Here is a 102545-nt window from a genome sequence, read left to right as displayed (position 1 = left end):
AATACTGAAGTAGTATTCCTTTGAATATATAATAATCATCAAATTTTAAACTTGGCCAAAATTTCGTAGTCATGTCATGACAATCCTCAGTGGCGCCCTCAATATATATAAGTACTCACTCTTTCTTTTTCTTTTTTTCTTTTTTTTTCTTTCTTTTTTTCTTTTTATACTTTTTCTTTTTCTTTTCGCACTTTGACTCGCGTCGTGTCCGTCCGCAACGCGCGCCCGTATGTCTTGTCGCTAGTGATACTGATAGTCAAACTCACGTAATTTTTATCAGCGATCGGAGGCAAAAGCGGTCAAGTGCAGCCCTTTGACCTGACTTTTGACCGCCCATTTCACCGGGGATAGTGAAAGAATCAACTTAATCCTACCAGGAAGATAACCCTTCAGATGGTCCTGAGTTATGAACGTTAAATATCTCTTTAAGTATTCGTGTTTCGTGTTGGTATAGTTAACGCTATCTCTACTGAGCTCGTTCACTTACGTACTAACAATGGCATTCTGTTAAACAAAAGCCATTATTTATTTTGTGTGAGCGCGTGCTGGCCTTTGTGCCTAAGGCTCACACACAATGGCCACGCGCTCAGGCACAAAGGCCACGCGCTCACAAAAAAGAAATAATGGCTTTTGTTTAACAGAATGCCATTGTTAGTACAGGTAAGTGAACGAGCTCAGTAGAGATAGCGTTAACTATACCTATGTCTATTTATTTCTGTCTATGTATTTGTGTAATACTCAAATAAAAGTACTAATACTCAAGTCATATATTAAATAAATCACATTTAGAAACGGGTCTATCGCGAATTTATTTTGTTACCTTTATTTACCGACGTTTCGACAGGGGGGTGTCACTTCGCAGTTTAGGTACATTTAGCCGGCGCGCCTCCCGGGCAGGCGTATGGCAATGGGCTGCCGCTCGACTCGCGCAAAATTGAAAACACATAATGCATTCGAACCCTAAATCTATAGATATTGTTCTGTTTACGGATGTCTGAATAAACGGAAGAACAAGGAAGTAGAAATAACATTTTTTCAAATTCCGGACTATATAGACTGACATATTTTCAAAGGAATAAGTACTTCTGTGGCATACCTACTTCCGTGAGAATCAGACATACTATCTCCGGATAAAAAAATTATGTTTACAGAATCAACGTTTGTAATTCCTACATATTTGTCTTAAAAATAATAAATCAGTAGGTATAGCTACAAAAACTTGTCAAGTGACAACCCCGTGCCGACACTCGCAGCTCGGTCATAAAACTGCGGCGCGCAAAGAAGCTTCACGGTTCGTGCGCGGTTATAAGTTTCAATTTTGCTTGCAGGCGGCGAGTATAGGTATAATTTTATACCTAAATCTGACTTTTGTGAAGGAGTGAATTTTCTGTACGGTAGTACTATTAGTTATTCTGTGGTTTCGACACAGGTTTCACTGGTCGTGGTCGCGGCTAACTGACGTCCCAGCAAAATGTCAAAACAGAGATTCCCCGGAGACCCGTTTTTAAATGTGATTTAATATGTGTTCAAACCGCGAAAGTTTTAAAAGTCATATCGATATAACTAGCATTATAAGTTACCTATATTACTCATCACAAAGCCTCCGTTTGCCATTAGGTCAGGGCTTACCCACGCTAGCCAAATTCAGGGCTTCTCTTACACCTTCTAAATGCCTTCGGAGAACGTGCAGGTTTCTTCACAATGTTTACTTTTATCAAAAAGCAATCAGTAAATATATTGAAGGTAAGTAGAGTAAGTTCCGAGAAATTTATTGGGTTGTGTTTGTATACATACGAGTACGTCGCTCAAACACAGTCAGAGAGGAAGAGCCTCCGGTTCTACCGATCTTATGTAAGTGGCGTTTCTATCAACTGTTGTCATCTTGTCTAAGCCCCCAGGATAATAAATAGCAGCCTGAATGGTCGCGCACTGTATTGTTTAAGAGGAATTTCCTCCCGCGGACGTTCCGGCTGTGGAATGAGCTCCCTGCCGAGGTTTTCTCAAAGGTCTAAGTTTACAGGTTTTTAAAGGGTAGGCAACGCGCATGTAACATCTCTGGAGTTGCAGACGTCCATAGGCTACGGTGACTGCCTATCATCAGGCGGGCCGTGTGCTTGTTTGTCACCGACGTGGTATAAAAGAACCTTTTACTTGTACTTTTTAGTATTTGTTGTTATAGCGGAAACAGAAATACATCATCTGTGAAAATTTCAACTGTCTAGCTATCACGAGTATCACGGTTAATGAGATACAGCCTCGTGACAGATGGACAGACGGACAGACGGACAGTGGAGTCTTAGTAATAGGGTCCCGTTTTTACCCTTTGGGTACGGAACCCTAAGAATAATAGTTGATAGAAAACGGCAATGGTTCTTATACTTCATTCTAGATACTCATTTGCACGCCTCAAAAATACTCTTCACGTGATCAGCTGACCTACTGCCTTACTATTACCAAAACGGTGTAACCGCCTTCAAACTTTCATACCAATTCGTCGTTTCAGTTCAGGATAGCGTGGAAAGCGAATTATTTGACCTGTTGCCTCACTATTGCCAAAACGGTGTAACCGCCTTCAAACTTCCATACAAGTTCGTCGTTTCAGTTCAGGATAGCGTGGAAAGCGAATTATTTGACCTGTTGCCTCACTATTACCAAAACGGTGTAACCGCCTTCAAACTTCCATACAAGCTCGTCGTTTCAGTTCAGGATAGCGTGGAAAGCGTATGGCACAATAGTGATAAATGGTACATAAGTAGAGGTAAAACAAACATTGTGGGTGAAAGTGGTCGCGGCTCATCGGTGTAGTGATGTGCCAGAGTCGAGAGCTTTTTACACTCAACATCATTAACTTAAGTTATTCTCTTGTCGGTGGAGTATCTCCCAGCTTTCCCTATCCTGCGCCAGCTCTTTGACTTTTTGATACGACACGACCCCTACTTTTTCTTTCACTTGTTCTAGAAAGCTGCGTCTGGGTTTTCCTCTACCCCGCTTGCTTCCTATCCACCCCTCCAGGATAGTTTTAAGGAAGTAGTCGTGTCGTATGAAGTATCCAATCATTTTCTCGCGTTTATTTGCTATAGGGTTTTTGACTACTAAGTAGTCAAATCATTTTCTTTTTTCGAACTGTCACGTTTTCTACATGATTCACTGAGCGAGCGCGAACGGCGAGAAGAGAAGGGCGTCTCCGTTTCAACTTGAGCAAAAATGCTTTCGTGTGTCTGGCTCTTTAGGTCGCATTTCTAAAGCAAATTCCATATTTATATGGAACTTTTGTCGATTCAGTAGCGAAGGGCGAGAAGGGCGTCTCCGTTTCAACTTGAGCAAAAATGCTTTCGTGTGTCTTGCTAATGTCCTCTACAGGTCGCATTTCTAAAGCAAATTCCATAATAATAATATTTATATGGAATTTTTGTCGATTCAGTATTATTTTATATTTTCAATAGGTTAATATTTATCGATGTATTGAAGCTTGCACATCACTAAGCCTGACCGGTTTTGTTATGAAAAACTATGTGGGTAAGGTTGCGTCAGCGAACATGCAATGTAAGTCATAGATCAATGGATCTAATGCCGGTGGCACAAGCGCGTTGCTGTATGACTATACAGGGTGGCTTTGGGTTTGGGGCTAAAACTATGTGGGTAAAGTTGCGTCACCAACATGCAGTGTACGTCATAGATCAATGGATCTAATGCCGTTGGCACAAGCGCGTTGCTGTATGACTATACAGGGTGGCTTTGGGTTTGGGGCTAAAACTATGTGGGTAAAGTTGCGTCACCAACATGCAGTGTACGTCATAGATCAATGGATCTAATGCCGGTGGCACACGCGCGTTGCCGTATGGCTATACAGGGTATCTTTGGGTTTGGGGCTAAAACTATGTGGGTAAGGTTGCGTCACCAACATGCAGTGTACGTCATAGATCAATGGATCTAATGCCGGTGGCACACGCGCGTTGCTGTATGGCTGGTGGCTTTGGGTTTGGGGCTAAAACTATGTGGGTAAGGTTGTGTCAGCAACATGCAATGTAATTAAGTCCCTAGATCAATGGATCTGATGCCGGTGGCACACGCGCGTTGCTGTACAGAATAGATGTACATGATGATTTGAGTTTGAGGCTAAAATCATGTAAATCATAGATCAATGAATTAATTGCTGGTGGCACACGCGAGTTGCTATGTATAATGAAAAAAAAATTCTGTGTTATGCTATGTTACGCTATGCTATTCTATGCTATGCTATGTTATGTTGTGTTGCTCTTCTTTTTTTGCCACTAATAAACGCTTTCTATTCTATTATATTCTAAATTGTATCATATGATTCACAGGCGTAATTAACAGTTGGGATTTGGAATAAGATTTAGAATAGATAGATAGATATATGTAAGGTGAAGTTGAGGACAGGAAGAAAAATATGTTATTTGAGATTTTTTTTAATCCCGAAATAAAATCCAACATTTTGTTTTTATGACATCATTTCATAAATGTGCCATTTTCAATCAAAAGGGTACTTATTGTCGCTTATCAGTTAGGCGCTATTTCCATATAGCTTCAATTAGAAATTAGCCTATGGACGCCTGCAACACCAGAGATATTACATGCGCGTTGCCGACCCTTTAAAAACCTGTACACTCCTTTTTTGAAGAACTCGGGAAAACCTCGGCAGGGAGCTCATTCCACAGCCGAAGCGTACGCGGGAGATAATTCCTCTTAAACCGGCCAGTACCTTTTAGTTGAAAACGTCACAAATGTGTTTGACGTTTGAAAACGTCACAAATGTGTTTGACGTTTGAAAACGTCACAAATGTGTTTGACGTTTGAAAACGGCACAAATGTGTTTGACGTTTGAAAACGTCACAAATGTGTTTGACGTTTGAAAACGTCACAAATGTGTTTGACGTTTGAAAACGGCACAAATGTGTTTGACGTTTGAAAACGTCACAAATGTGTTTGACGTTTGAAAACGGCACAAATGTGTTTGACGTTTGAAAACGGCACAAATGTGTTTGACGTTTGAAAATGGCACAAATAAGAACGTAAAAACATAAAGAACATCTTATACCCCGTCATCTTAAGTCCCGTCTGTGAATATTAAACATCTTATCTCTCACGACCGGTCTGGCCTAGTGGGTAGTGACCCTGCCTGTGAAGCCGATGGTCGTGGGTTCGAATCCCGGTAAGGGCATTTATTTGTGATGAACACAGATATCCTCCTTCCTGAATTCCTGAGTCATGGATGTTCTCTATGTATTTAAGTATTTGTATATTATATATATCGTTGTCTGAATACCCACAACACAAGCCTTCTTGAGCTTACCGTGGGACTTAGTCAATTTGTGTAAGAATGCCCCTATAATATAATATTTATATTTATCTTATACCTCACTGGGTACAAAGACCAGGTCAAATACATAACCTTGTTGTTTCTTCTTCGCATTCGGGTCATAAGGTAGGTTCTTGAGCTAAATAAATACTCGTTATATAAAAATGATTTATTTCATAGAAAAAGTCTTGTTTATATAAAAGTACAAAGTATTAACATATCCTATGCCCGCGCCCCTAACCCATTAGCTGTTTAATAATGAACTCTAACCCCTAAAATTAAAGTTCATTTTTGCTAAAATTAACAATATAGGAGTCGCAGACAAAATGGTAACTAAAGATTTATTAAAGCTTATTGTTGATACTAAGAAATTCTACTTAAAGCATACAAAATCATGGTCACATTACTTAAACAGTCAATATCAATAGTCGCGGATCAAACAACGCGCCAAAAGCACAGAATAAGTAATAGTATTATCATACAGAACGGCCACGCACCGCCCCGCCCCGACTCGAATTACCTCGTCCCGCGACACCAGATTGACGGCCGTTTGCCGGCCGCTTAATACTATTTTTAAGCAACTTACTCACACTATGACGCATGCCGCGTGTACAGACGTCCCGTTGACACAGAAACGCAAGTGAGTTTTGATGTATAGCGTCTCCGCCCTGTGCCAAAAGTATCTACCACCCCGGAATACTTTTCCAACTAGCTATACTTGCCGCAAAACTGGCGACTGAGATCATAAATAATCATAATGCTATCTCCTTTAGCCTTGTTAAGACCAACCAAGAGTGAAAGAGATTGCTTTATGACCAGACTCGCCACTTAGTTTTGAGGATAGTATAGAGATAAATATCTTCGTGTTCAAAACTATGTTACCATCTAATTGTTTTACATATATAGACATGCCTTTAGACATAAACAACTTCATGTTTAAGGGGATCCCATGCGCCAATGACCTTCGATTTGAATGCCTTAGTATTCTAATGTTTTTTGTAGCTTATCATATTACCATCAACGGATTTTAGCAATATTACTATCCCATATTTACTTCAAAGTTCATTGTTTTCGAAATATTTGGCATCAAAGTTGAACAATTTTAGGCCAAAAAACTGCTTTTCTGGCCATAACTTTTGTGTTAATTAGTTTAAAATTAAAACCTTAGACAAATTTTTAGAGACGTCTAAGACGAACCCAAATATGTAGATTTCGTATAAGTAAGATCTTTCACAGCAATCGAGATACGAAAAAAGTGTTTTTTTAGGCAATGTTTAAAACAATCATAAATAAATAAGTATTCATTTTTTTCACAATCCGGTAGACAAAAATGGAGATAAAAGATTGAAGAACCGATAGCCGCTTGTCTTATAATTCTATATGTAGTGCAAAAGTAGGAGATACGATTCGAAACTGGTCAAAAATCGATGAAAACCTCAGGTAGCCCCTTAAGTTGAACATTATTATATGGAGCAGATCTGCTACGAAGCATACCAAAGTTTAAGCTGTTAGCAAATGGTAGATACTTTTGACGTGTAATGTGATCAGCTACTTTTGATGCTGGCTAAACACAAAATTAACGTCATCAATACATCAATTTGAGCATTACATACTTACAGGTAACAAGGACTTGATACAATGACACAAAACTAAATTACCCTTAAAACTTAATATTTACAGAATACTACAGGTAAAGCAGACGGCCATTTTGTTCACACGAAGCACGGTGACCATGGCTTGAAGGTAACTAGGATATTGTATTCTTATTTTACTTATTTCACACATAGCCGTGTTTCAATATATTTAGGATTGTAACTAGAAGTTTCAACTGATTTTTAAATTATTTTAGATTTTTATAAAATTTTGAAAAGTTTAATTATTTAACATGGTTTAGAAATATAGTAAAAGTAACCAAACGAGAATTATTAACTAAATTTTTCACCCAAATTTCTTGTTTTATTTATTAAGTGACAAAATTAGAAAAAATATTTATACTTATGATTAGTTTTTCATATTGTTAGAGTATCCATAACAGATTGTAAGCCCATATAATAACAGGTTATGGGCCATGTTCTTTGAATTCAGTTGGGTGAATCAACTTTTTCTTGTCACTCGTTGCCATGGTTACGTTCTCCTGGGTCACTCTTAAAACCCCGATTTTATGGTAATTAAATTAATCAAACATGCATTTTTGTGGTAGATATAAGGCCTTTCCACTGAGCTACCACTAATAAGCACGTTTGTGGATCGTTATACAACATTCCGTCTAACAATCCGTGCTAATATTGTCCCCTGACTGACGGTACACAATAACAACAAGAAATAGTTGATTCACCCAGTTGTCGTTAACTTATCAGCTAGTGGGACTAGCAGAGGTTAGGTGGAGATGGGCTCAGGGGTGACGGTGGGGGTGGACGAGAAGAGGGGGGTAAACCACCCGCTGAGCCAGTACAGCATCAGCGCCCAGAAGCACACGCGGAACATCACGTCCACGCACCACATGCTGAAACAAAAATTATTAATTAATTACTTTTTATAATGAAACACAATAAAAAAAAAGAAAAAGTGTGTGCGTGTAATCTTTACGCGCGATTGAAGTAAAACTTCTTACACGATGACGTTTATCGCTATGTTGGCACTGAAGTGTGTGCGTGTGTCACTAGTGAGCGTTACTTCCGTCAGAAAAATCTAAGTTACCCTCTAGTCGCGCCTAAAGAAGTTTTACTTCAAAAATTAGAAATAATATACTACTAGGGAACATATCAAATTATTTTATTCAATATTTTTTGATTTGTTTTGATTTTTGGGTGGTCTAAAATAGTGGTCAGGCGTAAGCTGAAGACGCGGGTTCCCGCCTCGGCCACCGGTGGACTTGGTCACTTTTTCTTTAGTGTATGATATCTATTTCAGTTTGGCGTCGAGACCCTTGGCCCGTGGGGTCCGAACGCGTCTTCATTATTTAATTAATTGGCTAAAATTAATTGGCTGTAATTTTGACATTTTAGTAATACGCTAGATTTAAGAGCACTAGAATATTAGTTGTAAGTACTTACTCTAAATGCGTACCGTTGCATGCTTTCTTTTAATATTTAGGTACTTTAAATTTTGCATGCCTGTTTCTGGTGGAATGTGTGTGACCACGATATATTTTTTATAACATCTCTTGTACCACATTTTTAAGCAAAATAAAAAATATTCTATATTCTATTCTATTCTATTCTATATTCTAAAAGAATAATAGACGTCACCGGTGATTGTAGAGCTTGGCAGCTTCCTCGCACAAAGAGTAAGCATTGCGATACAGCGAGGAAATGCTGCCAGCATCTACGGCACCATGCCGCAGGGGAATAGTTTTTAGTTATTTATTTTAAGATTAGTTTTATTTATTTTTAGTTTTAGTAAACATTTATTTACATACAAGATATATACAGTGGTACTACTACTTTTAGTTTTAGTTTTCATAATCATAATCTTTATTGTCTGTGAGAAATGGGTACATTGCACAGTAATTACTAATGTAACAATTTTAGGTTTTTTGAGTTTTATAAGTTAGTTATTTAATTTAGAGGTAAAAATGTATATGCGTTTGGAAAAAATATAATTCGGTTATTACTTTTTGTTAATACAGTACCCCAAGAGATTTACTGTAAGAGATCCCTCAGACATAAGACTGCCTGTTGTTTTACTTCTCTGTTTTTTTATCTTGTTTATATTGTTCTTTTGAAATAAAGTTAGTCATAGTCATAATGTTGAGATAGTATCAATAAAATAACTAATATGACAGGAGAACAAGGAGGGTAATTTAATCGTATTTAATTTTATTTGTATCCAAAATATTTCATTCTAATTGGTCACTATACACAACAGATTGACAAATCGCACAGCTAGCACAACACAACTTACACTTTCATGTGTCTCCTGGCAGCTGGGAGGGTGTCATCTGTCTCCTTCAAGATGTAGCGACGAGCTGACAGGATGCAGTCCTCGAAGTATCGCGAGATATCCAGACCTGCACTCACACACACACATTACATAGAGTAGGGTAGGAAACAGTGGCTCAGCTTAAACAGTGGCTCAGTCGCCCCAATATCGCCTCTACCTATCGTGTTGGAATTAGGTTGAGTGAGCCACTGTAACTGGCTATTACGTATTGGAACGGGGTATGATTATTTTATTGACAATTGAAGTATTATCATTATTTTTTGTTATTATTGTTCTAATGTTTAATGAAACCCAATTTCAATTGCACATATTTCTGACATATCTATTGTAAATAATAATATTAATAATGTAAATTACGCATCCATGACAATGTATGATTAATACAAATAAAAAATATGAATATGAATATGAATATGAATATTTTTTTCCGAGCCACTGTTTCCTACCCTACCCTACACACATTACACACACATTACATTAGATTGACATTTGGTTTAAAGAAACCGACACGAACTTAGCGCATTCAACAGAAAAAAAGCAATGTACACTTGTACAGACGAGGAAATTTATTCTTTAGCTGTTTACAGTTCACTTTACATTGGACAGTTCTTAGCATAAGTATGTATAACCAAATTTACTTGAACCGCAAATTGCTAAAGAATAAATTTTCTCGACCGTACATATGTTTCTACATGAGTTCGTCAGGTCGAAGCTTGCTAGCTAGAACAATTGCTAATTCTTCCTAGCTAGCAAGTATGTAAGTGTTAAAGAGAGGAAATTCATAAATACTATTCTTTGTCTGTTGCTCCCCTTTATAAGGGCATTTTCACTTAAGCGTACCATTTTATTTCGAAAATCCAACAACTTTTGGATTATTTCTACTCAGAATCACAAGAAATATCGATTTAAAAAGTTAAAAATATGTCCCAAAAAATTACAGTTTTGTAACGCATATCCGCATACATTTTGTATGGACCGTTACAAAACTGACACCCAAAATTTGTATGAAAAACCGGGGAGACTTTTTTTCCTTGTCTCATTCAATAGTACTCGTGATGCTGAGTCTAAATAACCCAAAAGTTGATGGTTTCTCGAAAAAAAGGATATGGGTACCATTTTTTCTAAAAAAAACCCTTATAAACGGGACGTAATCGTGTCTATTTTCAGTCAGCGCAGCGTAAACATCTCATATCGTCGGCCTAAATCGCAAACCTCGTAACTCAATTTGACCAAATTTTACAGGAGGCACAAAAAACTTAATTACCAAAAATTTTGCATGAAGACTTACTTAGTATTTTTTTTAGATAATGTTAAATTAAATTTAGCCATCAGATTGTTAAAACCATTTTTTTTTAAATCACCTGAACCTGGAAAATTTGGAGTTACTAGTTTTTCTTCAAAATTTCTAGAAAGCTAATCAGGAGTTAAGAGTTTTGCTATTAAAATCCGTAAAAATAGAGGATAATCTTTTGATCTCAACAAGGTAATTGTGGATTAAAAAAAATAACTTGCAAATTAAAAAATATTTATTAAACTTAAAAACAGAAAAGCCTCCTCTGGCTTCCCACGTTAAAGTGGGAGTACAGAATTGCAGCGAGTCGGTAGTAGGATCCCATGGTTTGGGTAGCCAGAATCATAGGGGGCAAATGCTTGTCAACTTCCTCGAGAGAGGGGCTTTTCTTGATGAATTCGTTCTTCAACCATTCTAGGGCATTTATTTGTATGATGAGCACAGAATAGATACTAAATTTGTTCCTGAGTCATGGGTGTTTTCTATGTATTTAAGTATTTATATATTATATATATCGTTGTCTGAGTACCCATAACACAAGCCTCCTTGGGCTTACCGTGGGACTTTGTCAATCTGTGTAAGATTGTCCTATAATATTTATTTATTTATTCAAGAAATAGCCCCAAAGAAACATGGAAGTGGACGTGATGGAGCCCAGAGACTATGACAAAAAATGAGATCACAAAAAGCATATTATTATATATTCAGAGACGTCTCAGTGATCAACAGGTTCAACACCGGTAGTGATCATCGACTTGTTAGAGGCTCTCTGAATACAACCATAAGCTCGAACGTGTCCGTTTGATAAGTCCAGGCTCCGACATCCGGCCTAGGCTGCTCCAAACCATGGTAGGATCTAAAGCATTTCAGTCGAACCTGGAGAACCGATTCGCTGCCGTGGAAAGCACAAATGCCGTTGACATAAACCAGACCCTCAAAAATGTGGTTGGAATGCTCAGGAAAGAAGGTATGAGATCTTGCGAAGTACAGCGTAAAGCCGGGAGGTCGAAGCTTTCAGAGGAAACCCTCAGGCTCATAATGGAACGATGGGAAAGACCCACCTGCCAAGTTGCAGAAGAAGAAGGAAGGGAGGGAAGGTGGAAGAAGTCTTCACAGCGACGGGCTCTAAACAAGAAGATCGGCAAACTAGTACGACGTGACTTCCGGTTCCAATACACGCTTCATTGAGCAAGCAATCGGGGGTCAAAAGTTTTTGTCCAGTCCCTTGGAAGAAGCCACCTGACGAAGCTGACCACAACTGATGGGGCTGTTGTATCCTCCCGGTCGGGGATTCTCTCTGAAATCAAATCCTTATATAGCCTACGCTTCGCACGCATCTCAGTCAGATCCCGAAATGAGGATTCTAGAGCCACATTGATCCACACACATTTTATGCGGCAAAGCTTCTGGTTTATGACGAGCGGTTCTCATCACGATGAGCCGATTTCGTGGCTTGAAAAGCGATTTTATTGTGTCCACAAGGTGCCTCCAGAGGCAAGCTCTTGAATCTAGTTACCGGCAGAAAACCACGTAACTAATCTTCATGAGTAAAGATCCAGGCGAAGCAAACCTCGTATGTCCATGGCACGCAACCAAAGGACATTTTCAATAGTCTAATGTGTTTAAATATGATAAATATCAATCAAGAATAAACAATCAGTAAAATCGTAGAACCTTATACACATACCTGTTATTCAGCACCCGTTTTCCTCCTAAATATTTACGCAAAACTGACGAGCAGTCACAACGCCATCGCAAACTGTACTGATGGGAGTGGCGGCGGGGGGAGATACGAGGTATTTCTTTTACAAAAATGGCGGTCGGGAGTTGCGAGGTTTTCTATTTTGCTTTTTAAACGTAAACGGTTTATTTTTGGTATTTAAGAGTTTTGCCGTTAGATGGGTTCAGAATAGTACTATCTAAAAGTGTCAAAACATGATTTTCAAAAAAAATGGAGTTACGAGGTATGCGATTTAGGCCGACGATATATGATGCCATTGTTCGAGAGGACAGAGCAAGGCAAAGACAATTGATTTGACTTACATGTGTCCTACCTAACACTGTTTCTTGCATTAGTACTGCTCCAATAAACTTACCAATGGCATCCACTTTGTAGTCCTGTCGCTCGCGCGGGTTGAGGTCTTTTCTCAGCGTCTGCGCGATGTCAGATTGGAAGTCCCACTGGTTGTTGGTGTAGTATTCGAACACCTCGAAACCTTTGTTGATACGCCTTTGCACGCGACACAGCCTGTGAATAGTGAATGAACGATAAAGCATGTTATCGGACTTAAAGCGGGTTTCACCACGAATATAATTAAGTTAGGACACAAATCAGGCTAAATGATGATTAGATAGATAGATAGATAAACCATTTATTCGTTTGCCACAATACACACATATTAAAACAGAAGAAACACAGGAGATACAAAAAAGCAACATTAAGATAAAAAAAACAAAACTTAAAAAAATAAACCGTAGAATTGCTGTGTGCGTTGCAGCAAAACAAAAGGGTGATTCACGATACAACAGTCCAGTGGTGGCAGCATGGTTGCATTTTTTACACCTGTCACTATGCCTGTCACTTTCTTACTTACATACTTGTTGGAATGTGACAGGCAGTGACAGGCGATAAAAATGCGACTGTGCCCGCAGGTCGAGCCGTCCGTTATATCGTTTTACATGATAGGTGATCGGTGTAAATAAAGTGTCTGACGCCTCAGCCCGGACCCGAACCGTTCTAGTGTTAATATATACTCAGCAATAAATCATTTCAGGTTCAAACTGAGGATGTAGGTACTTTTACAATCCGACATCACTGACAGCTTAATCCAAGAGTACATACACAGGCTTGTAGCCGAGGACGAAGAGAAGACAGTCCACCAACATAGCGGGCAGCCAGTGGAATAACACCATACAGATGTTGTGATGCAGCCTTGAGTGCTTCATCGAGCCACCAGGGTACCTGCAAGAAATAATTAATTATTGTAATGATTGTCAGATTATCATTAGTCATAACTCTGAAACCGTTAACATTTCAGGATTTTCGTGAGGTTATCCTAGTAGATAGGTTAGGTTAGGTTTGTTTTAAGGCAATCCTGAAAGTTACACGTTTCAAAATATTTATCAGTACGGTTTTTACTCACTATTATTTTTAGTCGCTTTTGGCGACATGTTTCGGATTCTTTGGGAATCCATCCTCAGTGTCCGCGGCGGTTGTACGTCGTGCACTGCCCGCGCCGCCCGCCTCGTCGCTCGTTGCGCACGCGCTGATGGGGCGGGGGCGGGGGGCAGTGCACGACGAACAACCGCCGCGGACACTCGTGCCTGAGGATGGATTCCCAAAGAATCCGAAACATGTCGCCAAAAGCGACTAAAAATAATAGTGAGTAAAAACCGTACTGATAAATATTTTGAAATATGTCTCACGATAGTTTAAGTGCGATTAGTTACACGTTTCTGAGAAAAACCAAATTATGACTAACGAAAATTCGGAAAAACAATGCATTATGACTTAAAACTTTATGAGAAACAATAGAGACCCACCAATAACACTTGGCTAGAAGTGATATTAAAAAAATGGCATTCGTGACTCTCTTTGGTACATTTCAATTTGTAAACAAGATGTTTGGTAGTTAAAAGTTATACAGCGTAAACGTTCCATGTATTGATGAATATGTATGTCATCATCATCATCATCATATATTGTAGTGTTAGACTCTTGTCGGTGGAGCGATTTCTATGTATGTCGGTCCTCTGCCTACTCCTTTGTCCACGTTTTGCCAATATGTACGAGTATGTAAAGATTCGGTTACCTTTCACATGTGTGTGATGAATGGTGGTGGTCAAAGATCGTGGGTTCTTATTTCGGTTGTGTCGTGTAGAGCAGAAAACATATTTTTGGAAAAATTGGTTGCAGTGGAAAAACTGGCATCGGCTAGTAAAAAAAAACCGGCCAAGTGCGAGTCGGACTCGCGCACCGAGGGTTCCGTACATTACACAGTTTAAACAATGTATTTTTTATGTGAATCGTGAGTGAAAGGTAAATTGCGGTTTACGATTTATGACGTATTAAAAAAAAAACTACTTACTAGATCTCGTTCAAACCTATTTTCGGTGGAAGTTTGCATGGTAATGTACATCATATTTTTTTTTTAGTTTTATCACTTATTTTAGAAGTTACAGGGGGGGGGGGACACATTTTACCACTTTGGAAGTGTCTCTCGCGCAAACTATTCAGTTTAGAAAAAAATGATATTAGAAACCTCAATATCATTTTTGAAGACCTATTCATAGACACGTATGGGTTCGATGAAAAAAAAAATTCGAGTTTCTGTTCTAAGTATGGGGAACCCCCAAAATTAATTGTTTTTGTTTTTCTATTTTTGTGTGAAAATCTTAATGCGGTTCACAGAATACATCTACTTACCAAGTTTCAAAAGTATAGTTCTTATAGTTTCGGAAAGAAGTGGCTGTGACATACGGACGGACATACAGACAGACAGACATGACGAATCCATAAGGGCTCCGTTTTTTGCCATTTGGCTACGGAACCCTAAAAATGGTGTTCTTAAAGACGATTTTACGTCCGGTGCCGATATTTTTCAGGTACAGTGACGTAAGCGTTCGTAGGCTACGGTGTCCACTTACCAGGCGACTCCATTAAGCGGCACTCGGTTCATGATGATCTCTCGCCCAGCGTCGATCATCTCTGACCACGTGACTTTGATCTCTGCTGATGATGTGAAGTTCACTATGTTCACGTTCTTGACGCTGTCAATTTTATCACATAAATAAGTAAATATTAATGATGTTAGTTTTAGTCTTTTGAAAGGTGTGACAAAAATACTAATGTGTCATACTAGTAACTAAGAGGAAATGCAAAAAAAAATATAGACGCAAAAAATTAATTGTTTTTACCACACCAGCTCAAAAAGGATCTCTTTATTCTTCAAAAACTGAGAAAGTTGCATGTTGTTTTATCCACAAGAGTGATTTAGAATAATAAATATTAAATAGCATTTAACTATTTGGATTTAATTTGTATTGTTTTACAATTATTATTTTGCTTATGTTGTTGTAGTGAAAAGTTTTGAGTTTCACTCGGTAGCAAAGTTTGTCTAACCCTTGGAACACTTGCATCGCTCATGATTCCACTTTTAGAATCTTTCGCATGCTCGGTTATCAATATTAGAATAAGGAATTAAACAACAACTTTGCCCCTTATAAAATAACTATTGAGTGGAGGATCACTTACTGATTATTATTGACGGGACTTGATCGCGTAAAATAAGTTTTAAATCCAGTCCAGTCCAGGTTTGAGCCAGTCTTCTCCGAGACCACGGGGACAACGCCGTCCTCAAAACGTCGGAGGTAAATTTAAAACTTATTTTACGCGATTAAGTCCCGTCGTTGTGAATAATAATGAGTAAAAAAAAGTGAAAGTTTAAATCAGCACTTACTGATTTTCGATGAATTCCCAGGCGCAAATCATGATGCCGTTGATAAACACGTCGACTGGCAAGTAGTCAGCGTAGCTGTTGCTCTTGCAATACATGGATCTGATGACGCCTTTACCAGCCCCTGAAACACGACATCATCAAGTTATGGACAGATCACCACAAGAGCATAGATGGTGACTGGCAATATGAAAGATATGGGGGATAAATAACCTCACGGTGACAAAGTCACGTTACAAAATCACATACGTTCCTACTGTTCCTAGCGCAGTCTCTGTTACGCTGTGACTGAAACGGCTCTTATCGGGCTCAGTCGGGAGTGTTCGGAAGTCACGTTGAAATAACAGTGTTACAAAAAAAACGTTCATTACAGGACCGTGGCGTGTCACAAATATCATGCAGTGACACGGCTAATAGGCATGACAGAGTCACGATGACTTTTCACTGTGACTTTTTTGGAACGGGATCGTCAGTCACTGATATCAAAATGCAACGCTTTTCCCCATGTCTAGAAAGAGGTTATCCTATATTAAATCACATTTACAAACGGGTCTATCGCGAATTTATTTTGTTACCTTTATTTACCGACGTTTCGACACAGGTTTCACTGGTCGTGGTCGCGGCTAACTGACGTCCCAGCAAAATGTCAAAACAGAGATTTGTGTGACTACCCCACGAATAGTGCATTTAAAGTTTGAGGGTGACATCACATTTAAATGTTATATGAGGTTATCCTAGAGCTTGTTTGCAATGATTTAAGCCTTGACAATCAGACGATGAAGAATTTAACCTTTCGTATGTGTGGTGGTCAAACATCGTGGCTTCAAACCTCGGTAGTGCTGTATAGAGCAGAAAAATCGTTTTCGAAATAAATGCAAAATGATGATTCGATCCTTATCATACACAGACAAGGTTCATAAACTGGGACAACGGTAGAAAGATGATAAAGAGAGATCCAAAGTGTGTCTTACCAATGAGCAATCCAGTGGGCCCGTTAATGTTGTCCGTCCAGCCGGGGATTGGCTCTTGCCAGATCGGGATCACTGAAAACAGATACACACAAATCAGTATAGAAGAAAATGCTCTAGCAAGTTATTTGTAAGGAAGTTTCTCAAAAACCCGGCTTGAAATCCTATAACAGTGTCAACTACTGTAAACTTATTCAACATTGCCTGCCGTGCCAAACAGTGATTCTCTATCAAATAGCTGTGAGGCATTCCACGAGAATGTCGCTAACGACACGCCATTCTTTTAGTACTTATAAAAATGCTGAGAAAGCGATTTTTTAGACCGCGGGCCAGGAACAGATTTCATGACCAATCGCCTCCCGGGCGAAAACTCGTATAGTGGTTAACGGCTATGTATGATGAACCCTCGTGAACGTCAGCTGCCGCTCCGTTGGTGGGTTGAGGAATGGCAGCAAATAAAGTCTATAAATTTTTTTTTGTCATCGCCTCCCGCTTGATACTTTGTCAGATGATAGTTCAGATGCTATTGTAAATAAACAAAATCGTCAGCCGATTGTATCGCTGTGGAAAGACCGTCAGCTGGTCACATGAACATGTAAAAAAGAAAATTATTTTCAGTCATCGGCGTCATCGCCTCCCGTTTGATACTTTGTTAGATGATAGTTTAGATGCTATTGTTAATAAAACAAATCGTCAGCCGGTTGTATCGCGGTGGAAAGACCGTGTTACGCGCTTCGGTGGCTGCCATTCCTCAACCCACCAACGGAGCGGCAGCTGACGTTCACGAGGGTTCATCATACATAGCCGTTAACCGCTATACGAGTTTTCGCCCGGGAGGCGATGACTGACGAAATTTGCGCCTGGCTCGCGGTCCATTTGGTCTGGTAATGTTTCATGACTTGGTTAACAAATTGGCAGTATATTTTAGAGCTTTACGCATTTGTTTGAGGTATCTGTCATACAAGGCAAAGCATTTCGTAAGTGACATTGTTGTGGAGTGCCCCTACAGCTAGGAATTTAGAATTTATAATAGTAATAGTTTTAGAATCCATGATAGTGGTAAGATTGTTTTCTGCCAGTCTGAAACTTCCTAAGGACTATGTACTAGGTGCGTTTAAGGAATACATACCGATAGAGGGCCGAAGCACGACGGCTCGGATCTCATTCATAGCCTCAACGACTAGCGCTTCACCAAGTGCCTTCGTGAACGCGTAGGAGTTGGGCAGCTTCTGGAGTAACCTGTGTACATTATGCAATTAATGTAGTCATTGGTGTACGAGATATAAGCATCATAGGTTTAATAACACTTGCTTGCCGTTGCAATCGGAACAGGACTACGTGGGCCAACTGGCATCAGACGACGGCAAGGGACTGAAACGGTGCCTGTAAGCGAGTGATCTTAATACAGTGTAGGTCATCACAGGCGTTTGCGTCTATTGCAGACGATTTATGCATTGCTGTTTAGACAGCGGGTTTGAAGACAGTGTAGGTACCTATGACATAATGACATGCATACACATCCTTTCTCCATTTACACATGTCTAAGGTTAGACCACGAAAAGTCTGCACAGCACACGCAGTGCCAGTGTTATTTATACGTCATAATTTCATAGGTTTGTCGTTTAAAATAACAGCTGTCAAAATCTGTGCAAAATTTTCTTGGTTTAACTCGAAGTACTTAAATATCTATTTGGTGAGGGTCTACAGGAGGAGGGTAGGGCTTATCTTCTACGGTTTTAGCAGATGGAACTTACATGGGCGTTACAGCGGCTACTGTCGCTTCATCTATCCACACCGTGGACTGGATGATCTGGTGAGGGTCTGCAGGTGGAGGGTAGGGTTATTCTTCTGGAATGTTGTAGCAGATGATACTCACATGGGCGTCACAGCGGCTACTGTCGCTTCATCTATCCACACCATGGATTGGATGATCTGGTGAGGGTCTGCAGGTGGAGGGTAGGGTTATTCTTCTGGAATGTTGTAGCAGATGATACTCACATGGGCGTCACAGCGGCTACTGTCGCTTCATCTATCCACACCATGGACTGGATGATCTGGTGGGGGTCTGCAGGTGGAGGGTAGGGTTATTCTTCTGGAATGTTGTAGCAGATGATACTCACATGGGCGTCACAGCGGCTACTGTCGCTTCATCTATCCACACCGTGGTCTGGATGATCTGGTGAGGGTCTGCAGGTGGAGGGTAGGGTTATTCTTCTGGAATGTTGTAGCAGATGATACTCACATGGGCGTCACAGCGGCTACTGTCGCTTCATCCATCCACTCCATCGACTAGATGATCTGGTGAGGGTCTGCAGAAGGAGGGTAGGGTTTTTCTTCTAGAAATCTCTAATATTTGGTACTCACATGGGCGTTACAGCGGCTACTGCCGCTTCATCCATCCACTCCGTGGACTGGATGATCTGGTGAGGGTCTGCAGGTGGAGGGTAGGGTTTTTCTTCTGGAATGTTCTAGCAGATGATACTCACATAGGCGTCACAGCGGCCACTGCCGCTTCATCCATCCACTCCATGGACTGAATGATCTGGTGAGGGTCTGCAGGGGGAGGGTAGGGTTTTTCTTCTAAAAGCTTTTCATGGAGGTGGCAGTAGGCGGTGGAGATGTGGATCAGCAGCTGTAAGACACACAAAGAATTCAATAAAATATAACAATAGGTTTCAAGTGTTCACAACATAACATCAAAATAGAGTCGAACGAAAGAATTAATCTATTTGTTTTATTGTTGATTGCCGCAGAACTTTATTTCAAGATCCGTCACTTCAATATAATTTGTGTTAAAAGCGCCACGTTTAGTTTAACATCAATAATTGAGGATGTTCTTTGTTTCGGTATCGGAAATAAATTCATAAATTAAATTCGCAGAAACAATCAAAAAACCCCTAGTCAAATGTAATAGCAATTGAACTTACCTGCAGATGCTTGCACTCCTTGGCGAGCTGCACGACCAGCTTGGTTCCGCGCACGTTCAGCAATACGGCTTTCTTCAGCTCCTCGTCAAATCTGAAAGATAACTCACTATATCATCAAGTACCCTATATTTTAATATATGTTGTCGAAAACATCTTTATTGGTCTTTATTTAATGTTCATGAATGTTGACGGATGAATACGTAGGTATTTAAAATGTGGATACGATAAGGATCGGATTGATAGTTAAAGAGTAAGAGATAAGTTAAAGTGGAAGGCAAGATCTTTGTTCATGGCGAATATACTGGTCTGTATGACGGTCAGCAGGCCTCAGGCTTGGGGCCCACTGATTACCAGTCGGCCGGACGATATCATCAGCCTATCAGTTGTTCGGAACTGTCAAATTTTTGTTCTAACTGACAAGATGATATCGTCCGGCGGACTGATAATCAGAGGGCCCTCTAGTATAGTTCAGAAGCTCCTGACATAAGTGTCATCTTATTCAAGATAGGCTGGACTAAGTTAAAAATTATTAGGACTAAAACCAGACTGATTCTTTTACTGATGGAAGTCTTACAGTACCTGATGGTAGCCGCAGCATGTATGATAATGTCAGTCTCTTCAAAGATCCTCTGACGGTCAGCAGGGATCAGTTCGAGGTCTGGTTCACTGGCGTCTCCTGAGATGAGAATCATCTTACCAGAGTCTGAGGGGAACAAGGTCTGGCATCTTTTGAGGAATGGTATTTAATTATGATTTTACCTGATAGTACTCGTAGCAGCAGTATGTATGATAATGTCAGTCTCTTCAAGGATCCTCTGACGGCCAGCAGGGCTCAGGCCGAGGTCTGGTTGGCTGGCGTCTCCTGAGATGAGAATCATCTTACCAGAGTCTGAGTGAAACAAGGTCTGACACCTTTTGAGGAATGGTATTTAATTATGATTTTACCTGATAGTAGCAGCAGCATGTATGATAATGTCAGTCTCTGCAAGGATCGTCTGACGGTCAGCAGGGCTCAGGCCGAGGTCTGGTTCGCTGGCGTCTCCTGAGATGAGGGTCATCTTGTCAAGGAGAGGCTGGACGCCACCCCGCATGGTACGGAGTTTTTCGAACAACTGGAAGATAATATGTTCATGTTAAATTGTGCGAGATGATTGGGAATATATCTAATAACGTTTAAAACAGAAAAAAACGGTCCAGCCGTTTACGAAAGATCTGAAAACCTTATGGACCCGGGCATGTCCTTAAACTACGTCCAAAAGAGAGGTATGGGCAGTAGGCTCTGTGAATGTCATCTCGCTTTGTGTGGTAGGATACAGCACAGCGGATGTCATTCCAGATCTAGAGCAGAGCCCAACTAGGGAAGTACCTCCACCTTACAAAAAACCGCAACCAAATAACCCTACTCATAGTGTTGTGTTCCTGCCGGTGAGTAAGGTTGCCAAAGCTCAACGAGGAAGAGGAGTGTTAGGGTCGGCAACGCGCATGTTGCTTTGGAGTTGCAGCCGTACATAGGCTACGGAATCGGCTTAACATCAGGCGGGCCGTATGCTTGTTTGTCAACGACGTAGTATTTAAAAAAAACTCGAAAAATTAAAACAACAAGGATTGAAAACCTCTTCTTTATAAATCGGAACTGACAATAGATTATTGACTTACAATTGTTAGGTCTAATGTCTTAACCTATTCTATACTCTATTGTCTACGGTTTGTGCAATAGGTATTGTTAATGACATTGTAGCATTACCATAATACTTATTAGGCCCAACTTACAACAGTTTATATGGGGCAATTTTCTATGAAAAGGGACCTTATTGCCGATGGCGCTTACGCCGCACAGCGTCGCGCGGCATTGTATTTATATCGGAGCATCGTTTATAATGGCGTAAGCGCCATCGACAATAAAGTCCCTTTTTATAGGAAATACCACATATTAAGTGCGAGTTTACATTTGCTACTAAACACAAAGTTATTTGAAATTCGCGCCTAAGAGGCATTATCAGCTGATATCGTTTTGAGACTGAACACAACCGTTGTTAAAAATCCTAGTTCTAAACTTGTCGCAAAAGAAAGGCATTTTTCAGCAGCAGCGTTTGTTTAAATTATCAACAACATGCAGCTGTAAAAAAAATACATAGTATTTTTGGGTCAAACTATACACATAACATGACTTGGCCGACCCGACATACTGTCCGCGCGCTAATTCCGTGCACGGCTGAGGAATGTTATAATGTTGGGCGTCATGACATAGTGTTGGTGACTGGTGTCATTTTCCGCACGCCCCCCCACTTCCTCGACCTCCGAATGCACGGAATGTGCGCGCAGACAGTAGGTTACATTTTTACCGACTTTCAAAGGCGTAGGTTCTGTACAAGAAACCCGTCAAATTAGTTTTTTAATCGTTTAACTTATTACTCAACCAATATCAGGTTTCGACAAACGAGTTGAGCACATATGTGTCAGGAAGGTGGTCGTGCCATTCTGCACGGTGCTTGCGAAACGACGGCGGCATTCTATGAAAAGGATTTACGCGTTTGGAATTTCATTAAAAAAAAAACCGGCCAAGTGCGAGTCGGACTTTTACGGACATTACGGAAAAAAACAGCAAAAAAAATCACGTTTGTTGTATGGGAGCCCCATTTAAATATTTATATTATTCTGTTTTTAGTATTTGTTGTTATAGCGGCATCAGAAATACATCATCTGTGAAAATTTCAACCGTCTAGCTATCACGGTTCATGAGATACAGCCTGGTGACAGACGGACAGACGGACGGACAGACGGACAGCGGAGTCTTAGTAATAGGGTCCCGTTTTTACCCTTTGGGTACGGAACCCTAAAAATTACAAGAAAAATATCGGTTACTAGTAGCTTTTATTGACTAGTGTCTTTTTTAGCGGCATGGTTGTGACTATATTTACTTAAAAAACACAAATCTAAAATAAATAAATTTAATTGAAATAATTGCATTTGTTCTCAAATTGTATACCCAGTAACATAAAGGGATTCGCCTCGGAATAAGAGACTATATTACGCTAAAAACCCCGTAATTATATCACTAAACTACATCTTTCCTATGGAGCTCTAAAGTTAGACAATCTTATGACTGGTTATTTAAGATCATAGAGTAACTTATACTAGAGCGGTACTGTCATAGTAAATTTTGTAACCACAGTAAATTCACTGCCATCTATCGACACACTTTAAAACTAAAAATGAAGATTTATAAAAATAAGATAAAATGTATTTAAATATGGATAAATGATTTTTTTTATTTGCATTAATTATTTTTATGATTTTGACCCATGTTCTTTCACTGATATGCGTTAAAATTGTTAAATAACAAACGAAACCGTCAACGCCATCTATACGACAGTAGGCCCAAGCTAGTAGCGCCCTCTGATCGAGAATCAAATTTTCTTGATTTTCGAGGCACGTTTTTTTCTTAGACTGTATCCATCTATTACGGAGTTAGATCTATCTTTGTTTAAGATGAATGATCTCAAATATCGGTTATTTATCGTGTATATCAAGGTTTCTACAGGATGGCCCAAGAATACGTTAACAATATTTTATAAAGTGGATTCTTATTGTTGATAATTTTAAAAAAGGTTTGCATTTGTATGTCAAAGGCAAAGAAGAATATATTATACGTTTTGTACAATATATTCTTCTTTAAGTTAAGTGACTTAAAATTTTATGATTGTAGTTTTAATTTTTAATGACATTTTGTAAAAAATGTGTAAGTAAGTTAGAAAATTATTCCACATTTTATTATCAACGTATTTCTGGGCCACAATGTCTAATTAGGTATGTTTAATAAATAATGTAGTCCTATTCTCTCGATCGTAGTGCACCTAACTACCGAAGACACCAAACACAGTGCGGCGTCTCGGCAGACCCCGAAGGATTGATTGATGTATTTCGAAAATATTGGCTTAATACATACATACATATAATCACGCCTATTTCCCGGAGGGGTAGGCAGAGACCACGGATTTCCACTTGCTACGATCCTGACATACCTCTTTCGCTTCCTTCACTTTCATAACATTCCTCATACACGCTCGCCGGTTTAGGGTGCTCTTGACCTGGCCTTTCTTCAGGATTGGCTTAATATTACCGTTAAATGGGGTGAGTAGGCGCAAAACTGACATTCAAACCTCGATAACATTTTATTTTTACATATGCAAACTGAATGGTGTATATAATAAGTGTTCCGGACGTTTGTATTTTAGTTTTTATTTTATTTTGGGTAGTTACATTTCATAACTTTGATGATAAACAGAAAATTCCACCTCACCCCGTAGTCCCTCGTAATGGGGGTGAGATGGGATTTCATACAAAGGTGATTTTGGAAGATTTTTGGATCGATTTTTATTTTATTTTGAGTATTGCTATCATCATCATCATCATCATGTCAGCCGATAGATGTCCACTGCTGGACATAGGCCTCCCCCAAGGCCCGCCACTCCGACCGATCCTGTGCCGCTCGCAACCACCGATTGCTATAGCTCCATTTTAAATTGGAATACATTATTTTTGTAGCAATAGCCTTAAAATCGCATCATCATCTCTTCTCTCCCCATTCATAACCCAACTCTCCCCGTGAACCCTACTCACCCCATTTTACGGTACCACCAAATTTCATCTATTTCATTAACAATCGCAAGTAATACAGTAAGTACAGTAAGTTATACAACACTAACACGAATAGAACGTGAATCTCCGGCCGCAAAATATCCGCTTGCGTGATCTAATTTAAAAACGTGTGGGCGCAACCATCACACGACCTCCACAAACTCAAGGTCGGCAAATTTGGTCAAGCCGCTTGACCAACCGATTGGGCAAGCCGGAGTATGGGCGCGCCAAGGCTGCGGCCGTGGCACACTGATCATGGTACACAATAGTACACATGTTCATCTGACGATTATTAACTTTCTGCAACATCAATAAATCCTACCAAGTGTAAAGAATCAAGTCCCCGGTCCCCGGCAAGCTCGGCCGAATTGCACCTTCCCATACAAACGTAGTTCCGCTCTCATTTTAAAACTACGTGTTGGATTGTAATGAAACTTTGCATATACAATGACATGAGGTATATCTAGGTCTAGCTCCAGTTTATAATACAAACGAAATAGAGCAAAAACAAGTTTTGTATGAAAAACTTAAATTCGCTGTATTTTTTTGACTATGGTATCTGAAGCTACATAAACTAATTACAGACATAGATATGCCTTATCCTATTGTAAGTACAAAGTTTCATAGCAATCTAGCTAGTCCTTTAAAAATGAGAGCAGAACTACGTTTGTATGGAGAACCGAGCTTGCCGGGGACTCTTAAATCAATTGAACAAAAAAAGTCAAGTGCGTGTCAGACTCAAGATAAGGTCTTTTCTGTCATGCAGCCAGAAAAGACCTTTAAATTGTTTTTGAACAGCAAAAATTTGGGGCATTTTCTATGAAAAGGGACCTTATTGTCGATGGCGCTTACGCCGCACAGCATCGCGCGGCATTTTATTTATATCGGAGCATCGTTTATAATGGCGTAAGCGCCATCGACAATAAGGTCCCTTTTTATAGAAAATACCACCTTTAGCGTTCATTTGGAGACTGAAAATGTTTCACTCGGGAGCAAAGTGTGTTTAACCCCCGCAAAGCTCAAGATTCCACTATTCGAACCCCTCGCTACGCCCGTATATCAATTTTGAAACCTTTCTCTTGCTCGGGTATCAATAGCACGAGAATTTAAAAAACATCAACCCCTTGTAAAACAAATAACTAGGTACGGTATTATTCAAGGGCCTGACACTCTTTAATAGAGAAAGATAGTCTTATTGCGATTCATATGAGAGGAAAGAGAAAATAGTGCCATGCTTTGTCCTTATCACCGACCGGGTGGCATCATAGGTGATGGCGAAATACCGAAATTTATAAGTGAAAGAGAAAAAAATCCTATGCTGCCCAAATTTTATATGAATATTCTTTCCTCTTACCCCCGGTCGCTCGGTGGCGCGTCTATAACTGCTTGTATATACCATAGAGTAACTTATACTAGAGCGGTACTGTCATAGTAAATTTTGTAACCCCAGTAAATTCACTGCCATCTGTCGACACACTTTAAAACTAAAAATGAAGATTTATAAAAATACGATAGAATGTATTTAAATATAGATAAATGATTCTTTTTATTTGAATTCATTATTTTTATGATTTTGACCCATGTTCTTTCACTGATATGCGTTAAAATTGTTAAATAACAAACGAAACCGTCAACGCCATCTATACGACTGTAGGCCAAAACTAGTAGCGCCCTCTGAACGAGAATCAAATTTTCTTGATTTTCGAGGCACGTTTTTTCCTTAGACTGTATCCATCTATTACGGAGTTATATCTATCTTTGTATATACTATGTCTATGGTATTATTCGATAAACGAAGTATATTTCATAATGACATTTCGAAAATTTCGACTCGTTTATAAAGCTATCAAAAGGAGGTCAAGAATAACATTTCGATTATTATAACCTAGACTAGTTAGAAACACGTGTGTTACCTACCTTTTAAAAAAAAATTTGTAATGCGAATAAAGTTAGATCCTCATTATCATGGAGACTATATAAAGGAGCCAAATCTCTATGTATCAAAAGTGTCCATAAAAAATAGTAATTAGGCGGCGCCACCATACACCGAAATACTACCAAAAACAACCTACGTAATTTGGTCGGGTTATTTGTTGGTTCATGTTATACTCATGTCCCAGACCCTAACTAGCGCCACCGGAGAGATTAGGAACCATTATTTAAAGCTGAAAGCGGTCACTTTTGCAACAATCCTGCCATAAGAGATTGGCATCCTTTTCTATACCATCCATACTCATTATGTTATGTAAGTTACATTACATATGTTAGTAACGAAGCACGCCGAAAGATAAAATCTAGGCCTATATCAAGGCTAGGCTATGTTCCTAGGTCTTTTGGGGGCAATGGCTTATAGGCTATAGCCAAAGATTAATAAATAGTTACTACGTAACAGATGCATCATTCCCATACAAAAGCGAAAATACCTACGCTATAATAGCCTACAAAATCTTAATAATAATACCTGCTTCTCAGGACGAGAAAAAATGTACCATAAGTACGCGCACAAAGAGTCAAGACTGCGTTGCCCGCCGTGCGAGTCACGTGCCAACGCGTCATCGTAAGAATGCGCTAGGTTTGTACCTATGATGATTATTGTAACAAAACGAATGTCAACCACATTTTTTATTAGTCGATCAAATATTTAAAAACAACACTTATAATACCTGACTCAAAAAACTTCTTAATTTACGATTTAACTACGTTCAAAGAAATAAATGGTGACAAAATTCATAGATTTAAAATTGGTATTTTCACCTTTCTTCGTCTCTCGGCAATGAAAAAACTACAAATTTTCCTTTGTTTTTTGACTACTGCACAATAATTACGTGGTTTCGGCATTTCGAAGCGTAAGCGCGGGAAACGTGCGGTGCGAGCGCTCAGGCGGGCGTTCGGCGGCCCTCTGTCGGTTGTATCGTCGACGATACGCCGAGCGGTAGGCATATAGCGCGTGGCCTTGAGCGAGTGACGGTGGCCTGCTATAGCCAACGCGACGTAAGAATTGAAATTTGACAGTATAAATTGATCCTTCTGTGTATGAAGCTAAGGCTATCCGTTAAGGGACGCTAACGCAAAACTCATTTTTAGGGTTCCGTACCCAAAGGGTAAAAACGGGACCCTATTATTAAGACTCCACTGTCCGTCTGTCCGCCTATCTGTCACCAGGCTGTATCTCATGAACCGTGATAGCTAGACAGTTGAACTTTTCACAGATGATGTATTTCTGTTGCCGCTATAACAACAAATACTAAAAAGTGCGGAACCCTCAGTGCGCGAGACCGACTCGCACTTGGCCGGTTTTTTATATTGATAATTTATAGATAGATAGATAGATAAAAACTAATCTATATTTGCAAGGGTAAATTCTAAATTCCAAACAAAAACATAAAAAGTCATAGTTGGTTCTATAGAAAAAAGCCCGGTTTCACGCGCCCTTTTCCTAAGATAGCAAATATCTGCCTTGAGACCTTTTATAACAAGCGAAACATCCTAAAGGGGCCCACTGACTATCAGTCCGCCGGACGATATCGACCTTTCAGTTAGAACAAAAATTTGACAGTTCCGAACAACTGACAGGCCGATATCGTCCGGCGCATGGAGACTGTATAAAGGAGCCAAATCTCTATGTATGAAAAGTGTCCATGAAAAAACAGTAATTAGGCGGCGCCACCATACACCGAAATACTACCAAAAACAACCTACGTAATTTGGTCGGGTTATTTGTTACCTTATATGGTTCATATTATACTCATGTCCCAGAGCCTAACTAGCGCCACCGGAGAGATTTGGAACTATTATTTAAAGCTGAAAGCGGTCACTTTTGTAACAATTCTGCCATAAGAGATTGGCATCCTTTCTATACCATCCATAGTCCGGCGGACTGATAGTCAGAGGGCCCCACAGGTTGCGGTCACAGATAATAACCACTACGTTTACGTTGAAGTTGAATGAGATGTGTGGTTTCGTCTGAAAATGTCAACCGCAGTTGCAACATTCTCAGGGGCACCGGTAAAGTCGGTTAAGTGGTCGGTTGTGGTTACCCATCATTCACTAGAAATGCCTACACTATCAGCAACACTGTATTCATAAGCAATTCACGGGTCAACCGGGCCAGAGCTTCCAGCGCTTCGTTTTCTATGGAAAGCATCACGTGATCACCTGTCATGTCATAGAAAAGTAAGCGCAGGAAGCTCCGGCCCGGTCACGGCCCGGTCTAACGTGAGTCATCCTTTAACTGTCCCATATTTGAGGACCTAGCGCGAACACCGAAGTTCGAAAATTGTGCCAGTTTCTCTGTCACTCTAATTACTGCTTAATTGGAGTAAAAGAGGAAGATGCCCGCAATTTGCAAACTTCGTTGTTTGCGGTATGCCTTCTGATAATAAAAAATACTCACAGGATCGTTGAGCGTGTCCTCCATGCGCTGGCGAGGCGTCTTGCCTTTCTTCTGCCGCACCAGCAGCAGGATCTGCTTGATGTCGGGACACTTCCTGGAAACACCAACACATTAAATATTAGACCCTGCTGAGAACTACCACAATCGTTGATCAGACACAAGATAAATGTGGTATTTCCTATAAAAGGGACCTTATTGTCGATGGCGCTTACGCCATTATAAACGATGCTCCGATATAAAAACAATGCCGCGCGACGCTGTGCGGCGTAAGCGCCATCGACAATAAGTTCCGTTTTCATAGAAAATGCCCCAAATATATAAAGCTTTTGTGAAATTGAATGATGATTGGTTCAGTAATAATTCAAGAATGTAGACTGGGCATTAGCCCAGTCTACATTCTTCCTGTAGGAAATTATTCCTGTACTCAATATAATATGTTTCTTTAAAAAGCAAGTTTTTGTTTCGGAGCGGTTGCTGAAGGTGGCCACATACCTGAGAAGCATCTCGACCAGAACCTTGCCCATGAAGCCGGTGCCGCCGGTGACGAACACGGAGCGGTTGCTGAAGGTGTCCACATACCAGAGAAGCTTATCGACCAGAACCTTGCCCATGAAGCCGGAGCCGCCGGTGACGAACACGGAGCGGTTGCTGAAGGTGGCCACATACCTGAGCAGCTTCTCGACCAGAACCTTGCCCATGAAGCCGGTGCCGCCGGTGACGAACACGGAGCGGTTGCTGAAGGAGGTTACATACCTGAGCAGCTTCTCGACCAGAACCTTGCCCATGAAGCCGGTGCCGCCGGTGACGAACACGGAGCGGTTGCTGAAGGTGGCCGCGATGCGGTCCGGCATCGCTGCCAGCTCCTCCGCCGAGTATGTCTTCTCCATGTCTGCAAATAAATACATAAGGATTAGGAGTCATTCGCAAGGATGATGATCTATAGAGCTATTTTGGATACCTCGATAAGACCTAGGTAGGTATTCACGGTCCGATGGTTATTTTTTCAATGAAACTATTTTTGTCTTATTTTATTTTTATAAAGAACTACTTTAAGTGTGCCTTTCGTTTTCATTAAGCCTACGTTCGCAAAAGCAGATAGATACATTTAATTACGACTAGACTTGCCAATGTGCCGCCGAAAGTTTCCAAAATAACTAAATAAAAAAATAAAAAAAAATATTTTCACTTGGAATTTTTTTGTAATATTTTATATTTTTGTACAGGAAACGAAACATTCCATTTCCAAAATGAAATTTGCCTGTTTCCCTGTGATTTTTTTCTGAAATGTCCGTGAATTTTTCCAACTTTGTGGAAATTTATCAGCAAATTGCACAATGCACATGTGTATGACAAGTAGGTACCTTGTATAAAAAGTTAAGGTACCTAAATTGATAGAACTTCATTGTTATTACCAAGAAAACATTAAAATTAACCTTGTACTCGTACCTACAGCGAACCGTGATCAATGATTATGCATAAACCACTTCTATTAAGTCTTTTTGTCTGACGCAACAATTTTTAATTCAATTGCACTTGGGAATATAACGTCGAAAGTCATCAAAATAAGTGGGTTTTTTTTTGAGTTTTTATTTATGAAAAGTTAAATAACATAATAATTATAAACTAATAATATATATCAACCTAAAACTGCCATACAAATACAAAAACAAATTATTTTTTTTTAATCTTTATTAAAGAGCTTTATCGCTTAGCGATTATGTCGCTCCATATAGTCATCATACAATCACACTCACTTACGATTACTAAGGCCTATATTTACTAGCTTAAACAGTGCTCTGGCCTCGTCCGACAATGGAGAAGCCAGGGCACTATTGCAGCCACCAACATTGTTAAAAATATTAAATGTTTATTTCATAGAATATGGTACAAAGATGGTCAAGTTACAATAAGTGCGCCATATTCTGCCTCTATCGGCGTAGAAATATTAAAATAAACTAATTAAAACTAAAAAACCTAACTTAAAAATAAATACTAAAAACTTACAACTAAGTGTTTCTTATATTTACTTTCCTGTGTTAAGGTCAACTGGGATAAATACGCCACTTGAGGTAAATGCGTCTTTTAAAGATTTCTTCTAAACGGAACATTTTTGAACTATTGCATCCCTCCGTGTTCGAAGTGTGGTCACTGAACTTTGAATGCATACGGCTATAATAGTTATAATATGTTGCTTTTCGAAGATATTTTCAAAAGACGCATTTATCCCGATTGACTTTATATTTATTTGGTTACTTTTTAGACGACTGGCAAAAAAATAGATCATATATTCCGTCTATAATATACGTAGATACCTACACACTTTTGTGTAAATTTGAATGTTTATTTAGTCTACTCTCCTAAGTCCTGCGGTACCAAATTTTGTAAATAATAAAAGTCACCCTTCAGTCCCAGCATTAAGTAAAGTACTATAGTAATAAACACCGATAGTACATATTTCAGTACAAAATGTTTAGATGCCCCCCGCTTTCAAATTTGAATGCTCGCTCGGAGTATTCTGACAGACCATAGAGTTGTAAATAGTCTGCTCAGGACTGACAGCAAATATTTATTATGTGCAAAAAAAATGAACAAGAGGCCTCTAGGACTATGACGTTTAAAAAAAGCTGGGACTTAGCAGGATACCGCTTAAACTGTAGCATTTTCAGGTATTTTTATATGCTAAATAAAATAAATTCGCTTAACGAAAAATGTTCTTAAAAATCAGTAATAAGTATCTTATCCTTTATTTCATAGTAAGCCCGCAATCATTACCTTTTAATCCAGCACGTTTTGAATGACGTATTTCATAGCAGATGCTACTGATACTGCGTGTCAGGAAATTTACCGAGACGAGACTTTAACATACTAATAAAAAGAGCGTGGAAATTGTATTTAGTTAATGAACTAATAATGTATAATGATTGCAACGGCACGTAGAAAAGCGGTTTATGGGAGCCTTGAATTGTATGAACAATCATAAAAACCCTTGTGTACTACAAACACAATTAAATTTATGTATGGGTATGTACTTCTAGAAACATAACTCAGTTCATTTCAATATTGTTTATTTTTTATTTTTTTTATTATTTATTGTAATGTTAATTTTGTGTTAATAATTATTCTGTATATATAGTGATAGATGTAAGCACTAACATAGCTATAAGCAGGGGGGTGTCACTGCGCAGTTTAGGTATATTTGGCCGGCGCACCGCCCGGGAAGGAGTATGGCAGTGGGCTGCCGCTCGGCTCGCACGATAGTCGTGTCACTCAATTCACTCGCGCAAAATTGTAAATACGCAATGGCTTCGAAACCTAAATCGCGTTCTAATCTGTATAAAAGATAATGTTCTGTTTACGGATGTCTGAATAAACGGAAGAACAAGGAAGCAGAAAAAACTTTTTCTTTAAATTCCGGACTATAGTGACCGACATATTTTCAAAGAAATAAGTACTTCTGTGGCATACCTACTTCCGTGAGAATCAGACATACTATCTCCGGCTAAAAATTGTATGTTTACAGAATCAACGTTTGTAATTCCTACATATTTATCTTAAAAATAATAAATCAGTAGGTATAGGTACAAAAACTTGTCAAGTGACAACCCCGTGCCGACCTCGCAGCTCGGTCATAAAACTGCGGCGCGCAAAGAAGATTCACGGTTCGTGCGCGGTTATAAGTATCAATTTTGCTTGCAGGCGGCGAGTGTAGGTATAATTTTATACCTAAATCTGGCTTTTGTGAACGAGTGAATTTTCTGTACGGTAGTACTATTAGTTATTCTGTGCTATAAGTACTTACTAACACAAGCTATATGAGTCTGTAAAGTTACTCGAAATAAAAATGATTTATTATAAATGTGTATACCTTAGGTCTGTAATTAGTTTATATAGCTCCAGTTTATAAAACAAACGAAATAGAGCAAAAACAAGTTTTGTATGAAAAACTTAAATTCGCTGTATTTTTTTAACTATAGTATCTGAAGCTACATAAACTAATTACAGACATAAATTTACCTAATCCTATTGTAAGTACAAAGTTTCAGAGCAATCTAGCTAGTCGTTTTAAAATGAGAGCGGAACTACGTTTGTATGGAGAACCGAGCTTGCCGGGGACCCTTAAGGATGACTCAAGTTAGACCGGGCCGTGTCCGGGCCGGAGCTTCCGACGCTTACTTTTCTGACAGGTGATCACGTGGTGCTTTCCATAGAAAACGAAGCGCCGGAAGCTCCGGCCCGGACACGGCCCGGCCTAACGTGAGTCATCCTTTAACGAGAATCGCGAGTTACAATTTAGGCCATACATTTCCCCATTCCACAATGTACTATTTTAAAAATGATGCAATAAATGTGCGAAGTATCATAAATTCACTTTCACGCAGTTATCTTTGATACTAGTTACTACAGATTATGCTAATTAGCAAGTTATCCTTCGTCTTATGGAAGGTAGAGGTACTTCGTCTGTCTAAATCTGTCACTCTTATCACAGGTAAAGAATTTTTATTAATTTTACCATTTACCTATGTGTTGTCATTGGGTGCCTATCTCGTTGAATAATAATTGATTGCCCTAATGTAATGTTACGCATAAAACTCTTTTCGCATAATTTTTCTCCAGAATGTATTTACGGAAATATTTTGCATAGGTTATGTAGAATAGGGTAGGTTAGGTTTGTTTTATAATTTTTTTGAAATGTTAATAGTTTCAGCACAATCACAATTATGCGAAATGAGTTTTATGCGTAACATTACATTAGGACAATCAATTATTATGCGACCCCATATAGACCCGTCATTGGGTGCCTATCTCGTCGAATAATAATTGATTGTGTAATTGGTTGTTGTAATTTTACGCATAACTCTTTTCGCATAATTTTTCTCCAGCTGAAACAGAATGTAGTATTTACGAAAATATTTTGCATAGGTTGTGTAGAATAGGGTAGGTTAGGTTTGTTTTATAATTTTTTTGAAATGTTAATAGTTTTAGCACAATCACAATTATGCGAAATGAGTTTTATGAGTAACATTGAAAATGAAATGAAAATGAAAAATGATTTATTGGGTACACAACAGGTTTTAACTAGGATCGAAACAAGAACCTTCTTTTAAGTAAAAAGATACTTGTGCCAGAAGGCTCCGCTCTTCCATTAAGTACAAGGTTTAAGTACATTACATTAGGACAATCAATTATTATGCGACCCCATATAGACCCGTCATTGGGTGCCTATCTCGTCGAATAATAATTGATTGTGTAATTGGTTGTTGTAATGTTACGCATAACTCTTTTCGCATAATTTTTCTCCAGCTGAAACAGAATGTATTTACGAAAATATTTTGCATAGGTTGTGTAGAATAGGGTAGGTTAGGTTTGTTTTATAATTTTTTTGAAATGTTAATAGTTTTAGCACAATCACAATTATGCGAAATGAGTTTTATGAGTAACATTACATTAGGACAATCAATTATTATGCGACCCCATATAGACCCGTCATTGGGTGCCTATCTCGTCGAATAATAATTGATTGTGTAATTGGTTGTTGTAATGTTACGCATAACTCTTTTCGCATAATTTTTCTCTAGCTAAAACAGAAAGTATTTACGAAAATATTTTGCATAGGTTGTGTAGAATAGGGTAGGTTAGGTTTGTTTTATAATTTTTTTGAAATGTTAATAGTTTTAGCACAATCACAATTAGGCGAAATGGGTTTTATGAGTAACATTACATTAGGATAATCAATTATTATGCGACCCCATATAGACCCGTTGTCATTTTATAAATAGAAATATTCTATGATTTTTTAAAACGCCTCGATTGTGTTCCTGATCACAGTAATAACATAGAGTAACTTATACTAGAGCGGTACTGTCATAGTAAATTTTGTAACCCCAGTAAATTCACTGCCATCTGTCGACACACTTTAAAACTAAAAATGAAGATTTATAAAAATACGATAAAATGTATTTAAATATGGATAAATGATTTTTTTTATTTGCATTAATTATTTTCATGATTTTGACCCATGTTCTTTCACTGATATGCGTTAAAATTGTTAAACAACAAACGAAACCGTCAACGCCATCTATACGACAGTAGGCCAAAGCTAGTAGCGCCCTCTGAACGAGAATCAAATTTTCTTGATTTTCGAGGCACGTTTTTTCCTTAGACTGTATCCATCTATTACGGAGTTATATCTATCTTTGGTAATAACAACTGAAGAAGAATAATAGCGATTTCGTATGGCGTTGATTTCAGTACGATGCGTTTAGTTAAATTACATGAAACATTAATTTAAAATACAAAGAATATATAATCATTTTTATAGTGCATATGGTGCTAACTACTTTACCGCCCTAGTGCGGTAACTAGCACTATACGTGCGTATGTCGAAAATTGAAAAGGCCATACAAGCGTGTACTATAAAACGTTGTACAATACACGTGCTAATTTCCTGCTTTTCGCACTTTTATCGTAATGTACTATATATGTACTAATGTACTATGTGTTTCCCTTATGTGATCTATAAAATAATAGTCATTTACCTATTATATTTAAATTATATTTAAATTTAAATTATATTTAAATTTCATACATAGCTCGATGGCCATGTTATTTTTTTAATACCTAGTAAAATCCCAGTTTTTCGCCAGAACACTTAAGAAGCCTGGGGTTAGCTTAGCAACCTAATACAAGGACCTTGATTAGCCTGGGATACGCTCAGCGACTTAATCCGAAGATTTCTTACGAAACCAACTTCCATCCGACATTCCAACCGGGTTTTGTTGCTATGAAACTAATTTTAAAAATATTTAGATCAGTACGGTTTTTACTCACTATTGTTTATAGTTTCTCTAAATATTTTAAAATATGTCTCACGATAGTTTAAGTTCGGAAACTAATTTTCGTGCGTTTTCCTTAACTACCGCTACCGGGAAATATAAAATCGTAATTTCACACCAAAATTCCGAGAATTGCAAGCCACGATGTATATCTACTTAACTTCGAGTCAAATCCAGTCGTAAGTAACCAGTCAACGGTCCGTATCAAAACGCTATAAGGTTTCAACTATCTCTTTGCTTATACGCCCTTTTTCACTACACCAAGCGAAGGTCGGTCTCCGACCGCTTGCTTCAGTGTTGCGACAGTGACCCAGTAAGCCAGCTACGCTGGTCCACGTGAATATGAACCTTATATCTATGAGTTAAGAAGCTTTGCAACTGCAGAATATTTTGAAAAGCGGTTAAATAAATAAACATGGAGTCTTCCAATTATCATAGTTATCAGTCCAGCAGGCGATAGTTTTTTTATCTGCAAACTATGCCTCATAATTTCGAAGAATAAGCTATAATTTTAAGTATCTGTCACATTTTGCAAGAAAGAACGGGAAAGAGCATGCGCGCCAAGTGCCAATTTTGATCGAATTTTGTCGATTTTTATTTATTTTAAAAACGTTACCCTACAATATCGAAATTCGAAAGCTATGAAATTACTATTTAAGTTAAGATTGTTTTTTCTTCTTTTTTTGTTTATAGTATCACATAATAAATAACCGAGTAAAGTTGTATTAAAAGTCCGAGTTACAGGTTACTTTGGGAATTAATTGTATCGAGCAAAGTGTCATATTTAGTGTATCGGAAGCTATAATATTAAAGATAATATAGTCAAGAACTACATATATTTTTTCCACGTCTACGAATATCAACGCCTCTTAGAAAAATATGATCATATAAGGAGATTTTTCGCCTTCTGGCTCAGGGAACCGCTTTAAGATATTTTATGTATTACTAGCGACCAAGGGTTACACAAAACTTTAACAAATTACACACCTTCAGGAATCACTCTATTGATGGGTGAAAACCGCATGAAAATCCGTTCAGCAGTTTTCGAGTTCGCGAGCATACATTACACACAAACACCTTTGTTTAGTTTTTACTCAATTTTGTTTTATTTTACTACTCACGAAAATAGATTAACACTAATATTTATATGTAGGAATTATTGACAGCTGCAAATAAATTAAGTAAAATACAAATTAACATCATTGGTAATCTGCCTTTGTACAAAAGACATCAACGGGTTTTAGTAAGTATTTGCTTACATATATTCTATTAGTTAGTATATGACGGTGTATTTACTTAAAAAATATCCTGCTCTCAGCAGAACAGATAAAACTGGCTTAGACAGTGACAATTATATTTTGAGAATATAAAAATCCAAAAAGCTGAATGATAAAAAGTTGAAAGTTGTTTGAAGGGGCCCACTGACTGTCAGTCCGCCGGACGATATCGGCCTGTCAGTTGTTCGGAACTGTAAAAATTTTGTTCTAACTGACAGACTGATATCGTCCGGCGGACTGATAGTCAGTGGGCCCCTTTAGAGCTACAAATCACCCAAAATCAACAAAATTAAACCGCTTTTTTTTCTGTCTACATCAAATTTGTTAACATCTGTACGCTTCTTAATTCACGTCGATGACCTTGACTTTGCGCACGCAACACGGTGCGGTTACAACACGTGGAGGCAATCATAACCGGAGAACGGACAGTAACTACATTCATTTTCCAATCATAGCAAATATAGGAAATATTATGATTTACCAGTGTATGTACATGTAGGTATGTTTGTGTTGTATGTTCCGTAGAGTCAAAACTACAATGCTTTTTTGATAAATGAGGTTAAAATCGAAACGAGTTTATGACCATTATCAAAGATAGATATAACTCCGTAATAGATGGATACAGTCTAAGGAAAAAATGTGCCTCGAAAATCATGAAAAATTGATTCTCGATCAGATGGCGCCACTAGTTTTGGCCTACACTCGTATAGAGGGCGTTGACTGTTTCGTTTGTTATTTATAATTTTATCGCATATCAGTGAAAGAACATGGGTCAAAATCATATAAAAATAATTATTTTTAGTTTTAAAGTGTGTCGACAGATGGCAGTGAATTTACTGGGGTTACAAAATTTACTATGAAAGTACCGCTCTAGTATAACGCAATAAAAATCAAGGGTAACGTCTACAAAAGGGCAGTAAGACCAGCCTTGTTGTACGGTTCGGAGTGTTGGCCGATGAGGAAGACTGACGAACAAAAAATCCACACTACGCAAATGAATATGCTGCGTTGGTCCGGAGGAGTATCCAGAATGGATAAAATAAGGAACCAGTATATCCTGGGTACTTTTAAGGTTGCAAAGGTTCAAGAAAAACTAAGAGAGAACCGCATGCGCTGGTACGGATATGTAATGAGGCGGGATGATAGCCACATGACTAAAAGAGTTCTCAAAATAGAAGAAGGAAAAAGAGGGCGAGGACGACCACCAATCACCTGGATGCAAACCCTAAAAAACGATATGAAGGAAAGCAGTACAACAGAGGAGACAACCCACGATCGTGCGATGTGGCGCAGGATTACTAGGAGGGCTGACCCCAAATAAACTGGGATAATAGCCAGGACAAAGAAGAAGAAGAAGAAGAAGTACCGCTCTAGTATAAGTTACTCTATGGTCTCAGTCAACATACAACATATTGAGTACGCGCGGGAATCTACTCGAAAAAAAAAGCTTTTCGTCAACCTTGACTTTGCGCGTAAGTTGCAACACGAAGAATGTTAAGGTCGCACGTGACCACGAGAGCCTACTGCGCATTTTGGTTCATCAAAAAGTTATGGTGGTAAATTATACAAATTGATGTATAGGAACAGTTTCAGCAAATGTTGTAGATTGTTTAAGTATCAAAATACGTTAAAATTAAGTAGATTTTCAGAGAAATTGTCACTTGTTTTGAAGTAATTTCCGGAGAAAATTGATTTCGTCTAACTTTCATTTCCACTACTTCAGAGTCATAATAATAAAAATGTAGTCTGTAAAAGGTGGAGTACAGGATATGTATAAAACAAAATTACCATTTCTAGCCGTCCAAACTTTACGTAATTTACAAATAAGACCGACAAAGTCAGTGTTTTACGCTAAACGTCCATCAGAAAAAAAATCAAAAAAATATCTGTAAAACGGCAAGACGTGCTGATAGACACTATTAACACTTGTTATTTCTATTACGTATCAAAAGGTGTACAATTTTAGCGACTAAATCTATCAATTTTACGTTTTTGCGAGTAAAATCGATAACGGGCTCTTAATTATTAACACCAAAAACGTATTTCAACAACACATACATGCCTTAAAATTATTGCGTTGCAAAATGCTAGAGGCTAGAAATCTAGTGTCGCTAATGTTATTGTCCTAGTGTCTATTGGCTGTTTCTTCATAGCGTTGTAATCCTTGTGTTCTATAGAAATGTCAGAAGTTCTTGCAGAAAGATATCAAGTATTAGATAAAATATACTTAGAGCAGTTTAACCAGATTTTATGACAATAGATATTTCAAAACAAATTAAAAGTGGAAAAAATCACTGTCTTGGATGGGACTTGAATTCGTTCGCTGCTTGAAACCCACGACCACCGGATCACTATAGCCCGATGCTCTTCCATCTAAGCTACTAAGACCCTACCCAATACAGCGAATATTTCCACCATATATAACGAAGATTATCGACAGGAGTATAGATGGAATCATATCAACTGAGCTCATGCACTTACCTGTTTACTGAAAGAGTCTCAAGAATACAATGCCATTGAGTGGTAAACCACAAATTAGGATAACTACCTCGTAGTAAAAGTAGATTATAACCGCCTTGAAATATTAGTATAGATTAACGACTCTATTTTTTTAACAATAGACTACAAAATACACTAACTTAGGCCAACATAACTTTATTTGCATTTTACAACCGTCGACACCCAAAACAAATGCACTTTGTAGAAAACCATTTTTTACAACATGTTTTTAGATCATTTTAACCCCATTTAACAAGGAATAAGGTTAAAAATTCAATATACATGCAATGCACTTCTAACTTATTTTGTAACTAGTTGGCGGCTACGAGAACAAAAGCAGATAATAGTATTGTAATAATACAATGCCATTGTTAGTACAGGTAAGTGCATTAGCTCAGTTGAAATGATTCCATCTATACCTGTATCAAAAAGCCAGAGGAGATTACGCGCTAACCCTCTTAGAGTCGAACTCGTACCAAGCTACTCTGCCTGTGTTGCTCAGTCCATAGACGTCCTCAATAAACTACAATTTCTTGTTACACTGTACCCACATAACACCTATTTTCTTTCATCGACACCATCACAATTCAGTTTTTTCTCCATTTCAATAAACTTGGCGTTAAGGGCTTGCACACTCACTCGGTCTGTCGCAAGACTGATGCAAGCCGGGCGGCCTTGCAGTAACGACCAGAACTGTACTGGAATGCGTATATATTGTGAGATGCATTAATTTATCAATGAAACTTAGAATGAGTGAAAGAAGGCTAACAAAGAGAGTGTATAAGGGAGAGGTAGAAACGGGAGTTGGAAGGGACAGACCTCGGCGGACTTTCTTTGATCAGATCGGGGAAATCCTGAAGAAAGGCCAGGTCAAGAGCACCCTAAACCGGCGAGCGTGTATGGGGAATGTTATAAAAGTGAAGGAAGCGAAAGAGCTATGTCAGGATCGTAGCAAGTGGAAATCCGTGGTCTCTGCCTACCCCTCCGGGAAATAGGCGTAAGATGAATGTATGTATGTATGTATGAAACTTAGAAAATGAAAGAAAAACTTAGCGATAAAGTTAACCTGTAACTGTCAAGCGGCAGTGTGGAAACGCCGCCAAAAACGTGAACTTTTCATTAAAATACGTATAATTAGCCCTACCGCAATTTATCGTTGCAGACTCGGTAAAGAATTAGTTTTGAGCTAATATGGCGTTTTGCTTTTTGTTTTTGTCAATTGAAAATATACCTACCGTAAAGTGAAAAAGCCGGCCAAGTGCGAGTCGGACTCGCGCACGAAGGGTTCCATACCATTACGCAAAAAAACGGCAAAAAAATCACGTTTGTTGTATGGGAGCCTCAGTATATTTATTATATTCTGTTTATAGTATTTGTTGTTATAGCGGCAACAGAAATACATCATCTGTGAACATTTCAACTGTCTAGCGATCACGGTTCATGAGCTACAGCCTGGTGACAGACAGATAGACAGACAGACAAACCAGAAATCCCGTTTTTACCCTTTGGGTACGGAACACTAAAAAACAAAAATACCTCTCATTTTATTAACATTAGAAAAAAAGGTTAACAATCTTGACGTGTCTTTTATTGAAAAACGCTTTAAAAAAAATAGTAACTTATTTGTGAAAGTAAAATAATGTAAATGATCATATATATGCTATATAATTGTTACATATTTAATATTGTCTTCGGTTACCGCGATAGTTACTCATGAAATAAAACTATGAAAACGGATTATATCGCGTATATTGAATTTATAATACATCCCGACGTTTCGAACCCTTTACAGCGTTCGTGGTCAACGGGTGACTGAGGAAAAATTACAAAGTGCAAAAATACCCACATACTAAAATAATGAACAATCATAGACTATAAACTTTAAGGCTGGTTGTACATGCAAAATCGGTTCATAAGGCTAGTTATACATTACAATTATTTTCAAGTAAATATATATATATATATAGGTATATATACGCGATAAAAACTACGCCGGCTCCAACCCTACATCACGGACCCGAGAAGATTTAATTCCCTCCTAAATTGTAGGAGGGTATCCCAATATGGGACCGGCAACAAATACATATTTGTTGTAACTTATTTTTCAAAAGCTTTCTTCAATAAAAAAGACACTTCAAGATTGCTTACTATTTTTGTAATGCTAAAAAAAACAATGTATAGCTCATCACTTTTCAATGGTGAATATCATATAATGACGAAGACGATAAGTAAATTTGACCTACGCTGCACATTATATGATTGCACCACGTCTTCAGTCTGCTGTATTTTTCCGTAAAAGGCACCCGTCATACACCTTAACCTTAAGCCAACGAGATAGCCGACATCAGCAAAATAAACATCCTTCAGGATGAGGAAATTAGTCGTCAATTTCAAGTCAGTTATTTTTTTACAGCAAATATGCAGCTTTTCTGCTTTAACCCTAAACCAATATCATTATGCCATTATTATTTACCGTATTATATTATGTAGAAATTACGGCTTGTTATCCAAATATTAGTTATGAAATAAAACTATGAAAACGGATTATATCGCGTATATTGAATTTATAATACATCCCAACGTTTCTAACCCTTTACAGCGTTCGTGGTCAACGGGTGACTGAGGAAAAATTACAAAGTGCAAAAATACCCACATACTAAAATAATGAACAATCATAGACTACAAACTTTAAGGCTGGTTGTACATGCAAAATCGGTTCATAAGGTTAGTCATAGGCGATATAATCCGTTCTCATAGTTTTATTTCATGAGTAACTATCGCGGTAACCGAAGACGATATCAAATATTAGTTTTTAATAAATATTTTGCCGCCATCGTTTTTGTTCCAATTAACTCAATTGATTAATCTCAGATTATTTACATTTGTTAATTGAAAATAAAAAATATTTATTGCAGTAGGTAGTAAATGCAAAATGCATGCATGCCTGACCAGTAATAGATCATTGTCAAGAGGGCGCTGTTTATTCTCAATGTATGGGGTGACAGTTCAGTATAGTATGAAAAAATTAGTTCCAGTGAAATTCCGCCACATGGCGCGTGATCATATATTCCTGGTCAGGCTTTACATAATAACTAAGAGGATATAACCAAACGGAGTAGCCATTACAGGCGTTCCCCTCTGTCGAAAATAGTCGGCCAATCGTCATACACAATGTATGGACACGTTTATCTGACATGGCTATTTTAACGTTACGCATACATTTGACGTTCCCCTCCCCGCAAAAATCGGCAGACTTTTTTGTACAGAAAATTACAGACGTGGCGTCTCCGTTTGGTTATATGATATATCCTCTTAGCATAATAAGGTAATAGGTTGGGAAGTCATGTGACGAGAAAGGTATTAAGAATGAATGTGGAGGGAAGTACGAGGAGAGGAAAACCGAGGAAAAGGTGGATGGACTGTGTGAAAGATGATATGAAACTAACGCAAGTGAATGATGAGATGACGGGTGACAGAGATGTATGGAAGGAAAAGATGCTGCGCCGACCCCAAGTAAATGGGACAAGGGCAAGCGAATGATGAGGTTGGGACTTCCTAGTTTTAGTTAATATGAAACTGTATCAGGAAGCCCCGTCCGTAACAACATTTAACATTACAATACTTGAACAAGTTTGGGAACAAATCAAATTATTTTATTAAATATTTTGATTTGTTCAAAGACGCCTAGTCTTACTAAGATGGCATATAGTCGAGAAATTGGGGGTACCGCCGTGGCGAGGTGGCCTAGGGGTTCATGGCGTTAGCCGCGATAGCTAAAGACGCCGGTTCGAATCCGGCCTTCACCACTGGAGGGCTTCGTCACTTTTTCTTTAATATATGGGGCATTTTTTATGAAAAGGGACCTTATTGTCGATGGCGCTTACGCCGCATAACGCCGCGCGGCATTGTATTTATATCGGAGCATCGTTAATAATAATAATAATGGCGTAAGCGCCATCGACAATAAAAGGTCCCTTTTTATAGAAAATACCACATGACATCTATTACAATTTTTAATTACAATACTTTTTTGGCATAGGTTGAACTGTAAACTCATAAATATGAAAGTAGTTAAGACACGCAATAATCTACCGAGAATAAATTAATCTTTATAAGCATAACCTAGTTTAGTATTTGACAGTTTACCAAACTGATGACACGTGCGAAAGCCGCGGTGTTACGTCAACTGTCAATATTGACAGAGTTACGCGGTTGACATAGGTAGCTGATTGCATTATTTTCACATTGACAAATAACTTTGGGCCAATTTGGGCTATTTGTTTACCTTATACACCGTGAAGCGAATCTCGATAACACAACTTATTTTAAGCTTTATTTCAAAAGATATTGCACGTTAGAAAAATTATGTTATATCAATATAAGTTTAGTTTATAGTTATTTTATTGAATTTTGTATAATTGAGAAATATAGAACCAATTTATTAACGCATAAAAATCTTTTTCAGCACACCAGCTGGTAAAGGCTCTCTTGATTGTTTAAAAACTGATGAAAAAGTTGTATTTTATCCACATTTGGGGCAAAGTAATCAAATGCAAATATTTAGTTGTTTCATTATGTTGGCTAGTTAGAATTGACTTAAATAATGATTTTGAATTTATTTAGTAACATTCATTTTGAATCGATTAGCTTTGATTTTGTTTGATATTTTACAGTTAGTATTATCCTTGTGTTGGTGTGGTGAAAAATGTTGTGTTTCTCTCGGTGGCAAAATTTGTTTAACCTTCTTGCCTTAAAACCCTCGCAACGCTCAAGATTCCACTTTTCGAAACACACGCTACGCTTGTGTTTAAATTTTGGAATTTTTCGCTAGCTCGTACGACAGGTTAAACAACAACTTTGCCCCCTTGTAAAACAAATAACCATTTCATTAATAAAAAAGAGAAGACACATTAACTAACTCCTATTTGAATGATTTATCCATTTTAAATAAAAAATCTTTTAATGTAGAGAAGTTCTAAGGTCAAAAATTCAACGCCTTTCAAGAGGTCGCAGGTTCGAGGTCTTGCCGGAGTAGGTGTATTTCCATTATTCCTTTAATATAAATATTTGTGTCGTTCTCAAGTAAAAGGTACCACATTGTCGCTTGCCATAAGGACGCAGCGCTCTGACAGGTTATTCGTATAAATACAAACAAGTTTCGCCCTTCTCGTAAGCGACAAAGTGGTACGTCACATTTGTAGTACCTATGCCTCAAAGACGTTTCTGCTTGAATAAAAATTAACGCCTAAAGTCACACTAAGGTAGGTAATGAAAATTGTGACATCCGATTGATTAAGACGGTTACGGTTTATTACCTAATCATGGCTCACTAACTACAAAAAAGTCCAACAAGCAATTTCGTATTTAGTAATATTTAGTCAGAACCTTTGAGATCAATAATAATAATAATAATAATAATATTCTTTATTGTGCACAATGAAACATGATTAAATACAGCAAATTAACATAAAAAACTAAGCAGCAACAGGCGGTCTTATCGCTTAAAAGCGATCTCTTCCAGACAACCAATCAATGTACAATGTGATAATGTAATAAGGGTCTGCCTGAAAACCAGCGTTGTAGTAAATACACTGCAACTACTGAGGCAAGCGTGGAAATATAAATATTTATTTAAGGAAACAAATAGTGTCCGGAGAAAATATCAGCTTGTTATCCCCCCTTCCAGAACAAAAATGCTATCCAATAGCCCACAATATACAGCAATCCGGGTATACAATAAACTGCCAAACAAAATCAAGTCGCACAATAATTATAAATTATTTTATAAGGCAATCAAAGAATTTTTGTTACACAAATGCTATTATTCTTTAAATGATTTCTTAAATGATAATTTGGAATAAATTGAATTTCATAATAATAATGTAAAAATTTGTAATTGTAAAAATATTAATATTGGGATAATTTTATGATAAATTATAATTTAATATAATTTAAGCTGGTGAATAATGTATAGCTGTTAAAATATAATTTAGACTAAGTATTATTTAAGTAACTATGTTGCTATGCCCTAACGGGTGCATGTTGTAACCTAAGATATAAATAAGACCTAATGTAAACACATGTATGCAATAAATGATATGACTATGACTATGACTATGACAAGCTCCTATTTAACACTCATGAATATTTTTCCCTCAGATGTGCAACTCGATTTCTCTGTCTAAATTCATGTAAAAATGTGTTACTTGAATAGAAATGTTCTATGTCTATGTCAATGATTATCCCACATTTTCATGTAAAATGTTGCCAAGCAAGACGAAACCATAACTTCTAACTCTACAAGCCCTAACTTCACAACCTTAGTCAAAATATGTGGCTTGGCCGTTTATCTTGTATATGTGGTTTGTTGCGGCTCCTACCAATGGAGGGGAAGTGGGGAACATACACCGCTAAACCAGTTGGCCCATCTACCGCTCCCCCCGCCGCATATAGACGCCGTGCGAGCCACTTGGCTCTGAGATACACGCTCGTGTGCGCGTCATACACTCAATATATTTTCTCATACATACAATTATCTTTAAGTACCTTTTGTGGAACCAGAATTAGAAGCTGTTTTTAAGTATCTGCGATTTTTATTTAATACTCAAGACTCCAAGCTTGAACATGGTGACCCCGACGTGATTAATACGCAACGATAGCTTCTGCCCGAGTCGAACGGAATTGCTACGTGTGAAGAGAACAAAGGTCACGACAGCTACAACGTGGCAGAAATTGGTTATACCGGCGTCAACGCAGTGTTCTGGATTTACGACGCCTATTGGATTGTACCAGCTGTAGCTATCTACGACGCCAGTTGAACTGTACAAGGATATATTTGGAGATTTACGACGCCATTTTGGAAGCTGCAGACACCCTTACTTCAAGCCCGCCGGTCACAACTACGCCGCAGCCAAGGTTTAGCAAGGGAAGTGCACCATTCCTTCATATTTCCTATTTTTCTGCTCGTACTTTCCTCCACCTACTTGACTATTTAGCTTTGCCCTTCTTCACCCTTTGCCGTGCTTAAATTAATTGTATGCCATTTTATTGCACTAGTGACGTAAACATTTTTAGCACGTATCCTCATTTATTAGCTAGTGCCATTGAAATAATCTGGTCGCTGCTTTAAAGCCAAATCAAAAACCTATAGCCTTTTACGGCAATTTAAGCATTTAAAACTATTTAAGAACAGAAACGCTTATTTGAGTGACATTCTTATTAGTTAATTTCATCAACTTAATTTTAAACATTCCACTATTTTATAAAGCATACCTACCTACTTTGTGCTAAATAGATTACTGTCTAGCGATTTTACTAATTACGCGCAGTTAAAAATCTTAACGCAAAAAAAATCCATTGCATTCCATAGTAACACAAGTGTTCGTGTTACAGATAAGAGCCGGTCGCATCGCTCCCGGCAACAGCTGATACCTACTCAGCTGCAGCTGCGGTGCGCCCTTTTTCTGCTGACTCCTGCATTCCAAATGCACTGTTGTCAACCGAGTCAACCACTGTGACTGTGAACATAGGCCGAAAAATTTACGTATTTATTCCAATATTTTTTATTTTCGATTGTCATTTCCTCATTCGCTGTTTTTAATTGAAATCAGATCTTTATCGTAAAATGGCTACGTTGATTCCCACTAGAACGTCCATTAAGGGACGTATTACTAAATTTAAAAATTACATTGCCGAATTGAATGATCAGGAAAATATTTCCTCAAAAGATGTAGACGAACTTTCGTTGAAGTTGGATCGTTTTCGCAATATGTTCACACAATTCGATCAGGTGCAGACTCAAATAGAAATTGCGACTACATCAGAAATGCAGACCGAGATTGACATAAGAGAAGAGATGGAAAATGATTTTATTTCTCTTATTGCCACGGCTCAGAAGATTATTGATAAGATGGCCGAGAGATCTGATTTCGCCAGCGTAAAGTCTGAAGTTCGAAGTAACTGTGGTCATGACAATACATGCAACGGTTTAAATTTTCGTTTACCTGTGATAAAAATCGCTAGTTTCGATGGTTCGTATTTTAAGTGGCTTGAATTCAGAGACACATTTGATTCACTCATTCACAGTTCCGACAACATCAGGCCGATTCACAAATTTCACTATTTGAACTCTTATTTGGACGGTGAAGCGGCTCAGGTGATTAGTAACTTAGAAGTGTCGGACGGTAATTACGCTGAAGCCTGGCGTCTCCTCTGCGAGAGATATGACAACAAAAAACAGCTGATTAGCAACCATTTGAACTCATTGTTTAACTTACAACCGATTGGTCGCGAATCGGCAAAGTCCCTGCGTTATTTAGTGGATCATGTGTCCAAAAACCTACGGGCTTTAAATACGTTGGGCCAGCCCACGGATAAGTGGGACACGCTTCTTATACATATGGTCGCAAGTAAACTTGATAGTAATACTAGTTTAAAATGGGAGGAATTTAAAAGTAATTCATTTTCAAATGACGATATGCCGTCATTGGCCGATTTTAATCGCTTTTTAAAGGGACGTGCTGACGTTTTGGAATCGGTTCAGCGTAATAAATTTGATAAGCCTATCACTAATAATAATAATAAACGCGAACCTATTGCCTCGCCTCATAATAAACGCGAGAAGTCTAGCACCAAATGTTTTGCGGTTTCAGCCACTCCTGCTACTTCGGCCTCGGCCTCTTCGCCTGCCTGTGTGTTTTGCAGCGGCGAGCATCGGATTTACGATTGCTCGTCATTCCTGTCCCTGCCAGTTGAAGACCGGATCTCCGGAGCGTCAAGGTTACGCCTTTGTCTCAACTGTTTGCGGAAGGGCCACACTTCTCATCGCTGCCGAGTAGCTCCGTGTCACACTTGTAAGAAGCGCCATAATACTTTGTTGCATAGGGAAACTCCTCAGGTTGCCGCTGCGCCCGTGGATGCGCCTCCGCCGCGTTCGGAGCCCGAGCTCGGACTGTCGTCCAATATGACCGTGTCATGCTCAAATCAAATACTCTTACCTACCGCGTATATTGACATATATAGCCCGGCTACTAATGATTATGTAACGGCGCGCGCGTTTTTAGATTGCGGTAGCATGACTTCTATCGTAACAAGCAGTTATAAACAAAAATTGCAACCCGCACCGCTGCCCAGTAATTCAAAACTTTTCGGATTATCTGACGTTCCTATATCCAGTAATCCTGAGCGCTGCTTTGTGCAAATTCGGTCTAAACATGATAAAAATAATAAATTCGATATCTCATGTTTAGCGCTGCCTGTAATTAACAGCAATTTGCCACTACAGCCTATCGATGTGTCGAACGTTAAGTGGCCACGTAATAAAAAACTCGCCGATCCTCATTTCAATCAGCCCGGACCTGTAGATATTTTACTTGGCGGTGACGTCTTTTGGACTTTGGTTGGAGGCGAGCAAATTGATTTAGGGCACGATACGCTTGTTTTGCGCAAATCAAAACTAGGTTGGTTAGTGGTCAGTAAATACAATGCATTTTCAATGTATGACGATAAGTCGTTCAATTCTTTTTTACAATGTAATCACTTGTACACAAGTGATAAGCTGGACGACTCTCTTACTAAATTCTGGCAGCTAGAGCAAGTGCCCCAGCCTAGTCAACCGTTTACCGATTTAGAGGCGGAATGTGAGCATCATTTTGTCACTCACACTTATCGTGACGATAACGGTAGGTTTCACGTGCGTTTGCCATTAGTTACGGAACCCGATTGTTTAGGTAACTCGTATCGCTTTGCTAAAAAACGGTTCTTTGCATTAGAGAAACGATTTAAACGCAACCCTGATTTGAAAACGGCTTACGAGCAATTTATAAATGAATATGCCGAATTAGGCCACCTCTCTGTGTCCGATTCTGACATTCCGGACCCTTCTTTCTTTGTGCCACATCATTCTGTGCAAAAGCCCTCCAGCGAATCTACGAAGTTAAGGGTCGTGTTCCATGGAAGTGCCCCCACCACGTCTGGCTATTCTATAAACGACCTGCAGATGGTTGGGCCGACGATTCAAGATTCGTTATTTAATATTCTCCTGAGGTTTCGTACTTACAAATATGTTTTGACTGGGGATGTCGCTAAGATGTATCGGCAGGTCCTAGTTCAGGAGTGTGACCGCGATTTACAATTAATCCTTTGGCGCTCCAATGAGAACGAACCTTTAAAAACTTTAAGACTTAACACGGTCACTTACGGATTTTCAAGTGCTAGTTTTTTGAGCACACGCTGTTTGTGGCAGTTGGGCGAGGAATGTGCAGATGAAAAAATTAAGACTATCATTCAAAACGATTTTTTAGTGGATGATTTATTAACAGGGTCAGACACAGAGGAGGAATTACGTTTCATTAAAGATTCGGTTGAGCGTGCGCTAGCAGCTGGTTGTTTTCCCCTGCGCAAATATCGCTCAAATTTATCGTCAATTTTGCATGACTCACAAAGCGCTAGTGAAGATAAAGGTAGCTTGATCATTAGCTCGTCGTCGCATACGCTAGGAGTGGGCTGGGACTCTGAGGCAGATGTCATTCATTTTCCCACACAATATTCTGCCAAGGACGGCCACCCTACGAAACGTTCAATTTTATCGGACTCGTGTAAAATATTTGATCCTTTAGGCCTCCTGTGTTTGCTGACGATTATACCTAAAGTTTTAATTCAAAAATTATGGATCGAAAAAATTGTCTGGGATGCTCCCGTGCCGAGTTATATAAACGAGTCTTGGCAGGACTTTGTTAACGGGTTAACGTCTTTAACTTCGCTCCAAATACCTCGTCATGTTCTTTGCGACTCGCCGACGCATATCGAGATGCATGTATTTTGTGACGCAAGCTCAGTTGCATACGCGGCCTGTATTTATTTAAAGTCCACGAACGAGAAGGGCGATATTGTAGTCAGGTTGCTGTGCGCAAAGGCCAAGGTCACTCCGGTCCAGGCTACGACTACTCCTCGTTTGGAATTATGTGCTTGCCTTCTAGGCGCGCAGCTCGCGTCAGCTGTTTCTAGGACGTTGCGTTGCCAGATTGCGCAGAAATTTTATTGGACTGACTCGTCAATTGTAATCGCATGGCTTAAAACGAATCAAACAAAATTACAAACGTTTGTTGCCAATCGCGTGTCTCACATTTTAGAACTCACCGATGGCAGTGAGTTTCGTCACGTTCCAACCGCTTTAAATCCGGCTGACTACCCATCTAGAGGGGTCGAAGCGCGTCGCTTGCCTGATTTGCACATGTGGTGGACCGGGCCATCTTTTTTGTACGAGCCACAGAATAACTGGCCTCAGTTTTCCTCAAACTCGGAGCTCGATTTGCCCGAGCTAAAGGTTAACGTCGCGATTACTAACGATTCGCAAAAAACTGATGTTATCGATTTCGATCGATATTCGAAACTTAAACATTTACAACGTGCGGTAGCTTATATGCTTAGGTTTGCGCATAATTGCCGTTGTTCATCCAACAAAACTGCGGGTGTGCTACAACCTGAGGAGCTCGAGGTCTCTTTTAAAAAATTGGTCGCTTTGTCCCAGCAGGCTAGTTTCGCCCTTGAATTGAAATTGTTGCGTGACAGGCAACCTCTAGGCCCTAAAAACCCTATTTTATCGTTGAATCCATTTTACGATGAAGACGACAAGCTTCTCAGAGTTGGTGGACGTTTGTCCTCCTCATTTTATCCATTTGACAAACGCCACCCAATGCTTTTACATGCCAAGCATAGATTGACTAGACTGCTGTTTCAACAGGAACATATCCGTCTCCTGCACGCTCCTCCTCAGCTGCTTCTGGCTGCCATTCGCGAGTCGATATGGGCCGTATCGGGGCGCACACTTGCGCGTACCGTATCGCAACAGTGCGTTACCTGTCGCCGCGCAGCTGGCAACACTTCTGCTCCTTTGATGGGCGCTCTGCCCTCTCAGCGAGTAACGCCTGATTTTCCTTTCATTAGTGTCGGCGTAGACTTCGCTGGGCCTTTTATGATTACTGACAGGCATGGCAGAGGCTGCAAAATAACCAAATGCTACTTAGCAATATTTGTTTGTCTCCGATACAAGTGTTTGCATCTGGAGGCAGTAAGCACGCTGTCGACAGATTCATTTATTCTTACGCTGCGACGCTTTATCTCTCGCAGAGGGCGACCTCGCGAGATTTTTTGCGACAATGGACGCAATTTTGTAGGAGCGGCCAAGGAAATTAGCGATTATCTTACTTCAAACTCAGACACGGTTTGCAATTTTGCAGCAAATGAGGGAATACAATTTAAATTCCAGCCGGCATATGCTCCTCACTTTGGTGGTTTGTGGGAAGCAGGAGTCAAATCGGCCAAATTTCACCTCAATCGTATATTAGGTAACGCTCATTTAACATATGAAGAATTGGCAAGTCTCTTTAGTTATGTGGAATCTATCCTTAACAGTCGTCCTTTATGTCCTTTATCGTCCTCACCAAACGATTTCCAACCCTTAACCCCAGGTCACTTCATCATCGGCCGCGCGCTCACTTCGTTGCCGTCGCCCCACCTCGCGGATATAAACCCAAACCGTTTAGATAGGTTTCAGAGGCTCGAGGCATTAAGACAGCACTTCTGGCGACGCTGGCAAATGGAATATGTCTGCGAGCTCCAGCAACGGACTAAATGGCGTGTTCCAGGACGAGCTCTTCAACTGGGTGACCTGGTCCTAATCAAGGAAGAGAATACTCCCCCAATGCACTGGCGGCTCGGACGAATCGCCAAATTGTTTCCTGGCGCTGACGGGATTTCGCGAGTAGCCGAAGTTGCTACTGGAACGGGCACCTACAAACGAGGTGTGAAATACCTCTGCCCTCTGCTGGACGAGACCCATGAAGCCTTGAAGGCTGACGCCTCCAAGGGCCCCCAGGATGTTGCGGCTCCTACCAATGGAGGGGAAGTGGGGAACATACACCGCTAAACCAGTTGGCCCATCTACCGCTCCCCCCGCCGCATATAGACGCCGTGCGAGCCACTTGGCTCTGAGATACACGCTCGTGTGCGCGTCATACACTCAATATATTTTCTCATACATACAATTATCTTTAAGTACCTTTTGTGGAACCAGAATTAGAAGCTGTTTTTAAGTATCTGCGATTTTTATTTAATACTCAAGACTCCAAGCTTGAAGGTTAGTTAAAACGAGACACCAACCTGCATATTGTTAAGTTAATAAGTTACTGAATACACCATTTTTATAAAAAAAAACTATAGTACCTATAAGAGCTATGTCATTGAATTTTTTTATGTTTAATAAGTCCACTAATGGCATCATATCCCGAGAATTTTATTTATCTGGCATAATCCAAAACCAAGTTATGAGGTTTCAAAAAAACGACGAAGCGCTTTGAGAAAAGTTAGGTAGTGCCCTTGCGCTTCGTTTTGCTCGTCTTGGCAGATTGAGATAATCGATTCGACTTTACATCCAAGGAGATTTTTTGATATAGGCTTAATTTTTAACCGACAATTCAAAAGAGGAGCAGAAAACACCTTAATAAGTCAGGTAGGATGAACTAATCAAATATTAAATACACTGCCAAGTGTAGCTTTTATTCCTTAGAAAACCTATCATTTTACATAGCTACTGCAGCTAACTACTTGGCAAACAGTTTCGCACAGTTACACTATTAGCACCAGTTGCAATAACCACATTTGACAGACTGATCAACATCACCCAGCGCATCAACGGTGACAGATGGTTAGGTGCAATCCTTAGTCTGTCGGGTTATTTGGTCTCACGGTGTATAACACTAATTGTACCTACTATTTGTTATATCTTTCCCTTTACTAACAAAAAATAGTACCGTAAAATGGGGTGAGTAGGTTTCGTGGGGAGAGTTGGGTTATGAATGGGGAGAGAAGGTTTGAAAGGGGGGTGAGATGGGTTTTTAGGGCTACTGCTACAAAAATAATGTATTCCAATTTAAAATGTAGCTATAGTAATACTCATAATTAATAAAAATATATCCAACAATCTTCCAAAATCACCTTTGTATGAAAACCCATCTCATCCCAATTACGAGGGACTACGGGGTGAGGTGGTTTTTCCTGTTTATCGTCAAAGTTATGAAATGGAACTACCCAAAATAAAATAAAAACTAAAATACAAACGTCCGGAACACTTATTATATACACCATTCAAGAAGCCAACTACGTAAAATAGTAGGATTAATAACAGGACATAACAAACACCTACATAATATGGGTAAAACTGACAGCCCCATGTGCAGAGCGTGCATGGAAGAAGAAGAAACAACAAAACATATTCTCCTAGACTGTAAACAGGCAGAAGTATATAGGAGCAAATACCTAGGGAATCCATGCACACTAAAGGAGGCAACTAGCAACCTGAAGAATTTGCTAGACTTCGTGGAGGAGCTGGGGTGGTTAGAGTAGCGCTACCTCGTTTCACGCAAAATAGGCATACTTGGATGTCGATTTGCGGAAAATGTAAAAATAAAATGTTATCGAGGTTTGAATGTTAGTTTTGTTCCTACTCACCCCATGTTACGGTACCGAGTAGTAATCGTCAAGTTAACTTTAGTAAGTTAGTAAATAATAGCGTTAGGTTGTAGTTCCGCGCGCGGATGTGTCGCAAGCCGCAAGCAGCAACGACGTGCTCCATTACTCCCGCTTACGACACTTACCTACACACGGCATTAAAAAAAATGCCAAATAACTTTAAAAACCCTTTTAATGTCGTAATAACTGTGGATGTACGTCTTCTTACTGTGAAGGGGAGACTTTTTGCGATAGGTTACTCAAACTGAAGTGATCATATTCGCTATAGTATAGATTAGGTATATGTATATATATTTTATGTATTGTATATATATTTTGATGGTCTTGCATATGTATGTTAAATTTTAATTTAGCTTTGCGTATTATATTTTGTTAGTAGTAGTAGCACCGCCCACGCTCTCTCTGCTTTGCCTTAAAGTTGACTGGTAGAGAATGCCTTTGGCATTAAGTCCACCTTTTGTACGATAAGTTTTTCTTTTGTGCAATAAAGATTAAATAAATAAATAGTTTCATTTAATGTCTTTCTTAAGCTCTACAATTTTTTTCATATCATAGTTTTTGAACCCAGGTAAATAAATTGGAGAGGGGACACACAATTTTTTTTTCTTTAGGAGCGATTATTTCCGAAAATATTCACTTTATCAAAAAAATGTTTCTTGAAGACCCCTATTTGTTTTGAGTGACCTATCCAACGAAACCCCACACTGTAAGGTTAAAGCGAAAAAAAAATTACACCCCCACTTTACGTGTAGGGACTTACTACCCTAAAAAAAATTTTTTTCTACATTTTATTGAACGACTGTCGGATTTATTGATTTACATATCGATGCCAAATTGCAGCTTTCTAACACTTTTACTATCACGGAGCAAAGCCTCGGACAGACGAACAGACAGACGGACATGGCGAAATTATAAGGGTTCCTAGTTGACTCCGGAACCCTAAAAAGGATATTTTACCGACCGAACTACGCGAGATTTGGTTTAGGCTGCTTTTCCACTGAGGCGGAGATGAGAGGAGACGGTCGGGAATCAATCACTAGTATTGATTGTAATGCAGCGGAGCCGAGAAGAAAACCAACCGCTTATATACGTACTTACGACATCTACAGTGCACGGCATATCAAAAAAGAATCTTTTTTTAAACATAGATAACGAAGGAGTAGCTTCTCAATTATTTTATTGTTTTTTTAGAGTTCCGTACCCAAAGGGTAAAAACGGGACCCTATTACTAAGACTCCGCTGTCCGTCTGTCACCAGCCTGTATCTCATGAACCGAGACATAGACAGTTGAAATTATCACAGCCGGGCTAGCACATGATTGGCGCGAGAGTATCTCGCCGCGACATAGACTACCCGTCCCTCTTTAATTCATACAGTTAGTAAAAGACGGGTAGTCTATCTCGCGGCGAGATACTGTCGCGCCAATCATGTGCTCGGCCTACAGATGATGTATTTCTGTTACCGCTATAACAACAAATACTAAAAAGTACGGAACCCTCGGTGCGCGAGTCCGACTCGCACTTGGCCGGTTTGATATTTTTTTCCCGATTTATGAAATCTCTAGGAAAGGCATCTTTCGGTCAACTACTGAAGAGTTGAAGACCATAAAAAGGTGCCATTTTAAAATGTTTTCCTTGCAAATTTCGTTGCAAAGGCTTCTGTGTTTGTTAAATTTAATATATATAATATATGTAATATTAAAATATTTAAGTTTTAAGATTTACCTTAAAACTTAAATACGCGATTAAGTCCAGTTTTACAATTTAATATATCGGTATTATTTATAATCATGGTAATGTATGGCAAATAAACTATGGATTTTTGTAATAAATAAAAATTACCAATTTACAAAATAGTGCCAGTTTATAGTAAATAAAACTTACCAAATTATAAAATAGTTTATGTAAAGGACCAACGTGCCGATGCGTAATGATGGACGGCAGATTAAATACACACTCAATTGTAATTACTCCTAACCACTTATACTTGAAACTGGAATTCAAGACCATAAAAACTACGACAGATACGTCACTGTCAAAACTGTCAATGTCACTTATGTCACTGTCAAGTAAACATTCTGGTTGGAAACAAAATACAATATAAAAGTGCTTGTTATTGTAGGCCTAATAGCAAGGCCTTTTTGAATAAAGAATATATTAACTCTTGACTTGAGGTTTCGCCAACCTTTTCCTAATATGCTTCTTTATTTTTTGTGAAAAAAATTAAACTTTTGTCACCGACTGCACTTTGTTTTCAACGGTCAACTAACATCGTAATAATTATGTTTCTATTTTTTTTTTCAATTGACAGTCATAATTTGGTACCTATTGCTAAATTCTAAATTTTATATTATACATATAGCCTTGACATTATTTAATCCATTTTCAGTTATGTAATCCTTGATCCTCGATTTTTTATGTTTTGACATCACTGCAAATTTTATATCGCCTAATATAATTTTAAGCTTTTGTAAATATTGCCTTTTTTACAATATTTGCACGCCTGCATGCAGACTGAATGCACGGATTTATTTTATCTTGTAACACCTTTTCATAACTGTGTTCTATGCAAATAAATTATTTGTATCTTTGAATCGAGACAATTCACGAACCTAAACACAATAAGGTTGCATCGTTCTACAACATATTATTCCTAGACTAGACTAGTCCTTTAAGTCTCACTCAAGCAAAACTTGACAATAAATAAAAACTCAATAAGGCAGAAATCACCGCGAAGCAGAAAGAACATTCTAACACTCGGAACAAACGTCTGATTGAGAAACCATGGAGTTACGGCCGGTAGCTGATAAAGATGGCGGCGATAACAATATTAACAATCATATCATAAGGCGAGCTAGACACTATTATTCTGCGATTTTGTCAATTAGCCAAATGTAGGTGTGTAATGTAATAATTTACATCTGAGTTCGTTCTTATTTGTAAATTATTGCACCAAATGTTATGAATACCCGAAGGTATTACAAGTACAATACCAGCTTTTCAACCAAAAATCACAGCAGTTTAAAGGGGCCCACTGACTATCAGTCCGCCGGACGATATCGACCTGTCAGTTAGAACAAAAAATTTACAGTTTCGAACAACTGACAGGCCGATATCGTCCGGCGAACTGATAGTCAGTGGGCCCCTAGTTTTTTTAGGGCGTCTTGTATTTATGTAAAAGTAAATTAAATTACGTCTGTAAATCACAGAATTAAAATTACCAATATACAGGGTCGAAACCCTGGGGGGAAAAAATGCCTTAAAACTTTAAGTTAGTTAATCTTACTTAAAGGCAACATTCTTTAATTTTTAAAAAGAAACAAAACTGCATTCAATGATTTTTAATATTTTTTTTCAATTTCGCTTGTATCGAGTATATATTAAATATATTCGATTTTAAATACGACAGACGAGTGTAAGAACTAATGTTTCTTGGAGAAATGTTATCATTATCATTAACTGCATAGACTAGTAGAATAAATAAAATAGCAAGTGTTTATTTTTTGGAATTTTTCGCCGGTTCGATTCTCGGGCGAGACGAGCGCATTTATAAAAATCTTCGAACGCAGTTTCCTTTTCTGAAACTTAAGGTTTTAAGGTACTTTCCCTTCAGGGCCCATAAATTTTTTCCACACTAATATTTTAAGGTAAGGGCCAACTTTTGTCGGTGCGCGGTGAACGGCGGATTAAATCCTTACACTGAATTGTACTCCACTAATTTTAAGAAGCACCTAGCACAGTAAAATTAATATTTTAGACATAAAACTCACCGATTTATGAAATAGTTTAGGTAAAGGAGCGACTCTATCGGAGCGCGGTGGTCGACTGCGGTCCGCGGCGACCCGATGGCCTGTTGCTGCGAAAATTCGTCCTTCGCCGGACGGTGGGGAGTTGGGGACGTGTGCTAAGGGGTATTAATTACTTAACGAGGGTTTTTAAGAAGAAAAGGAAACGAAGTCCCCAATTGCCGCTCTCGATGTTTACATTACTAGTAGAATAAAATTGAGGGCGTTTATTTTTTGGAATTTTTAGTCGGTTCGATTCCCGGATGAAACAAGCGAATTTCAAAAAATCTTTAAAAGCATTTTTTTTAAATAAATGAATTTTTAATGGTTACAGAGTGGGACCCACGGAGCACCATAGACGGTGCTGGCCAAGGTTCAGGCAGACCAAAAAGCAGATGGCGGGACGACTTTGACGCATACTACCCCAAATGGTGGGAAAATGCCGATGACAGGGTCGAGTGGAGAAAACGAGGGGAGGCCTTTGCCAAGCAGTGGGACACCAAAGTAGGCTAATAAAAAAAAAGAATGTTTCCTTTAAGTAAAGTGAGCTAAACTTAAGGTTTTAAGGTACTTTTCCTCCAGGGCCCATATTTTTTTTCCACACTGTATAGTATTTATACATTATACATATATATCGTCGTCTAATAGTACCCACAACACAAGCTTTATTGAGCTTAATCTGAACTAGGTCGATCTGTTTACAATTGTCCTACAATATTTATTAATTTGCTCATGACATATTAATGCAGGTTTAGGTAATATGTGATTATCTCGTCGACCTTGCAACCGAATGCCTAAAACATGAAATCTACGGCCGTTTGGTCAAGGTCTTGTGTGTAATTCCAAACGCTCTCTTAACCATCGTAAACTGGTATGAATTAAGAGGGGGCCGTAAGGCCTACCTAATCGTAGCTGGTAAAAGACGGGTGTCATAAATTTGACAGTGTCTGTCTGTGCCATAGACATAGTATATATAGGTACAAGTAGTTATAGACGCACCAGCACCACCGAGCGACCGGGGGTAAGAAAAAGAATATTCATATAAAATTTGGGCAGCATAGGATTATTTCTCTTTCACTCTTATAAATTTCGGTATTTCGCCATCGCCTCCTAACTATGATGCCACCCGGTCGGTGATACGGACAAAGCATGACACTAGTTTCTATTTCCTCTTATAGGAATCGCAATAAGACTATCTTTCTCTATCAAAGAGTGTCAGGCCCTTGGTCTGTGCCATTTGTGGCATCGTTGCTCTCAAACGGATGGAACAATTTCGATGCGGTATTTTAGGTGAAAGCGAGTTTTCATGCGGTGGTTATTAGCCATGTTTGATAAAAACCGGCCAAGTGCGAGTCGGACTCGCGCACGAAGGGTTCCGTACTATCACGCAAAAAACGGCAACAAAAATCACGTTTGTTGTATGGGAGCCCCACTTAAATATTTATTTTATTCTGTTTTTAGTATTTGTTGTTATAGCCGCAACAGAAATACATCATCTGTGAAAATTTCAACTGTCTAGCTATCACGGTTCATGAGATACAGCTTGGTGACAGACGGACAGACAGCGGAGTCTTAGTATTAGGGTCCCCTTTTTACCCTTTGGGTACGGAACCCTAAAAACGATCTAGCAGTTTCAAGAGTATTAGCTCTTTTCCAATATGATGTAAGGCATTTTTGGCATAAAAGCAAAGCGTAGGTTTTTTTTTAATTTGCATTTAATACTTAATATTCAAAACGTCGCACTTACTTTTCAAAAGTTGATGAAGATTGAAGTGCACTCTGTTATTCGTACCCACTGACACTTGGCATGGGTAGCTCTAATTTAATTGTATTAAAATTCCTATAACTACGTCGTTTTAATACGAGAGCGTAATTAAGTTGTATAGCGACGACTTTTGTGACTCAAGAGGGAGCGAAAAGTCAGGAAATTAGAAGGGAACTTAAATTATGACGCTCTGTACGAAACTTGCGACGGTAGAAATGACGTGGGTAATTTCATACTTTAAATTTGGCAGGAAAAAATATATTTCAGGACTTCATAGGAGTTTTAACAGACTTGGGTGTACGGGGCACTTCTATACCCGTAACGCACCACGGTGTAAACCACTACTTTATTATTGTAGCTGACGAGGCAAACGTCATTCTCAAAATGCCTCGAGTATTTACGAATATACAAGGCATTTTTCAGTAAGGCATTTGCGACGCAAGTAACTGTTAACTGCTCAAATAGAGACATAGTTTTAGTATAATTAAGGAAAAAAAAACAATCAGTCTTTGTGATTGGTCAAATGACTATATTTTTCGTAGGCTATGAATATTTAGTAAAAAAAGTGCCAAGCGTAAAACGCATTTTAGAATATGACTATAGGGTATTGGAAAATATATTTAGATATGTATGTATAACAACTATTTTTCAAAAGATAATATAAGAATTGACTGTTTTCTGTTAAATCTTTGTAATAATTATAATTTGTGCTGTGTTGCTATTATTCTAATTGATAATTTCTAATGTTGCTATTATATTCCAAAATAAATAAAAAAATACTACGGGGCGGATTAGGCCACGTAACGCACTACATTTTAGGTAAAGGTTTTGGATTGCCGCAGTGAACGTTTTAAGCTAGCAACAAAGAAAACAAAGTAAACCTTCCATAAAACCCTTTTATGAAATACAATGTATTATAAAAAGTTTCTCAATCGACTTAAATTGTCTGCCAGAGAGCTCGCCTATCAAATCCTTGGGTATAGTCGCTAGCATGATGTACAGTCGAAGGCAAAAATATCGATCCAGAAAAATGGCTCAAAAATATGTGAACACGACTTTATTGTCTAAGTTGTACGAGCGTACACATATTTTTGAAACTTTGGCAAAGTATATATCGTCGGCCTAAATCGCAAACCTCGTAACTCAATTTGACCAAATTTTACAGGAGGCACAAAAAACTTCATTACCAAAAATTTTGCATGAAGACTTACTTAGTATTTTTTTTAGATAATGTTAAATTAAATTTAGCCATCAGATTGTTAAAACCTATTTTTTTTTAAATCACCTGAACCTGGAAAATTTGGAGTTACTAGTTTTTCTTCAAAAATTTTAGAAAGCTAATCGGGAGTTAAGAGTTTTGCTATAAAAATCCGTAAAAATAGAGGATAATCTTTTGATCTCAACAAGGTAATTGTGGATTAAAAAAAAATAACTTGCAAATTAAAAATATTTATTAAACTTAAAAACAGAAAAGCCTCCTCTGACTTCCCACGTTAAAGTGGGAGTACAGAATTGCAGCGAGTCGGTAGTAGGATCCCATGGTTTGGGTAGCCAGAATCATAGGGGGCAAATGCTTGTCAACTTCCTCGAGTGAGGGGCTTTTCTTGATGAATTCGTTCTTCAACCATTCTAGGGCATTTATTTGTGTGATGAGCACAGAATAGATAGTAAATTTGTTCCTGAGTCATGGGTGTTTTCTTTGTATTTAAGTATTTATATATTATATATATCGTTGTCTGAGTACCCATAACACAAGCCTCCTTGGGCTTACCGTGGGACTTTGTCAATCTGTGTAAGATTGTCCTATAATATTTATTTATTTATTCAAGAAATAGCCCCAAAGGAACATGGAAGTGGACGTGATGGAGCCCAGATACTATGACAAAAAATGAGATCACAAAAAGCATATATATTCAGAGACGTCTCAGTGATCAACAGGTTCAACACCGGTAGTGATCACCGACTTGTTAGAGGCTCTCTGAATACAACCATAAGCTCGAACGTGTCCGTTTGATAAGTCCAGGCTCCGACTTCCGACCTAGGCTACTCCAAACCATGGTAGGATCTAAAGCATTTCAGTCGAACCTGGAGAACCGATTCGCTGCCGTGGAAAGCACAAATGCCGTTGACATAAACCAGACCCTCAAAAATGTGGTTGGAATCCTCAGGAAAGAAGGTATGAGATCTTGCGAAGTACAGCGTAAAGCCGGGAGGTCGAAGCTTTCAGAGGAAACCGTCAGGCTCATAATGGAACGATGAGAAAGACCCACCTGCCAAGTTGCAGAAGACGAAGGAAGGGAGGGAAGGTGGAAGAAGTCTTCACAGCGACGGGCTCTAAACAAGAAGATCGGCAACTAGTACGACGTGACATCCGGTGCTCCAATACACGCTTCATTGAGCAAGCAATCGGGGGTCAAAAGTTTTTGTCCAGTCCCTTGGAAGAAGCCACCTGACGAAGCTGACCACAACTGATGGGGCTGTTGTATCCTCCCGGTCGGGGATTCTCTCTGAAATCAAATCCTTTTATAGCCTACGCTGCGCACGCATCTCAGTCAGATCCCGAAATGAGGATTCTAGAGCCACATTGATCCACACACATTTTATGCGGCAAAGCTTCTGGTTTATGATGAGCGGTTCTCATCACGATGAGCCGATTTCGTGGCTTGAAAAGCGATTTTTTTGTGTCCACAAGGTGCCTCCAGAGGCAAGCTCTTGAAACTAGTTACTAGCAGAAAACCACGTAACTAATCTTCATGAGTAAAGATCCAGGCGAAGCAAACCTCGTATGTCCATGGCACGCAACCAAAGGACATTTTCAATAGTCTAATGTGTTTAAATATGATACATATCTATCAAGAATAAACAATCAGTAAAATCGTAGAACCTTATACACATACCTGTTATTCAGCACCCGTTTTCTTCTTAAATATTTACGCAAAACTGACGAGCAGTCACAACGACATCGCAAACTGTACTGATGGGAGTGGCGGCGGGGGGAGATACGAGGTATTTCTTTTACAAAAATGGCGGTCGGGAGTTGCGAGTTTTTCTATTTTGCTTTTTAAACGTAAACGGTTTATTTTTGGTATTTAAGAGTTTTGCCGTTAGATGCGTTCAGAATAGTACTATCTAAAAGTGTCAAAACACGATTTTCAAAAAAAATGGAGTTACGAGGTATGCGATTTAGGCCGACGATATATTTATGCCCTTGACTGTACAGTCTGAAGACACGCGGGTTTTCCCCTGCAAGTAGCATGCGACACGTGATAGTTCTAAAGCCGGCTTAAGACATTCTGTTGAGCGAATCAACCTGCCAGAGACAACTAACATACATAAGAGTTTTGAATGATTCACGGTTAGTTTCACTAGACTTATATTCAGTCAGTTACAGCAAAGATAGATATAACTCCGTAATAGATGGATACAGTCTAAGGAAAAAACATGCCTCGAAAATCAAGAAAATTTGATTCTCGATCAGATGGCGCTACTACCTTTGGCCTACTCTCGGATAGATGGCGCTGACGGTTTCGTTTGTTATTAACAATTTTAACGCATATCAGTGAAAGAACATGGGTCAATATCATATAAAAATAATTAATGCAAATAAAAAAAATCATTTATCCATATATAAATACATTTTATCGTATTTTATACATCTTCATTTTTAGTTTTAATCGTGTGTCGATAGATGGCAGTGAATTTAATGTGGTTACATAATTTACTATGACAGTACCGCTCTATCCTATTATATCCTCTTTGGTTACAGTCAGTGGGTTAGTTCGTAATAAAAGGTGTCATTAAACTTAAAGTTCTGCTAACAAATAATAAAACGAAATCATATTTGAGCATTTATTAAATTAGCAATACTTATGTTGGTTACTGTAGGAACATAGGTACCTACTTAAATAGTTATTACAATATCTCATTACCAATGTAGATACATTGCGATTTGCCAAAAGCTACATTTGGCTATATCGAGGCATATTTAGAAACTAAAAAATAATAATTTATTAACAAAACTTCCGTTTGACACAGACATATTAAATATATTAATAACGGGTCACTCACGTATTTTAAGTCGAAAACGCTCGTCATGTTTCACTCCGTACCGAGGATCGTCATCGGGAGCTTGCGTCGACGGTGACGGCCCGGCGCGCGGGCGCCGGTGGCGGAAGGGGGGGGGGGGGGGTTAAAATACGTGAGTGACCCGTTATTAATATACTTATTTAATAATTTATTAACTAATATTTGTGTTACTTACATACATGGGTAACACTGAAAGTTTTGAAAACAAGCCATTAGAGATCATGCAATAAATAAGTTTTTGGCAAAAATTTCATTTTTGGTACAAGCATTTATCGCTGACTGTACTTTTCTTTCCACAGGCAACTAATACTCATCGAGACAATTCTAAAAACCCCAAACACAATTAGGTTGCGTTGTTTTATCACAGAGTTCCTATGGCCACCTCCTGTCTCCATCATCAGATCAGCTCGATGGTACCATAATATTGCATTGTCATCCGATTTACATATGTATGCAAATTTTCAGCTTCAACGGAAACCGGGAAGCGGGTCAAATTTAACTTGCAAGATTTGACCCTTACAAACATGTTACATACATATTACATACATATTACATACATACTTACATAGGTACATTGCAAGTTAATAAAAAGCTTGTAAAATATGCATAAATACCAACAATACATGTCTTTTGTTTAATTATACCACAAAAAATCCTTAAACTTCTAACTGGTACATTGCACCTTTCTGATATTGAAATTACATTGATATAATGTTTTAAGTTTCCGCATACGCCTCTTTGGGTCAAAAACGTAACATATGACTTAAGGTTATGCGCCTTTCTAGACCGCGGGCCAGGAACAGATTTCCATGACCAATCGCCTCCCGGGCGAAAACTCGTATAGTGGTTAACGGCTAGGTATGATGAATCCTCGTGAACGTCAGCTGCCGCTCCGTTGGCGGGTTGAGAAATGGCAGCAAATAAAGTCTATAAAAAATTTTTTGCCATCGCCTCCCGCTTGATATTTTGTCAGATGATAGTTTAGATGCTATTGTGAATAAACAAAATCGTCAGCCGATTGTATCGCTGTGGAAAGACCGTCAGTTGGTCACATGAACATGTAAAAAAGAAAATTATTTTTAGGCATCGGCGTCATGTCCTCCCATTTGATACTTTGTCAGATGATAGTTTAGATGCTATTGTTAATAAAACAAATCGTCAGCCGGTTGTATCGCGGTGGAAAGACCGTGTTACGCGTTTCGGAAGCTGCCATTTCTCAACCCACCAACGGAGCGGCAGCTGACGTTCACGAGGGTTCATCATACATAGCCGTTAACCGCTATACGAGTTTTCGCCCGGGGTGCGATGACTGACGAAATTTGCGCCTGGTTCGCGGTCCATTCCTGTGGACATCATAAAAAAGTCAGACAAAGCTAAATCTTAATGACAGTTGCGATGACAAACTATGGCAATATCACCATGATGAGGGATGGGATGATTAAACTATATAATTCATAAAAGTTGTAAGATATAAGCCTAAAGGGGCCCACTGACTATCAGTCCGCCGGACGATATAGGCCTGTCAGTTGTTCGGAACTGTCAAATTTTTGTTCTAACTTACAGGCAAATTCAAATTCAAATGTTTTATTCGTGATAAACTTAAAACTAAAATTACATACAAAAGTATACTAAAGCTAAAGGAACTTATAAAATAGGTAGGAGTTGAAGTTTACCACGAAAATAGTCTCGCCTCAGCATAATGCTGACCCGAAGGTCAGCGCTGATCTTCCGGCGGGACCATTTTGGGTCACGATCGCAGCCGTACGACACGGCCCAACCATAAGCTGAACGCAGCCTTTGCAGCAGCGACCAGCGCCATCTTGTCTACTGTCTATGGCAGTACTTGACAATGTCATTATTGACAACAACACAGGCCGATATCGTCCAGCGAACTGATAGTCAGTGGGCCCCTTTAGTATAAGGGGGTTTTCAGAAAAAAATTGTACCATTTACTTTTTTTCGAAAAGCCATCAACTTTTGGGTTATTTAGACTCAGAATCACGAGTACTATTGAATGAGACAAAGAAAAAGTGTCCTCAGTTTTTCATACAAATTTTGGGTGTCAGTTTTGTAACGGTCCATAAAAAATGTATGTGGAAATGCGTTACAAAACTGTCATTTTTTTGGGACATTTTTTTTTCTTTTTAAATCGATAGTCCTCGTGATTCTGAGTAGAAATAACCCAAAAGTTGGTGGATTTTCGAAAAAAAAGTAAATGGAAATTTTCATTTGACCGAACGCGTTTTTTCTAAAAACCCTTAAACTTTGAGAGGGGTCACCAATCTAACCTAACCTAACCCAATGGTTTCTACAGGATGCCTTTTTCAAAAGTTTAGAAAATTTAACGGTTTTTGAAAAAAATGCGTACGGGCAAATGAAACTTCAATCAAACATATTTCGGTTAAGATATTCATATTATTATGAACAAAAACGTAGTCATATTATAGTTTTGTTTCTTCCTCTTGACCGCGGCGAGCTGTGATTGGTCAATTTCATTATAGTTGACTAAACCGTTTCGAAATGAATATTATAGTTGAGTTGGGAGCCAATACATGAAAAGTAGGTACCCAATTACTGTTTGGCATACGAAATCTTAATTCAACCACGAGTAGAAAAACAATATTTTTATGATAAGGAACAAAACATGACGATGCTTTAAAAAAACGCTATTTTTTCTAAATAAAGGTAATTTAACTCATCCTGACGTCATTCTGCTAAATTCGACTTTCCTTAAGGCAAAGGTTAAATTTTATTTATATAAATGTCTTAAACTTAAAATGCCCACAAAGTACCCGAATTATTTTTTATAATTTATTTAATTATTTAAACTTTATTGCACAATACATGAAGGTACAAAAGGCGGACTTAATGCCTTAGTAACTGGCCGGAAAAAGCACAACAGCGGGAGTTGTGGCGATCAAGGGGAGAGGCCTTTGCCCAGCACCCTGGGACACTTTAACGGGCTATTAAAAAAAAGTGACATAATGTCCACAGAAAGATGCGAGTTTTCCGGAACGTTTTTGACCATAATATGGGGCATTTTCTATAAAAAGGGACCTTATTGTCGATGGCGCTTACGCCGCACAGCGTCGTGCGGCATTGTATTTATATCGGAGCATCGTTAATAATGGCGTAAGCGCCATCGACAATAAGGTCTATCATCTTCCTCCAGCTATGAGTTGTGTGCGTGGCTATGAGGCGCCCCATACAAAAGGCTCCATCCGCTTGTCTGGTGGCAGGAGCGCGTTTAACTCCTCCACGTCCGATAATGTCTGCGAAAAAATAAAAACACATTTTCAAAATGGCAGTAACACACAAAGATATATGCACAAAAAAACCCGGCCGAGTGCGCGTCGGACTCGCGTTCCAAGGGTTCCGTACATTACACAATTTAAACAATGCATTTTTTATGTGAAACGTGAGTGAAATGTCTTTAAAAAACCCGTAGGGGTCGGATCAAAAACTAAGTAATTAGGCCCGACTCACGCTTGACTGCACTTTTCTAATAGGTAAAGATCTATTTTGTGTATTTTTTTTTTCAAAATTTTAGACCCAGTAGTTTCGGAAATAAAGCGAATGGTAATTTTTTGCCTATTTTCTTGAATAACTCCTAAAATGTTTATCCTAAAATTATAAAAAAAATATATTTGAGATTCTCACAATGAGCTCTTTTATTTGATATGTAACACGATATAGTTTGAAAAACTTTATTTTTTAATATTCATAAAAGCCCCCAAAAGTGGCCCTCATGTTTAAAATTCATTGTCACGTTACATGTTCCTCTTTGGGTCACAAACTTACATATGTATACCAAATTTCAACTTAATTAGTCCAGTAGTTTCGGAGAAAATAGGCTGTGACAGACGGACAGATAGACAGACGCACGAGTGATCCTATAAGGGTTCCGTTTTTTCCTTTTGAGGTACGGAACCCTAAAAACAACGGGTTGCACTCCGGGAGTGCCGGCAGAAGTGAAAACTTGAATATTAACGTTGTACATTTTTGATATTTTGGTCTCGGTTTACAAATAATACATATAAAACTTCCTCTTGAATCACTATGTATTAAAAAAACCGCATTAAAATCCGTTGCGTAGTTTAAAAGAGGATATAATAAGATAGAGCGGTACTGTCATAGTAAATTTTGTAACCACTATAATTTCACTGCCATCTATCGACATACTTTAAAACTAAAAATGAAGATTTATAATAATACGTCAAAATGTATTTAAATATGGATAAATGATTTTTTTTATTTGCATTAATTATTTTTATATGGTTTTCACCCATGTTCTTTCACTGATATGCGTTAAAATTATAAATAACAAACGAAACCGTCAACGCCCTCTATACGAGAGTAGGCCAAAGCTAGTGATCTGATCGAGAATCAAATTTTCGTGATTTTCGAGGCACGTTTTTTCCTTAGACTGTATCCATCTATTACGGAGTTATATCTATCTTTGGTAGTTTTAAAAGATCTAAGCAATACATAGGGACAGACGGACAGACAGCGGAAAGCGACTTTATTTAATACTATGTAGTGATAAATATCAAATATGTTTTGATTAGTATATTATTTTTATTTATTAAACATTTGTTCAAATTTACAAATTATCAAATTACCAGCAATTCTAAAAAACCGGCCAAGTGCGAGTCGGACTCGCGCACGAAGGGTTCCGTACCATTACGGAAAAAACAGCAAAGAAATCACGTTTGTTGTATGGGCCCCATTTAAATATTTATATTATTCTGTTTTTAATATTTGTTGTTATAGCGGCAAAAAAAATACATCATCTGTGCAAAATTTCAACTGTCTAGCTATCACGGTTCATGAGATACAGCCTGGTGACAGACAGACGGATGGACAGACGGACAGCGGAGTCTTAGTAATAGGGTCCCGTTTTTACCCTTTGGGTACGGAACTCTAAAATTAATTGATGGATGGAAGTTATCTTTCAAAGATTCAAATACTTTGTATCAGACCTTTTGACCCCTATTAGTCACATACGAAAACGTTACTCCCGTCTTACGTCAAACTAAGTGTAGGCGGACCTTGAACTTAAATTATTTTCGAGGAAAAAAGGTCAAAAAAAAAAAATTTTTTTCCACGTAGGTAGTTGAGTACTACTTTGCTATTCCGATAAATAATAGCGAGTTTATACATCGCTTTTTAGGGTTCCGTACCCAAAGGGTAAAAACGGGACCCTATTACTAAGACTCCGCTGTCCGTCTGTCTGCCACCAGGCTATATCTCATGAACCTTGATAGCTAGACAGTTGAAATTTTCACAGATGATGTATTTCTGTTGCCGCTATAACAACAAATACTAAAAAAGTACGGAACCCTCTGTGTGCGAGTCCGACTCGCACTTGGCCGGTTTTTAGAATTAAGAAAATACTATCTGAATTATGCGACGAAAAATCTTATATAAAGCAAAAACGTCTGCTATCGATACAAGGTTTGCAAATTAAGGAATTAAAAACAGGCCAAGTGCGAGTCGGACTCGCCAACCGAGGGTTCCGTACTTTTTAGTATTTGCTGTTATAGCGGCAACAGAAATACATCATCTGGGAAAATTACAACTGTCTAGCTATCGTGGTTCATGAGATACAACCTGCTCAGTGCTGACAGACAGACGGACAGCGGAGTCTTAGTAATAGAATATAATAGAATAGAATTCATTTATTCATGGTAAACTACATTTCATACAAACGTATTACAAAGAAAAAGTATATTTAAAACAAAAAAATATATACATAGTTTACCACAAAATGGTCCCGCCTCAGCATAATGCTAACCTTAAAGTCAGCGCTGGTCTTCCGGCGAGACCATTTGTCCCGTTTTTAATAGGGTCCCGTTTTTGCCCTTTGGGTACGGAACCCTAAAAATGGAGAAGCTCACTGTTTCGGGCCAAACACTCCTGACTTAGGGTTATCATATACCAACTGAGCTACTTACTGACCCGTTGAACCCTAATTTATTTATGCAAATGCCCTGAAACTGTCGCATGCTCAAGATTCCACTTTTATACCCATTGTTACGCTCGTGGTTTCATTTTGGAATATTTCGCTTGCTCGGATCTCAATAGTAACTCGAGTTATAATTAACAGCTTTACTTCCCTTGTTAAATTGGAATATTCATTGATTATAGTGGCGTTTGGTCCCGTTTTTGCCCTTCGGGTACGGAACCCTAAAAATGGAGAAGCTCACTGTTTCGGGCCAAACACTCCTGGCTTAGGGTTATCATATACCAACTGAGCTACTTACTTACCCGTTGAACCCTAATTTATGCATCCCCCCCCCCTCCCATGCCCTGAAACTGTCGCATGCTCAAGATTCCACTTTTATATCCATTGTTACGCTCGTGGTTTCATTTTGGAATATTTCGCTTGCTCGGATCTCAATAGTAACTCGAGATATAATTAACAGCTTTACTTCCCTTGTTAAATTGGAATATTCATTGATTATAGTGGCGTTTCAAAGGCGATTTTTATAGTGTCCCGTTTTTGCCCTTTGGGTACGGAACCCTAAAAATGGAGAAGCTCACTGTTTCGGGCCAAACACTCCTGGCTTAGGGTTATCATATACCAACTGAGCTACTCACTGACCCGTTGAACCCTAATTTATGCACCCCCCCCCCCCCCCTCCCATGCCCTGAAACTGTCGCATGCTCAAGATTCCACTTTTATATCCATTGTTACGCTCGTGGTTTCATTTTGGAATATTTCGCTTGCTCGGATCTCAATAGTAACTCGAGATATAATTAACAGCTTTACTTCCCTTGTTAAATTTTCATTGATTATAGTGGCGTTTCAAAGGCGATTTTAATAGGGTCCCGTTTTTGCCCTTTGGGTACGGAACCCTAAAAATGGAGAAGCTCACTGTTTCGGGCCAAACACTCCTGGCTTAGGGTTATCATATACCAACTGAGCTACTCACTGACCCGTTGAACCCTAATTTATGCACCCCCCCCCCCCCCCCCCCCCTCCCATGCCCTGAAACTGTCGCATGCTCAAGTTTCCACTTTTATACCCATTGTTACGCTCGTGGTTTCATTTTGGAATATTTCGCTTGCTCGGATCTCAATAGTAACTCGAGATATAATTAACAGCTTTACTTCCCTTGTTAAATTGGAATATTCATTGATTATAGTGGCGTTTCAAAGGCTGTCGCTTTTTTGGTAATGTAATTTTGAAAAAAAGAATGTATTTTTTCGTACCTATCATATCATGGTAAGTAACCGTGAGGGGTTTTGTCGACTCGAACTTAGCCGGTTTTTTAACACCACAAGTTTATCAATGTAGTTAAGTTACCCTTTGACTTTGACATATTATCACAGGGCGGACACGCTATACATCAAAAATCACTTGCGTTTCTATGTGTGAACGGTACGTCTGTACACGCGGCATGCTTCATAGTGTGAGTTGGTTAAAAATGGTACTGAACGGCCGGCAAACGGCCGTCAATCTGCTGTCGCGGGGCGAGGGCATTCGAGTCGGGGCGGGGCGGTGCGTGACCGTTCTGTATGATAATACTATTACTTATATTGATATTGTACTCGTATTTAAATTTTAAATATAACGTATTGTTTTTGCTTTACAAGTGTAATGATAATGACGTAAGATATGTACTTATCTTTATTTAGTGCTTAACATATTGTTTTTATACATTTGATTTTGTACCTTGTTTTAAGAACAATAAAGTCGATATTACAAGTATTCTACGATAAGGTCGATTTGTCAGATGTTTTTTTTTAATACTGACTTTTATTTTTATTGCGTTACGGTAGAAAATCAAATGAAAACTATATGTCAAACGCAAACCTTAAAAATAAATCAAAAGCACGTTTAAGACATTTATATAAATAAAATCTAACCTTTGCCATAAGGAAAATCGAATTTAGCAGCATGACGTCAGGATGAGTAAAATTACCTTTATTTAGAAAAACATTACGGTTTTTTTTAAAAAAGCGTTCGGTCAAATGAAAATTGCGAGATTTTAATAATCGGGTTTAAAATTTTCGGAGATGAGATAAGTATTCAAAATTGTACATTGCACTGTATAACGGTGAAAGGAATACATATATCAAAGATAGATATAACTCCGTAATAGATGGATACAGTCTAAGGAAAAAACGTGCCTCGAAAATCAAGAAAATTTGATTCTCGTTCAGAGGGCGCTACTAGTTTTGGCCTACAGTCGTATAGATGGCGTTGACGGTTTCGTTTGTTATTTAACAATTTTAACGCATATCAGTGAAAGAACATGGGTCAAAATCATAAAAATAATTAATGCAAATAAAAAAAATCATTTATCTATATTTAAATACATTATATCGTGTTTTTATAAATCTTCATTTTTAGTTTTAAAGTGTGTCGACAGATGGCAGTGAATTTACTGGGGTTACAAAATTTACTATGACAGTACCGCTCTAGTATAAGTTACTCTATGCATATATGTAAAGGAATACATATATGTACGCTACGACGCCTGCGGGACAGCCGCAACAGTCTCCTAGCACTGCAGTTATAGCTGACAGGCTCGACAGTCAGCTTATCGTGTACTGGACCAGGGTGCACTCATTGGTAGCTGCGTACACATGAGTATGTAGCAGCCGATGAGTGTACCCTGGCTCCTGCCAAAATAGAAATCCAATAATAATAATATAAATAATTTAAGTTTAGTTGCTTAAGATAGTATTAAGTACTAACATGTATGGACCATTATGAAGTCTGAAATAAACGAATTTTATTTTATTTTATTTTATTTATTTATTTATATCGATTTTTGGCGGCGGTTTTGGCCTTTGAAGGGAAGGGAATGGCATTATATTTCGTGATAACGAGAATTTCGCCTTGCCGAGGTTCGAGTTATCGAGGTTCCACTGTAATTACGATGAAAAATTCCATTTAACTTGTACGAAACTTTTCAATTAATAAGTTTTCTAAATGTGAAACTTATTATATGTTTCTCTAGTATATTGCTTGTCTTATGACGCCATTCGACTGTAATATCATTATTAATATGAAATTTGACCTTTGCGTTAAAAACATCGAATTTTACATAATTATGAATCATGTAATTTGCATTACATGTGTAAAATAAGGAAAAAAGTATGTAAAAAGTACCTACCCTGGCGAGTCGCTCCGCGTGACGAGCGTTGTTTTGCTGCTAGTAAAGTACAGTATAGTACAGTACAGTATACCTGTTGTAAGAGTGAGTTGAATCGATTGAGTCGGTGTGCCGCCTCATGTACCCTGGCGAGCCGCTCCGCGTGACGAGCGTTGTTTTGCTGCTAGTACAGTACAGTATAGTACAGTACAGTATACCTGTTGTAAGAGTGAGTTGCATCGACTGAGTTGGTGTGACGCCTCATGTACCCTGGCGAGCCGCTCCGCGTGACGAGCGTTGTTTTGCTGCTAGTACAGTACAGTATAGTACAGTACAGTATACCTGTTGTAAGAGTGAGTTGCATCGACTGAGTTGGTGTGCCGCCTCATGTACCCTGGCGAGCCGCTCCGCGTGACGAGCGTTGTTTTGCTGCTAGTAAAGTACAGTATAGTACAGTACAGTATACCTGTTGTAAGAGTGAGTTGCATCGATTGAGTTGGTGGGCCGCCTCATGTACCCTGGCGAGCCGCTCCGCGTGACGAGCGTTGTTTTGCTGCTAGTACAGTACAGTATAGTACAGTATACCTGTTGTAAGAGTGAGTTGCATCGACTGAGTTGGTGTGCCGCCTCATGTACCCTGGCGAGCCGCTCCGCGTGACGAGCGTTGTTTTGCTGCTAGTACAGTACAGTATAGTACAGTACAGTATACCTGTTGTAAGAGTGAGTTGCATCGACTGAGTTGGTGTGCCGCCTCATGTACCCTGGCGAGCCGCTCCGCGTGACGAGCGTTGTTTTGCTGCTAGTACAGTACAGTATAGTACAGTATACCTGTTGTAAGAGTGAGTTGCATCGACTGAGTTGGTGTGCCGCCTCGTGTACCCTGGCGAGCCGCTCCGCGTGACGAGCGTTGTTTTGCTGGTAGTACAGTACAGTATAGTACAGTATACCTGTTGTAAGAGTGAGTTGCATCGACTGAGTTGGTGTGCCGCCTCATGTACCCTGGCGAGCCGCTCCGCGTGACGAGCGTTGTTTTGCTGCTAGTACAGTACAGTATAGTACAGTATACCTGTTGTAAGAGTGAGTTGCATCGACTGAGTTGGTGTGCCGCCTCATGTACCCTGGCGAGCCGCTCCGCGTGACGAGCGTTGTTTTGCTGCTAGTACAGTACAGTATAGTACAGTACAGTATACCTGTTGTAAGAGTGAGTTGCATCGACTGAGTTGGTGTGCCGCCTCATGTACCCTGGCGAGTCGCTCTGCGTGACGAGCATTGTTTTGCTGCTAGTACAGTATATTACAGTACAGTATAGTACAGTACAGTATACCTGTTGTAAGAGTGAGTTGCATCGACTGAGTTGGTGTGCCGCCTCATGTACCCTGGCGAGTCGCTCTGCGTGACGAGCGTTGTTTTGCTGCTAGTACAGTACAGTATAGTACAGTACAGTATACCTGTGGTAAGAGTGAGTTGCATCGACTGAGTTGGTGTGCCGCCTCATGTACCCTGGCGAGCCGCTCCGCGTGACGAGCGTTGTTTTGCTGCTAGTACAGTATAGTACAGTACAGTACAGTATAGTACAGTACAGTATACCTGTTGTAAAAGTGAGTTGCATCGACTGAGTTGGTGTGCCGCCTCATGTACCCTGGCGAGCCGCTCCGCGTGACGAGCGTTGTTTTGCTGCTAGTACAGTATAGTACAGTACAGTATACCTGTTGTAAGAGTGAGTTGCATCGACTGAGTTGGTGTGCCGCCTCATGTACCCTGGCGAGTCGCTCCGCGTGACGAGCGTTGTTTTGCTGCTAGTACAGTACAGTATAGGTTATTTTGTACAGTACAGTATACCTGTTGTAAGAGTGAGTTGCATCGACTGAGTTGGTGTGCCGCCTCATGTACCCTGGCGAGCCGCTCCGCGTGACGAGCGTTGTTTTGCTGCTAGTAAAGTACAGTATAGTACAGTACAGTATACCTGTTGTAAGAGTGAGTTGCATCGATTGAGTTGGTGGGCCGCCTCATGTACCCTGGCGAGCCGCTCCGCGTGACGAGCGTTGTTTTGCTGCTAGTACAGTACAGTATAGTACAGTATACCTGTTGTAAGAGTGAGTTGCATCGACTGAGTTGGTGTGCCGCCTCATGTACCCTGGCGAGCCGCTCCGCGTGACGAGCGTTGTTTTGCTGCTAGTACAGTACAGTATAGTACAGTACAGTATACCTGTTGTAAGAGTGAGTTGCATCGACTGAGTTGGTGTGCCGCCTCATGTACCCTGGCGAGCCGCTCCGCGTGACGAGCGTTGTTTTGCTGCTAGTACAGTACAGTATAGTACAGTATACCTGTTGTAAGAGTGAGTTGCATCGACTGAGTTGGTGTGCCGCCTCGTGTACCCTGGCGAGCCGCTCCGCGTGACGAGCGTTGTTTTGCTGGTAGTACAGTACAGTATAGTACAGTATACCTGTTGTAAGAGTGAGTTGCATCGACTGAGTTGGTGTGCCGCCTCATGTACCCTGGCGAGCCGCTCCGCGTGACGAGCGTTGTTTTGCTGCTAGTACAGTACAGTATAGTACAGTATACCTGTTGTAAGAGTGAGTTGCATCGACTGAGTTGGTGTGCCGCCTCATGTACCCTGGCGAGCCGCTCCGCGTGACGAGCGTTGTTTTGCTGCTAGTACAGTACAGTATAGTACAGTACAGTATACCTGTTGTAAGAGTGAGTTGCATCGACTGAGTTGGTGTGCCGCCTCATGTACCCTGGCGAGCCGCTCCGCGTGACGAGCGTTGTTTTGCTGCTAGTACAGTACAGTATAGTACAGTATACCTGTTGTAAGAGTGAGTTGCATCGACTGAGTTGGTGTGCCGCCTCATGTACCCTGGCGAGCCGCTCCGCGTGACGAGCGTTGTTTTGCTGCTAGTACAGTACAGTATAGTACAGTACAGTATACCTGTTGTAAGAGTGAGTTGCATCGACTGAGTTGGTGTGCCGCCTCATGTACCCTGGCGAGCCGCTCCGCGTGACGAGCGTTGTTTTGCTGCTAGTAAAGTACAGTATAGTACAGTACAGTATACCTGTTGTAAGAGTGAGTTGCATCGATTGAGTTGGTGGGCCGCCTCATGTACCCTGGCGAGCCGCTCCGCGTGACGAGCGCTGTTTTGCTGCTAGTACAGTACAGTATAGTACAGTACAGTATACCTGTTGTAAGAGTGAGTTGCATCGATTGAGTTGGTGTGCCGCCTCATGTACCCTGGCGAGCCGCTCCGCGTGACGAGCGCTGTTTTGCTGCTAGTACAGTACAGTATACCTGTTGTAAGAGTGAGTTGCATCGACTGAGTTGGTGTGCCGCCTCATGTACCCTGGCGAGCCGCTCCGCGTGACGAGCGTTGTTTCGCTGCTTGTCCACCATTGAGGAGTACAGGCGGGTGATTTCGGAGTCCGCCTGCAAGAATAAATAGATAGATCGTTTTATGTAAGTACACTCATGGACAGTTTATTATTGAAAATTTCATGCAGAGTTATTTTGGTCCGACTCTACCTCTCTAAGTTTAGTAGCATATAGACCTTACCTCTTTAAATTTAGTAGTCAGTTGACCATACTTCTTCAAGTTTAGTAGCATATTGACCTTACCTCTTTAAATTTAGTAGTCAGTTGACCATACTTCTTCAAGTTTAGTAGCATATAAACCTTACCTCTTTAAGTTTAGTAGTCAGTTGACCATACTTCTTCAAGTTTAGTAGCATATAGACCTTACCTCTTTAAATTTAGTAGTCAGTTGACCATACTTCTTCAAGTTTAGTAGCATATAGACCTTACCTCTTTAAATATAGTAGTCAGTTGACCATACTTCTTCAAGTTTAGGAGCATATAAACCTTACCTCTTTAAGTTTAGTAGTCAGTTGACCATACTTCTTCAAGTTTAGTAGCATATAGACCTTACCTCTTTAAGTTTAGTAGTCAGTTGATCTTACCTCTTTATGTTTAGTAACCAGTTGATATTACCTCTTTAAGTTTAGAAGCAAGTTGAACTTGTTCCTGAGCCAGTGGAGTAGCGCAGGCGGCCAAATGTGCTTGTAGTCGCGAACACAGACGTATCCAAGGACGCGCGTCTAGGCCTGATAATAATTATAGATTATTATATAATGATATACAGGGTGAGCAATCCAAATGGGTCAGTAGGGAGAAGTCAGAAACCATGAGAGATAGCGACATCTGTTCTTAGGAACCATGACTTCGAATTTAGATTTAATATTAACGGCATTCAGTTTTTTTTTCAAAGCGCTGGTAGTCTAGCGGTAATGGCTCGCGACTTGCAATCTGGAGGTCGCGGGTTCAAACCCCGGCTCGTATCGTGGCTTGTATTAATGAGTTTTTTATACGAAATATCATTTGATATTTACCAGTCGTTTTTCGGTGCAGGAAAACATGGTAAGGAAACCAGAGTAATCCCAATAAGGCCCAGTTTACCCTCTGGGTTGGAAGGTCAGATGGCAGTTTTGGCGCTTTCGTAAAAACTAGTGTCCACCCCAATTCCTGGGATTAGTTGCCAAGCGGACCCCAGGCTCTCATGAGCATGTGGATCGTCTTACCTTCAAGCACTTCGGGATCGCGAGCGCCGGGCAGCCCCAATGTGCCGCGCATTATCGGCAGAAACGTTGGGATTTCCTTAAAAAAACCAAAGATAGATATAACTCCGTAATAGATGAATACAGTCTAAGGAAAAAACGTGCCTCGAAAATCAAGAAAATTTGATTCTCGTTCAGAGGGCGCTACTAGCTTTGGCCTACTGTCGTATAGATGGCGTTGACGGTTTCATTTGTTATTTAACAATTTTAACGCATATCAGTGAAAGAACATGGGTCCAAATCATAAAAATAATTAATGCAAATAAAAACAATCATTTATCCATATTTAAATACATTTTATCGTATTTTTATAAATCTTCATTTTTAGTTTTAAAGTGTGTCGACAGATGGCAGTGAATTTACTGTGGTTACAAAATTTACTATGACAGTACCGCTCTAGTATAAGTTACTCTATGAAAAAACGAAGGTTATGTTTAAAGGTTCATTTTGCGGTATTGTATCATAATGTTGCATTTATAACATTTGAAACTTTCGCGTTTTGAACACATATTAAATCACATTTAAAATCGGGTCTATCTAGCGAATTTATTTTGTTACCTTTATTTACCGACGTTTCGACACAGGTTTCACTGGTCGTGGTCGCGGCTAACTGACGTCCCAGCAAAATGTCAAAACAGAGATTTGTGTGACTACCCGACGAAAAGTTTATTTAGTGTTGTGTTGTGTGTTACAAAATAAATTCGCGATAGACCCGATTTTAACCTTTTCGACGCCGTGTCAAGTACAAAAGCTGTCATTAGGACGCCACGTCACCGAAGTGTCAAAACTGAAATTGAACTTTATGCATATGCACGTAGGTCTATGTTGCTCTGTGGTCTGTGACCGATTAAAACGTCTTTGGCGTTGGACCTGTGGTGCCGATATATCCATCATTGGCGTTCAAAAGGTTAAATGTGATTTAATAAATGTTTCATTTGTCAGAACGTGTTTTATTCAAGAACCATTGATTTTATCCAACTTTTGATAACGGTATACTTTAGACGAAAGTGGACGACCGTCCTGATACCTTTTCTCCCTGGATATTAACATTATTGAAAATATTTTAACACAATTAGACGTATTTTTAACACAGCTATGACGCTCATTTGACTTAAAAAAAAATGGAATTAGTTGTTTCATTTTTGCTCTTAACTCTTACAATAGATAATTAAAAAAATCGAAAAAAATCAAACAAGTGCGTATACTGAGTTTAAAATACATAAAATTGTACAAAAATATATTCTATAATGTCAACATCCAGGGAGGAAAATGAGGACTATGTATTAATTTCAATTCAATTCAATTATTTATTTAATTCGAATCATTTTGATCCATATAGTGTTAGTAAGTACAACAAAACTTAAAATGAATTAAGGTTAGTGACATGCAATTACAATTCACAAAACACACACATAAATTATAAAATAATAAAATACAATAACAAATAGAATAAAATCTAGGCAATCTAGATGCACCGTTTCTCAACATCTGTTGCTGCCACATGTAGACTGTTCCAGTGTTTGAGTAATGGTGCATCTATCTTACCTGCCAACGTTTTCAGGATACTATTGTTACTGCCACACAGTCTCCGCATAAGTGACGCCGATCTGTTGCGTATAATCGCAAAAAAGTCGTCTTAAAGTCGAAATTAAGAAGTAATTGTCCACTTTCCTCTTTAAGCAATGTATCTACCATCGCCCACACCATAGTATAAATAAATAAATAAAAAGCTTTTATTTCAGGCATTTACCAATATTGCGTATAAAATTAAATACTACTTAACAACTAATTGACACTGTGAAGGACAGACGGACAGACGGCCAGCGGAGTCTTAGTAAGAGGGTAACGTTTTTACCCTTTGGGTACGAACCCTAAAAATGGCAGAAAATGATACCTGTAACCGACGTATGTCCTCGTCCAGTGTCGCCGTGGCCTGTTCCTTGACAACGACAATGTCTCTGGTGCGTTTAGTCTTGCGAGCTAGAAGTGACATCTGTCGCCGCTGCAGGAGCGACTTTTTGGAGTCCTGCCGTTGGTTCTTCGTTGAGGTTTTGGGGGAATCTGATACAATGTTATAGGTAAATATTTTTTGTAAATAATTTTTGAATATGACGATGTACAATTACTACAAATAAAATATATTCTATTTTATATTCTATTCTATTCTATCTGATTAACAATTATTATTATTTAATTAAAAGTAAAACTAAAAGTAACTAAGAATAACAACTTATAAAAAAAAATAATTAAAAAACAAAACTACTCTTAATTAAAAAACATCTAAATAAGGCGGCTTTCTCTCGCAGCGCATAAGTATTGCCATTCAGCGAGAGAATGCTGCCAGCATCTTTGGCACAATGCCGCGGAGGCCTTATTTAGATGTTTTTTAATTAAGAGTAGTTTTGTTTAATATTGTCTTCGGTTACCGCGATAGTTACTCATGAAATAAAACTATGAAAACGGATTATATCGCGTATATTGAATTTATAATACATCCCGACGTTTCGAACTCTTTACAGCGTTCGTGGTCGGGATGTATTATAAATTCAATATACGCGATATAATCCGTTTTCATAGTTTTATTTCATGAGTAGTTTTGTTTTTTAAATTTTTTTATTTATAAGATGTTATAGGTTAGGTTTGAAATTATCATGATGGATTAAAATTAAAACCGGCCAAGTGCGAGTCGGACTCGCGCACGAAGGGTTCCGTACGATTACGCAAAAAAACGGCAAAAAAATCACGTTTATTGTATGGGAGCCCCACTTAAATAAATATTTATAATTTATTAACCCTTAAATGCATATTGTTGCCAAATGTATACAAAGCATTGGACAGCTCACAGATTCAACAGAAAAAAGCTTAACTTTCTGAACGCACCTTTAAACCAAATAAAAAATAAAAAAATCAAGCATTTAAGGGTTAAATATTTATTTTATTCTGTTTTTAGTATTTGTTATTATAGCGGCATCAGAAATACATCATCTGTGAAAATTTCAACTGTCTAGCTATCACTGTTCATGATACAGATACAGCCTGGTGACAGACGGACAGACAGACAGACAGACATGATAATGCTTTCGAAATTAAGTGTGAGAATGTAAAGCAGAACAATATATATAGCAAATTGTTTAATGATAGTAATCACATCACAATACATATGTGATATGTAACTATACTTTTGAGTAGCATTAACGTAACAATTCATTCGGTTCTTGGCTGATTTTCTGATTTCATACTCATAATCTTTATTGCAAATCACATTGTATCTTAACCTATACTTAACATAGAATTGTGTACAACATGACACCCCGTAGGGCACCCTGTAGGGCATTTCATTTCATGTCTCTTAATTACCTATATAGGAATTTATGTCTTGGAGACCCTTTACATCTCTAAGGATAATTTGATAATTTAACAAAAATTCGCAAATGATAATTTGGAAACCTCTGTAATCCAACAATGTTAGGTTTTTTTGCCCGTCCAGATTAGCAACCCTACTGTATCCTACTGTTTGTTTGGGAGGTTACCCGAACTGTCCAGGACCGGAGTCAGTGGAGGAATATGATTCACACCCCAGCAGAAGGTAACAGGATGAAAAGAAGAAAAAAAACCGGTCAAGTGCGAGTCGGACTCGCGCACCGAGGGTTCCGTACTTTTTAATATTTGTTGTTATAGCGGCAACAGAAATACATCATCTGTGAAAATTTCAACTGTCTAGCTATCACGGTTCATGAGATACAGCCTGGTGACAGACAGACGGACAGATGGACAGACGGACAGCGGAGTCTTAGTAATAGGGGCCCGTTTTTACCCTTTGGGTACAGAACCCTAAAAAAAAAGACTGTTTTTATTTTGGTTTACCTTACTGAACAATATGAGACTCACCTCCTATAGGCCGGTCTACGGTGTACGAGATGTAGGGCAGCTCGGAGTCACTGCACACGCTAGCTCCCGGGGAATTGTTGCCACTGGCCGAGGGCTCTCGACGATGTTCTGTAACATACACTTTTGTGTTAGGCAATAATAGTTTGAAGTAAAATTATAATAAAGTTAAATTATGTAGAAAAATGTGTACATAGGAATGTGGGTTAACTTTAGACTGATTTCACTTAGAAATAACAAACTCAAAATATGATACAAAAAAATAAACTATACAAAATTATTTACTGACAAAAATTATATTTGAGACTAGGCTGAGCCTGTCCTGCTGAGTCCTTTTAGACAGACAGATGGACAGACAGACAGACAGACAGACAGCGAAGTCCTAGTAATAGGGTCCTGTTTTTACCCTTTGGGTACGGAACCCTAAAAACTAAGATGCATAATAAAACTTGCAAGTAGATTTTTTGAAAGCATAATAATTAGAAATGCACATATGACAACTTGGAAGCATCAAGCTGATCTGATGATGAAGCCATAAGTAGACCCCTCAAGATTTAAAAGATTATAACATTTCAATTATTTGTGTACTTTATGTAAAAGTTGAAATAAATGTCATATGCAGAAGAAAAAGTGTGACCAAGGCCTCCAGTGCTCACAGCTGGGCAAAAACCAGCATTACCTGCATTCACGGCAGATACCTCAACCACTGGACAACCCAGGTCATAGCAGCTTGGGTAATGCGCATAATAAATTCCAGTAATACATTATATTATTATTTTAGCTAAGTATGTAGTAATGTTAGGAATAAGACACTGATGAAATTAGGATTTTACATTGCAATTTGACATTTTTTTTCTACCATTAGCCTACTTATTATTATACGACATTAATAAATTGAAATAATAACTATTAATAATAAACTGACAAATCAATTCAATTAATCATTTACCAATATAATTATTTTTGACGATATATTCTTAGATTTAGTTTTAAGATTTGCGGTCATTTATTTTATTTTAATTTAAATTGATTACTAATAAGTAAATGTAATTAGCCTAGAATAATATTACTATTGTGTGCCCTTACAGGGTGTCATGATCTGACTTTATATTATTTAACACCTATTATGTACATGACAATACAATAAGGCATGTGATGCGGAGGGATGAAAGTCATGTGACGAGAAAGGTATTAAGAATGAATGTGGAGGGAAGTACGAGGAGAGGAAAACCGAGGAAAAGGTGGATGGACTGTGTGAAAGATGATATGAAACTAACGCAAGTGAATGATGAGATGACGGGTGACAGAGATGTATGGAAGAAAAAGACATGCTGCGCCGACCCCAAGTGAATGGGACAAGGGCAAGCGAATGATGAAATGATAAAATTGTCAAGTATATATTATTATTATTATTTATGTGATAGTCAGCAAACGAGCAGACGAGCCGCCTGATGGGAAGCAGTCATAGTAACCCATGGATAAGCAACATCACAGGAGCCACTTAAGCATTGCCGACCCTTGAGAACCCTAAATAGTATATGCAATCTCTTAAGGTGGTTCGATTTTCATACAAAATTCAATCTGCTTTAATTAAGGCACTACACACTATTACTACACAAATATTTGCTCATTTATCTACTTTCGAATATTCGTTTGCGCTAAATTAATAGAAAAACTTTTTTTCATACAGAAATCATACATAAATCAACGTAATTTTTTCATCAATTTTACGTATGTGTGTGTCACAAATGTCGTGTACAAATACGTTGCGTGCGGCGTTGCCACTCTATGACGTTGGCGACGTTGCCTGGCCGACCTGGCAGGATTTGCAGTGCCGTCATGTTTAGTGAATTTTTATTTGACAATGTTGACACTGACACAGGGTCATGTTTATTGTGACATCAATTTGTTTGTATAAATTGAAAATGATAGCAACGCAAAGAGTATAATAATATATGTACTCGTAGCAACGTCTAAACCAAGTTACAAAAATCATCGGTGTTCTGGTCCGCGAAAATCCAGAAAAATTCAGACTCAATTGAAGCGGAATTCATGATGGTGAAGTTTCGTAAGGTAGGTACAGTTTCATTCCTTCATTGTACATTGTAATTTTCTCGTGCCGATCTTTTTAGAAAATAATTCTCACTTCTTCCGTAATGGTAGATATAAGCAGTGAACAATACCTATATAATGTAATTATTACTGTTTTGGTTGCCGAATAGTCAATGTGTCACTAACTCTAGGTTTTTTTAGGTATTGTGCAAAATGAAGAGGCATCCTTGGAAATAAAATGTTTTCCTTCATTAGCCAGAAAAAATCAGGACATCCTCACTGCAATAAAGTAAAATAAAACATTTCCTGGGGATGAAAATTATGGAATTTTGTCTGTGAATGAAAAACACAATTATTACTAGGTAAGTAAATGATAACTTTATTAGAATCCATATTGTTGCTTCATCTTTCTTCCTATAACATTAGAGATTTTGTGCTATCATGATATTATTTTTCTTTCAGGTACAGGGACAACTACGGATAACAAATATGAAAAAATGTTATTTCATTTGTTGTGTGAATCCATCTACACCAACAAGACATCCACTGCTGGACATAGGCCTCCCCAGGGATCTCCACAACGACTGGTCTTGCAAGACCGGCCAAAATATCGAGAAATAAATAATATAAATAAACATGATAAATATCCCGTTTTCTATAATAGTTATAATTAGAAGGCCATGCAATGTTGTTACTCACTGTACCTACTTGAATCCAAAAAAATATATAAAAAAAGTTTTAATTTTATTTTACAATTACTACTACAGGTTACTTATTACTTATTACAGGTTTTAATTATTTACGTTTGTAATAATTGAACCATAATTTACTTTCTGTTCATAGTGTTCGTTTGTCTATCTTTGTTCACGCCACCACTGCGTGAGGACGGAGGACGATTCCGGGCAGCGGGCGCGGGCGGCGGGCAGCGGCGCCGGAGCGGCGCGGCCGCCGTCTCCCACTCACTCTCTCTACGAACGACCGGCATGACATCATGTCGCGTCCGCGCATCAAGCGCTTGTATTTTTTACATTTATATTAATACATAACATTTACTGTGTACAGGGTTGTTTGTTTGCTGCCGAAGCCCCAATCCTGCACAAGTTGGCGACCGTGACAGGACACTGCCTACAAGAAATGGCCAGTGAAGTCCACAGGAAAGAATAAGAAGCCATCCAAGTGCCTGCACTATCACGCACTCGTCGGGCGAGGCGATCACCGGTCCAAGGTCAAGCGGCGGATCTTTCTCGAAGTCTCTCGGACAGCCATCGCTCTGGAAGACCATTCGCAAAGGAAGTAACCCGTTCCGTGTAAACCCCCGTTTTGATTCCCTTGCACCCCCTTTCGATTTGTTGTGAATAGTGTCGTGAGTTTGTGGATAGGTATAATAGGGTTAGTGTGATCCAAATTTGCACTACCAAATCGTAAGTAAAACAAATAGTTAACTTACAGTTTAGTTCAGTCGCCGGTAGGTACAGAGAAATCTACCTAACCGGGATTGCAAACATAAAATATAGCATAGATTCAATAAGAATAATTTGCTTTAAATTCATCAACGCCGAGTTGTTTTCAAGTTTCCAAATAACTTGTTATTTAAGTATAAAGATATACTTAACGTTTATTATAAGAAATAACGTTTCTTTGTTCAAGTTTGACTACTTATATTTAGTTTGTAGTTGCCTACCTACGTAAATACGTACTGTAATAGCAATTAGTACGATTTATTGAATCTTTATTGCCTCCGTCAGACATTTAGGGCGCAGTTTAGGCATAGATTCGTTTAGGCATTTAGTCAGTTGTGATTAATATTGCAACGTGACAATTAACAACCCGAATAAAGGGTACAATATTTGTAGCTTATTTACAACATATATTTCGTGTTATATTTGTGCGCCGAGCATAAAAAAGGTACCGATTAAGGATAAATACTTAAAAAATTACAATAAATAGTCCCACTTAACCCTTAGATGGTCCAATCTTACATTTATTTAAGATTTGTTTTCATTTACGCATTTTCGTGTTTATTTCACGGTGCATTTAATCGCTAAATATTCGTTTGTGCTCATCATATCTAAACTTGAAACTTATTTGCACATTTTGCTTTCCCCTGTTCTCGCATCCGCAACAATCATTGCACCTCGCTTAGCCCACGCACCGAACATTCCAGGTGGTTGTGAAGCGGCGCTCGCTCGGCTACCTACTCCGGCTACGGGGCCACGTGTCCGCGCAACAGCGCGCTCGCTTATCTTCTTGCTTCGCCTCGCTGGAATTTGGTTTGCTTGCACATTTTAACCCTTCTCTTCATTTATTTATTTGAGTGCTTTGATTCAGTGAATAAATAAAATGTCAGACACTGACAGCAAGGACAGCGTGGAAATGGACGAAGTGAAACTGAAAATGTTAGTTCGCAAACGCGGTACTATTAGATCGCGGATTACTAAATTTAAGGAATTTCTTACCGCGTATGAACAAATTAATAAGGAAGAGTTGACCACTAAGAATATAAGCGATATTAAGTTAAGATTAACAAAGGTCAACGAACTCTTTCAAGAGTTTGAATCGGTTCAGACGCGGATAGAATCCAAAGACAGTGAAGAAAATTTAGATAAACGTTTGCAAGAAAGATTTGAAATAGAAAATCAGTTTTACTCTGCCATTTCTAGCGCTGAGGAAATGGTCTCCGGCCATGAGAAGCGAGCCGAAAGCCCCAGTAGGAGGCTTTCAATTGGAAGTAGTTCTAATCATCATTGCGCTGGTCACTCTGGCCAGCTACGTCTCCCGACGATAAAATTGCCCACTTTTGATGGGAATTACACAAAATGGCTCGAATTTCGGGATACGTTCGACTCGCTGATCAATGGAAATGAGACTATTCCCAATATTAGCAAATTTCATTATCTCAGATCCTCCTTAGAGGCTGGTGCTGCAGTCACAATAAAATCAATCGAGTTTACGGCCGATAATTATCAAATAGCGTGGGACCTACTTTGTAATAGGTACAATAATAAGAACGTGCTAATAAATAATCACCTCAAATCATTTTTCACACTTGACTCTCTTAACAAAGAATCTCATAAGTCGCTAAGATTTATTGTAGACCATGTTTCAAAAAATTTGAGAGCCTTGAATACGCTTGGGGAGCGCACAGATATGTGGGATACTCTGATAATATACATAGTTGTTCAAAAATTGGACAGTGTGACTAGCATTAAGTGGGAAGAGTACAAAGCCACCCTTGCGGAGTCTCCACGTCTCGAAGACTTTTATCAGTTTCTAAGAAATCGTGCCGACGTATTGGAGACTGTGCAAGGAGGCAGCGCCAAGAGCGCTCAGACAAATAATAGTCAAAATAAAAATGATAAGTTTAATCATACAAAATATGGCAAGTTTAATAATTACAACAAAGAACATAATCAGGTTAAGTCCTTCTTTTCATCAGCGTCAAACAACAGATCATGTATCATGTGTAGTCAGAATCATAGATTGTTTGAATGTAAAATGTTTGCAGAGATGTCACCTGAGGCGAGGGAAGTTGAGATCACCAAGAAGAAGTTATGCCTCAACTGCCTTCGCCCCGGCCATCTCACACAAAACTGTCGTCTTAGCTCCTGCAGGGCCTGTAATCAAAAGCATAATAGTTTATTATGTAGAAAAAATAATAATGAAAATAACAATAAAAATAAAAATGAGACTTACCATGAAAACAAGAACATCAACTGCGACAAACCTGGTTCTAGTAGCGAAGGCCCAAATAATCATAACTCAGCTGTTGCTAGCACTTCGGTGACGTCACTTACAACATGCTTGGACGATAGCGAGGTTCTTCTGGGCACCGCCATCGTTGAAGTCAATGATGATCATGGTAATACTCACCTTGCCCGAGCTATGATCGATTGTGGTAGCCAAAGATGTTTCATAACTGAAAACCTGAAAAGGAAACTTAATATTAAAAGTAACAATTCGAAAAGACGAATAACTATGCTCAATAATATAACATCAAGTGCCTCTGATAGCTGCACAATTAAAATTAAATCTAGATTTAATTCATATTCTGTTGACGTAACTTGTATGATTATTGAAGCGGTTTCTGACGATGTACCCGAAATGGATCTGAATATAGACGAATTGAACTTACCTGACAATATACGCTTGGCGGATCCTCTGTTTTATAAAAGTGACAAAGTTGATATTTTAATGGGGTCCGACATAATGTGGAATATTGTTAAGGCTGGGTATCAAAAAACGCTAGGCAAAAATGGACCTACGCTAATTTACTCAAAGTTAGGTTGGTTGGTAGCGGGTCCTATGTGCCCTACCACACCTATTTTGCCGCAAGGTAAAATATTATGTAATTTTAGCCAAGAGATCAAGGATTCACTTTCCAAGTTCTGGGAGTTAGAAACGTTTACCGCACCTACTAAGGTATGTTCCACGGATGATCAAATATGTGAAGAATTGTTTGTAAAGAACACAATCCGGTTAGACTCCGGTCGATTTCAAGTTTCAATGCCATTGAAAGAGTCCCCAGAGGTCCTGGGAGACTCATTTGCTTTAGCTAAAAGATGTTTTTTCAATTTAGAGAGGCGCTTTCGAAAGCAGCCTACTTTAAAACAAATGTACAGTGAATTTATTCAAGAATATGCAACACTGGGCCACTTGACTGAAATAGAAAGGCCACCAAATGGCAATTACCTCCCTCACCACGCTGTGTTGCGCGAAAAAAGTGAAACTACCAAATTGCGTACTGTATTCAATGGATCAGCACGTACCACATCAGGTAAATCATTAAATGACATTCAGTACGTGGGCCCAGTGGTGCAAAATGACCTATTGTCTATTTTGCTGAGATTTCGTCAACATAAGTTTGTTCTTACTGGCGACATAGCCAAAATGTATCGCCAGATCTCATTGGACGAATCTCAACGTCATTTACAGTTGATATTATGGAGAGATAACGAATCTCAACCTTTGAGAACACTGCAACTCAACACTGTCACGTATGGCACGGCATCAGCATCTTTTTTAGCCTTCAGATGTCTAGTTCAGCTTTCAAAGGAATGCACAGATCCTAAGATTGCAGATGTAATCAAAAATGATTTTTATTGCGATGACCTCATTACTGGCAGTGATGATGTAGCTGAATTAAAACGCATACGCGATGCAGTGGTTGACAAGTTAGCCGAAGCTTGTCTCCCGCTAAGAAAATTTCGAACAAATGTGCCAAGTATATTTGCGAACGATCCCACTTCCACCACATGTGATGAAAAGGATTTATCGCAAGTAAGCGATCAATATTCAAATTTACAAAACCAGTCATCAGTACTCGGTTTGAATTGGTGTCCTTCGCAAGATAAGTTCAATTTCTTAGCTGATTTTGATATCGAGCCTGTGTCCACAAAGAGAAATATTCTGTCAGCTACGTGCAAGATATTTGATCCACTTGGCTTGCTAAGCCCTTGCACGATAGTACCCAAAATGTTGCTGCAGAAACTTTGGCTTTCTGGACTCGGGTGGGATGATCCGGTGCCTTGCGATATTGACAAAGAGTGGAATAATTTCATATCTAACATAAATCAAATTGCAGACATAGGGATTCCACGCTTTGTCATGCAAGACTCACCGGCATCGATACAACTTCATTGCTTTGCGGACGCATCCCAGAATGCATTCGCAACATGCATTTATATACGTTGTGTGGACTCGAAGGGCAATGTTTCAGTAAAATTGCTCTGTGCTAAGGCCCGGGTCACACCGGTATTAAAAAAATCGACTATTCCTAGGCTTGAATTAGCTGCTGCTTTGCTGGGAGCTCAATTGAGCGCGAAGGTATGTCAGTCACTCACATGCAATTTTGACAAAAAATACTTTTGGAGTGATAGTACTATTGTTTTAGGTTGGATCAAGAATGTGAACTTAAGCAATCTCAAACAGTTCGTTTACAATAGAGTGAATGAAATACACGAGCTGACTGACAAATCTTCGTGGAATCATGTACCTACGGATATGAATCCGGCAGATATTGCCTCGCGAGGCATCGGCCCGAGCCAATTACAAAATGCTAGTATGTGGTTCAACGGTCCTTCATTTTTGATGAAATCCGAGAATGAGTGGCCTAACACTGAAATAAGCAGCGCCGAGCTGCCAGAATTAAAGGTTTATACTTGCTTAGTCTCAAAGCAGCCGTCATTCGACTTTGATCGGTTTTCCAAGTTCCACCGAATGATTCGCGTGGTAGGATATATTTTAAGGTTTATTTTCAACTGTACACAAGCAATAGATGCACGTCAACACGGCTTTTTATCGACTGAAGAAATAAATAAGTCTACTCGAACTCTCATCAGGGCCAGCCAAGGGGATTCTTTCGCAGACGACCTACAGTGCCTCAAGCAAGGTCGGCCTGTGCACCGTAAGTCCAAAATTTTAGCTCTCAATCCCTTCTTGGATGAGCATGACTTGATTAGAGTTGGAGAACGTATACAAGGAGCGATTTGTGACTATTCTAAAAAACACCCTATATTATTGTGTTCAAAACACACATTTACTAAACTTTTATTGAGAAAGGAACATGAGAGCCACATGCATTGTGGTCCTCAATTGTTATTAAGTATTATCAGAGACCAATATTGGCCTATAGGGGGAAGAAATCTTGCGCGTAGCACTTTTAGAAAATGCATAGTGTGCGTGCGTATTCAAGGCAAATCAATCCAGCCCATGATGGGTAACTTGCCTCCTCCTCGAGTTACACTGACCTACGCGTTTACAGTAACGGGCATGGATTTTGCAGGTCCCTTCTTAATTGCAAATCGCCAAGGCAGGGGCTGCAAGTTATCCAAATGTTGGCTATGTCTGTTTGTATGTCTTAGTACCAAGGCTGTTCACTTGGAAGTAGTGAGCAGTCTGAGTACTGAGGCCTTTCTCATGACTTTCCGTCGATTTATATCACGCCGCGGCCGGCCTCATGATCTTTATTGTGATAATGGCACCAACTTCGTGGGAGCCTGTAACGAGTTGGGTAAAATGTTGCGAGCAAGCCAAAAGGCTATGACTGAGGCCGCCCATGATAAGGGCATCAAATTTCATTTTAGTCCGGCATATTCGCCTCACTTTGGAGGTATCTTTGAAGCAGGCATAAAATCGGCAAAGTCACTTTTAAAACGTGTAATTGGTAATTCTAGTCTGACGTTCGAAGGGCTTACGTCACTATTCACTCAAATTGAAAGTATTTTGAACTCCCGGCCGTTAACCCCTCTGACGTCAGATCCCTCAGACCTGTCTCCTCTGACTCCAGGGCACTTCCTGATAGGGCGTCCACTCACCGCCTTACCAGAGCCACCTGTTACTACAAATTGTCCGAACAGATATCAAAGAATAGAGCAGATGAGACAACACTTTTGGACCCGCTTCCACGATGAGTACTTGAGCGAGCTACAGCAGCGGACCAAATGGAGGGAGAAGCGGAACGAGCTAAAGGAAGGTGATCTCGTCGTAATCAAAGATGACAACGTTCCACCGATGCGGTGGCGCTTGGGACGAGTGCACCAACGGTATAAAGGCCAGGATGGCATCACCAGAGTGGCGGACTTTAAAACTGCCAGAGGCATGGTGAAGAGGGCAGTAAACCGAGTCTGCCTCCTGCCAGTCCGAGACAGCGAAATGGATGGTTCTCTTGCAAGCCAGGGCTTCCAAGGCGGGGACCCTGTTCACGCCACCACTGCGTGAGGACGGAGGACGATTCCGGGCAGCGGGCGCGGGCGGCGGGCAGCGGCGCCGGAGCGGCGCGGCCGCCGTCTCCCACTCACTCTCTCTACGAACGACCGGCATGACATCATGTCGCGTCCGCGCATCAAGCGCTTGTATTTTTTACATTTATATTAATACATAACATTTACTGTGTACAGGGTTGTTTGTTTGCTGCCGAAGCCCCAATCCTGCACAATCTTGATCTGTTTATTGTTTCATTCTCAATTGCTCAAAGGTTGACTGGAAGAGATCCCTTATAGGGATAAGTCCGCCTTTGTACATTGTATATATTTATGTTCTTTTATTGTGTTTGTAATCTGTCTTATGTACAATAAAGTGTTTACATACATACATACATACTACTTTATTATTAGTACATTACGATACAAGTGCGAAAAGTAGGAAATTGGCAACGAGTGGCGATAAATTGAAACACGACCGAAGGAAGTGTTTTAATCGACACGAGTTGCGAATTACCTTTTCGCACGTGTATTGTACAACGTTTTACAGTACATAATTATGGCCCTTTACATTTTCGACATATACACGTATTGTACTAATTACCGCACTAGGGCGGTAACGTATATGTAGCACCATATGTACTAAAAAGTATTTTACAGTACATATGGTGCAACTTTCTCGCCCTAGTGCGTAAAGAGCACTTTTCATGCATATGTCGAAAGTTAAAAGGGCCATATGTACTGTAAAACGTTGTACGATACACGTGCGAATAGGTAATTCGCAACTCGTGTCGATTTAAAACACTCTCTGCGGTCGTGTTTTAATCTGTCGCCACTCGTTTCGAATTTTCTCTTTTCCGCACTTGTATCGTAAATAACTATTCCAAACGCAAGGGTACGATGATAGATCTCAATTCAATATAATTTTGCAACATTTGGCATTATTAGGTTATAAATTGTATGGAGATGAGATCTATCATCGTACCCTTCCAGTTTGAAAAATACTATAGAGGCTGGGCAGTAAGGGATTGCTTTACTTGTAGAACTATATTTAGCGCTTTAAAAAAAAACTGATACCTGACACTTACAAACCTGGACTTCCTTGGGCTAGTGCTACTAAGAATCGTCAGTATTCTCCATCCTTTCTGAGTTGGAAGAACCCAAAAAGGTGAGATTTGTGAAAGTCAGGTTTTCAATATATGTGGCGTTTTCAACCAAACGGGTACGTACTTATTGTTGTCATATTTCCATACAGCTTCAAAATGAAATCAACCTAATCGACAACCGACAATGTGGTACCTTTTAGTTCAAAACGTCACATATTTTTATAGAACGTTATAAACTAATTTATTAATAATACTGAATATCTGGGAGAAAAAGAAAACATAAGTTAAAACTCAAAAATGCTCGTTTTCCCAGAGATAAGACCTAGCTAGATCGAACCCCTTACAGCAAATTTCATCGAAATCGTTAGAGCCGTTTCCGATATCACTGAAATATATTTCGGTTATATCGGAATCGGACAAGAATTCGAAGAATAAAAGGTATAAGAAACATAAGATAACACAAAAAGGACAAAAAAAAGTACCCCTGACGTACCAGTCTCGAACCCGAATCCTCTTGCACGTATTTCCACGAACATACCGCAACGCCATTGCAGCATACTTACACTGCATGAAATTGTCTACTACAAGCAATCACGGAAACACTGTTTGCATGTGTGAGTAATAGTAGGAAATAGCATGACAGAAACACTCTGTCGACTTTAAAAGTGTTTTTTACACTAATGAAGTATTCAATGTTTATTATAATAGTTCAATATTTATGTAAAGAGTGCGCTAAACATAATTTTAAGTATACAGATACCAACACTATTCCACAAAAAAATAAAACCTGAAAATTTGCGAAAGTGACGCCATCTAGCGGGGTTTAAGCTTTGGGTAACCTAGTCGAACCACCTTAAGGGCTTTGGCCTTAACTGTGGAACTTATTAAGACAAGCTCACCTGGAGCACTGCTAGGGGCAGCGATGGTGTGACCACGGCGCACGGGCGGCGCTCGCGTTGCCGCCTTCGGCGCGGCTGCTGATGACTGCTCTGATCCCATGCTGGTGAAAACTAAACAGATTGTACTTGTAATTAAAAAACAAGTACTATAGTTAAAAAAAACAAGTGCAGTGATATACACGCATCAGCTTTCAGCTGCTAGTGTATTAAACAATATAATAATATAATATAATATAATAATTCCAAATAAATTCAAATACGCGCTCGTTATCATGAACGATACTATGTTTAAACATAGTTTACGACGTTTTTACGCCTCTCTATAGTTATATCAAACAATTATCATTGTAAAATGTTTTCAGTTTTCGGTGATTACAGATTCCTCTATAAAATTTATAGGTAATTATTATGAGTACCTGTTAATTCACCGAGGCACGGGATTTAGCAGTATACGGAATCTAGTTTTACTTATTGTAATGTAATCGTATTCTTAAATAAATTAATTTCTTCAAAAATGTTTAACGATATAAGATCTATTTCTGATTACTTTACTTAAGATTTGATTGACAACATCAATACTATCCACTGATGTCCAAATCACACCGACTTAATTAAATACGAAAGAAAATATTCCAAATATTTAAACACACTTTTCTGTTTAAATCTCCTAGCCTGTGTTATAAATTTAGTCACAGTTTTTGGTAAAATAAACTATTTTAAGATTGAAAGCATAAATCTGAATATATTTTATTTTAATATTTTCGATCACCAATTATCATTGTAATTCAATTCGGACAACACGACCGAACTGTCATTTATGCGTTTTGTCTATAGCTTATAAATCTTTAAAGCTGTGGTTTTGATAATTTAAGTGTCATCTTCGTACTTCTTTGGATATTTTAGTGATTATCAAATCTTGTTAATATTTTTAGAAATTTATAAAAAAGTTAGTTAAGCTTGTATTGTATTACAAATTTACCTCTTTGGCAGTTGAATAACAAAACGCGGAATGACACGTTGACGTCAAACGTCACAGCTGATCGGTTCGAGTAGGTAAAAATTCCTTCAATTAGTGATTAAGTGTTTTCGCTATCGTAACTAACTTAGACCTTATTTCTTAAATATTAAGAAGCATAGCAGCATTACACAAAAATATAGTGTCATAAAAAATTACGACAAAATTATATTAGTTTCCCAATTAATCTAATGTTTTCGTCTTGAAAAGCCTGTTGTGGTGTTTCGCCACATTCTACTTAAAGTTATGAAATAAAGACCAACTATTAGATCAAAATGGTAGACGAAGGCACGCGCAAGACCCTGAGCAGCATCCCACTGCTGCAAACCAAGGCTGGGCCTCGGGACAAGGAATTGTGGGTGACACGTTTGAAGGAAGAATATCAGGCTCTTATTAAGGTATTTATTAAAAAAAATAATTAATTAACAGCTGTTTTACTGTTTAAATGCACACAGGTTCGCTGGGTTTGTTTAAGAAGTGGAAATAGTTCTAGATAACATCCGTTGTAGACCGACTTTTTCTTCTAACACATCTAGTACTTATTCACTTCCTTGTTACTTTGGCTCAGGAAACTATATTGCGGAATGGGTTAATTTATGACGATTTTGTCACTAGGATTGTAATCTTTAAAAGCTTTATAATTTATACTTTGTGTGATAAGAAATAAAATTCAGTTGTAAGTATATTCTTCTAAGTATAATTTTTAAATTTTCATTAGGATGGAGAGTGGGAAGAACAATAATGGCGCCCAGCAATGGAAAGCAACCCAATAAAGTACATTCACTCATTCATTCATTCATTCAGTGGTTGTGGGTTCAAGTCCCACCCCAGACAGTGAAATATTCCACTTTTAATTTGTTTCTAAGCATATAACATTCTCTCATTTGAAACCTGAGATTTATCCATTTATTTAGCATGGTAATTTATAAAAAACCGGCCAAGTGCCAATCGGACTCGCGCACCGAGAGTTCCGTACTTTTTAGTATTTGTTGTTATAGCGGCAAGAGATATGCATCATCTGTGAAAATTTCTACTGTCTAGCTATCACGGTTCATGAGATACAGCCTGGTGACAGACAGACGGACAGCGGAGTCTTAGTAATAGGGTCCCATTTTTACCCTTTGTGTACGGAACCCTAAACAATCTTATGACGTTCCCCGGGCCTCAAACTATCTCCATACCTTTCATCACAGTTCAGCACTTTAAGTTACTGTAACATTTATAATGTAAAAATTCATCATTTCTCAAATCATGCAAAATGTAGTTTGCATGATTTGAGAAATGATGAATGTGGGCTGAGAATGAGTGGGTTACCCGTCAAATGTCTTCTTTACGCTGATGACCTGGTATTGCTAGCGTCATCGGGTGAAGAGTTGCAGGAGATGGTAACTAGAATGCATGGATCTTTTGAAAGGAAAGGAATGAAAATAAATGTAAGTAAGACGAAAGTTATGGTATTTGAAAAGGAGGAATATATGACAAACTGTGAAATTTTGATTGGTCAAGAAAGAGTAGAACAAGTGAAAGAGTTTGTGTATCTGGGAACATTATTCACTAGGAACGGTAAGCATGATAAAGATATTGAAAGGAGAGTGAGTGCTGGAAATCGCGTGAATGGGGCACTTAACGCTTTTATGAGCAGCCAGAAGGTGTCGCAAAAGGCACGGTTGGCTGTGCATAGAGGGGTGCTGGTGCCTACACTTATGTATGGTAGCGAAAGTTGGGTATGGCAGAAGAGGCATCAGAGCCAAGTGAATGCAGTGGAAATGAGAGCGTTGAGAAGTGTGTGTGGTGTGAGATTACAAGATAGAATTAGGAACAGTGTGATAAGGGAAAAGTGTGGACTGAGCGAAGCTGTAGTGACAAAAATTGAGAAAGATATGTTGAGATGGTTTGGACACGTGGAAAGAATGAGTGAAAGAAGGCTAACAAAGAGAGTGTATAAGGGAGAGGTAGAAACGGGAGTTGGAAGGGGCAGACCTCGGCGGACTTTCTCTGATCAGATCGGGGAAATCCTGAAGAAAGGCCAGGTCAAGAGCACCCTAAACCGGCGAGCGTGTATGAGGAATGTTATGAAAGTGAAGGAAGCGAAAGAGGTATGTCAGGATCATAGCAAGTGGAAATCCGTGGTCTCTGCCTACCCCTCCGGGAAATAGGCGTGATTATATGTATGTATGTATGTATGTAACATTTATAAGGGCCACTTGCTCAATCCAGGGTTAGCCAACTAACTCGGAGTTAACCGTTTATACAGGATTAAACTGTACTCGCCAAAATCATTTGCCAATCAGTTTATAATTTAAAAAAAAACTGTATAAACCGTTCACTCTGCGTTTCTTCGCTAACAGAGATTAATGAATGTATGAACTCTCATTGAAACTGTCCACAAGTCTCTCTCTCTCTCTCTCTCTCTCTCTCTCTCTCTCTCTCTCTCTCTCTCTCTCTCTCTCTCTCTCTCTCTCTCTCTCTCTCTCTCTCTCTCTCTCTCTCTCTCTCTCTCTCTCTCTCTCTTTAGCCTTTTTCTACCCTTTGGGTGTAGGCCTCCTTCATTTTGCGCCATTCGTCACGGTTCTGTGCGACTTGGAGCCACTGCTTCCCCGCAGTCTTCTTGATGTCGTCGTCCCAACGCAGCTGGGGTCTGTCCACAAGTGCATTATATTTTTTGTTGCAGTACGTAGAGAACAACAAGACAGCAGACAATGACTGGTTCAGGCTGGAGTCGGATAAAACCGGCACTCGCTGGTTCGGCAAGTGCTGGTACGTGCACAACTTGCTCAAGTACGAGTTTGACCTGGAGTTTGATGTAAGTGTTATATAGAAGCCGGTAGCCCAAATATATGTTAACAAAAAATTTTTTGTCATATTTTTCTTACACATTACCAAAGAGGATATAATAGGATAGAGCGGTACTGTCATAGTAAATTTTGTAGCCACAGTAAATTCACTGCCATCTATCGACACATGATTAAAACTAAAAATTATATAGATAAATGATTTTTTTATTTATTTTCATTATTTTTTTTAAATATGTTTTTGACCCATGTTCTTTCACTGATATGCGTTAATATTGTTAAATAACAATAGCATACGCCAAAGGTAGTGGCGCCATCTGTTCGAGAATCAAATTTTCTTGATTTTCGTGACACGTTTTTTCCTTAGACTGTATCCATCTATTACGGAGTTATATCTATCTTTGCACATTACACATATTTTTTCAAAATGTAAATTACACATTAAAATTAATACTACAATCATTTAACTAAAAAATATTTATTAGCATTAGTAAGATTTTGATAAAATTGTAGTGTTTTACATTTAGTAATGGTGTTTAACTTCGCAATGGTGTTTAATCGCAACACTCAAAATTCCACTTTACGAACCACTCGCTACCCTCGTAGTTAAATTTTGAAATTTTTCGCTTGCTCGCTTATCAACATTCCCCTCTTGTAAAACAAAAAACTATTTGAGTTTTTAATGATTCACGGTTAGTTTCGTTAGAATTATATTGACCGGGATATAGACCGTGATTACCTTTTGTATTGTTTATCAGCTCCCGATCACGGTCTATATCCCGGTCAATAGTTATAATTTTTTTTTGTAATATATTATTAATTGTTATTTATAAATGGAAAGACTTGTACCTATATAGTTTAGTTTTTAAGTTAATGTTGTTTGCCCTTACAGGGTGTCATGGTCTGACTTGTATTTTATTGAATAATAGCTTGATTTACTATGTACATGACTTTACAACGAAATAAATGAAATGAAATGAAATATAAGTCCAGTGAAATATCTATTTCTTTATTTCAGATCCCTATAACGTACCCGACAACAGCACCTGAGCTTGCGCTACCCGGCCTCGATGGCAAAACCGCTAAAATGTACCGAGGTGGCAAAATATGCCTGACTGACCACTTCAAACCACTCTGGGCTAGGAATGTTCCCAGGTTTGGCATCGCGCACGCTATGGCTTTAGGAGTAAGTATTAGTGACGCTTTTAATCAATAGGTACCACATTGTTGCTTATCAAAAGGACGAATTGATTGTATCTTTATACGAATAGCAATGCGGTACCTTTTGATTGAAAACGACACATTTCTTGTTGTCACATACCTTCGTCCTGTTAACTGCGAAAACCTAGACCTTATTTCAATGACATAGGGTTCACCGATGGTCAGTTTAAGAGTGTATATGATAAGTTCTAAAACCGCAAGTTACGGCCAACTTATACATTTTAATGCTTTGTTAGAACAAATTTCTTATAGTGAAAATGTTACACCTTTTAATGGAGGGTTGCCATTTTAGTATGGTGATATCACTTAATCTTGACAATGTTACGTGATACTTCACTTAATCATGACAATGTTACGTGATATTTCACTTAATCTTGACAATGTTACGTGATACTTCACTTAATCATGACAATGTTACGTGATACTTCACTTAATCTTGACAATGTTACGTTTCAGCTGGGCCCCTGGCTGGCGGTGGAAATCCCCGAGCTGATCGAAAAGGGCGTCATCTCCTACCAAGAAAAGGGGGAGGCGAAGTGACCACATGTGTATACCTGGTTAATAATAAACTATCATATTTTTTCTACACTGTTTTTTTTTCGAAATAATGTCATTCATTACTAAGATTCCGTTGTCTGTCTGTCTGTCTGTCTATCTGTCTGTCCGTCTGTCACCAGGCTGTATCTCATGAACCGTGATAGCTAGACAGTTGAAATTTTCACAGATGATGTATTTCTGTTGCCGCTATATTATAGCTATAACAACCAATACTAAAAAAAATGTTTAGTGGGGCTCCCATACAACAAACGTGATTTTTGGTATACAACAAACGTAATGGTACGGAACCCTTCGTGCGCGAGTCCGACTCGCACTTGACCGGTTTTTCCTTCTTCTAATGTACCTACATAAATATTTGCAACTCGGACCTTAAACCCTCACTGCGCTCGGAACTCTTGTTTAACACCACGCGCCAAATTACTTGCGCTAAACTTTGGAGCCGTGACAAAAATTACTTACGCAAAACGCATTTTTTCTTACACACTACACGTGTTAACTATATGAAAAATACACCCAAATTAGTATTTATACTTGAGTGACATCTTTACAAAATTGAGGGTCAAGGCACGCGGCCTTATACTGCCTAAAATGCGAGAAAAGCCTTTTTTCCCACAGTTTACCGTTGAGCGTCAATACAGTTTATTCTTGCAAAAATTTTTAGAATACAAAGTTTATTGATTTATTTTTACAAAAAAAAACAAAATACATATAGTAAACCGAGATTTAATTTGTAATTGGTATCCTTTTTTGTAGTAGTAAAATAAATAAAAAGTTGTTTATTAAAAGAAAGAATTTAAAATTACACAACAGGCTCAGGCTAGGCTAGGCCTGTATCGTGGTGACCGCTCTACAGATTTACTACATAACAAATTTAGGGGTATCCTCTAAAAGTCTAAACTATACTAAAGTAAGTCTCTTGTCTTACAATTCTTACATTAAAGTAGTAATAAATAAATAACGCAAATCAAAAAATAAACCGAGTGTTTATTGTTAAAAAATGTACTATTGCTTACTTTACTTAATGTGAAAGAAAATTACGACTGTATCTACTTATTACAATCAAATTATAAGGAAAACTATTATACCTATTAGTTTTTTGTTACTAACACTTCTATGGGCCATGCCTGAAATAAATGATTATTTAAGAAGGTCGAACCATACTGTTCTACCTTAGAGATGGCCAGGGGGCGCCACAAGCCTTCGGGAATTTTCATATACTTGGAAATTTCGACCCATGCCACCGTGGCCGGATAGCCGAGCGGTTCAGGCACCTGTCCGGTAAACGGGGTACGCTGGTTCGATTCCAGCTCTGGACACTGGAGGCTTTGGTCATTTTTTCCTTCTTATATGATATTTATTTTCAGTTTATAGTTTAAATAGTAGTGTGTCTACTTGAAAAACCACAAATTATAATATTTTCATAGAAAATAATTTAATTTGTTCTTAGAATGATTATTTAATTTATATTTAACTTATAGCAAGTAAGTACCTACCCACCATTATCTTTCTTTTGAGTTTCAAAGTGTTTGTGCCTACACGGTGATATAGAATGGTTTTCAAACTAGTATTAGTAGTATTATATGATCTGTGGGTTTCAGGTTTAAAATTGAAGTTATGTAAATATATTTGTATAATACCCTTCATAAATTTTTACCCCCAACGGAACGGACACGGTAAGTATATGCATTTAGGGTGAGAGGCTGTTTGTATTAGTGAATACGAATTTTCCTTAAGAGTCCCCGGCAAGCTCGGTTCTCCATACAAACGTAGTTACGCTCTCATTTTAAAACGACTAGCTAGATTGCTCTAAAACTTTGTACTTACAATAGGATAACGTATATCTATGTCTGTAATTAGTTTATGTAGCTTCAGATTACACAATTAAAAAAATATAGCGAATTTAAGTTTTTCATACAAAACTTGTTTTTGGTCTAATTTTGTTTGTTTTATAAACTGGAGCTATATAAACTAATTACAGACCTAGATATATCTAGCTACCTCATGTCATTGTATGTGCAAAGATTCATTACAATCCAACACGTAGTTTTAAAATGAGATCAGAAATACTACTACTATGGCCGAGCCGACCGATTTACTAATAGCAGTTTTCTGGAAATGATTTCGTTTTGCACAAGCGATATTTTGTAGAATTCAGCAGTCAGCAGATGGGCCCTTTTTATTATAATTAAGTAGATTGTGTCACAAGGGAGCAAAATGACACATTTACGTCGTCTGCGTAAAGTGCTGGGTGTACCTTTTTTTTTCACTTCAGCCCCATGGTGTGGGTTGATGTTAGATAGGTCTTTCAAAACGAATAGGGTCTTTAACAGCCATTTTTTAATAAAAGTACCTAAATAATCGCTCCGAAAACAAAATGTGTCTCCCCCTCCAACTTTTGAGTTGAGTCCAAACTCAACCTTGGGTCCAAAAAATATGTTTTTTTTTTGAAAAAAAAAAACTACCTATAGCAAACTTGATCAGTTAAGCCGTTTTTAGGGTTCCGTACCCAAAGGGTAAAAACGGGACCCTATTACTAAGACTCCGCTGTCCGTCTGTCCGTCTGTCCGTCTGTCCTTCTGTCCGTCTGTCACCAGGCTGTATATCATGATCCGTGATAGCTACACAGTTGAAATTTTCACAGATGATGTATTTCTGTTGCCGAACAACACACTAAAAAGTACGGAACCCTCGGTGCGCGAGTCCGACTCGCACTTGACCGGTTTTTTTCGTTTTATCGCAAAAAGTCTTCCCAACTTAGTAAAAGGGTAAAAGACGTAGGTACAAAGCGCTGCGAAGGTACTCACTGGAGGGTAAAGCTACGGAATCCTACTACACTGAGCATGATGTTTTTGTATACTAAGTACTTGTGCCAAAATTGCATATGAATAATTATATATGACATCTGTACAAAACTGTGGGTCAAGGAAGGACAAGGATCGAGTTGAACACGCAAACGAGAAAATTTCTACTCAGTTTCTTGTTGTCCGTGAGCATACTTAGTTGATTCTTTCAGTAAAATGCAAAAAATATCGGGTGAGTTTTTATTGAGTTTTATAACGGTATTTCTTCTTCTTCTTCTGCCTTGCCTTTATCCCGTTACGCGGGGTCGGCTTTCCCAATCATGCGACGCCATTTATTTCTGTCTTGGGTGTCTTGGTCGTGGAGTCCCAACACCTTCATGTCCTTTCGAACCTTCGTCATCCAAGTTGTTTGAGGCCTTCCCATTCCCCTCTTTTTTGTAGCGATAGAAAAGGCACTTTCTAACCACATGATCGTCTGGTCTTCTCATTACGTGACCGTACCATCTTAGTCTAGCCTCAGAAATTTTGTGGGTTATGGGAGCCACTTTGAAACTCCCCCTTATATGCTCGTTGCGCACTTTGTCTCTAAGGGTAACCCCGCCCGACCAGCGCAGCATACGCATCTCCGTTGTATGTAACTTCTGCTCGTGTGCCTTGGTTGTCGTGGTTATTTATATAGGTATTTATTTTTATTTAGGTACGTACCTAGTGAAATCTTAGCGTAGTCGGTAGTGACCCTGCCTACAAAGCAGGCGGTCACGGGTTCTAATCCCGGTAAGGGTATTTATTTGTGTGTTTATCACAAATAAGTATTTGTTCCAGTTATGGATGTTTCCTATGTATATGAGTATTTTATATATGGCTATATATTATACAGTGTGGAAAGATAAGTCGGGCCCTGAGGGGAAACTAACTTTAATCCTTAATCTGGCTCATTTTACTTAAAGGAGACATTCCTTTATTTTTAAAAAGAAACAAAACTGCATTCAAATATTTTCTAAAACTCGCTTGCTTCGCCCGGGACTTGAACCAACTAAAACTAAAAAAACAATTATTATTATTCATTTATTTTCATAAGACACGGTATAAATATTATAC

General features: G+C 38.8%; 5 protein-coding genes across 5 annotated transcripts; 3 read left to right on the top strand and 2 right to left on the bottom strand.

Moving 5' to 3' along the window:
- Positions 1-7655: 7655 nt before the first annotated feature.
- LOC134753662 (fatty acyl-CoA reductase 1-like) lies at positions 7656-29831 on the bottom strand. Its single transcript, XM_063689604.1, has 13 exons — positions 29689-29831; positions 28936-29029; positions 20850-21016; positions 19905-19995; positions 19464-19609; positions 18107-18216; positions 16981-17052; positions 16013-16133; positions 15201-15323; positions 13396-13515; positions 12650-12801; positions 9224-9329; positions 7656-7823 (listed from the first exon to the last, which is right to left on the bottom strand). The coding sequence occupies exons 1-13, from the start codon at positions 29820-29822 to the stop codon at positions 7697-7699; spliced, it is 1563 nt and encodes a 520-aa protein (XP_063545674.1). The 5' UTR covers positions 29823-29831; the 3' UTR covers positions 7656-7696.
- Positions 29832-47025: 17194 nt separating this feature from the next.
- LOC134753633 (uncharacterized) lies at positions 47026-51376 on the top strand. The gene is made up of 2 exons (XM_063689568.1): positions 47026-48396; positions 51285-51376. Coding segments are annotated over exons 1-2 (1230 nt in total). The 5' UTR covers positions 47026-47168; the 3' UTR covers positions 51287-51376.
- A 48-nt stretch (positions 51377-51424) lies between these two features.
- On the top strand, positions 51425-52529 carry LOC134753634 (uncharacterized). Its single transcript, XM_063689569.1, has one exon. It carries the CDS (start codon positions 51438-51440, stop codon positions 52467-52469), a length of 1032 nt encoding a protein of 343 aa, XP_063545639.1. The 5' UTR covers positions 51425-51437; the 3' UTR covers positions 52470-52529.
- Positions 52530-66863: 14334 nt separating this feature from the next.
- LOC134753669 (BLOC-1-related complex subunit 5) lies at positions 66864-93581 on the bottom strand. The gene is made up of 8 exons (XM_063689610.1): positions 93477-93581; positions 93061-93161; positions 81310-81417; positions 79316-79482; positions 77386-77461; positions 76799-76911; positions 76103-76237; positions 66864-66977 (listed from the first exon to the last, which is right to left on the bottom strand). The coding sequence occupies exons 2-8, from the start codon at positions 93158-93160 to the stop codon at positions 66897-66899; spliced, it is 780 nt and encodes a 259-aa protein (XP_063545680.1). The 5' UTR covers position 93161; positions 93477-93581; the 3' UTR covers positions 66864-66896.
- A 633-nt stretch (positions 93582-94214) lies between these two features.
- Positions 94215-98674, top strand: LOC134753678 (ubiquitin-fold modifier-conjugating enzyme 1). Its single transcript, XM_063689617.1, has 4 exons — positions 94215-94473; positions 96747-96878; positions 97886-98053; positions 98545-98674. The coding sequence occupies exons 1-4, from the start codon at positions 94351-94353 to the stop codon at positions 98626-98628; spliced, it is 507 nt and encodes a 168-aa protein (XP_063545687.1). The 5' UTR covers positions 94215-94350; the 3' UTR covers positions 98629-98674.
- Positions 98675-102545: the final 3871 nt, after the last annotated feature.

Source organism: Cydia strobilella, chromosome 27, assembly GCF_947568885.1.
Source record: "Cydia strobilella chromosome 27, ilCydStro3.1, whole genome shotgun sequence".
Classification (NCBI taxonomy): Eukaryota; Metazoa; Arthropoda; class Insecta; order Lepidoptera; family Tortricidae; genus Cydia; species Cydia strobilella.
The sequence above is the reverse complement of the archived record's forward strand: the minus strand, read 5'-3'. Positions and strand labels throughout refer to the sequence as shown.

Bases quoted from the DNA above. Each gene is read 5' to 3' on its own strand.
- LOC134753662 (XM_063689604.1), bottom strand. From the start codon at position 29,822: ATGGAGAAGACATACTCGGCGGAGGAGCTGGCAGCGATGCCGGACCGC. The intron at 29,030-29,688 runs GTATGTAACCTC...TGGTGTTTCCAG, and splicing joins CTGGTCGAGAAGCTGCTCAG to GAAGTGTCCCGACATCAAGC. The intron at 21,017-28,935 runs GTGAGTATTTTT...ATTATCTTCCAG, and splicing joins AGGACACGCTCAACGATCCT to TTGTTCGAAAAACTCCGTAC.
- LOC134753633 (XM_063689568.1), top strand. From the start codon at position 47,169: ATGGCTACGTTGATTCCCACTAGAACGTCCATTAAGGGACGTATTACT.
- LOC134753634 (XM_063689569.1), top strand. From the start codon at position 51,438: ATGGGCGCTCTGCCCTCTCAGCGAGTAACGCCTGATTTTCCTTTCATT.
- LOC134753669 (XM_063689610.1), bottom strand. From the start codon at position 93,160: ATGGGATCAGAGCAGTCATCAGCAGCCGCGCCGAAGGCGGCAACGCGA. The intron at 77,462-79,315 runs GTATCATTTTCT...GGTTTTTTTAAG, and splicing joins AGGACATACGTCGGTTACAG to GAAATCCCAACGTTTCTGCC. The intron at 76,912-77,385 runs GTAAGACGATCC...AATTATTATCAG, and splicing joins CGATCCCGAAGTGCTTGAAG to GCCTAGACGCGCGTCCTTGG.
- LOC134753678 (XM_063689617.1), top strand. From the start codon at position 94,351: ATGGTAGACGAAGGCACGCGCAAGACCCTGAGCAGCATCCCACTGCTG. The intron at 94,474-96,746 runs GTATTTATTAAA...TTTTTGTTGCAG, and splicing joins AATATCAGGCTCTTATTAAG to TACGTAGAGAACAACAAGAC. The intron at 96,879-97,885 runs GTAAGTGTTATA...TCTTTATTTCAG, and splicing joins AGTTTGACCTGGAGTTTGAT to ATCCCTATAACGTACCCGAC.